Here is a 144,179-nt window from a genome sequence, read left to right as displayed (position 1 = left end):
ACTGGGGTGGTGGAGTGAGCTAAATGATGATGATGAATTAAACCCAGATCAGTTGACTGGGGGTAAGTGTTTGATTTGCTCAAACGCTCAGTCCATCATCCCCTTTGGTATCACATAAAAGGAGCAAAAATTGAAGAGAAATAAAAGTATTTATTTTCGTTGAGCCACTTTGATGCCCCTGGAAAGGTGTTATTTTTGGTGCAATCTCAGATCTACGAATCCTTGTAAATCTGGGGCAGTGTCAAAAAGTCATGGGTGTTGCGTGGGAACACCCACAGCAACACCCATGGCAAAGCACTTTGGCGCACAGTACTGCATAAAAGAGTGCCATATCTAAAGGGCAGTGTAAAGCCATGCATAGTGGCTTTACGTGGTGTAATAAATATGGACCAGCACATAGTGCCACCAGAGCATCAAAGAAAGTGACTCTCCAGTGGCGCTTGAGGCTGGTATATGTGCCCCCCTATTTTATAAATATAGTACACTAATGTGTATTTTCAAATTTTAACATATTTAAATATACTTAGAAAAGTGTAGAGTAGCACATTAATCTCTATAGATGACTGTGCTACTTAAACAATATTGCTGTTCCCTGTAGAGTGCTACAAAATTATACAGAAAGTTAGAAACAATAATGGTTAGCTACGAAAATTATTTTGTGGTACTGGGGTAATACAGCTCTACTCCCTACTCATACAAAAAATCATATAAATGTTTTGCACTTCCTATTACCACTTTAGTAAAGTATTAATAGGTAGGGCAACATTGATAAACAAAATACCTGGTAATTAAGTGTAATGCAGAAAATGGCCATAATGTACCTAAATACAACATGCCTGCCTTTCATTTTTGTAAAGGCAGTCATTAGCCAATCAGATAATGCTTTGTCATCACTATGCACCATGGCAGAATAGTGAAATACACCCATATTTCACATAAATACCTGGCAAACAGATCTAACAAAGTTTAAATAAATTAAAACAGATAAAATACCTGTACTACTTACTTGCCCTACACAAAATAAGCATCTGCACACCATAATATCTAATCCTGGCAAGTTTTAACAAAATCAGAATGACAGATTTTGCAATACGCAAAGTAAAAAAAGTACCCCTTCGCCATCCAACACTTCATTTTACACAATGTAACTTTACAACACTGTACTATACCACACATCACTTTATGTAAGCCCACTGTACACCACTTAAATGTACCCAACTCCACTATACCACATTACACTGTACGCCACTCCACTGTATGCTATATATATAAGGGAAGTTTATAAAACGCTTGGTTACGCTAAGAAGCGTGTCCCCGCGCTACAACTGAAATACTCAGAGCAGTAGTAAGGTGTGAGCCCAATTATCTTGAAAATAGGTATGTTTTTAAGTTCTTCCGGAAGCTAGATTCAGATGGGTCTAGGCGAAGATTAAGAGGCAGGGCGTTTCAGCTCTTCGCTACCAAATGGCGAAAAGAGCGTCCACCCATGCGGGCCCTTTTAACCCTAGGGACCTTAAGTAGGCCTCCGTGTGAGGAGCGCAGAGCGCGTGATGGTACATACTTGGTAACTAGGTTCTGAAGTGGTGTTGGCGCTTTCATAGCAAGAATACAGTGACAGGTACAGAGGGCTTTAAATTCCACTCTGCTTCTCACTGGCAACCAATGGAGGGTCTGAAGGGCAGCTTTGGAATCCGATCTTTTTGGGGTTTTTAAGATGAGGCGGGCTGCCGCATTCTGTAATACCTGGAGGCGGTTTATTGCCTTGCAGATGGCTCCCAGGTACAGTAGGTTGCCTTAGTCTAGGCACGATGTCACGAGGGCATGTACACGTTATTCCAATATATGCCCCTTCACTGTACAGCACTGTACAGCACTCCAGTGTATAGCATACTCCACTACAGTGTATGTGAATGCCATCTACAATATTTGCAGGGCAACTTTACTACACTCCACTGTATTATATTGCACTGTACACCACTACACTCTATGCTACTCCAATATAAACCTGTCCATTGTTCACTGCATGCCACCTTACTGTGTGCCACTCCAGTCTACGTCAGTCTGCTTTATGCCAATCCACTATACGCTACTCCACTGTACCATAATCAACTTTGCTCCACTCCACTATACCACAATATACTGTACCAGAGTAAACTTTGCAAAACTATCCGCCACTATATTGTGCCACACTCCACTTAATAACACTCAACTCCACTAAACTAAACTGGACAAGTATGACAAACATGTAACTAACATTAAAAAACAATTCAAATGTGCAAAGTACCCTAATGTTAAACATTAATTACAGTTAAGAAAATAATATTTATGTTTGATATGTCAGCTCAAATTACATTCCAGAAACATTAGATAGTCAAAAGTTTAAGTTATCTCATAGTTTTATGATTTCTGCAATTTCTATCTCGTTTAGCTTGTTAGCTGGCCCCAGGAGGTGGTATCACTTTAAGGGCTTAGCGAGGGGTGTGGCACCATAGTACGATTGGTGCTTGTAGTAGAATATTTAGTACCTTCAGATCTTGGTTATTTTTAGCGAATTGTGTCTTTTTTGACAGCTGTTACACGAGTGTTCACTGTTCTTAGTAATTCAATTCAGTACACATTTATTTGATTTTCAAAGAAAATCGTACAAGAGTACTAAAAAAGTGTAAACTTTTAAGCAAAGCAGCTTAAGATAATAGGCTGCCAAATCGATGCATAAAATAAGTACAGAGAACAAACTGTTCTTAGTAGTTAGCTTTTAATAGTATGTGGTGTATTTCTTATTAAACTTTCTGTTTTGAAAGCAGTGTGGTATAAAGTAAACTCTCTATATAGAGTAAGCACTTTTTACAGTACGTAGGGGCTCATTGCGATGGCTTAATGATCAGCGGTGGCGACCGTCACACCATCGTAACGAGAAATACCCAAGCCATATTATGTTGGCAGTGGGTATCGCAGCGGACGCAAAGTCCGTCCGCTGCTTTCCCACCGGTGGGCAATCGTTATGATTGCCGGAAGGGCGGAGCTGTGGCAGTAATATGGTGGTGGTGCCTAGCAGGCACAGGCAGCCATATTATGATGTGGGTGTTTTTAAGGCCTTTACATAGTAGCGATGCCGCCATGGAAAGGCTGGAGGGGATTGGCTTTGGGGGCCAGTTGCCGGCCTCTGGATGGGGGTGTGCACTTGGGGGTTACCCAGGGTACCCCCCTGCAGTTCCCAGCATCAGGTGGAAGGCACCGCATGGTGCCTGCCGTGTGGTGCAGTGAAATGCTGTGCATGCCCTTTCACCATTGTGGACGGTGCTGCAGCCAGCAGCACCATCCGCAATGGTAAAGGGGCAGGATGCGCCCGCCAGTATGGCGGGCGCATCCTAATTGGGCCTAAGGGAACGCCACACGTCTAGCAGTCGGTCCCATCTCGTTACGATGGCAGGCGGACTGATTTCCGCCCGCCATCATAATGAGCCCCTTAGTTCTCTACCTATCTCAACTTCATTTCTTAATGTAGGTTCAGTGTGTGTCAAGGGTTTGATACAGATGAAAGCTGTCCATAGTAGGGCATTTGTTTTGGAACTGGCATTCACTAATCTGTCCGTCTTTGAACAGTTGAATACAGATTTAACACCATACCCAATGAGGGTTTTCCATATATTTTTGGTTGATAGTTAATGTGAACTATGCTACGCATAAAGCTATAGCAATTTGGATGATGTCATTAGTGATGTCATCAATGGTGCGCAGACAGAATATTGAGTTGTTTTTTCGAAGTACCCTAATATCGACTTTTAAATATCGTGTTACAAGAATATCGACCACAAGAATATTGTGGTACAGTAAATTGACAGTAAGGTAAGAAATATCGTTTTTTTAAATATCGAAGACAGCAATATATTTTGCCAAAAATCTTTGTTAGTAATATTGATATTTATATTAGTGTTCTGTATTTTAGTATGTGTGTTAAAAGGAAGCTTTTTTAATGCACGTGTTACATTTTTAGCAGTAATTTATTTTATGTTAATACATTTTTGCATATTTTAGTCCTGTAGCAGGTGTGGGTTTACAGAGGAATAGGGTGGGAAGTAATTTAACTATAATAAAGTAATTACTATTATTTGTTTATTAGTATTTATAATTATTTTATTATTAAATAATTATTCATTGGTTATTAATTTGTATTGGTTAATTGATAATTATATTAATTGTGTTATTGGTTTAAGAAGCAGGTTATAGGTTTATAGGCAAATAGTGTGGGATGTAATTTAATTAAATAAAGTAATTCATATTTTTTATGTATTAGTATTTATTTTATATTTCGATTTTATAGTGTTGTTTGTGGTAATTTATTTATTAAGTAATAATTATTAATTGTTTGTAAATTATAAATATTTAATTGGTAAATATGTTCATTGTGTCAAATCTGTAGGGGTTGTTTCTGCTTTTATAGAGGAATATGGTGTGAAGTAATTTATTTAAAAATCATAAATACATATTTTTTATTATAGTTTATTTATTTTAAAGATAGTTATTTGTTTGTAAAATGTTGTTTTTAAACTGTTATAAATTAATGTTTGTTGTGAATTTTTAGTATTTTTTAATATTAAATTATTTTTCTATCTTTTAAAATTCTTTTTCTATTTTTATATGGTTTTTATTTTTGTGTTAATAACACTTTTTGTATTGTAGTTGCTATTCTGTTTCTTTTCTATTTTAATTTGAATTTTTGGGAAATATTAATTGTAACCCTTTGCTATCCAACACTTTCCCTACAGTTGCACTCACTGGAGTTGGAATAGTAATTTTTACCCCTATGCTATCCAACGCTTTCCCTACTGTTGCACTCACTGGAGTAGCAATAGTAATTTTTACCACTCTGCTATCAAACACTTTGCCTTCTGTTGCACTCTCTGGAGTGGGAATAGTAATTTGAACCCCTCCGCTATCCAACACTTTCCCTACTGTTGCACTCACTGGAGTGGGAATAGTACGTTTTTTACCCTTCGCTATCCAATGGTTTCCCAACTGTTGCATTCTCTGGAGTGGGAATAGTACCTTTTACCCCTCCGCACTCACTGGAGTAGCAATAGTAATTTTTACCACTCTGCTATCAAACATTTTGCCTTCTGTTGCACTCTCTGGAGTGGGAATAGTAATTTGAACCCCTCCGCTATCCAACACTTTCCCTACTGTTGCACTCACTGGAGTGGGAATAGTACGTTTTTTACCCTTCGCTATCCAATGGTTTCCCAACTGTTGCATTCTCTGGAGTGGGAATAGTACCTTTTACCCCTCCGCTATCCAACACATTCCCTACTGTGCATTCATTGGAGTGAGAATAGTCATTTTTATTCCTACGCTATTCAACCCTTTCCCTACTGTTGCACTCTCTTGAGTAGGAATAGTAATTTTTACCCCTTCGCCATCCAACACTTTTCCTACTGTTACATTACTTTGAGTGGGAATAGTAACTTTATTCCCTCTGCTATTCAACACTTTCCCTACTTTTGCACTCTGTGGAGTGGGAATAGTAATTGTATACCCTCCGCTATCCAATATTGTCTCTACTGTTTCAGTTAATGTAGTGTAAAATGTATTTTAAAAAGATTACAAATATTTTAATTTATAATATATATTTTGTATTTTTATTTTTATGTTATTGGTGTATGTATATATGTATTTATTAATTTGTAATATGTTTCTAACAGTTTATAAGTTATTACAATATGTATTTATCAATATTATTGAGTAAATATATATTATATTTTATTACAGTATATGTATTACTTATAATTTTAGACATATCCTAATAATTCTAACTATGGGGCCAATTGCGATGGTGGTGAATCCGCAACCGCCGGGCCGGCGGTGAGGCCCACCGGCCTGGCGGTCGTGGATTCACCGCCATCAACCTTAAAATTCCCACCGCCATATTAGGATGGCGGTGGGAAGGGAAAAGGTACAGCGGCGGACAGAAAGACCGTCCGCCATGGTCCCCCAAGGCGGCCGGAACAGGGGGTTAATGGTGGCGGTGCTGTGCAGGCACCGCCGTGGGTATTAGAATGTCTGTCTTTTGCGGCGGAGTTTCCACCACAAAAAGACAGGCGGAAAATGCCTTTGGGGGCCCGTTGCAGGCCCCCAGGGGGGTGGGGTACTGCACGTGGGGGGTACCTATAGTACCCCTCTACATTTGCATGTACAAGGTGGCAGGCACCGCACGGTTCCTGCCACATTGTACATTCAAATGTAAAGCATGTGTTTTTACATTGTGGCGGGTGCTGCCACCCGCCACAATGTAAACATACAGGATGTGCCCACAAGTGTGGCGGACGCATCCTAATTTGTCTTGCCGGACCGCCGCACCTATGGCGGTCGGTCCCGCTTGCAACACGATGGCGGGCGGACTTTGTCCACCCGCCATCGTAATCGGCCCTTAAGTTTTTTATTAAATATATTATTTCCTTTATTTTACATTATTTTTTAAACATTTAAAAAAACGATATTTTGAATAACAATATTTTTTTCTCGATATCTTTGTACTTACCATTATGTAGATAGGTCTTTGATATTCTGGACAATGATATTTTTACATTGATATTTTTGTACCTCAATATTTTCAATGTCGATATTCTGTCAGTGATGGTCATCAATGATGTCATTTGAGATGTCATCAGTGATGTCATAAAAAATGTCATAGAACATGTCATGAGTGATGTCATATGGGAGGTCATAAGTTATAGTAAGTACTACCAACAATACCTGGTGAATTTCGTTGTGTTTTTTTTAGTTCAAAACATTAATGTTCACACTCATAAATTCACCTAACTACAAAACATTAATGTTCACACTCATAAATTCACCTAACTATAACAATATTTTGACCATTGGTTTCTTCAGTGATTTTTTTTAAAGGAAAGCAGATTTTTTTAGTATACCTAACAATGGGGCTCATTTTGATGGCAGAAGGACCGCCACCGCCGGGCCGGCAGTGACGGTCCCTCCGCCATCTGACTCCCATTTCCCCCAATCACAAAGACCGCCCCCCACACTTCAGCCACAGGCAATCATCACGATTGCCTGGCGGAGCAGTCAGCATGGGTAAAAATGGCCACGTGCGTAGACAGATAACAATGGTGGCATCAGCCAGACTTTCCATGGCGGTGGAACTGCCATGGAAAGGCTAGGTTCGGGGGTCCGTTGTGGCCCCCTCTGTGTGGGGGGAGGGAGCATGTGTACTGGGGGTATCCATGGTACCCACTAACATTTCCATGCACAAGGTGGAAGGCAATGTGTGGTGCCTGCCACCTTGTGCATGGAAATGTACCTCTTGGTATTTTGGCATTGCGAACGGTGCTGCAGCCAGCAGCACCATCGGCAATGATCAGGGCCCTAGATGCGCCCGCCATAGTGGCGGGCAGTTCCTAATTCACTCAGCAGGACTGCCGCCTTACCAGCACGCGGTCCCAGCACCGCAGCGATGGTGGGCGGGCTGATGTCCACCCGCCATCGTAATGAGCCCTCATAACTTTACTTTAACCTTTGTTTTTTTTGATGGAATTTATAGTTTTTTGTTTTTGTAATTAAATTAATTATTTTTGTGAATGGTAGAATGACTTTAAAATATATGTTATGTTCTGGCACTATTTTAGTACAACAATTTTTCTTATTATAACAAAACAGGATATGGTTTACAGTTTGCAAAAATCTTTGTAAAGGGTGTGTGAGTATTAAACTGAAAAATATCCAATGAAAATTGTTTGGTTGCTCAGTTATTTTAACTGTGATATCAAGACATGTTACCATCAATCTTTTTTGAGGTGTTAGTACTCTTGCAAGGCTGGGTGTGCGTATTAGGGTGTGTAGAGGGACTGGCCTCTCTGCTGAGACCCCTCTCTATAATGATTGGTGTGCATAGTAGGCTGTGTAGAAGGACTGCCCTCTCCTTCTAGACCACTGTCCCAGATGATGGGTGTGCATAGAAGGGTGTGGGAAGTGACTGTCCTCTCATTTTAGACCTCTCTCTCAGATGACAGGTGTGTGTATTAGGGTGTGTGAAGGGACAGGCCTCTCTGCTGAGACTGCTCTCTGTAATGATAGGTGTGCGTAGTAAGGTGTGGGTAGGGACTGCACTCTCCTTTTACACCTCTCTTCTAGATGATGGGTGTGCGTAGTAGAGTGTGTGTAGGGACTGGCCTCTCTGCTGAGACCTCTCTCTGTAATGATAGGTGTACATAATAGGGTGTGGGGAGGGACTGGACTCTCCTTTTGTATCTCTCTCAGATGACAGGTGTGCCTATTAGGGTATAAGGAGGGACAGGCCTCTCTTTTGAGACCTCTCTCTGTAATAGTTGGTGTGTGTAGTAGGGGTGTCGAAAGTGACTGGCCTTTACTTTCAGACATCCATCTCAGATGACGTGTGTGCATAGTAGGGTGTTTGGATGAGCCCTAACTCTACTTACAACTCTTCTAAAGCCACTGAGCATAAATAGTAGAGTCTGATAAACACCATCCCCAGTGAGAAACCTTCATAGAGTATGGGGAGGAGAACGCCCACGCTCCACCCATGGAACACCTCCCTAGGGCAGAGTAAAAAACCTATTGTGTTTGTTTTAACCAACTATAATTTTGTTCTTTCATAATCTGGGCCATGCCCAGGGTTTACATGACTAGTGTCTTTCCTCTTAGTTCGCCAATGGTTCACGTCTTAAAACTATAACTTTTAACAAGGACGTCTCAGTGCAGAGCTATAATGAGTTGTAGTAATGTTAAAGATTCTACATGGTAAAGAAATACGTTTTTGAGTTTTGAAGATTGTTAAACTGGGGTTTCTGGTTGGCAGAGGTATGTACCCTGTCCAAGAAGGAACCAACACTCTAGTCAGGGTAAGCTAGATACACACTACTAGAGGGTGGTTATTCTATGGTAGCTTGGCACAGAGCAGCCATGCATATCTAAAAAGACAAAGTGTAAAGTCTTTGTGCAACACACACACAAGTAACACAATAAAAACACCATGAAAATACTCCACACAGGCTTAGAAAAATAGATACTACTTTTATGAGTAAAACAAGACCAACATGACACAAATCAAATAAGTAGAACCGGAGCTATACATTTTTAAAGAATAAATAGAAAAGTAGTGCTTAGAAGCAAATAGCGCTTAGGGGTTCCTTAAGGTCGTGCTGGAACGGGGAAAATCCAAAGTTTAGACCGACCACAATGGAAAGAAGACAGGCTAGTGGACTCACTCAGGTCTTGCTGAAAAAGAACCTTAGATGGAGCAAGCGTTGATTTCGAAGACTCAATACGTCGGCTCCGCTACTCACAGTCAATGAAGACTTTGTTGACAAATCCCTTAACGATGCAGGCGCTGCGTCGTCCTCAAGCCACACTGTTCATCATCATCAAGCCGCTCAGTATATCGAAGCGATGTTGTTGTTCATCGTGGGTTCGCATTTCAGGGCACTGAGCAATTTTGATAGCTCTGCCCAGCAGAAGTCACCTTTAGGCACCACTTCACAGATCAGGACTCACAAATGTCAGAGTCCAGGTGCTGTTGCAGGGTTGAAGGATGTCTTTCATGTCAGTGAGACTTCAGAACGGGAAGCCCTTGGAGTCATTCTGGGTTCTAGAGAAATGGGTTTAGTCCTTATCCTCAGTAGGGCAGAGATCAGCAGGCAGCAGGGCAGCACAGCAAAGCGGAAAAGCAGTTCTCCCAGATTAGCAGTCAAGCAGAGTGGCAATCCTTGTATCACAACAGTCTTTGCTCCTGGCAGAGTTCTTCACAGGTCCAGTAGTGTACTGTCTTGGTAGGGTCAGAAGCCCAGTACTTATACCTAGTTGTGCCTTTGAAGTGGAGGTAACTTCAAAGCAGGACCTGGAAGTGCACATGTCCTCCTTTATTCCCAGCCCATACTCCAGACTATTAGTAGGGGATATCAGCCCTGTGCCCAGAAAACTAGACATAGTCTATTCAGGTGTGTCAGCTTCCCCCTCACTTCCTGGCCAGGAATGGCTAACAGAATCCAGGTGAATGCTGTGTTTGTGTCCGTCTACAGGGAATGCACACAGTGTAGCTGTCACCCACCCCAGACATGTATTGGAGGCAGGCTGCAAGGCACACAGAGCAGTATGAGCAGAGAAATGTCTACTTTGTAAAAGCGGCATTTCCAAATTAGTAATGTCGAATCCACCTTTAAAATTACAAATATGTAAATCATGATGCATCCTTTCTAATCAGGAATTACAGCTTGAAAGCATATTAAGGAATTTCCATTGCTTGCCCATGAGAGGAGTAGGCCTGACAGTAGTGAAAAACAAATGTGGGTGTTTGTCACTACTAGGACATGTGAAACTCAAAAGTACATGACCTACCTTTTACTTACACAGCATCCTGCCCTTAGGGCTGCCTAGGGCCTACATTAGGGGTGACTTATGATAATAAAAGGGGAGTTTAAAGCTTGCCAAGGGGTCTTACATGCCAAGTCAAAGTGGGAGTAAACTGCACACCAGGTCTTTCAATGGCAGGCCTGATACAGGTTTCAAAGTCTACTTGTGTGGGCAGCACAATCAGTGCTGCAGGCCCATTAGTAGCATTTAGTTTACATACCCTCGGTGTATTGTATATCACTTTACAAGGGACTTACAAGTAAACTAAATGTGTCATTTGGGTATACATCAATGTCACCATGTTTAGGGGAGAAGCAGTGGTAAGCTGTGGTAAAGTGCTCAGAGTGCTAAGGCCAACAACAAGATACAGCAAAAAGGTAAGCAGGTTACATTTTTGGAGGAAGACTACCATAAAGTTGACAGATCTAACAAAGGGACATTATCATATTTTACATGATTTTGTTTGCATGATGTATAAGGCAAGCATTTCCAATGCTCAGTTCATGCACAGACTCTAAGAATTGAATCAGACCCTTGGCTTGGCTCTCTCTGTTAATTTTTTGGCTCATCCAACTCTAATTACAGCAACCAGCCAGTTTCAAAGGCAACATACTTGCCTGAGGGCCTCTTATAATGAATAATACTTTTATTGTGGTGATGTTTGAGATGCAATAAGTTGGCCAGATGACATTTACGCTATGATATTTTGATACCAGGCATCTTGGCCAATAAACAGCACTCTGCTGCTTAGATTTTTGGATTCTATACCTATAATATTATGATAGTGAAAGCACAGCTAGAATCCACAAAATGTAATGTGATGTTGCCTAAAATGTTTGAAGCCCCTTCCAGATTAGCTAGTCGGCATGTTTCCTTCATTGGTATTCAGCCCTTGCCTGTACACACACGTCTAACCCAGAACCTTTCATGGCTCCGGGAATGGAGAGAAAATTGGTATAAATGAACAACTCTGTATGTATTGAAACATGGAAACCTTACTTAGAATATTCACTGTCAAATCCCAAACAAAGGGGTCAATTAGGATGGCGGACGGTCAAAGTCCATCCACCATCCTGTCAGGGGACGGGACCCTCTGCCACAGGTGCGGAGGTCCCGTGCCTCGAATTAGGATGCACCCCCCAGAGTGAAGGGTGCATCCTGCAATTTTAACATTGCGGCGGGAGGCGCTGAAAGCACAGCCCACCATATTAGACCTTTTCCGCCGCGGTTGCAAGGTGACCGCGGTGGAAAAGCGGCGGACGGTCTTCCCGTCTGGCGCGGTCGCCCTGCCATTGTAATATGGCGGGGGGAAATAGGTGGCAGACGGGCACGGATGGCGGACAGATCGCTACCGCCTGCATGGCGGCGGCGATCCGTCCGCCATCCTAATCGGCCCCAAAGTTAGGAGTTCCTTTCAGGAACCTTAAAATGTCCAAAAGTTGGATTGAAATGGATTATCTCAATAATGTCCTTTCTCAGCTTTACTGTCCAAGGGAAGCTTTGATTATGTTTCCATTCCTGGCTTTAATGCCTTACTTTGGTGTCCTCTCTAAATATTGAATCAACAATATGAAAGGCACAGAATTATCAAGGACAGAATAACGAAAAAAAATAATGACATGTGAGTAAGTCGAGATTTTCTGTGCCTAACTCCACTTATATGCTCCTATGCAGTACATGTATCTTCAAGGTATGTAGATGTGGAGTTAGGAATAGTAAATCTATGCTTCCATAGTAGCACTTACCTTTTGATACTTTGTCCCACAATATTCTGCTCTCAATATTAGCATACCACAATATTGTTGGTGTCAATATTTAGTAGCACAATCCCATGTTTGTTGCCCTGTTGTTGTGTATGACCTTCAAACCCTATCATTAGGTCCTGACCTAATAGCCTCCTCTTTTCCACCTCCTGCTTTTTCCACTGATTTTGCTGCTCTAACTGAACCTCAATCTCCAGCATCACTATGACAACAGCAGACCAAACCATACCCTATTCTATCTTATTCAGGATAGGTACTATGTCTTATTCAGTGTAGGCACTAGGGCCATTAAGAGAGGAGGTATGGTTATCCTGGTTCATCAGCAAAATATATGTTTATGGCTGAAATCAGATTCCGAGTTGTATTGTAATTCTACACTTCAGTGTTTCTTGCTCACACACATTTCACTGGGAAAATCCTGAGAAATTTTTCATAGGGAAAAGGGCCTGGATGCGGATAAAAAGACATTCATGAATCTATGGGCAAACATTGATTTCTGCTGTAATGCCCTATCCTCAAATAAAACTCAGCATGGCTTGTAAACCCTTTCTTTTCCCTATTAATGCAGCTATACATGATGAAAGAATGTCCGCTGGTTGCCCTGATTATGTATATACCATAAAGGGGACCCAAGAGCCCCTTTAAACCCAGGCACTCTTTTCCAAATATTTTTTGTTCTTCAATAGGCCTTGGAGTGAGTGGAAGGAGTGTGCTGGTAGCCAATCCTTTTTGGGAACTGGGAAACTCTTAAATGGGGTGGCCCAGTGCCCTCTTCTGGGCTGTTTCTTAAAATTCAAAACATGCCTGGCTCCATTCTGGAGTACAGACACACGCCTACTTCCCGACGAGGAGTCCAAAAGATGTTTGGATGTTTTCAGGGACAATTTCAAATATCGTCTTACTCTGGTCTGCTGCAAATGTACATTTGGCACATTTGCAAGCTATCGTGGAGCCAGCATGCTGTTTGATTTTTTTTCTTAGCATCCGCCTCTTGCCAGCCTTCTCTCCTGGGCACAGACACACACGCATCTGTACCCCAGCAAGGAGCCTGGATGCTATTTGGAATGTTTCTGAGTCCCAGAAAAAATCCAAGGAGCACCTGGCTCTTCGCTTAGAACCCCAGATATTTCTGAATGTTAAACACCTCCTAGTGTGTGGCTTGCAAGGATGCTGCTGCTTATTCTTACCCAGAGTTCAATAAATTGGTTTAAAAAAAGTTTTTCAAAGTTCTGTGATGGAAAGTTCCAGAATGTTTGGGGAACAGCACTACTCCGATCACCTAGTGTGCTAACACATCGACTAATAATAATAGTAACCACATGTGTGATAGGAACAAGCCAAACGTGATGGTGGGAAGTCAATATTGTGTCAATGTGGACTTCATAAGGTCACAATTTTGGAATTTGTATGCCATGTAATCGATCCATACCTACAGTGGGGTACTGTTTTAATAAAGAGAATTGTGGAAAAATGGAATGGTAGACCTTCAGCTATTTGCCTATTTGCCTGAAGTTATAGAGATTTCCTGACACAGATAAGTGGGGAAGTTGATGTTTTATTTTGTAATACTGTTATATTTATATGTGATTCTGTGTAGAAAATGTCTTGGGATTCATGCAATCCATATCACAGTAAGCTTCCTTGTGCTTCTAGTTCTCAAAATTGTCTGAGGTTAGTAGTTCCCTCTGGATGTCCGCCTACATAGACCATAAATTCTGCAGACATCTCCCCCTTCAATACAGTTCTCTGGTTGCCGGTTTCCAAATTTCCCAAATGCACTCTATGTAGTTTATTACCTCTGGAAACCCCATGCTCATTGCAATCCTACACATGTCAGGTACCCGCACGCTAAGGAGCCTCAGAGGAAAAAAGTTGTGGGATACGCCTTAGGCTGAGGGAGGTTTGGGATCCAGTGATTGAAACCATGTGATATGTAGATATTAAAAGGTATGGTATGTTTTAATAGAGCACAGGAGTGATATATGTGCCCAAAACACAGGTTCTTTAAACTGGCATTTCTCTTGCAGGTATTTCTAAATTTTCAAAAAGGACTGCACTGAGTTTATCACCTGAACCCATAGGAAACTCATATGTCTGTTACTCACATTCTCAAGCGACCCAAAGGAAGAAGTTTTCAGTGCAAGCCCTAGTGGTTCCCAGGTTGGACTATGGATGTGCAACCCTCTGCAGCCTGCCCAGATCCAATACGACTCCTCTAAGGACCTCTCTTAACTCTGCTGCAAGGCTCATCACAGGATCAAAATGAAACAGCCACATCACCCTGTGGCGTGGTGGAGAAGCAAGACAGAGAATGACGGCTGTGTGGCTGCGTGGCAGCTGCGTCGCCGGCATGCCAAAGGCAAGCCCGTCTGCGCCTGTCCAAGACCCGACTGTGACCAGCCACAGGAACCCTGGACCTCTGCACCGCCAACGCTACCACCCAGTGGCACTCCATGCTCTCAACCTAAGCCACAACAACAACTGCAAGCTAGCATCACCAGCCGACACCCACGGACCCTTCAGTTGTCACCACTGCCGACACACCTGCAGCACCGCCAAGACCACGGACCCAGTGCAACCCGCACACAACAACACAACCGAACTGAAGACCCTGCAATGCATTCTCCTCAACGTCCGATCCCTCCACAAACACGCCATGAAAATCTGGGACCTCCTAGATTGCGCCCCCCCCCCCCGGACGTAGCATCCTGTACCGAAACCTGGACCAAGACCACCTCGGACCGGACATAGCCATCACCATTCCCCAAGGATATAAGATCCCTAGGAAGGACCGCCACACCCGCCCGGGAGTGGGAATCACCATCGTCCACAAATCCACCCTCCGCCTCAGCACACTCCCCGACGAGCCCACAGACCTAATGGAACACCTTCACTTCAAGATACTGGCCAGCCCTGCCTCCACCCTCTAAGGAACCCTCATCTACCGACCCCCTGGACCCGCTGACTTTTCACCAACTCCATCGAGGACATCCTCTTCCCACATGCCATCGTGTCCACCAATAACACCCGACTGAGAGACCTCAACTTCCACCTCGACAACCAACTGGACCCCAGCACCACATCCTTCCTGGACAACCTCCACAACATTGGACTCCGCCAGATCGTGACCGAACCCACGCACTCAGCAGGACACACCCTCGACCCCCTCTTCACAACAGGAAACTCCATCACTTTAGGCCACACCACCAAACTCCCAGGGACTGACCATCGTAGCGTCCACTTCACCTTCAGAACACCTACCATCCACAGGCACCAGCACCTACTCCCACGAAGAAACTGGACCACATTTACTGACGACCAGCTAAACTCATCACTCAGCAACTCCACCCCAACCATTTCGGAAAACGACAACCCCAACACTGCAGCCCGAACCCTGCAGAGATAGATCTCCGAAAGCGCCAACACCATAGTCCCATTAAGAAAAACAACAACACCCACGACAAGAAAGCTAGATGGTTCACCACCGAACTTTGAGAGTCCAGATGCACTTGCCGCAGCCTCGAAAAGGCCTGCAGGAACACCAAATCCACAGAAGCCCACAACTTCAGAGCTGTCACCAACACCCACCACCAACTCATCAGAAAAACAAGGAAAAAAGTGTTTGAAGATAGAATCTCCACTCATGCACACAACAGCAAAAAACTCTTCAACATCAACAAGGAGTTCACCCAACCCACCAGCGAGTCCACCGACATCCCTTCCTCACAAGACCTCTACGACAAACTCAGCACCTATTACCACCACAAAATCAAGACTATCTACAACAACTTCGACGAAGACACCCAACACACTGAACCCTCACCAGCCACCCCTGACATCCTGAAGCCACTGATCGACAACTGGACAGTCCTCACCACCGAAGACACACTGAAGACGATGAAGTCAATCCACTCCGGTGCCCCCATGGACCCCTGCCCCCACCACATTTTCAACAGAGCCACCAACACCATCATACCTATGCTCTGCCACACCATCAACCGCTCCCTGGCAACCGCCTCATTCCCTGATGACTGGAAACACACTGAGATGAACCCCCTCCTGAAGAAACCCTAGGAGAACCCCACCGACCTCAAAAACTACAAACCCATCTCCCTGCTCCAGTTCCCAGCGAAAGTCATCCAGAAAGCCATCAACAGCCAACTCGCCACATTCATCGAAGAGCACAACATCCTTGACTCCTCCCAATTCGGCTTCAGAAAAAAACACAGAACGGATCCGCCCTCCTCACTGCAACAGACAACATCCGTACCTTACTGGACAAAGGAGAAACAGCAGCCGCCCTCATCCTCCTCGACCTGTCAGCGGCGTTGGACACAGACTTTGATTGCACCCTAATAGGCAGACTCCACAATGCAGGGATCCAAGACAAGGCCCTTGACTGGGTCCGCTCCTTCCTCTCTGGCAGAACGCAGTGGGTCAGACTCCCCCCTTTCCTCTCGGACCCTACACCTACCACCTGCAGAGTCCCCCAGGGGTCCTCCCTCAGCCCTACCCTCTTCAACGTATACATGGCTCTGCTCGCCCCCATCATCAGAACCTATGGGCTCAACATTGTGTCATACGTAGGGTGGGCGGAATTTGCATAGTCGCGCTACGCAAAGCTCTGCGAAATGGTCAAAAACCTCCTGAGCACGCAAAAGTTCCACAAACACACGGAATTGCTTGTTCAGCGTGAACAAACAACCCAGAAGTGAAAGGGTTAAACTCACACCTTGAACCTATAACTTTCTGTACCGCACGATGTCCCAATTTCCAGATGTGGGATTACCACTGTGCACTTCCCGCAATTGAGTGCCCGAATGTTTTAGTCACCTTATCTGATTTTAAAAAAGAGTCAAACATTTACACAAGCCTCCCCCCAAAAAGTTGCCATTGTAACTGAAAATTACTATTAAAATCCCACACCATGTTCCTCTCCCCATATGAACCTGCTGTGCACCTGAATCCTTTCCCAAAGAAGTCAACTCACAACCCAAAAAACACATCTAAAGCACAAATAATCCAAAACTAGTATTGAAAAAATAGGTGCAAATATAGGAGAATTGATACTAAAACTAAGATAAACATGTGCACTTAAAACCGGACTACTGTAATCATGAGTGGGTTGGTCTTTCTGACACTTGACAAACTCCTGTTTGCACAGGGGTCGTGTTTCTGAGTTTTGTGGTATTTAACACACATGGCAATTACTGGGTGCATTAAATTCCTCCTCATTCATTACATTCCAGTAGGTCAAAACAGCCAGTATTTAACAGGGTAAAATATTCAGCACTCACATTCCATGTGGATTGTGGTGTGTTAGCCACCAAATTTCAAATTATGTCCCAACAACTCAGAATAGGCTCTATGAATTGCACATCATTGTTATTTACCAAGTGTAATAAATATCACCTAATCAGACCCACTGACTATCATTAGAGGTAAGGGTTAAATTTCAAACCCCGTGCAACCAATAATGTGCCCAGGGTCTGGCAATTAGGAGTTATGTGATATTTATACGATGCACAGAATTTTACCAGGATAGATTCTGGCAGATGAAACCTTCTAAAATTATTCACAGGAAAAGGACCACAAAAAGTACAAAACATGTAGAATGTTGTGTTTTAAACAGCGGATTGTGCCTGTTATGCAGCTTTTTTCCTAGATAATAGCATGTAATAAGAGTGCACCTCAAATTTAGGTAATGGTATTTATCATGTGTGGTAAATACCCCACTCTAGTCTGCCCCCCTTATAATGAGGGCCATACAGTGATAAGAAACCCCTGATAAGCATGGCCCACACACCCTCCATAGAGGAGGCAGGAAATAGCGGACATACTTGCAAACGCAAGTGTCCGTAATCCAAACTCGTTGGGATTTTGCGGGGAAATCCCATTTTATATGGCATTTCTCTACAGGCCAAATGTGTGAAGAAAGTCGAGGGCCAAAATTATTCATGCCGCTTTGTGGATCACTTTCTAGAAGACTTGACCAGGATTGATGAAGAGTTAGCACATTTAGGGGCATATTATCAACAGCGTGTGATAATTATCGCAAATCGCGCATAGCACATATGTTCTTATCGCCGTCTATCACTGGACTACATCGCCGTGTTAGGGACTTATTAGCAACGCTTTGCTCAGAGGAGACATAAAATCCAGCGATAGTGGTGAAACCCAGCAATGACGTGAGAAATCCAGCAATAATTTTACTGCACTAATGAAAAGCTTGCTAATAGGCAAGTGTGGACTTAACTTGACAATCCACCTCCCATTGATAAGATGGTTACGTCAAATTTTTATCAGATGTTAAATTCCAGGGATAACCGCGGTTAGCGTGACTTTTTTTATCGCTTTGCAGGTCCAGGGCCATATTGATAATAGGGAGAAGTTGTGTTTGCGACTGTTTCCATGTAGTTTTAGTGAGGAACGCCTACTTTGCAGGTCATTAGCGATAAATATCGCTGACATGCAAAGCGGCAAAAAGACGGCTGCTATCTCAAGAAAACAAGAGCTAAAGCATGTTAATGAGTCCTTGTAAATAGTGCGATAAAAAAATCGTCACTTCATCGCACAAATGCGCAGCTAAACTGGCAAACATTTGCTTGATAATACGCCCCTTACTTTCCTAGTGACAAATAAAATAACTTTCATATTTTACGGAGCTCAATGATCACTGGACTTGCAGTGAGCTTGGGGTTGGTCAGTGCTAGTCTTCCTTCATTGTTGTCTCAGTTAAAAAAAACTGTGGGTTTGCCTATGCTCCTCAAACATGGACCCACAAACACAAAACAACAAAGTGTCTGAGAAATGATCTGAAACACTGGGAACTTTGTCTGATGACTTGAAATCCTTTCAGACCACTGAGTAACAGTTGAGACATAACCTATAATTCATGGCAACAAGTTCAAACTCCTTTTGCTTCTTCCTCTTCAACTCTGGGCTGACCATCTTGTACTATGTTTGCACACACTCACCATGTTCCACTGTTTTTCTTCACTGCTATTTTCAGAGACAGCATTGACGCAAAGGCTATTGATTTTCATAACCCGGGATGCACTCTCCACTCTCAGCAAAAATCAAAAACACAGAACCTGCTGACCCTAATTTCTCAAGTCTAAAGAAACAGATCCATTTTAAAATGGAATATTAGCCTTCCCTGGTCACATCCCCTCCAGCACACTCTGCACTGATTTAGGGTCCACATTTCAAATATATTTCTCCATATAAGTTAGACATATGTAAATAGCCTTATTTATCGGTGCAAAACCACTCTTCCTATTGAGACTGGCTATTTTTTCACTCGTCAGTGAATTTAATCTTAAAAACATTTTTTTATGGGGGTCTCAAAGGGCAACTCTAGTCTCAACATGGAAAGAAAACATGGACTGGTGCATGTTCAGAGAAAAAATTGTGTATGTTTCCCGTGGCAGGACCAAGAAGTTGGGGAGGATATGGAGCCAATGGAACTCGTATCATGGAGAGATTTGCACCCCCCCTTTTGTAGAAGTCTCTGACATGCCTCTGTCCCCGTGACCGTGCATTCCATGGCATTACATCCTATTGTATATGACTTGCTTGCCTACTCTCGGCCCCCTTCCCTCCCCGAGATCCTCCATCCTTTATCAAATCAGCTCCTTTAGCTGGATTGCTCCCCCTGCTGCCTGGGACAGCCTCTTACTGTATAGTTTATTGCCTCTGAATTTTTGTTTGTGTGTTTGTTTTATAAAATGTAAAATGTGAAACCTTTCATTCATCCTCCTATCACCACAGGATCTCTACATTGCCATGCGATATCGCTGCCGGACCCACGGGTTGTCGGCTGATGAGCTGTGTAACATTGCAAATTTGATATTTATTGCTGCTGGCCGGCCTCTGTGGTTGTAGGTCTGTAACTGTACTACTTTTCTTGTAATAAAGGTTTTTAAAAAAAACACAAAAAAACCAAACACATTTTTTATGTGACTAAATATGCAACTAGAAGTGGATAGTTGGTGTTACTAGGCAGGAATGCTTTATGTTTGTGAACACCTATAGGCATACACATTGATGGGCATTCACAGTCCCTTCGTCAATCCACCAAGGAAAATCTCAGAGGTTTAGTTCTGTCATGGGCAAGAGTAAACCTCTAGAAAGGGGAGAACACCCTCAAATATTAAAAGGTGTATTTAAACTGGCTCTACTGATTTTCTCAGGCAAAAAATATGTTTCATATTTGGGTAAGCGAAAATTTGATTTACGTATGAGTATACACAGCCGCGGCCTGTGGAGGGAGTTCCGGTGGGGCAGAGAGGCGGGGTAGGGGAGGGGCAGGGTGGGGGGTGCTAAAAACTGGAATATGGATAATGGAAGGTAAGTAAACAATTTAATTATTAAAATGAATTTCGTAGCGCGAGCTGCATCGTAAAATGTGATGCAGGGCGTGCTACGAAATTCGTTAGTTTTTGTTAGTTAGTTTTCGTTAGTTTTCAAAACAAAGCCTGATCAGGATATATTTATAAACATGTCGTTGCCTCGACCTATGGGTGCTTGGTCAGATCTGCAGTCATGTAACGCCCCCTTGACACAAAGTGATGCAAAGTTGCAGAAAGAGCTATATGCTCTGAGAAAAGTAATCTTTCCAGAGCAAAATACCTATTCCACTGAAATGTAAATATCCCTGAAAATGTTGCGCTGCTTTCCTTCACTTTTTGGCTTCGCACCAGTGCAAATCCTTTGTAAACCTGAAACATTCAGTATAGATGATTCACTGTAGTGTGACTGCCATAAATCGTCGCTGTCTTTTGTTACAGTGTGAGCTCTCTGTTGTCAGGTATTTATGTAAGCTGTGTCTAACTTACAGCATATCTTTTTGTACACTGTAAAGCAGACATACTTAGCTTGTTTTCCATGCGAGTGTGAAGTATTGGCAGAGAATGATTTTCTTTTTTTTTCTTGTAGGTTTCACTGTTTTTGGAGTTATAGGTGAACATTCTCTGCCAATGTTCTTAGGTTGCTATTCGTGCCCACATAATGCTAGTTCTAAGAATTTTATATTTCAAGGTGTACTGTTGTTTGTATCAATGTTGCTTGCGGAGTTAACACTGGATGTGTGTCTCCACAACCGTGTAGCCAGAAAAATAAACCTTACTTGAGTTTTTCTTGTGGCTCCAGAGTCTTCAGTACAAAAATATTGGCGACGATTTGGCTAGACGGTGGAACCGTCAGCATCTGGATTCCAGTTGCTCACATCAGTTCCTTCTTGCTTTATTGCTGAGGGCATCTACTTGCATTCTGAATTGCAGTAGTTACTGCTTGGGTAACGCATCTTCTTTCTCCTGCTGCCGGTCATTTGGAGATCTTTTGGAGTTTGCTGCTGCTGCTGTTGCCGTTGGTTTTGGGAATCAGACAGCATCAGACAGGGCCGGACTGGCCATAGTGGGCACCGGGCATTTTCATGGTAGGCCCCGGGTAGGGGGCGGTTTTGGGCCCCTGGGGGCTGTATTTGTTACCGGGGTTGGCAATATCGCCCCCTGTAACAAAATCAGTCAAAACCTGCCGTCGCAAACTGCTCGGCTGCACTCTCCTTCACCCCAGGGGGGGCCAGCTGAGCAGTTTGCCAGGGCCGGTTTCTGTTCCCAGTCCGGCCCTGGTGTCAGAGGACTACTGGTCTAGTTGTTTTCGGGGGCCATCTTTGAAGTAGCACCAGCTGCCGTCTCAGATGCCTTTAATGTATTGTACGCACGGCGGGCACCACCCTGCACCACGTTAGAGGATTTGTGCATCAGAGGACTGGCGGTCTAGCTACAGTGCCCATCTTCTCCTGTCACTTTTAGTTTTTTGTTTCTGGTCAGCGGATGTCCAGTCCCTTTGAGTCCATCTGTGTTGTAGCCTTGTCATTTTTTTATAGGCTGTTTTGCAGCATGAAGATTCATGGTATACACAGCGCATGGTGATGCACACATCTCCTCGATCTGCCTGCTAAATAAAGGTATTTATGGGAATAGCACACAGTGATGCACACTCATGATCATTACTGCAGGTACTTGAGGTCAGTTTGTGACTCTGGCTATTGTTCAGTAAGATATTTCTTTCCATAGCAGTGTGTGGAGTATTACTGTTCCATTCTGCTCAAATATACTTAATACTGGTGCATTTAGAGTGATGTCCACACCTTTTGAACTTTACAACATAGTACATACCTTTAATATTTATTATGGTTATATTGTTATACAGTGATATGCACACCCTTTGAGTCAATAATCCTATCAGTCATTGTTTAACATATATATCTTGTGTAGTTTTATTTACGTTTTGCAGTTTAATTGGTAAGGTGGATCACACTGTGTTGGGGCATAATGTTGTCTAAGCTCAACCTAAGCATACTTCTGGTTTCAGTCATCAAAATGTGCCTATTTATCATGTCAGCAAATTCCAGATTTCCTCTAAATGTGTACCATGCAAGCTGTTACATCTCCTCCATCTTTCTTAGACTCTCCGGGCGGACAACCTGTAAGATGGGAAGTGTGCTTCAGTGCATTTGAAACTTATCTGGGGGCAATAGGAGATTTGGCGCAGAAAGAAAGAAATGCTTCCTTCTTCATTCTCTGGAATTTGAAGGGAGATCTATTTTCAAACATTTACCTAATTTACCTCAAGTTGATGCGGAGAATATGGATGAGTACCAAGAAACTGTACTCAATCTCAAAAACACATTTGACAAACAGGCTAGTCTTATGGTATTGAGGCATACATTTTTCAAGAGGAAGCAGGCTGAATTGGAAAATGTTAATGCATACATGTCAGATTTACACAAGTTGGCAGCTGGATGTTTGTCAATTTGCTGGTTATACTGATCAGTTATTCAAAGACCAATTTGTATATCATTTTAGAGACGAACAGATTAGACAAAAATGATTAGCTGTGGTTAATCCCACATTGGAAGAGACCATCAAGATAGCTAAGAGTATTGAGATTTCTCAAGTCTCATTAAAGCAACTAGATGATAAACCACATGAAAGTATTAGTGTGGTTAGGGCAAGTAAGTCCAGACAAAAATCTGTACGCAAATTTACTTCTGCAGCTTCTAAACTTAAGATAGAGAATGCCGGTTCTAACAATGGAAACATGTGTTTCCGGTGTGGTAACACTCCGCACCATAAAGAGGGAAAATATCCTGCAGTTAATGTCATATGCAACTATTGCAAAAAGGTTGGACTTTTTGCGAAGGTCTGCTTGAAAAAGAAAACTTATAGAAAGACTGTGGCATGTGTGAGGGAGTGAGAGAATACCGAGGTTATCTCTGTGATCAGGGATGAACTAGTGTGTACTCAGCACAGTGTAGATTCCAGCAATTAACCTGTTGTGGGTGATCCTTTATGTTGTGTACAACTGATAGCAGAAGTGAGTGTGGGTGGCAAAGTTCTCAAACATTTGGTGGATTTGGGTGCTAGGATCATCCTGATTATGCAACAGTTGTTTGATGAGACGTGGGGTGATAGACAGTGGTTGCCACCTCGACATTCTCCTGTATTGTCTGAAGGAAACATGATTGAACTGTTGGGTTTTGTAGTAGAACATATGTTCAAGGGGAGGACAATCAGGGGCCAGATTTATGTTGCAGTCAAAGGCCTCAATGTATTGTGGTGGTTTCACCAAGGGTATTTTGGTATGGTATTAAGGCCAAGTGCCAGAGAACATGTTTTGGTGATTGACTGCAATGTGGGGCTAAAGTGGAAGGAAAGGATTCCCTCCATTTTCAGTGACGATTTAGGTAATATTCAGGGCTTTAAGCACCAGATTATCATAAAGGAAGGGGGCGGGGGGTCTCCAACAACCACAAATGGGGATGCCTTTTAGTTTAAGAGAAGATCTTGATAAGGAACATATGAGCCTGTGTGATAAGGGAATCATAGAGGCCACTGAATCATCCTTGTGGCTTTCTACTCTTGTCATGGCTCGCAAGAGGTGTGGTCAGCTACGCGTATCTGTGGATTTGAGGTCACTTCATAAGGAAACCTAGGTGGACTCACACCCTTTTCCTAAAATCAATGATTTGTTTGCCTGCTTAAGATGGGGCCACGTTTTTATCTAAAATTGATTTGGCCAGTGCCTACCATCAGGTACAGTTACATCTCAACTCACGTCATTTGACTGCTTTTTTTTCTCCAATTGGTACGTTCCAATATCGATGCATGCATTTTGGCTTAGCATCTGCGGCCTCAGTTTTTCAGAGTGTAATGAACAACTTACTTGAAGAGGTGGATGGAGTCTTAGTGTTCCAGAACGATGTGCTGATTTTTGCCAAGGATGTTCAGTCCCATGATGTCATTCTACTAGAGATACGAAGGGCCTCATTTATGAGAAGTGACGCATCGCTGCGTGAAAGCAGCGATGCGTTACTTCTCAGTGCGCTCTCCTTGCGACATGATGGATGCATCATATTTACTGTATGACACATCATTTTTTTTTTTTTTTTTTTGTGTCCTCATTAGCCGTATAACCGATCCAACTGTGCTCCTAGCCGCAACAACACTAGGCCCGACCTCCCCTGTATCACCAAGGAGCCTAGTACTAAGCTCCCGGTACCCAGAGAGTCAGCCCCAATGTCGCCAGCAGAGCTTGGATGGAGAATCTCCCTTCGGGCCGGTTCGGCCAGTTGTCCATTAACTGTGTGATACCTCCATTTGGACAGGGATATTTTAGGCCTAATCATCGGACCCGGGGAAAAAAAAAAAAAAAAAAAAAAAACCCCGGGTTGGCTAACTATCCCTTCTCCAATTGATCAAAAGGTCCCAAAATCTCAGAGAGCGAGGGCTACATGATCTAGCTAGGTCGACCTTCGAAGCTGCATATAGTGAAGACAGCCACTCTACATGCGTTGGAGGATTAATGTTGACCCAGTTTTTGCAGATTTCTCTCCTTGCTAGTAATATAGCATAGAATAAAAACTCTCTCTCTAAACCTTTGATGTTATTATTCAGGCCGAAGATGATTAAAGGCCATGACCAGGGGATAGATAATCTGAGGATAGATTCAAGTGTTATCCTGACTTCTTGCCAAAACGTGGCAATGTTCGGGCACTCACAGAACATGTGGAGATCTGAGGCTGCTGGAAAGAAGCATTTGCAGCAACACTTCCCTGGTTGGAATTTCGAAAGCCTTTTGGGAGAGTAATACGCTCTGTGCAGAGTGAAGAGGTGATTACGCCTCAGCCATGCTGGCTTAATGATTTTATAGAGGAGGGTAAAAGAATCCTCCCATATGTCCTCCAAATTTAGTTCACCCTCTGCACCCCAAAGTTTTTCCGGGAGATTGAAGTCACGCTCTCCATCTTCTATAATGCACCAGTAGAAGAGTGCGACCTCTTTTCTTCCCGCAGGTCTCTCAACTAAGATATTTTCCAGAGGGCTATGTTCTCCCATCATTGCTTTCTTCTTGGTTTGAATCCGAAGCCAGCTGCCTAGTTGTAAGTATACTATCCAAGCAAGTGGTGATGTTACCCTAATCTTAAAAATATCCCAACCCATAAGTACTCCTTCCGCCAGCAAATCGCCCCACTGTGTTATACCTGCAGCTAATAGCACTCTTTTAACTGCGTTGGCTTCTTGTGGTGATAGCCCAGGTAAGTCCCAGATCGGGGCATGTTTGGATAAGTATCCTATCCCTGCCTTGGATTTTATTTGAGACCATTCTTTTGAGGTGCCCCATAGTGTCTTTAGTCTGATTTTTTTAAAGAACTTCTGGTGGCCAAACTTAAAGAGAAAACCGTTCGTTGGAAGGTCCGAGCCCAATAACATTGCCTTATACATAAGCCCGTTTGCATTTTCCCAGGGGATCTTGAGTAGCATCCTGGAGTGGGACAAATGAAATGCCCAGGCATAATATTCCAAGTCTGGTAATGCAAGCCCCCCTTTTTCTCTTCTCCTTCTCAGTTTTTTCCAGGCCAATCTGCTTGATTTATATCCCCAAATAAATGAATTGATATTTTGCTGACATTTTGCAAGCTGTTTGGTGTCAAAGGTTAGCGGGATGGTGTTAAATATGAAAGTAAACTTCGGGAGAATACTCATTTTTATCAGGCTGGTTCTCCCGTAGATGGTAAGCGGGAGAAAAGACCAAGCTTTCATCAGGGTTTGCGATTCTCGGGAGATCCGGGCTAAGTTGTTTTGAGCCAGATGTTCTAAATCTTTGGTTATTGTAACTCCCAAGTACCTCATTGAGGATTTTACCGGGAGTTGAAGATTGTAAATGTTCCAAACCATGATTTCCGTTTTCCCTGCATTTATCTCATATCCCGAAAATTTTCCAAAGTCCTCCGCTTTCTTTATAATTATAGGGAATGCCGATGCGGGATCAGTTGTATAGATGAGTATATCATCGGCATAGAGGCCGACCTTCTTTTCCCAGCCCGAGAAACTGAAATGTGTAATATTAATATCCTCCCTGATAGACTGAGAAAACGGTTCTACATATAAATTAAAAAGAAGGGGGGATAAAGGACAGCCCTGCCTTGTTCCTCGGCTAATTTTAAAAGGGGATGTTCGCGTACCATTTATTAGTAGGGAGGCGCTGGGGTTTTTATATAGTAAGCCTATGGCCCTACAAAATTTGGGACCAAGATGGAATTTTTTCATTACTAGATTTAAATATTCCCAGTTTACCCTATCAAACGCTTTGGTGGCGTCGAGTGTCATAATAGCCAGAGGTAGACCAAAAGTTGAGGCGATATCCGCGGCTCCCACCAAATCATAAGTTAAATCGGCCAATTGCCTGCCTCTGATAAACCCCTTTTGGTCAGGGTGGATAATCGATCCAATCTCGCTTCCCAATCTCGCTGCCAAAATTGACGTAAAAATCTTGTAATCATTATTGAGAAGCGAAATTGGGCGATATGATCCACACTCGGCTGGGTCCTTACCTGTTTTCAATATTAAGGCTATATTCGCTTCACCCCAGGAGCTTGGTGGTGACTCCCCTCTAATCAGTATATCATTAAAAAGATTTGTAAGGACTGGAGTGAGATTAGAATTGAGTACCCTATATAATTCTCCTGGGAGACCGTCCGGTCCCTTGGCCTTACCCTGTGTAAGTTGTTTAATAGTGTTAGAAACTTCTAACTCCGTAATTTCTTTATCTATATTCTCAGTTTGAGAGTTTTTCAATTCAGGGAGAATTATATTATCCAACCATTCGTTCCTATCATCCAAATTAACATTAAGTTCCTCTGTGTAGATATTCCGGAAGAACTCACTGAAGGCATCACCAATGTCCGTATCTGTTGACCTACTATTGCTTTCCCCAGCGACCCTGACTTCTTTAATAAAGTTTCTGGACTGATCAGCTTTGATTTTCCAGGCCAGCAATTTTCCGGCAGATTCGCCATATTCAAAATGCGCAAGTTTGCTTGCCTGCCATCTTTTATTTAGCCTCTCCTGCAATAGTGTATCTAACTTAGTTTTTAATTCTATTTTCTCCTCTTGATTATCTGAAGGGTCTTGATCTGATGATTCCAACCGGGTCAATTCTTGCTCTATATGTAGAATTGCCTCCCCATATTTCTTCCTCCTGTGTGAGGCCCTGCCAGTAATGCAGCCCCTTAAAAAGGCTTTCCAGGTCTCCCATACAGTGACCAAGCTGGCAGATCCTAGATTTAGCTCTAAAAAAGATAAAGTTTCCTGCATCAGATAATCTTTCTCCTCTTCTTCCAATAGAATTGTTCGGTCAAAGGACCAAGATGGATGAGTGGATTTCTGCTCTAATTTTACTAAAAATAGAATAGCAGAGTGGTCTGACAAATGTAGAGGCAAATATGTTATTTTTTTAACCTGATCTTTAATGGAGAGGCTGAATAGGGCATAATCAATTCGTGATTTATGTCTATATTTGTAATTATGATAAGAGACTCCCATGGCTTTTCCAGCTCTTTGTCTCCATATGTCCTGTAGACCAAGGTTCGACATACATCTAAGCAGTGTATCCCTCATATTACTATGCGCTGCGGCCCTAGAAGTGGGAGATTTGTCAAGTTTTGGATCTAAAACAAGATTAAAATCTCCCACCCATATTATGGGATCAGAGCAGGTAATCAAATGATTCTGCAGGATATTCAAATAAGAAGGGTCGTCTTGATTAGGTCCATAGTAGCTAATGATAGTGAGAGCCTTCGAGGATAATTGGACATTGACTATCAACCATCTACTGCTCGCATCTGTTTTCCAGTCCGTAATCTGGGCCCTTACTGCTTTTTTGAAGATGAGGACGTTACCTCGAATACTAGCCTTAGATTTTTCTTTTGAAGTGAGGTCCGACCTGTCTAAAACCACACTAGATAGGCAGTGGGAGTTAGGCCAACGGATGGAGAAGTTCAGAAGTTTAGGTGCTACCGTACAAATGAGATTCCCTGCCTTCCTAAGGATAATGTACAATAACAAAATGTACAATGTCAAGTCTCCCTTCGAAGCTGATGAGCTACTTGTTACTATTAGTGAACACGTAAACCCCCCTGATCGCGGCTAAAATATTGGTAAAATACTTGAGGAATCTTATAAGAAAAAAAAAAGGAAAAAAAAAATAATAATAAATAAAATAAATAAATAATAAAAAAAATATATATATATATATATATATATATATATATATATATATATATATATATATTAAAAAAATAATAATAATAATATAGAAAAAAAAACAAAAAAGGGGGGAAAGGGAAAACTGGGAGGAAGGAAACACGAACACTTGGGTGAGGAAAGAAAAAGAGAAGGAAGAAAAAGGGGAAAGAAAGGGAAAGAGAGGGGGAAAAAGAAGGGGGAAATAAATAAATAAATAAATAAATAAATAAATAAATAAAATAATAAAAAGTAGAAGAGAAGAATAAAAATATACATGGTTTTCACAAAATATAGGTCACCAAAATAATATTGGGTGAGATATGAATAGATAAAAGGGTATCAATGCGAGAATTCTAATATAAACCTCAACCCCCAGTATATTTACTGTCAAAAGTTAAAGGTTTCATTAGGCTGTAATGGCACCTATTTCCAATTTTCAACTCTCAACCCCTATATCACTGCCCAAATCCGTTCTTGGTTACTCGAGGATCATTAATAGCAACAATAAGACATAAAATAGCTACTAGATAAGGGATTAAACTACAGATTCACCAATCGTCAATTATCACTACTTATATTTCAACCATAATGACCGATAAGAGGGATATTAGGGCACGGAACAGGAACACGTCAGAGACGACAAGCTGGCAATACATCATGCCAGAGTAAGTTGGGGGGGGTTTTCCAGGGGTGGGAGGGGTGGGAAGGGAAAGGCAAAACATAAAAGTCCTCATAAACCGAATTCTATAATCACGAAGAATATGGATCCAATGTTGTCTCAAAGCTGCTGTTTGCCTAAAATAGAAAGAGATGAAGCAATGACAAGCTGTCTTGCAAAAAAAAGTATCAGAGCTGAGGCTTGGGAAATTATGTGGATGAGTTTAAAAGTCAATGTCAGATAGTGAGGGTTCTTGTCCTAAAAAGATTTATTTTCCAGAAGCTCTATTACATGCAGTTACCAGTGAGTATACAGTACTAAACTTCAATACAGGTGATCAATTTGCCATTCTGAATAAAGAACCAGATGTGCAATTTGTGATTTTTCTGACTAGTAGGGATCGGTTTGTTCCTGGGTCTTTCTGATCCCATTAGCATCCTCTGTGTGGTGACAACACTCAATACATTATTCCAATGCTCAACCCTAGGTAGCTTGGTAGCTTCAGGCAGGCAGACTTAACTTAGGAGACAGGTATGTACAGCATTTAAAAATACCAAGTCACAAAACAATTAAGAAACAACACACAATACAAATCCAAAACCAATTCATATAAAATAGAAAATGATCTTTAAAATTACACCCAAAGGACAAACATACAATGGAGGGAACCGGAAAAATGAATTTTTAAAGATCTATCATTATATAGGCCTTGATTACAATGGCGGTCGGACCGCAACCAACAGCTGGTTGGTTGCAGTCCGACCACCATCTTCTGCTGCAATTCAACTTACTAATTACAATGCGAGCTGTCGGAGTGACCATCTGATGCTTTCCGATGGGCTCAAGGAGCCCGTCAGTGCATTGTAAACAGTTCATAATCCCTTAATGACGGAGGCCCTGCCCTAGGGATTTTGCTGTCTGTTTCTGACAGCCATTCCAGGTCAGCCTTCCCAACATGGAGAGGCTGTCAGAAAGCTACATTGGTGGCCCCTAGCAGGGCCCCCTTCCCTCCTAGTTATCCGTATTTGGGCCTGGGGGGCACCTATGGTGCCTCCCTAAACATCCCTGCACCATGTGGCAGGCACCATGAGGTGCCTGCCACATGGTTCATGGATGTTTGAAAACATACATTTTTCAATGGAAGCTTCTGCTGCAGGCCTTTTCTGCCCACCGCACAAGATTCTATTGAAAAAATTGATGTTTGGTACTGCCCTATGGGTAGTCGTATCCAAATTGCGATGTCGGAACTGTTGACCTAAGGTTGGGCAGTACCTTTCCCGCACCGTTGTTGCATCGCCCGACATCGCCATAAGGCCATAGTGCCTAAAAACTTATAGCGCCACTCTGGGATATCTGGTCTTGCCTCACTGGGACAAAGTCGAAATTTCAGGCCAACCATGATGGAGTGCTGCTCAGAATCCCCTCGCAGTTGGACTAGGTCAAAATTTTACCTGCAGACTTAGAAACTTTTCTGGAGCTTTTTCTGGCGAGGTTCCTCAATGATCTTCACCAGTCTGGATTTGGTGAGAGTTTACCGGCTTGCTTTTCAGGGAGCACGCAGTCAAACTCTGAAAGTCGGACTCCAGCGATATTTAGCGGGATGAACCAGCAAGTCATGCCGGCTCACAATTGAAGATGGCATGTTTGGTGCTTGCGGTTAAGTCAGTCCCCTTTTGGAGCGTTTTTCCAAAGTTGCTCCAAACTGCGAAACTTTTTCCTGAAGTTCCTCTTGAGGGTGCAAAGTACCCGAAACACAATCCTAGGGTCTGGAATCTCTAGATGACCCTTGAAAGGTTTTTGACTTCTTTTCCCACAATGCACCTACACAAAACCCTTACAAATCTACTGGACGCACTCCAGGCAAGGTATTCTTGGTGGTGATGGTTCAAGTCAGCTCTGTTGACCTGTAGTTTAAAGGGAGTTGACACTTTAATCCATCTGACAGCAAGTTACATCCACAGTTCTGTAGTTCCAGACAATGCAGCAGGTGTAATCAGTCAGAAAGCAGGCTGTGATGGTGCAAATCTAGTTTCCAGCATGGTCAGCCTTCTTCTTTTCTTTGTTTGAAGCAGCAGATCTGAGAGGGTCTGCTCCTCTCACATATCTATTCAGTGTTCGCTGGGGTTAAAGACGAGGGCACTGCTGTCTAATGAGGTGCAGGGCAACACCCCAGAGCATGACCACTTCCTCCAAAGTGTGGCATGATCTTCTCCCAGAAAGCACTATTCCTCCGGAATACAGTATGGCTGAAATCTCAGGAGAGGAGCAAGAACTAGCTCAACCAACCTCCAGTATCACTCCTTTCCATAGCTCTCCTCCCCCTAACATCTGCAGATTCCTGCCTTAAGCCTGCTATCTGACTGAGTCAGAGGGTATGGGGTAGATGGACCTGGCATGCCTGTCCTTTTCTTCCTTTCATGCTTCATGCTGTACTACCCCTCCCCCCTGCTCTGGCATATGGTAGTAGAGCTCTCTCCACCCATTCCCTGGGTGAGCCACTTATCAATTCATCAAAGCAGCCTAGCTAATCCTGTTAACTCTGACCAATCACAGGAAGGCTGAATTTTGGTTTACAGACAAGAAAGTCTTAACTTATTTTCTGTATACTTTAGGATAAATTCAACAGTGGCATATTGTTGGATTTATCAATACCATTTTCACAAGTCTTTGAATGTTAGTTTATTTAAATCCTAGCAATATTTGTGCATTCATAAAGTATTATCATATCATCCTATAGGAATAGGCATCTACAATGGGGAAACTAAAATGTGCAATTTCTCCATCATCAGGGAATATAAAACATCTTTTATAAAGCCCCTGCTTATAGTTTCATGACCCCACCCCTGGGACGCATAGGGGAGATGTTAGGGGTCCTGACTATGCAAACACAGTTTAGATCATCACCCACCATTGTGATCCTAGCACCAAAGTCAATTTTGGGAGGCACTTAATGACAATGAGGAAGGTGAAGTGTGCAATTTCTCTATCCCCAGGGCAAATAAAACATATTTTATAAAGGCCCTCCTTATAGTTAATTGACCCCCCCACCCCTGGGACACCCAGGGGATGCCCTGGGGGTACCTAGTTTGTTAGCAGCAAATATGCAAAGTGTTATACAACTGTTTTTAGAAGTTATGCGACCGGTTGCCCCAATACGGATCAACAATGACTCTCCAGTTCCATTCCGGGCCCTGGCCCCTATACTGCCCCGTCCGGGACGAGCATAGGTCAAGATCTGGCCGAAGCAACAGGCGCAAACAACTGCCAGCAGCGAGAAGCCGAGAGTGTCCCTCCGAGCCCGCACCCCGCCCCAGGCGATGATCTACTTTATCCGGGGGGGGGGGGTGACCCTACTCTCCTCTCCTGCAGCAGCCGATGGGCCTTGCTCCAGAATCTTGCCACCACGGGCAAGGCGGCATTCAGGCTGGTGGTTCAGCTCAAGCGGGGCTGCCGGTATGGGCCGCCATTGTTCAGCACAAACTCCTTCCAAGAAGCCTTCCACACAATGCTGGTGCCATCCCACATCACCTTTGAGGGCCCGATCACTTGGCCCTCCTCTCCAGCACTGTTAGAACTTCTTCGCTCCCCGGTGCTCTCTGCTCCCCAGTACTCCTCACCACTACCTCCGGTGGCACATTCGACAGGCAACCCTGGCGCGTCCGAGACTCGCTCCTCCTCCGGCCTCTGATGACCAGGTGCACCTCACTACGCCTCATCTGGCACTTTGACACACACCCTGTGTGCCCGAGTCTCGCTCCATCAACAGGGGCACACGGTCTTCAGGCACTCTCCTCTAGTGCGGCAACTGCACCCCCACATGCACACTGCAAGCTGGAGACCCTCCTCGCTTTTTGGTGCACACGATGATCCAGGCGCTCTCCACTAACTCTCTCCTCCTGGTGCACACGAGGTACCAGGTGCTCTCCACTAATGCCCTGGCTGCACCACCGCAGGCTGACCCACATGTCGGAGACACACTCCTTCTTAGTGCCCACAATGTCCCAACACTCTTCACTAGTGCCTGGACTGCACTGCGACACGCACCCTGCGCGTCCCAAATCTCGGATCTCTTCCACAGTGCCCACAATCCACAGGCGCTCCAACACCTGTAGCCTCACCAAGACACGCAGCCTGCGCGTCAGAGTCTTGATTTGCACTGGGTGCCCGCGATCACCTTAGGCACCCCTTTGGAGGTCTTAGGCTGCCACAACACGGTCCCACCACCGCGCCACTTGAGACTTCCTGGAAACTTTTATGTTCCTGTGTTTCTGAACAGGGAGCCAGTACACCTCGGCCCCTTGGGGTTCAGGACGCAGCACACTGCAAAGTCCTGCTCAGGAAGAAGGGGGTGCATAAACCACTGCCGCGTCTATTCAATCTCTCCTCGGTCAAGAGCTACAAACTGCCCACAAACCCCAGATCACGAAGCAAGGGTCAAGTGTCTCCCGCAGTCTATTCCACAACTCTTCCTGAGGCACAGGTTTTCTTCCTGATCGTGGACAAGTCAAAAGCGGCCAGAAACTCGACCAGGCAACGGCGTCTTCATAGCACTCTCAGCACTTCTCCGAACATCATCAACATAACCAAAGTCTTAGGGTTACAGCTCTTGCAGTTATACCCCGGATTGTCTTTGAAGTTTCCTTGTGCTCAGGAGTCACCGTCCCTAAATAAGTCATGCATATCTCCCCCCCAGTGTCAATAACCTCTCTGTGATACTGGGGGCCTGGATCTGTAATCACTCAGAGGGAGATGGGTCTATTGGTTTATGGCTCTGACCCAGGCCTCTTCATCTCACAAAGCCTCTCCTGCTCCCCGCTCCAGGTGAAGGGCCGCCTGGAACCGTCTCCACCCCTACCCGGGGGCAAGACCTCCCTCAGCCTTTCTCACCTCTCCCAGATCCAGGCAGGCAATTCACACGAAAAGGTCTGAAGCACAAACTCAGCCATTTTCTCAAACAGCGGTTTCTGGACACGCAGTGACAAAACCATCTGACCAAAAAGATGCGTTATGACGCTGCGAGTTCAGACATACCAAATTTCACTGTTCCATTTCCAATTCTTGGGAAACTAGGCTAACATTGCTACACCAAGCCTCCCCATTCTGTCCTATGGACAGGATGGCCTTTCACCAGGGAAAATTAAATGGAGCATTTTCCACTGTCAGGGCCTGGCACCCACACTGACACCCGTCCTGCCTTTTACCTACACTGCACCCTGCCTAGGGTTTACCCAGGACACCCTACAGGGGTGCCCCATGTGTATGCAAAGCGAAAGCCGGGCCTGACAAGTGGTAGCACTTGTCATGACAACGCGCTAATTTAGCATAATGGTGCAGGCCCTCCACTGAAGACCTATGTTCCCTCTCTGCGCATTTCTTTAGTACTAGCCCTGGCACACACAGTGCACATCACTTAGGGATCTTACTAGTACGGCAAACATACCAACCAGAGACAACCAATCACCACTACAATTTATACAGGGAACATCTGTACTTGCACACTGATTAGCAGTGTCAAGTACCCACAGCATCTAACTTCACAACTCTGTCAGGAAAACTGTCTAGGAGAAAAGCAAAAGGTTTAAGTGAACTTTAGCCAACAAGGCCAAGTCCAACAGACTTATAGGTAGTTTTATTCCCCTGCCCGTTTATCTACTAGGGACATATAGGGTAGGTCATGCCAATTGTAAGTGTACCCTAATATATAGTGAATCCTAGTGTGTGTGTGTGTGGTTTCACTGTGTTTTCAGTATAGCACTGGCCAGGTTAGACAGAGCTCAGGGACAGTCAGAGTCAATTATCACCAGTACAAGTCAGCAGAAAATGGGGGTGCACAGGGCCCACAGGATGACTTTGCAACTATGATACAATGCTCCAGTCACTACAGTGGATAAAAAGAAATAACAGGTCAACAGTCAAGGCAGCAGAAGATTCCCCTCATAAAACGATGCTGAACATAAAAGGGGTTTGGATCTTGTGGTCAGATTTTCTTGGGTTCTAATTTTAGAAAGAGGCATGAAACATTAAAAAAATAATATATCAGATGTATACATATATTATCATTTAAATTAGTCAGTATTTTATTTTGGCGAAAAGTATGGTATATACACTGTCATAGACTAGACAATTAATTGATTCCCAATAAAGTCAGAAGTATGACAGGGTTGTGAGGTGACAAATGGCTGGGATTGGGGCACATTGCTTAAGCTCATTTGCACCCTGTTGTGTTTTTTAATTTGTGTATTTTCTATATCTAATGTCTGTGGATGCTGGCACTCTCCTCCATTCCATTCCTCAAATGTTAGACCTATTTCTACAGCTCATACACCGGAAACTATTTGAAGGCAGCACTCAAATGTGTTAGAAATTAAATGCAAAGAAAAATAAAGTTGTTCCATCATTCAACTAATCAGGTTTGAAATTGCATTTTCTTCTATCTGAAAACTAGAGTCAAACTAATCATCTGCTAAGTTTTCTAATTAATGTACGCATTCTAGAAGAAAAAAGTCAATTGCTAAATTGAGGAGCAGCTCCGAAGTGGTCCGCCTGCTCGGCCCGGCATGGATTTCTGCGCCATTGATTTCCTCACCAACCTGGAAGCGGCATTTGATTTCCGTTCTCCTTTCAGAGGACCTGGCATGTGATTGGACTGATTCATCAAGCACGAAATATATTATTGGCTGCCACTTCAGCCCGTGCTTGCCACGTGGAATGAAACATTAGTATGAAAACAAGCAGGAAACTTCATGGCAAATGCTCTCACAGCGACTGAAGGAGAGTGATTTTTCACTTACTTGAAGGAAACAGCCCATAGAGCAACAGAATAACTATGGTAAATAAAGGTATTGAGGTGCTTTACCGTGAAGAATAGAGTATTCATCATCCCTACTTCTCATCCATCATCCCTACTTATGATCCCAAATCCCTTCATCGCATCCCTCCTTCAAATCTATAATCCCTACTTCTCATCTATCATGCATACTTCTCAGCTATTATCCCTACTTCTCTGCCATCATCCCTACTTCTCATCATTCATCCCTGCTTCTCATTCCTACTTCTCATCCATAAACCCTACTTTTCGTCCATCATCCCTACTTCTCATCCATCATTCTTACTCCTCATCCATACTTCTCATCCATCACCCCTACTTCTCGGCCTTATCTCCTTTCCGTCATCCCAATTTTTCATCCATAATCCATAGATCTCATCCACCATCTCCACTTCTCATCCATCTTCCTTCTCATGCATCATCCGTTATTCCTACTTTTCGCCTATCATTCATCATCCCTACTTCTCATCCATCATCTCTACTTATCATCCCCTCTTCTCATACATCTTCCTTACTTCTCATCCATCATTAACTTACTTCTCATCCCTACTTCTCATCCATCATCCCCATTTCTTATCATTACATCTGATGACTCACCTGTTAGCCCTAGTTCTCATCCCTACTTATCATCTATAATCCATCATCCCCACATCTTATCCCTACTTCTCATACCTCATCCATCATCCCTACTTCTTACTCCTCAACCCTCAGTCATACCAACACACTTTCAGTGTTGTGAAACACACTTCACCCTGATTGGTTGTCAACAACCAATCACAGTTAAGAGAGAGGGTTGCATTCTATTGAGCTAGCCACTGAAGAAAATGCTGTGTTTTGAGTTCTTGATCCTCAAGAGGTGCCTCCTGTGGTCCTGGACCCTTGACTAGCATTAGAGTGTACTCCTCCATGCCTAACTATGAATTCCATCAAAACCGACACAGCACGCCGCAACTCAATGCAGGACCGCAGATTGCAGCCCGTCACAGATCCTGTTCAGCGGCTTCATTTGAGGCAACACAGCGCAAAGCAAACCCTCGCATCAAGGACATAGGTACACCTCTCAGCTGAACTAACCTGGTCCCTGGATCAATGTCCACGCTCCATTGCGGACAGTCTGAATGTGTGACTTTTTATGAGTCCACTGCAACCAGATGCTTTGTGTTTTTTATTTCTATTTTTACCTAAAACCTTGAGATATTTCCTTACATATTTCCAGTTCTCCAATTGGAGTTGTGTCGCTCTGGTATCATTTAATTTATTAGAATTTATCCAATTTTTTCAGAACAGTTTGGGATTTTTCTTTTGTTGTGTTACCGTTTGTGTGCTGCATAAATATACTACAAACTGTCTCTAAGTTAATACTAACATAAGTGACTTTTGTGATTTACAAGGATTGTGGCTGTTGCCTTATTGGGCTCCTACTCCATCAACCAATACCCCACTTTCTTACATGCAGTCGCTGGGTTTTAGTTAGCACAAACGTAGCTCGAGGCTCTCATTGAGCTGGAGAGATGGCTGTAGAGCTCTTGCATTATACATGAGCAAGAGAACTTGTAGAAGCGGTGGCAGGAAGAATGGGCTGTATAAAGAGGTGGTAAGGGGAAAGTATAAGTACTGTGGGACTCTTCAGAGCTAGGAAGAAAGAGGACACATCAATACATTTTACGCAAGCTCTGAAATCAAGTGGTACTTCATGAAATGGGTGAAGGTTATGTAAGGAACAATATATCATGTGTCTGTCTAGTTCGATGACCACTTTGAAGAAATGAAGAAAGCTTGAAAAACATCCGGGCTTGGAGTGCGGAATAGAGTGGCGGGCAGTGGAACACATCATTTCCTGAAGTTAGTAGTAGTTTGAAGAGATCAAAATTCCATTGCCAAGATGCTTAGGAAATGTTGGATGAGAAAGCCCCCATCAGAGATTAACTGACAAAATAAGAAAAAGTAGGCAGACCCAATGCCGTTTTAATGCATGGGCACGCTAGGCAGTTGCCCCGGTGCCCCACGAGCATAGGGGCCCCATGCAGACCAGAATTTAACACAAATTTTCCGATAAACATTTTTATTCCTGTGAGTGGCTGTGCGGCAGGGCCCAGTACACTGCTTTGCCTGGGGGCCTAAAATGCTGTTAACTAGGCCTGGGCAACAAATTCCGTTCTGCTTGCGGAATTTGCGGAATTTAAGTAATTTCGCGTTCCGTGGAATCGCCTCAAATTCTGCATTCCGTGACTTCGCGCAATTTTTTGCTTGTTCGCGCTTTCAAAATGCGTGTTTGCAAGATATTTCTCCCCGAGCACGCAAACAGCGTTCATGAACAGGAAAAAAGCATCTCGAACAAGCAGAACAGGCAATTCCACATGTTTGCGGAACTTTTGTGTGCTCGCGGAGATTTTTACCGTTTCGCAGAGCTTTCCGTAGCGTGACTATGCAAATTCCGCCCACCCCTAAGAGTTAAGACGACCCTGGGCAGACTATCAGGATTATGACCCTACTCCAGAAAGTAGCCTTAAACCTAATTTCTTTCACATATGTGATTTACAGTGGAGAATTCCATGCCTGAGGAACTACCACTGTTATGATGTAGCCAGGCATGAGTATTTCCTCTGGTGGAAAAGTCTCAGGTAGAAATTACGCTTACGAACGAAATTGAATTACTGCTAAATTTAAGAGAATACGACTTTAAAAAACAACGAGCCAATCTTCCTCCTGAAGGAACAAAACAATATGATTTTTGTTTGCACAATTAAAATATTCAAGATTTATAACAAGAGTTGAGGGACTGTTATCGACTCTCTCAAGCAGAATTACTGAAACCGCACTCCGAGCATATTGAGACGAGCATCTTTGGAGGCCACTAGAGTCCTGCAGGCTGCTTCTCTCCTCAGCAGCCTAGTTTTTCAGACCATATTTTGTTAAAATTCTCTGCAAAAGGCACATTAAGCAGTGTACTTGACTCCGGTCCAAGATTCTGACAGCCTGCAAGTGGATAAATGCTGCGCGGCCGGGTCTGATGAGCTCTTCTGTAAATCTCGCGGGGCGCGTGAGGAGCGGGGCAGAGGGGGCTGTGCGCGCGAAGCATCTGGTCCGACTCATTTTCCCGCGCACATTTGCTACGGCTGCAGCTTTGTACACACAGTACCAGAACATGCATCACAGTGAGAGATGTTGTTTGTGTTTATAATGGGGCCTGCCGCCCAAATTGGAGCAATGAATTCTGGAAATAAAACGTTACAAGGAGTTTGACGTCTGCAGAAAAGGGCTACTTCAAGAAATCTTGACGTCCTAAGCAAAATGGCATTTTAGCTGTCCCTGCCCTGGAAATAGGTTCATATTTGATAAGTGGTCAGTGGCTAACAATGTCCTAGAGGGCCCCGGTGGGCAATAAAGCATCAGCTTCCGGCTTTACATGAAATGTGCAACTTTTTCACACTTTTTTGCACAATGTAAACGTGTTTGTGAGGTTTGACTCACTGACAATTTCTTCTCGACCGAGATATTTTCTCTTTGAACCACTGACCTATCACTGTCTGTCTCACGTGACTTTTCTGTTTGAGGTACACCCCCGCAGACAAAAGAAAATTGACAAAAATCTATTTTGCATATTATGTGTCAATTTTCATTCTGTGGAAAAAAAGGCAAATTTCACGAATCAGTAACTTTATATAGCATGGATTTCCAGCAGGCATAACATAGAAGTAACTTATATATTGGTATTTGTTTATTATTTATAGTAATATTGTTACACAACTGTAACACATTACTTACACAAAAGGTAGCTCAGTGCATTCAATGTCTGTGTTATGTGTACTGTGTTTGTCTCCAGTTTCTGTTAAGTAGGGCTGACTCAGCCTTTCATGCTTCCTAAATTGTTCAAATTACTAATCATGAACTAGGCAACAAATCTAACATTTCAGGTGGGATGTATGACGTTACAACGCATACCATTACAACAAAACTTTTACAACGCAAGATCCATTACAGTGCATGCTTTTACAATGCATGCCATTACAAACCAGATGCTATTACAACGCATGCCATTACAATGCAGATGCTATTACAACGCATGCCATTACAACACAAGTATGTTTTTTTTTTTTACTTAATGGGAATGTATTAGTAGGGTAAGTGTTTTGAATATGGTAGGGGTAAAAAATATTATTCTAACTCCAGGGGGGTGTAATAGTGAGTAAGTGCTGGATAGTGTAGGGGTTAAAATTACTATTCTATCTCCAGGAAGGGTGTAAAAGTAGGGTGAGTGTTGGATAGTGTAGGGGTTAAAATTACTATTTTAACTCCAGGGGGGTGTAATAGTAGTGTGAGTGTTGTATAGTGTAGGGGTTAAAATTACTATTCTAACTCCAGGGGGTGTAATAGTGGGGTAAGTGTTGGATAGTGTAGGGGTTTAATCAAAATAAATTAAATTAACATTAAATCAAATTAAATTAAAATATATTAAATTAAAATTAAATGTAATTAAATTAATAAAAAATGTGTAAGTAAATTAAATTAAAATTAAAGTAAAATTAAATTAAATACTTACCCATACTTACTTTGTAATGGCATGCATTGTAATAGCATCTGCATTGTAATGGCATGCGTAGTAATAGCATGGGAGTAATGGATCTTGCGTTGTAAAAGTTTTGTTGTAATGGTAGCGCGTTGTTGTGCCCGCGTTGTGAAGGCTGCTTCCCTTTCAGGTGCAAAGGATGGTCTATGGTGTAGTATGCACCATATATATGGCCAATGCTGCTGTTATGATAAACGATTCAGAAAAGGGGGTGGTGATGAACAGAGTGTCTGAATTAAGCAGACCACTCTTACCCAGTCCAAAGATCAGGGCTTGATCCATCACCGTTATTTAGCTCACTGCACCATCCCAGCTCAGAACCTGGCTATATGCAAATTAGTCTGTCCCTGGCCCAGTGCATCATGGGAACAGGGCAGACCAAACTACCAAGCCAATTCTTCACAAGAAAGGAGACAAGCTTCCGGGGACCGGTTTCTGGCATTTCAGCCGTCGTCGGCCCGGCTTGCTTGAATCCTGATGGTGCAGTGAGCAAGGGACTCATGTCTGAGTATACCCTGCCACACCTATAGTGGCCAAAAATGATTCAGAAAAGGGGGTGGTGATGAAAAGAGTGTCTGAATTAAGCAGACCACTCTTACCCAGTCCAAAGATCAGGGCTTGATCCATCACTGTTATTTAGCTCACTGCACCATCCCAGCTCAGAACCTGGCTATATGCAAATTAGTCTGTTCCTGTCCCAGTGCATGATGGGAACAGGGCAAACCAAACTACCAAGCCAATTCTTACACTGGAAAGGAAACAAGCTTCCAGGGACCGGTTTCTGGCATTTCAGCCGTCGTCGGCCCGGCTTGCTTGAATCCTGATGGTGCAGTGAGCAAGGGACTCATGTCTGAGTATACCCTGCCACACCTATAGTGGCCAAAAACGATTCAGAAAAGGGGGTATAGCCAGGTTCTGAGCTGGGATGGTGCAGTGAGCTAAAAAACGGTGTTGGATCTAGCCCTGATCTCTTGACTGGGTGAGAGTATTCTGCTTAATTCAGAAACTCTGTCCATCACCACCCCTTGTTGTGAAATATTTTGTCCACCCTAAGTGTGGAAGGGTATACTCAGATGTGAGTCCCTTGCTCATTGCACCATCAGGATTCAAGCAAGCCGGGCCGACGACAGCTGAAATGCCAGAAACCGGTCCCCGGAAGCTTGTTTCCTTCCCAGTGTGAGAATTAGCTTGGTAGTTTGGTTTGCCCTGTTCCCATCATGCACTGGGACAGGAACAGACTAATTTGCATATAGCCAGGTTCTGAGCTGGGATGGTGCAGTGAGCTAAAAAATAGTGTTGGATCTAGCCCTGATCTCTTGACTGGGTGAGAGTATTCTGCTTAATTCAGAAACTCTGTCCATCACCACCCCTTGTTGTTAAATATTTTGTCCACCCTAAGCGTGGAAGGGTATACTCAGATGTGAGTCCCTTGCTCATTGCACCATCAGGATTCAAGCAAGCCGGGCCGACGACAGCTGAAATGCAAGAAACCGGTCCCCGGAAGCTTGTTTCCTTCCCAGTGTAAGAATTGGCTTGGTAGTTTGGTTTGCCCTGTTCCCATCATGCACTGGGACAGGAACAGACTAATTTGCATATAGCCAGGTTCTGAGCTGGGATGGTGCAGTGAGCTAAAAAACGGTGTTGGATCTAGCCCTGATCTCTTGACTGGGTGAGAGGATTCTGCTTAATTCAGAAACTCTGTCCATCACCACCCCTTGTTGTTAAATAGCTGTTATGATAAAGTCAGGATTAAAACAATAACTTTCTGTGATTTAATCAAACATTTTTTACTATTTCAGTTGTTCCTTCATAAACATAGATTCAAATTCCATGCATTCAACTTATAATAATGTAAAATGTCAATGTTTGAATTGTTTTATTCCAAGTTATCAGACACTTCTATGTTCATATATTTTTATTCAATGTGCAATCTATGTATTTAAGAGGGTTTTAGAACACTGGCATGTGGTGTGTCCTTTGCAGCCACGACTAAGAAATAGGATTTAAGGAAACAGTGAGAAAAGGAAAATAAAGTTAGAACGCTGAAAGTTTGCATCCTCTATTGAAATCAATGGAGTGTGGTGGGCGAATAATGACCAGGTACAAGCCTTCAACTCCAAATCCCATTGCTTGCTTTTCTATTTCTTCCTGTATAACTTAGAGCATTCCACCCTTACTGGGTAGAATGTTTAATAGCATTACAGCCATTCTGCCTCAGACTTTACTGGTTGCCAAACATCCTCCTCTCCCTAGTTGTAGGCAATCAAAAGCGGCACAGGCTTATAACACAAGTAAGGGCAGGGCCACTGGAATGATGCGATTGTGCGGCCCTGAGATTTTTGAATAATTATATATTTGCCGCATTTGCTACAAAATCCATCATCTGCCACATAATCAGCAGCTTTTAACCCAAAAAATGCAGTTTGTAGCTCAAAAGCTTCAAAAGTTACTAAAAATGCAGCAATATCCAAACACTGAAAAGCCCTTGGAAAAGCTGGATTGGTCACCTTTTTGTTCCTTATTGCTATATTGGGTATTAAAATGGTGCTAATGAGGTGCCACCAATACCCAGACAGTTTTACCAAGTTTAGAAATGGCAAAATAAATACTATTACAAAATGTGCCACATTATGCTGCATAATTTGCCCTTTCTTGGCACATAATGTGCTCAACCCTGCCTCATAATTTGGCCCTCTCCTGAACATAATTCCAGTAGCCCTGGGCCGAGGGCCTAAAGCGACTGCGATAGCCCAAAGCAGTAGGTTAATATTGCTGTTATAATCCGTCAATTTTTCGTCTTCCTGTAGCTCTTGTTTTTTAGAATATTCTACCCTTAGTGGATAGTATGGTCTGATGGCATTAAATCCATTTTGTCTCAGGCAATTTCACTTGTTAAAACCTCCTCCCCTTCTGTATAGGCCTTCGTCTATGGCAGAGGTCTATATGTCGGGTATGGGGACACTAACAATTGGTATAGTCCTTGGCACCAGTCTGTAATGCTATGGTGGTTTGGGGGTTTAGGCCCCAATACTGGTAGCCTTTTGAGCCCTTATTATGGGTCAAGGCATGGGCATGTGCATAAGGGGCATTTAGTTTGATGGGAGGAAGTCCATACCCTAGACATACTCTCATCTGAATGGCAAATTAGTTCTCCCTTTGTCCTTTTTCGATCACCATGGCCGTATACCAGTTGGTTGGGCAGCCTTCTTTTGTACACTGTGGTATACCCAACCCAACTGCTTCAGTACAGACTAGAGTTCAAATGTCTCCTTTTTACTTATGGCCAAGTAGTGTTTTTCCGGGGCTGCTGGCGGCCAGTGTCCAGGAAGGGTGGCCTTTTACAATAAAGGAAAGTAGAAAGTGACCCTGGAGTCCTCATTGCTGTTCAGTCTTTTGTTCAAGAGCAATGGTCACTAGTGCATGCACAAACTGCACTTGAAGAAGGCTTAGCTTAAAATCTCCTGCTGTTATGAGTCTTGTGAGGCGTAAGACTGTCAAAGACCAGATTTGCTGAACACTAAGGCTACCTAATCTTCACTCCATTATATGCTTTTCACCTCCCTACCTTTCCTTTCTCTTTGTCTTTCTTTTGTATCCACATTTTCTCCATTTATCTCTGTTTTTGTCTCTTTCTCGCTCTTCTGCCTTACTCTCTTGACCAGGGTCAAAGTTTGATTATGAAAAATAAGTCCCAGTATCCCAAACATGAGTGCAGAGCCACTCACTTGAACACATTCCACCCTGGTACCTTGGGTCTGTTCTCTAGTGTAGCCGGTATTCGCTGCTAGGTCTTCAGTTTAAGCATATGTGTAGCTGCAAAGGAATGCAACTTTGGGTCAGAGAAACAGTTCACGATTTGACTTGTATGTTTGCATATATGTATGAATGTATATATTTATAAAACACCCATAGGAATCATAACACGAAAACAAACTCGGATGCATAACTGGGAAGACAGACAAAGACAAGAAGCAGGTGGAGTCCACAAACACAGATTCATAAGGCTCTACGTCAAAACCCGGACAATAGAAGTCTGCTGCAGGTACAGAGGGAGGGCATTCCACAATATGGGACACATGTTCCCGAAGAGTCAACCCCTGCTTTTCACCTTGGTATTGTACGACTAGCAGTGCTTGAGCATAAGAATCAGTAGGGGATTATGGAAAAATAAATCTGAGATGAGTTTAGAGCTGGTAACTTGAAAAGCTTCATGCACAAGGCGTACTGATTGACAATGGATTTTCCACTGACCCGAAATCCGGTGAAGAGCATGGCAACCTGCTGAGACATAGTCAAATTTACAAAGTTTGCACACCTACCAGAGAGCTGCTTTGGTCTACACAACCAGCCAGAATAGCTAAACAAGGTCCTTATAGATGTGATGTCATTGCCTAAGCTTTAAAACATTGTAAGTCCTAGAGTTGTGGATAGTTTGGATTTTTCTGAAGAGGTTTCCCCATACATATGAGCTTGGCCTTTGCAAACCAAATGAACACACTCTTCAGTGACTTGAATTTCTGTAGGAACTGAATGGGTCTCCACTTTTTAACTGTTTAAAGGTTTGTAGTTCGTATTGCCTAGGCCTGACCTTCACATTTGTGTTCTTCAAACCTCAGCATAGTTTAGTTCAGAGCTCATAGGCGATCTGACAATCAGTTCCTTGGGCATTAGGATTATGTAGGACAATAGTTTTCCCCATTTCTACTGCTTTGAGATGAAGGTCTTATCACATTGTACAAGTTTCCAACATTTCAGCTCTTTATTGCCACACATACATATTGATCAAATGTGAATTTGATATGCAGCAAAGTCAGTGAATGCCAAGGTACTTTCCAACAATCCCTGCCTCTGAGCTCTTCCAACTTGCAGAAGCTCTCAGGCGCATCACCCTCATCTTCTCAGGAGCCGTGGATTTAGCTCTAAGGGTGTGAGAAGTACAGGACTAGACTTTTAACGAGAAATGTGGTTTGCCAGTATCTATCGTAATTTTTTTTAAGAATAAGAAAGGTACTGGTTGAAGGCTGGGTTGACAGAACTTATCTATAATGGAGACATTTTGGGGGCGATTCCGATTCAGGAAAAATGGCTCCGAATAGCCGCTCGGAGCGTTTTTCCCGTACGAATTGTACCCTGCAACGTCCCCCGTACGTACAACGAAGTATGATTCGTACCAGGAGCCGTACTCCGTACGAGTCGTACAGAGACCGTACGACTCTAATCTCCGTACGATTCTCCCTCGGAACCGACTGTACGCGACATCTGTATGGTTCGCGGCTGGTTTTTACGACCCAGCAAGTACGATACGTGTCGGGTACGCACCGTATGACCCTTTTTCTACGGGAGCTGAAAACAGCCGTAAAAGCAGAGTTCGCACCGAAACAGGTACGGAACACCCCCCGGGTACGGTGCGTACCCCCCATGATTGCAGGGGTACGCACCGTACCCCTGCGATCATGGGGTGTACGAGCCGTACCCCATGTACAATGGATGTACGAGCCATACCCCATGTACGATGGGTGTACCCATTGTACATGGGGTAAGGCTCGTAACCCCATTGTACATGGGGTACGGCTCGTACACCCATCGTACATGGGGTATGGCTCGCACACCCATCGTACATGCGGTACGGCTCGTACACCCATCGTACATGGGGTAAGGCTCGTACACCCATCGTACATGGGGTAAGGCTCGTACACACATCGTACATGGGGTGTACGGACCGTACGGTGTATATGTATTTGTGTGCTTTTCCGTACGACTTGCCCTTACCTGACGTGGACCGTACGAATCGCATCCTCATACCCCGGTCCGGATCGTACTCGTCGGGTCGTATGGCATGTGTACGAGTCGTACGGTTCATGGTTTCAGCCTTGCAATACGTACGGATCACGACGATTCGGACGGATTCACGGAATACGGATCGTACTACGCGACTCGGACGGACGGGTATGATTCGTACGGAGAGGGCTCCGGATACAAATCGTACAGACGTTTTTTTTCCCGAGTCGGAATCGACCCCTTTATGTTCGAATCAGTCTCCTGCTGGAAACTTGCAAGACCTTTTATGTGAGGTGAGCACATCTTTAACCAAGGTTATTGTCTAGAAATTGTTAAGAAATTGTCTAAAGCAAAATGTCTCAAATTGTGTTTAATGTAAAGTTCAAGAATTTTGACAATTTTGCTGAAATAATTAAAACTAATCAGTCTTATCTAGTTTCTGTTCATGATCACTATAAACAGTTTTGGTTTGTACTGTTTGAGCATGTACTTGAGTAGTAAAGTGTATCAAAGTTAACGCAGAACCTGGACACTATCGCACAATAGAAAGTACCAAGGGAAAGAAAATAAATTAAAAAAGAAACATGTAAATGGACAAAGCAAGACATATTGGGAAGAAAATTGAGTAAATTATTGATTGATAAAATGAAGAACATAGCAGACAAAATACAGAAAAAGAGAGTAAAGGAAATTTTGGAAAAATGACTAAACTATCAATAAAAGGATAGAAAAGGAAATAAAAAGGTAAAGCAGAGAAAAGAGAAAAAATCGTCAGGAAATCAAGAACAAGGGCTTCAAGCAAGGCAATGAGGAAAAACGAAAAAAAGAAGACAGGTATAAGAATAAGACAAAATAATAAGCAGACATTAGGCGAGACAATAGAGAACAATAGGTACAGAGACTGTGTAGAGAAAAGAATCTAAAATACACTTTAAGAGTACAAATCACAAACTGTTTTCAGCAAAAAACTTTTCAATACAAATTTTATGGACAACTTATGAAAGATAAAATAGGGGGCAAAACGTGCAAAGAGGCAGAAGCCATTGAGAGCTAAGAGAAAGAAAACGGAGCCAAAAATAAAAAGTCACTGAAAAAGCCAATGACTTGTTTTTTGCAAGTTGAGGGTTTTTTCTCAGTACCGGCACACAGAAATCCAGCATTATGCAACTACAGGAAAGTACTACTGGCGGTCGTATGACAGCTGAGTTCCTCCAAGTAAAGAATTTATATAGAAAAGAACACTTCCTGGATGTGATCTACCCCCCACTGGCCAGGAAATTGTATATGCAATTCAGACTAGGGAACCTCCCACTAAAGAGGTATACCAGCAAATGGGCCACAGAGAACAAGGAAGATTGTTCTGTGTGCGATTACAGGGTAGAGTCTGAAATCCATATATTGTTTTTTTGCCCTGCATACCACCAGCCACGCAATGCTGGTTAATTCAAACATGTAGAAACCTAGGGTTTAGGCGTTGCCTAGAGGCCTACTGATTATCAAAATACAATACTGTGGTATCTTCCGTCTTTTTTCCCCCCGGCGTCTCTGCATGTAATGGAGCTGCTCGCGGTGACATCACTTAGAATGTCACCGTACCAGCGTTCCAAGGCGAGCGCCGGCGGGCAGGGTGAAGCTGCCACCGATCGTGACCTGGCTGTGGCTGAGGTCGTTGTTCTTCGTTAACTTAATTGAACCTAAATAAATACCGCGTGACTTATCAGCTGGTCTTGTTTGCTTTCCTTGACGGATTCTACAAATATCCACCCTCCAATCGTATTCGCTGCATCACGCTTTTTAAACACTATGTGGCACATGCCGCGTGGCTTCCTAAAGTGACATTCTCAGATGTACCATGTAATGGGACTGCAAAAGGCTATACCAGGGTCCAGCTAACAGGGAACTTTTTCTCATTTTTCTGTTTTATCCTTTGTTTTTATTTGTGAAAATGTTAGCGTGACATCAACTTAACGGCTGTTTTCATGATTTTAAGATAACTGAAGGATGCTATTTTACAATCCCATTGACCGTAGATATATGATTGTGAGTGTACACACTTTTTATCTTTTTTAATGTTGGTTGTTATTTTTGTAACAATGTACTTTTATAGTCCTAGTGGCCTAAATAAAGGTATTGACTGACTGACTGCAACTACAATAGGGATTACGGCAGCCGCAATCTGTGCAGGTAACAGTGGTGGCCCGGTTGGGCCGAGTAAGGGGGGATTTCCAGGGACGATGCAGAGGGAAAATTATTTATTTAATTTTCCCTTAGCATCGTCCTTCGATAGCCCCCCATACTCAGCCCCAACGCCCCACTGCTGTTACCTGCACGGACCGCAGCTGGATCACGGACTAAGGACTTTGACACACAGTGTTCACTTTGTGACCTAGAGTTTTATAGTAATCTTTTTAATATAACTACAGCACAGATCTGTTTGAACCGAAAGGGTACATCTTCCAATTGTAGTGTTTAGTAGGAGCTCTGAAGTGAAAAAGAGAAAACGTCAAAAATATTTTGACGAATTTACCCATAAAAGGCAGCATTGTTGCAACCAAAACTCACCAATCCTGGGTCTATCAACATCATGTGCCTCCCCCTCCTGGATCTCATGCCAGAGCCACACCTGGAACATTCTTCTGTCCCCTTTGTTGAAATCTCCCTCCTCTTCAATTATTCATCACTCAGTATTTACGCAATCTATGCTCATGGACGTCAATTCACCAAAATACCAGGGATAGCAGAAGTGACATTGCACATCATTTGACCTTTACTTTGACTCACACACGGAACACACTCTAGCTCACATGAACACGCTCTCCCCTGAAAGCATGCATACAACATACATACAACAGCATTTTTTACTTACCTTAGCTTCCAGATAGGTTCATATTTCGGCTAATGTTCTCCATTTTTTATTACACTAAAAGTGAAAAGTTTTATTCACTATTTGTATAGTTAAACAATTGACAGAGACCAGGCAAGTGGCGGTCCAAGCAGCGTCCATTAGGAAGAGCGTCCCCTGTGTTCCAGGCACTGACTTTGCCACCTCCAAGGCCAGGGGTCGCAAAAGCAGTGGCAGGGGTAGCAAGGGGCAAGGCAGGGGTCGCAGCTGCGACCCTTGACAACCCCTAAATGACAACAATGTCTATACTAGACTCACAACCAGTATTCTATGGAAAGTCAATTTACAAGCATGGCCGCCATTTATTTATTCATTTATTATTTTCGATTTGATGTGGTGATTGATTTTTATTCTTTTCATACCTTCATATGTGCATGCACAACAGCCTTTCACGGGGTATACAGGCTGTTTCAGGTAATGCATTTTATGGATAAATCTCAGCCGACCCATGATTCATCCTTTTTCAAGGCTGAAAGTTATTGTGTAAACACACTTGTAACAGTATTGAAATGGGGTGACTGTTATAAATCACTAACAAAAGAACAACACTTACTTGATGCTACACATGGAATAGGTGGGACAAACAAGAGGCACATGGGAGAATGAGCATAAAGGTGGGGTTAACTGTGCTCATATTTGACAAGGTTATTTGCGTCACATATATATAAAAGACACACAAATTGAATCTAGAACTTCAAAGAGATAGAGCAGCAGCAGTTGAATGAAACATGTAAATGAAGAGGAATTGACTGAAGGTTGTACAAATCGTATATGGCAACAATCATGTGGGAACATTTTTTGCCGATGCACAGACATTGTTATTGCAGAAAACCTTACGTATGTAAAGGGCTTTATCTGGAAGACAATGAAGGAAAGATAACGATGGAAGGTGGTCGCCATCACAGATAGATGGTTCCGGTTAGATTGTGGTTAGTCCTATACTGAGAGCAGTGGCAGCTTTTACTGAAGAAATGGATGAGTATCATCCAAGGAGATGGAGATACTTCTAAAACAGAGGTGGAAAAGGCAAACGTTAGGACTTTTGTTATTAGTTTAAGTTACAATAGTAAATCAGCTGATATTTTTAGCTGAAGAGGATTCCAAACCTCCCTGAGTTGTTCCTTGTTTCTTTTATCGATAGACTTACGCTATATTAGATTTAATAATGCTTATCTATAGTGCTCACAAAGGTGTATTTTTTAATCTTCTTTTTCAGTCTTTCATCTGGGTATTCTTTTCTTTCCCCTTTCCTCTTTCTTTCTGTATTTGTCTTGCAATGTTTTATTGAACCTATTTACCCACTTACTTTATATGTTGCTTCTTTCTTTTTACTAATATGGATACATTCTGTAACACTAGTGTATAATTGCTTATAGGTTAAATAGCATATACTTCCTTGTTGCTATTTATGATTATTCTTTCAATAAAATATGCTTAAACTGAAACAATTCTGTCTATTTGGAAAATAAGGCGTGGGTGTGAATATGTGGCTGACGCTTACTGTTAGTCATTTGGAAAAAGACATATTTTGCAGTCTGCTTGTAGTGAGGCAAAAAGTCTGCATGTTTTACCACACGGAAATGCGGGAGATGGAAAATCAGGGCGGAGTGATGTAAAATTTACAAAAAGATCATCAGCACACACTTATTTGCAAACATAAATAGATTTGCTAAGTTTGTTGTTCTCATCAAGTGATATCCCAAAAATTTCATGGAGACATGTTTTAAGTTTTGTTTTGATAATCCTTTGTTCTTTGTTTTTCTCTTCACGGTGTAGCCAACGTGTTTCGTCCCATCGTGGGACTTCTTCAGGGCTTAGTCATGTGAGATTTTCATGTAATAGATGTATTGTCTCCAATGTTCAACCCCAATAAATTCTCGTTCTGCTTTCTTAGTTGATGTTTAGTGGGTCCAATACTCCCAAATATAGCAATTTCATTTTCCAAAATTTCAGGCCTGTGTTGGCCACCGCATCAATAGTGCGCGCTCAAAATGACCGCCCAGTGATCTCTGGAAATGTTACGCACTATTGATGTTGTGGCAAACACAGGCCTGAAATATTGGATAAAGAAATGGCTTTAAAATTCAACATGGCAACTGACTTATTTAGTCTCCAGAATGGAGTGACGTGAAACACATGCGCCTGTGCTGGAGAAAGTGAAGAGTAGAACGTGAATGTCGTTATTCAGGGTGTACTAAATATGCGTAACTTGCTTTTGTGAAATTATAAACATTTTTGGCAAATGAGATGTAATTATGCGAAATTAAAATTGGACATTTTGTGCTATGTTTTAGTACAAAATGTGTCCTTGCATCAATTCATGGCGTAAGGACACATTTAAAATAAAAGCACCTTGAGCAACAACTGTACGCGTTCTGTTGTTCCCTCGCGCTCGTGTTAAATATTTCTTGCCATTGGTCCATAGTTAAGGATATTTGGCGCATTGGCATAATCCATAATTTTGTGTAGCAAGCATATCACGAAATTCCTAAAATTATGCTAATTATGCTGGTGTCATTTTAATTTCACCCGAGCCTAGTCGGGGGCTGACCAGGACGATCTGTGATGCAGGTCTAGTTTCAAAAGTGGTTGAAGTAAAGAAGAGATTGATTACAGATCCAGGTTATAAACAATTCGTGTTCCTTTTGATATCCCCAACCAACCGACCCTGATTGATGGGAGTATTCAGACGGCTGAAAAACAAAGAGAATTCGAAATGTGTAAGTATTTAATTTATGACACCTGTTCCCAACCGGGCTATTATTGAAGCTCTGATCTTGCTATCTGCAGATGCGCGCTCCCAGGTTTACACTCCTTGTGAAGCTGTTATTGGCAGGCATTGTGTCCTTCAAAGAGGTCAGCCCCCCACTATGAAACGTGCCCTCACGTCACTTCCGCCCTGCAGCGATTATGCTCCGTGCCAGCTGCCAGTTACCTGAATGGCAGGCCTGGAGCTACGGAGACCACCGGGGCACCTTAACGTTTCACATTTGCAATCACACACTGACAGCAATTACAGCTATTGATACAGTCTTGTGAGGCTTCTGTTTGTTTAATCACTGCAGCAAAATCACCCCAAACGATGCCTGTTGTGCTGAAAAGTGAATCTGAGGAAGGAAATGTTCCACTAAGTGAACTTGCCCGGGGGACACCGGTGCCGTAAACAAATAAAAGAGACGGCGGATCTGCTGACATCTGTGCACAGTTCAAATAAGAGAATATGAGACATGTGTGTCAGTGTAATACAGGGACACTTTTCCATCATTAGACTTCGATTAGAGTAAAAGAGGGGAAATGCAGGAAAGTGGAGAAAGGAGGCGGAAGAGAAATGCAGAACAAGCATTGGCAATGCAAATAGGTCAGGCTTTAAAAGAATGCTGTGTATGATAATGTGAAGCATTACAAGAAAATAGCATTAGAATGGATATATATTTGTGTGGAAGGAAAGAACTGTAGAATAATGTTGGTGTTGTTTAAAAGGTCAGGTGACAGTTGCACTGCCAAGCCAGACTTAAAAATCCATGTAGGTCATGGGTACAAACATTTTCACAGGGGCCAATGATGTGATCGAAGACCTCATTGATGCCAGCGGGGCGTGGTCGGGCTGAGGGGGGAGGGGGGACTGTTAGAGGACAGCATTGGCGGTAAGGTGGGTGTAGGCAAAGCAAAGCATATTACATCTAGTTGCTGAATTGCACAATGTGAAACCAGAAAACCAGGGATTAATCCCGGCTTCCCCACTTTACCAAATTGTGTTATCCCAGGCAACAGTTGTATTTCACTTTTTCTTCATTAATATAAATGTAAATGTACAGGAATTTATTTAGCGCAAATCACCGAGCGGTTTCTAGGCGCTTGCTTAGGGAACCCGTCCTGGTATTCCCCTGTGAGATAACCCCGGCAGGGTATCCGCGAGGTGAAAGCCAGGCATCCCGCCGCGAGGGGCCGTAGTGGAGATTAAGCAAGCTATTGCCCAGAGTCGCAGAGTGTGAACCCATGAATCGAGTAGGCACCGGAGCGAGAATTGTCGAGTCCATGGACATTTTAGGACTCAAGACCCCGCAGAGCCGGGAATTGAACCCTGGTCCCGGGTCTGACCTCTGCTTCCAGGTCTGCCTCTTCTAACCAGTGAGCCACACTTCTCCACACTCCCCATCAATACATATACAAGGCTCTCAAAAATATGAATTCATGAAGCACACTGTGCGTCACCTTCTCCTGTGTTTGATTACATCAGCTATAATGTTTTACTTGTTTAAAAAGAACCCAGGTCATCCAAAGAGTGCACATTACAACGAGCTTGCCTCTTTAGTTCACTATTGGCATTGTTGTCACGGTGGGGGGAAGAATTAATGTTGCTAAATTAATGCTTGAAAGCTATCAATTTTAAAATAATACTAATAATGCACTGATATATTCTGATGTACTAAAGTTAAAAGGTTCTGCATGTTCATTAAATACACTTTTTGAATTTCAAAGATGCTTTACCGTATGTTTACACTTTTGCTGCAATATGGCTTTAAAAATGAAGGTGCTCCTAAAGTTAAGTGGTGCAGGACTCAATAGTTACTTCCTTTCTTTAACACTAATTAACCTTTAAATAAATGTTTATTTGACATATTTTGTTTTTGTTAGCCTCTCTCTAGTAAACAGCAGCTGAGTGCTGCTGTACATTATGGGGCCGCATTTAAAGGTCAGTAGGCCCCCCGGCTGTACTTTGCGTATCAATGATGTAGGTTAATGAGTGCCCTCTTCCCATCTGTGCTGCTGCCAGTGAAAAACACCATAAATGATCGAGTTATCTAAGACCTTTTAATAGCTTTACAATGTCATGTGTGGACCCCTGCAAGTTGAAGCTCAGGCAGCTGAATACATCAACAAACTCATCACAGCTTTGTGGCGAGCATGCACGGTTTTGTGGAAGCACACAACTTCTGCCCAATGAAACATGTGGAGAAGTGTGGCTCAATGGTTAGAGCGGCAGACCCTGATGCAGAGGTCTAGCCTGGGACCAGGGTTCAATTCCCCTCCTCGGCGGGTCTTGGGCTCAAAATTCCACGGACCTGATAATTCTTGCCTCGGTGCCTATTCCAATCTTGGAGTCCCACTCTGCAACTCTGGGCAATAGCTTGCTTAATCTCCACAATGGCCCCCACAACGCTAAGGATACCTGGCCTCCACCTTGGGGTTGCCCAGGAGTGGATGCCTCACAGGGAAAGCCAGGATGGGTTCCACAGCGGTATTCGTACAAGCGCCTTGAGACCCTTGCAGGTGAGTAGTGCGCTATACAAGTATCAATTTACATAACATGTGATCCTAGCTCCCAACATGTGGGTAGAACCAAAATCAATGGCAAAGGGAGACAGCAGGGATGAAAAAGGAGCCTTTGAAGGCATGCACTTTTTGTGTGGGAGCTTAGGCCTGTATCTTCAGCCTATGTTGTTTCCACTGAACCTTTCAGTGTCCTGGGTGCACCGCTTCAAAGGATACACACAGTCCTGGGGTTGTCCCTCCCTCTTTTGGCACAAGACCTATGGGGCCACAAGACCAAGGTCTGAGACTGTTGCTACACCATGTTGGCTTGGTTCCCTTAATTTAAACTCTGTCTCTCTTTTCTTTGAAAAACAGGGAGAGGAGCTTGTATGTTCCAAAGGGACAGAGCACCAATAAACCAAAAAGTTAAAAATAAATGTTCTCTTTGAAAATGCTCAACATAGTATCCACACACTTATTCACCACAAGCATTCACCATTTATCGCACTATGTCCAGTTGATATTCCACTCAGGATGCTAAAGCACTTATAAAGATATTTAATTGACAATACCACACTGATAAATAAAAAATATACAAATGAACAATTTAAAAAATGCATACAAAATATGTTAAAACCAATATATGTCACAATTGTACAAATTCATTACACTACCAACTTCCTGGAAAGGAACATAATGAGTCTGTTATATTTGTCTTGTCACTTTCCATTTGTGAGTGGCTTACCACCTACTTGAAGTAGCTGGTAAATTGTGAGTGTTTTGCGACTGCAATTGCAGTCGCAAAACAATGGTACATATCACTGGGACTCGCTTTTAGGAAGGGACGCCCTTGGCACGGCCCTTCCTAATAGCGAGTCACGTATCCTATTTTGCAAGTCTGTAATTGGTTACCACCTCGCAAAATAGGGTTTGTACATGGGACAGACCGATTTTGCGGTCACAACTGGGTCGATTTTCTGTTTGCGATCGCAAAAAACGGTTGCACATCTGGCCCTAGTACCATTGTGATTCTGGGACAGACTTTACACTGTAACTACATCATATGAGGGGAGGTGTTAAGGTGTGGTTAATTTTGAGTATGAGAGAATGTGCAGTGTGTGAATATATGCTGAGGAATAAAAAAGCAGTTAACTACAGCTCCCACTTGATATTTTTTATTTTTATGCTCCAGATGCTACATCTGGAGATGACGGTGGGATACATGTCCTAAAGAAAACAAGGATGCTCTCCCTGACAGTTTGCAAAGGTACAGCTAACTACTCATGCATGCCAAGTTTGCCTCAAATTAATGCCAAGCAGTCTGCAACTGGTACATGTGGAGTCAAAGCCCTGCTCCAGCTTGTACATGGCCAAAGAAGATGGTGAAGGTCCTACAGAGGGGCACATTCCTAAAGCCTGCCAAAGCCACAAGTGAAGCAGTCAATGGAAAGGCAGAGCTGCACCTTGAAGAAAGAGAAATTAAACAAAGCAGAGAGATAACGACAGTGACAACAAAGTATGAGAAATAGACAATTTACTCAGCGCCAAAACAAGCGAAGAATTCCATGGCCTCCTATTGAGTGTGATGAGCCCAGTCCAAGTACAATGGTTGGGCTTGCAGAAGTTGTCGGTGCATAAAAGCTGTCTGAACAACATGTATTCTCGATGGTGGCAGAAGAGAGTGCAAAATACAATGCAGCCACGTTCTTGAAGCCACCACCACTTTTTGACACTTCTCAGAAACAAAAGGTTGGTGCCAAGTGGGCTACGTGGATCGAAAATTTCGATAACTTCATAAATGTGCTAGAAGAAGAAGACAAGAAGATCGTCAAATATTTGAAAAATCTTGCGGACTGGATGCACTAATTAAGCCCTGTAAGGGGCATAATTACAAGGGCATTGTGCCAAAGGAATATCACTTTTAACAACCTTCCTGTGGCGCAATGCCCTGCTCCATATTTACAATGTGGAGTTTTTGTCGGAGCTCTGCACTGCTAAATTTGGTGCAACTCCATGCTCCTAGATTTCATGTACATATGTACATATGCCCTTAAGTTTTGTGATTTGAACGGTGAAGAATCCATGCACCTTACAATCATAAATGCTGCCTTTCAGATTCGTTTAGTAGCCGCATGCTGAGAGAAACATGCAGTCTAGAGAAAATGCTGATGGCTGCAAGAGCAGAAGAACAAGCAGATCCACAATCTGTTGACATGGAAGCAGGAAAAGCACTCAATGAATTGACATTGACAATGAAACACAAGTACAAGCAAAAGCAAGATACAAGTCAACATCTTTGAAGAAATTAAAGCTATGCTTCCAAAATGGATTTTCATTTCACCATGAAGGTGGATGTCCAGCCATCAGGCAGGTCTGTAAAGGTTGTAGAAGAAGGTATCATTTCAAAAATGTGGGCTGGGCAAAAGAAAAATCAAGTGTGTCAATGATGGAAAGAAAAGATGGATGCTAGATCATCTCAGAAGCACTCTCGTCAATCCCTGAAAACCAAAGAGCAACATCAGCTACGGCGACGAGTAGAAACCAGGTAAGATCAATCGTCTTCATGTTTCATCTTGCAAAGGTTCTTTGACATCACTATCGAGTACCAGCGAAGAAGATGGGTGTGCACTGAAGAAATCTACCAATGAAGGGCATGCCCATGTGTGGTTAGCTGCTTGTAAAGAAGATCACAGTCCAAAGAAAGCTCACCAGACAAAGCGACACACTTAATTTGGACATTGTCCCCAAATCACACTAAGAGTGAACAATCACCCAATAATTTCCATCATAGACAGTGGTGAGTCAATTAATATCATGTCAGTGGAAAAGTTTAAAAGCCTATCACCTGTGCCTTGCCTCACTCTGTCAGGCACAAAGGTGTATACTTGGTCCGCTTCTGAGCCATTGCGACAATGCAACACAAAAAGTCATTGGTGCAAGCCACCATTCATGTTCTACAAAGGACTTCATCTAGCGCCTGTTTGCTCACTTTTGCCACTACTGCTGATATGGGGTTGAAATCCCTCAACTACAAAATTTGTGCTCAGTCTGAGATCATGAGTTAATTCCCGACGTTGATCCGCGGCCTGGTAAAACTCAAGAAGATGAACGTACAGCTTCATATTTTGTTCAAAGGCACCGTGGTGTTGTTTTTCATTTACAGGAAGCTGTGTAGAAAGAGTTGGAAGCAATCTTAACACACGACACTGTTGAACACCCTACAGGCCGCATGCCATGGGTTTTGCTCATAGTAGCAGTACCGAAAAAGGACAGTAGCGCAGCGGTGCTCATTTGCATTGAAATACCCCAACTAAACAAAGCCACTGAAAGGGAAAGGCACGCTGGTTTCCCACATAGCGGACATGATCATGCAATCGAGCAGAGCTAAACTATTTTCCAGTCACAACTGGAATGAAGACCCTCCCGCCGCCCAGCGTTGCATGCCCACCCCTGCGTACCCAGGCAGATGCACCCCAGCCCATCCCACCGCCCAGCGTTGCATGCCAACCCCTGCACACCCAGGTCTCACTGCTCACATTCCACCACCTTTTTTTTTTATAGAAAAATTGGTTATGTCAGGGTATCAGTTACTTAGAACAAGTAGCAACAGCTTACTTATAAACAATATGAATGATTTTCAAGGAAAAACAAATAGAGATATAATACATAAAAACCCACCTCTTCCATGGCATTTACTCATAATTTCCTCTCCCCCCGCTCACTGCCTCTTGTTGAATAAAGTGAATAGCGCCAAGAAACCGTCCGGTGAATGCCGCGCTTTATAAGTAATTTTTACATTACATTACATTACATTACATTACACCAACATTTTTTGAATCAATAATGTATTAAGAGAAAATCAAATAATAAAGGCTGCCACAATTTACAATTTCAATTGCAATGTGAAGTACGTGACTGTGGTGAAACAGTGACATGTGGTGAATGGTGATAAACATAGTCCACTATATACAGAAAAAATTGTTCAAAACATGTGGAGGGCGAGGCAGAACGGTTTAATAAATGTCCTCATTATTAGCACATCTGCCTAATGATCCAATGACCAATGGGACTGTGATCATAAGTGTTGTGTAGACATATACAATACGCCAATGTTTCAACACTGTGTATCGCGCAAAAGTAAAAATGCGTCAAGGCAGGAAAGGGGAGAGATGGCAGCCCAAAAGCAGATTCCTAGGTAGCCCTGCGAATAATTACTTGGTCAGGTATGGTTTGGAGAATAAATCATAAGGATCTCCACCAGCCGGTTTGGAGCCTCAAAGATATACTGTATTTGACTTCCACCCGTCAGTTGGAGTCGTGTTTGTGCCAGTCCAATGTGTTTTCGTGATCTGGAATTCAAGCCTCCTTCCGTCCGTGGTTTATTTCGGAAAGGAATTATTCGCAGGGCTACCTAGGAATCTGCTTTTGGGGTGCCATCTCTCCCCCCTCTTGCCCTGAGGAAGACCCGCCCTGACGCATTTTCACTTTTGCACGATACACAGGGTCTAAACATCGGCGTATTGTATATGTCTACACAACACTTAAAGTGAACAGCAAAACACACAAGATGATGGACGGAATGTTGCACAATGACAACACATTCACCCCCAGTCACAGATCTGGGTTTAATCCATCGTTATTTTGCTCACCAAGCCACCCCAGTTCAGACATGGCCATATGCAAATCAGTCTTGACCCTGTGCCTCATGGGAACAGTCCAGCCTGAACTGCCAAGCCATGTCTTCCCTGGACCGGAATCAAACATCCTAGGACCGGTTTCTGGCTATCAGCCATCTTCAGCCAGGATAGCTTGACTCCAATGGTGTAGTGAGCAAGGGACCCACGTCTGGGCATACCCTTCCAACATAGGGTGAACAGCAAAACACACAAGATGATGGACGGAATGTTGCACAATGGCAAAACATTCACCCCCAGTAACAGATCTGGGTTTAATCCATCGTTATTTTGCTCACCAAGCCACCCCAGTTCAGACATGGCCATATGCAAATCAGTCTTGACCCTGTGCCTCATGGGAACAGTCCAGCCCGAACTGCCAAGCCATGCCTTCCCTGGACCGGAATCAAGCATCCTAGGACCGGTTTCTGGCTATCAGCCATCTTCAGCCAGGATAGCTTGACTCCAATGGCATAGTGAGCAAGGGACCCACGTCTGGGCATACCCTTCCCACATAGGGTGAACAGCAAAACACACAAGATGATGGACGGAATGATGCACAATGGCAAAACATTCACCCCCAGTCACAGATCTGGGTCTAGTCCTTCGTTATTTTGCTCACCAAGCCACCCCAGTTCAGACATGGCCATATGTTATGTTATGTTATGTTATGTTATCTATTTTTTATATAGCGCGCGGATGCCGCAGCTAAGAGGCGTCCCGGCGCTTGGAGATCTGAATAACACAACACGAGTAAGAAGGCTAGACAAGAAACAGACTAGACTGTGGAGAAGAGAAAAGTCTTCAAGGTCTTCCTAAAAAGAAACAGATCTGGGATTGAGCGGAGTGGAGCTGGAAGAGAATTCCAAAGGGCAGCCGCCAGCACAGAAAACGAGCGACCACCCATTCTAGCCCTTTTAAAGCGGGGCACTATGGCGAGGTTCAGTCCAACAGAGCGAAGAGCTCTAGCAGGAGCATAGTGCAGAATAGTCTGTGCAAGGATCGGAGGGGAGGCTAGGTTGAGAATTTTAAAGGTTAAGCAGAGGGCTTTAAACTTAACTCTTTGCTCAATCGGAAGCCAATGAAGATTCCGGATGGTTTGACGAGCTGAGACAAATTTCGGGAGGCCGACAAGCATCCTAGCAGCCGCGTTCTGAACCCTCTGAAGACGGGACAGTTCGGCCTGATTTAAGCCCAAGAACAGAGAATTGGCATAGTCCAGTCTGGTAAGAACCAGAGCCTGGACCATAATCTGTCTTGTCTCAGCATCGAAAAATTTAAAAATGGGTCTCAGACCATGCAAAGTACCAAAACATACGCCAGCCACGCGTTTGGTATGGGAAATAAATGAAAGCTTGTCATCGAACCACACCCCAAGGTTTCTGACTTCACTCACAGGGGTAGGCACAGGGCCAAGATCAGTAGGCCACCATTGATCTCCCCATAGACCACTTTCCTTACCGAAAATAATGACCTCGGTCTTAGAGGCATTTAGTTGTAATCGGTTGTCCGCCATCCAGCCAGAGACAGCTTTTAACGCTGACTGGAAGGTGGAGGCGTCCATGTTGGAGTCTCCATTTAGTGCCACCGCCAGCTGCGTGTCATCGGCGTATGACACCATGGAGAGACCAAAGCTGTGGGCTACCTCCGCCAAAGGCTGAACATACAAATTAAATAAAGTGGGGCTAAGAGCCGAACCTTGGGGAACACCCTGAAGAATAGGACGTGAAGCAGAAACAAAAGGAGGGGTGGACACTCTAAAACCTCGATCCTTAAGAAAAGAGCGGAACCACTCGAGTGCCGTCTCTCCGACTCCAGCCTCCATCAGACGATGTAATAAAATCTGATGGGACACCGTGTCAAAGGCGGCACTGAGATCTAAAAGGATCAGTGCCGCCGTCTGACCCTGATCCAACATCTTCCTAATATGTTCCACCACAGCCAAGAGAGCTGTTTCGGTGCTATGACCTGCACGGAATCCGTTCTGGGAAATATCCAGTAGATTCATTTCTTGCAGGTAAGCAGATAGAATGCGGTTAGCATGAGCTTCCGCTAGCTTGGCTGGCCAGGGAAGAAGGGAAATGGGCCGGTAGTGTTCTGGTTTAGTCGGGTCGAGGGTAGGTTTCTTAAGGATCGGAATGACCATAGCCTGTTTCCAGGCCTTGGGAACACTGTCGGAACTGAATGATAGGTTGATGAGATCATGTAGGGCAGGATAGCAACATTCAGCAAGTTCCCGGAATTGAGCGGGTCGCAAAGGATCATCCGGAGAGCCGGATTTGACTTTTGTTGTCAGAGCTAGAAACTCATCCCAGGTCGGACTGGGGATGGTTAGCAATGATTTAGGAGCCATAGATGTAGGCATTTCCTCCCTGATGGGAAGCTGAGAAAATGATCTGTAAATGGCCTCCACCTTTTCAACAAAAAACGAGGCTAGATCCTCGCAATGTGCCAAGGAGGGCTCAATAGTAACAGTGTCCGTCCTCTTGCTAGTAAGGTCCTTACATACCCTGAAGATGACCTTAGAGGGGTTAGTACTATTTTTTATCTCCTGAGCATAAAAAGCAGCCCTAGCAGTACAAATGGCCCGATGATACACTCTAGTGCAAGCCCTATAGGCCGCCTTGAGGTCAGTATCATACGCTTTACGCCAAGCGCGTTCTGCTTTTTTACAGGAGACTTTAAGAGCTTTCAGAGATTCATCGTACCAAGGGCTTGAAGGGCTCGATCTGGTCTTACTCCACTTGGCCGGAATGAGCATATCTAAAGATTGATTGAGCCATTCACAGAAAGTATCATAGCCCCGGGAGACTTCAGTAGGAGGTGAAGGATGGTATTTCATCAGTAGCTGATGGAAATGCTCTAAATTTAAATTTCTCCAGGGACGTCTGAAACTGGCTGGAATGTTCTTTTCCGGGAAAGATAGAGTAGTGGCGATACGGATCTCAATCAAATGGTGATCAGTCCATGCCATTGGTCTAGGGGGCAGCACTGAAATATTGGTTACCAGGTTCGTTATAACGGGATCTAATATGTGGCCACCCGTATGGGTCGGTAGTTGAACCAATTGAGTCATTTGGAGCGCTTCAAGATCCTCCAATAGGGTATGTACCGAGTTGGAGAGTGGAACGTCCATATGGAGGTTAAGATCACCTAGGATTGTAAAATTAGCCGTTTTCAAAGCTAGGGAGGAGATCACCTCCGGGAGGCTTTGGCGGAAAGCGCCATCGGGACCAGGGGGCCTGTAGATTAGAAGTCCCGTGAACGTAAAATGGGGATTAACTGAGATGTTACAAAGGGCACTCTCACATCCTGGCAATGAGATGGGTTTCCAAATGCAGGGGTAGCATGATTTCACCGCAACTGCTATACCTCCACCTCTAGCGTTGCGGGGAAGGGAGTGCATAGTATATCCCACAGGCAAGGCTAAGTTCATGACCGCCATGGACTGGTCATGCAGCCAAGTTTCCGTAAAGAAAAAAATGTCCGGAGCCTCGTCCGTTATCAGGGTAAAAACTTCAAGAGCGTGGCAAGACAATGATCTGACATTTAAATGAAAGATTTTAAGAGAAGATTGAGTAGATGAAACTACTGCAGTATCCAGTTTACAGACCGCTACAGGCCTAGCTTGCAAACTCTTAATGGGCAAAGGTGGAGGTAGTTTAAAAGAGCAAGAGGGGCACTGAAAAGGCCCACTAAGAGGATCCAGTGCGCCATGACGGCAGGGTAGTACCTGACTCCGTAGTAGATGGATATTCTCAGCAGAAATCATCGTGAGCGGGCCAGAGTCCCCTGCCCTGGCCCTGCCTTAGCGCTGACGGGCGCAGACGGGCAGGACTCTGGCGAGACTCAGGCGTAGCGAAGGCGTGACCGCTACGCTAGACCGCTACGCTACGGGCGAGCATTATATAGGTGACTGGCGGTAACAAGCGCTAGCGCGCTAACCCCCAATGTGAAGGAACCAGCCTTCCCAAGATGGCGGCGTCGTCACGTCAGAGACCACGTGATGCGGAAACCCAGGAGCCCGGACCCGCTAAGCAGCGGTGCTTGAATTTGTAATTATATGCGGTGAGGGGCCAGGGGGGGTAGCGGCAATAGCAGGTTAAAAGGCAAAATGCAACTAAGGAAAATAAAAAGCAAAGCAGGTTTTAAAAAGGAGCAGCGCGATTCACACCACAGCGCAAGTCCAAGTAACGCTCTGAGCGCTTCAATAACGCGGTGGTCACCTTCTCCAGCATGCAAATCAGTCTTGACCCTGTACCTCATGGGAACAGTCCAGCCCGAACTGCCAAGCCGTGTCTTCCCTGGACCGGAATCAAGCATCCTAGGACCGGTTTCTGGCTATCAGCCGTCTTCAGCCAGGATAGCTTGACTCCAATGGCGTAGTGAGCAAGGGACCCACGTCTGGGCATACCCTTCCCACATAGGGTGAACAGCAAAACACACAAGATGATGGACGGAATGTTGCACAATGGCAAAACATTCACCCCCAGTCACAGATCTGGGTTTAATCCATCGTTATTTTGCTCACCAAGCCAGCCCAGTTCAGACATGGCCATATGCAAATCAGTCTTGACCCTGTGCCTCATGGAAACAGTCCAGCCCGAACAGCCAAGCCATATCTTCCCTGGACCGGAATCAAGCATCCTAGGACCGGTTTCTGGCTATCAGCCGTCTTCAGCCAGGATAGCTTGACTCCAATGGCGTAGTGAGCAAGGGACCCACGTCTGGGCATACCCTTCCAACATAGGGTGAACAGCAAAACACACAAGATGATGGACGGAATGTTGCATAATGGCAAAACATTCACTCCCAGTCACATATCTGGGTTTAATCCATTGTTATTTTGCTCACCAAGCCACCCCAGTTCAGACATGGCCATATGCAAATCAGTCTTGACCCTGTGCCTCATGGGAACAGTCCAGCCCGAACTGCCAAGCCATGTCTTCCCTGGACCGGAATCAAGCATCCTAGGACCGGTTTCTGGCTATCAGCCGTCTTCAGCTAGGATCTTCAGCCAGGATAGCTTGACTCCAATGGCGTAGTGAGCAAGGGACCCACGTCTGGGCATACCCTTCCCACATAGGGTGAACAGCAAAACACACACAACACTTATGATCACAGTCCCATTCAGCATTGGATCATTAAGCAGATGTGCTAATAATAAGGACATTTAGGAAATCTTTCTCCCTCCCCCTCCCCATTTTTTGCGAATTTTTTTCTGTATCTAGTGGACTATATTTATCACCATTCACCACATGTCACAGTTTCACCACAGTCACGTACTTCACATTGCAATTGAATTTGTAAATTGCAACAGCCTTTATTATTTGATGTTCTCTTAATACATTATTGATACAAAAAATGTTGGTGTGTGTTATATCTCTATTTGTTTTTCCTTGCAAATTATTAATATTGGTTATAAGTAAGCTGTTGCTACTTGTCCAAAGTACTTGATACCCTAAGAAGCAATTTTTTCCTTGAAATACGTATACCCAGGTTCTGAAGGACGCTGGGTTGCCCCATTATGTTTACCACCTTCCGCCACCGGCGTGTAGCAATGAGGGCCCACCACATGCCGGTGCAAGCGCCAAGCCCGGGGCCCATGGATATGGCACCATCCGCATCATACAGCCCCGCTCAGCAGGCCACATTTGATTCTGGGTCTTGATTTTGCCATGACAGACGACATACCAGTGACAGGGCATCATCACATGCTACACACCCGCTCAGCCCTTGAGGAGCCACTAACTCTGTGACTCGATAGGCAACGCCACATGGCGGTAGGCCTGCGCCGTCCAATCGCTCTGGCCTACACTGCGGTCCAGCAGGGCACTCAAATCCTGAGCAGTCCAGGCCACTGGGACGGGGCATCATTGTAGGTTGCACACCCATTCAGCACTTAAGGTGCTTCTCCCTCAGTGCACCGAAAGTTATCGTCCCATGGCGGTGTGCCTGTGCCGGCGCAGTGTATCCGGTACCATCAAGTCTGTACCCTGCAAGTCATGGACCCTGTATGATTGCGTATCGTGGTGCGTACTCCATCATGTCACCTCCGGGCCAGGGGAATGTGATGTTGCAGGGCCCTGGGCCCCCTTGCCTACATGAACACCACACAGATTCACCCAGAGAGAGGCTGGAAATGGCATTGAGCATGTGTGCCCGGCCATTTTTATTGGCAGGGTCACATTTTCTGTTACATGTGTGCTGGATGGGTGTGGTGTGAGTGTATTCCAGCCATAGGGTGTGGCTGTGGCATGCTGACAACCAGACCTGTGATCAGCAGATTACTACAGGGCAGACCTGGGACACGGAGCGTTGTCGTCATCCCCTGTGAGCATGAGCGAAGTGGGTTGGCCTGGCGTATGCCAGTCCAGCATAAGGGTTTGAACAATGACCCCGGGGCTCTGGGCGTGGTTTCCGTACTGGGCTGGACAAGGAAGTAAGTAATGCGCGTGTCCCTGTTGCTGTGTCAGCACCAGCTGGACCACATTTGGCAATGTGTCACCCTGTGACCCAAGTTCAACGATATGAGCCACATGGATGTTAGAGGAATTCACTGACCCTACATTCATCCATACTTCCACACTTGACAAACAATAGACATGACACATGTGTTTGATTAGGAATGTTTAATGCACATTCAGTGGAGTGTTGCTTCTGGAACAGTACAGGGCCGTGAAAACCTCACATCACGATGTTGGCCAGTGGAGGGCCAGCCAGCGTCCTTCAGGGAATGACAAGTCCAAAGGAAGGGGAAGAGTCCAGTCCAAACTCTGATTGCTGTGTCATTGGCGATCAAACAGAAATATGGCAGTCCATGTCGAGGTCCAAGGTGAGTGTTGCAGAGTGCATCGGGGGACAGTGGAAGGTGATGATGCAGAGGGAAGAACCAAGCAGAAACAGTCCATATGGCAGAGATGAATGCTACAGTTTTCCTTATACCAGTAAGGTGGTTTCATCCGCAGTGGAGAAGTGTGGCTCAGGGGTTAGAGGCGGCAGACCCGGAAGATGAGATTGGCCCTGGACCAGGGTTCAATTCCCCGCCTCGACGGGGCTTGGGCTCAATAATTCCATGGACTCGATAATTCTCGCTCCAGTGCCTACTTGACTCACGGGTTCACACTCTGCGACTCTGGGCAATAGCTTTTTTAATCTCCACAACGGCCCCTCGCGGCGGGATGCCTGGCTTTCACCTTGTGGATACCCTGCCGGGGTTATCTCACAGGGGAATACCAGGACGGGTTCCCTAAGCAAGCGCTTAGATGCCTGCGATGTGGGTAATTTGCGCTATATAAATACATGTACATTTACATTTACATCTTCGTCCTCTGCTGTTTCATGTGCCTCACGTATGGGTGGTGGTGTTCTGTCTCATGCACTGTGTGGCACTGACACTTCAGGCGGTGCAGATTTGGATGTAGTGGTAGCAATGCATCAGCACAAGGCCTTGTGGCAGCAATGCCATGAGGATGGTTTTGAGGTAATTGAGGAACCGAGCTGGTGTGCAGCCGTGGCAGCCGCTCTTTCCACCTGCGTCCTCTCCATGGTCTCCATTAACCTCTGCATGTTTTCCAACTCCTGTGTGACATCGCTAAAGCCACTCTGACTGGATAGTTGTTCTATTCTCTGAGTCTGGACTCCAGCGATGTCAGCCGTGGTCCGTTGGAGAGCATAGCATGGACTGTGGGTGTCCGTTAGGGACCATGAGTTGTCCCTGATGGGACTTAGACACCCACGTATGGCATCTAGTTTGTCTGCCATGCGGTCGAAGCCCACCAGCACCTGTTCAGCCAGCTGCTCCTGGCACCCCAACACATGGCGTTGGAAGGCCATATGTTCTTGTGCCGGTCCTGGGAGGCAGCCGTGGTGGTGGGTGCTGCCTGCTGTGTGGTCTGTGCAGGTGGTGGGGTCTCCTTGTGGCTGCTGGGCTGCCCAGCCCCTGGAAGTGTGCTGCATAGGCTGTCCATGAGCTGTAGGGGGGGCGTCGGAGTCGAAGCTGTGGTGGTACTCTTCGTCATCAGAGAAGAGAGGGTCGGGCTGCTCTGCAGGAGGTGTTGATTCTCCCTCTGCAATGTGTATGGGAGATGCAGTTCAACAATGTGTCCTCATTTATGTTGTCGCTTTGCACATGTTTTCATACAGACTGCATGACTGTGTAATTGTGGCTGTTTGGGAGGAGCTGCCTATTTGATGGGGGACAGTGGACATTTTGACAACAGATGTGTGTGTGTGTGTGTGTTTGCACTTGTACATTATCAACTCACATTTCCCTGCAATGCCAAATGTGATTGGCCAGTGTCTACACCCAAGCGGCACCAGTTGTGTCCTGTGTTCTATTGTGCACATGTTGCGGTTTGTACCACGTTGTTATCAGTGTTGGTGTGCTCTGCATGTTATGTGTGTGTGCTGCATTTTGAGGGAGTCGCCCCTGCAGCTCTGATTTTGCGGCCTCTTATCCCTTTCATGCGGTGTGTCTTTGATTTATGTGCTTGTACAGTGCTGAGATGTTGCTTACTTGGGTACATTGGTCTCTTGGTGGGAGATGGGGGTCTGGGGCATGGTTGTCCGCAGATGTGCTATACTTAATTGTGCATGTGTGCCATTGTGCCCATTTCCCCATCCCCCCAGTCCCTGGCCGTTACTCACCCTGGTGCTGTTGTGTCCGGTCATGTTGAGCAGTGTCTGGTCTCCCAACTCCTGCCACCGTCTCCCCATGGATGACTGCGGACACAATTTCCTCCATATCGTCCAGCTCCTCCTGTGGCGCAGGACTCCCACCTCCAGTCTGCATTGCTGCCTTCCGGTTGTTGGCGAGTTTCAGCTTGGTTTTAAAGCTTGACATCATTCCAGCCCCTCTTGACCTCTTCCATTGTCCTCTTCAGCACTCCAACTGCATTCACCTTATCCACGATGGATTGCCATAGTCCATTTTTGGTTGCCAATGACACAGTAAAGGTGACGAACAGTTGTTGATGGTGTTCTATCACCTCAGTTATCAGGATCCTGTTTTCCTATGGACTGAACCTCTTCTTCCTACCCTTCTTCTCCTTGGCCTTCCCTGACCCTGAGGTCCCAGGCTGGTTCTCCGGGGGCTTGTGGGGTTCTGGTTCTCATTCCGTACTTGCTCTGGCAACATCCATTGTGCTTCGCTGTTGTTTGGCATTTGTTTGTCTGTTTTTTTTTCTACTTTTATGGTGATTTTTTTCACCTGACGCATGTGAATTGCAGGCCTGCCACTGGTTTTCACAGATTTTTGTATCACAATTGGCCACATCGCAGCTTTTATTTGCGTTCGTGTTTCGCATTTTAGCAGTGTGGCGTTGATGTTAGCGCAGTCATTTAACGCATTATCTGGTGACTATCACATTGTACTGCCGCGTTGTGAATACTTAGTTAACACGGCGTAAATTTCCTGTGATAGACTGCGATGTTGAGAGTTACGTAAAGTTACTTTTGCGATGGTTATCACACGTTCTTGAGAATATGTCCCATAGTATTGAAGCCAAGTTAGGTAGCAGGAAAAAACAAGCATGGCCTAATTTAGATAAAGGGCTAAAGGGAAACCTGCCAAAATGTTGGCATTTGTGGTAATTCCACAGCAATAGAGAAAAAACACAGTTGCAGAAATTCCACCCTGCTAACTCTGAGAGGGGAGCCGTTGTTACTGTCAAAATGCAGAGCTAAATTAGCTAAAAACGGTGGTAGTGAGTTTGCTGCATATGGAGAGGAAAAAACCACCACAACATTTGTGGAATGATCTCTGGAAATCTCCATAGTGAAAAGATGGAATAAACAGTGAAAACCTCTCCTGCAGGAGAACCATAACACATTGTCCACTGGATGAAAAATGCGAATTTTGCAAGAATGCTTCCTCAATGGAGGTACTTTATATCCACTCATTGCATACATCTGCACAAAACTGCAAATAAAAATGTGCACCAACTGAATGATGGCGTAAAAGCACTGGACAAATTGCCAACTGTAGCTACAAAATACCACCACGGAATGTACTTCCTTTACGATAACTCCTCACTATTCATTTGCATGCCCTCCACTGGTTACAATGGAAATTTCATCAGCCATCTCCTTTGTTGAGCCCTTTATCTTTTAGGGTGGACCAACATCTGGCGAGCAGGCTCTACCTATATGCCAACTGGTGTCTGCTACAGCTGTTTTTCTTTTAGCCAGATTTCTGCAGATACTACAATGCATAGCACGCCTGCCACCAGACCCACCACATTCCTCCAAGACCCCAACAGAAAAACGAATCATTTCTTATTAAATATTAAAATCAATTTTAAAGTCAACTCCATCCATGGAGCCGCATTGCCTAATTTACTGCATATTACACAATTTCCTTTACATCGATGGTTTAGTGTGGGTTATAAATAATGCACTAGCTATCCTGACTTCCTGAATTGTTTTAAAACGGTTTTCTATTAAACTTCTGTTTGCCAAGGTTAAAATTATGTCAGGTCAAATTGATGATTTTTCCACTGTATGAGAGTCATCGGTTTGAAGAACTTTGTGATGCTCAGTGCAGTCTATTATCTAGATAAGTAGATTTTATTGCATTCATACCAAGGGGATATTGCAGAGATATATAGGGGAAATAAAATAAATGTACAGGGAGAATAGTTGAGCTATGATATATGGAAAATATCTCAGCATTATATGTAGTGGATTGTAGAAATATATGTGGTGTATTACAGAGCTATAAGGGGAGGATTGTTGAGGTATATGGTATATTGTTGGGCTAGATGCCCTGGTACATTGATGTAATGATTCCAAGATGTAAGGACTGTATTTCACAGATCTGTGGAATGCAATGTCAAGATGCAAGGATGGCATTTCACAGATCCATGGAATGCATTGCCAAGATGCAAGGACTTTATTTCACGGATCTGTGGAATGCACCGTCAAGAGGCAAGGACTTTATTTCATGGATCTGTGGAATGCATTGTCAAGATGCAAGGACATTATTTCACAGATCTGTGGAATGCATTGCCAGGATGCAAGGACTTTATTTCACGGATCTGTGGAATGCATTGTCAAGAGGCAAGGACTTTATTTCACAGACCTATTGAATGCATTGGCAAGATGCAAGGACTTTCTTTCACGGATCTGTAGAATGCATTGTCAAGAGGCAAGGACTTTATTTCACAGATATATGGAATACATTGCCAGGATGCAGTTACACTGTATTTCACAGATCTATAAAATGCATTGCCAAGATGCAGGGACTGTATTTCACAGATCCATGGAATGCACTGTCACCATACATGGGGTGTACTGCACAACCACACAAGTCATATGGATAATCATATGTCTTTGCGTATAATTCAATTTTTTTGCCGTAAATTCCCATCTTTGCTTTGCTCATACACTGTTTTGGTCTCTACAGTGTCTGTCGCCGAAATGACAGACCCAGACCCTTGTACTCTGTTGAAAAGGACGCATGTTTTTATTTCCAACCAGCCGTAGCTGTCACTGTGATAAGACAGCTGTTTCTGAACTCAGACCCTGTAAATTTGAATGGAGTACAACTTTGATGAGTGCAAGGGAAAATAGTTGTTTCCACCAACTCCTTAAACACAGTTTGCATTTTAAATTACATGACAGTTTCCTGCAGCATACACTGATTTTACACTGATTTTTATGGAGTGATACAAAGTATTCAAGGTGCTATGAAAAACAAATTTGCAAAATATAGATAATCTGGGCAAAACACCAGTGGTGAAGTTAAATTAATATCCAATACCCTTATATCAGTTTTAGGATATAAACCATATCATGCCTAAACTCAGCTGAAGTGCATTCCAAAAGACATACACATTTCTGTCAGACCTCATCACGCCTCAGTCATTAGTTTTGTGACCTCTGCCTCAGAGTTGTAACAAGGGACTGACCTAGGATAGGAAAAGGAAAAGCAGTGTGGCTGCCAAGTAGGACACCTGTAAAACCTTCCTCATTCATGGAAATGGTCACTCCAGGCTCAGTGGAGCCAGATACTGTAGGAGGCGTGCACACGTTTGCTCAGGGTTGAATTCCTTTGCTGTGCAGTGGGACAAGCCGGTGAATTCCAGAAATAGAGAACATAGATAAGAGAAAGTTACTCAAAAGCTGAGAAAATAATCATCATTTTAGTTTGGGGGCCTGAAACTTACAGATAGCCTTTCACCAAGCAGCACCTTTCCAAGTCAAAGAAGGGATCCAGAAGAGCCAGCAGAAACAGTTACACCCAATAGGCCTGATCCAAGTGGTTGCAGAGGGTAGAAGATTTCCTTTGCAGTTACATGGGCTGAAGTGGAAGAGTTGGATGGAGTCGGAGAACAGAAAAGCTAAAATTGGTGTATGCTACTTTGGTCTATAGACTCATGGCACTTGGAATGGTTTTGTTACCACAAAAAATATCGACAGGAAATTAAGTGTGTAGGAAACTGGTCAGTTTGCAGATGTCCCCCCACTTTTTGCCCCCATTTGAAATGCTAGATGCTGATTTTCTACTCTGACAGTGCACGGACGCCTGCTAACCAGGTACCAGTTTCAAGTGCCAGTGTTCTTCCCCCTAAAGTGAGATGTGCAATTGGCATCCCCAATCGACAAGTGCATACCTCCCATATAAGTCCCTGGTAAGTGGAACATTTGGTACCCAGGGCATAGTTGGTAAAGGGGTACTCAGGGGTTGCAGCTCTGGTTGTGCCACCGTGAATGACCCAAGTAAACTAAAAAACAGCAGCCCTGCCATTGTAGACTGCAGGAAGAGTGTTCACTGCTCCAATGTGACTTTTTCCTCATCATGTGTGACAAAGTCCCAGCACTGCTTTTAGTATATGTCAGTCATCCCTAGAGGAGGCCTCTTGAGCCCAGGAGACAGGGTGCCGCAGATTAAGAGTATAGAAATGTGAGTGCAAGCTTAAATGTCTCTAAAGTGACTTTACAGTTAAAGTGCACTATATGTGATAGGCGATGTGTAGATATCTGTCTTTCTATATAGCTTACCAAAAGAAAGCACACCATTCAGAAAATCCAGTTGGTCTCCAATTGGTTTACTGAGGCTAAAATAGACAATACTAAGGCAGTCTTGTGTGGTAGTGTGGGCGAGCAGGTAGGCTTATCAGAGGGTACTGCTAAGCATTTGTTGCACTCACAGAGTCAATTAATGTGCCACATACTCAAAGGATAAATATGAGACCAGTTTAGATTTTTTGTCCTCAAGAACTTCATTGCAAGGTTAGTACAGTTTTTGATAAAAAAAATTCACACAGGTAAGTAAAGCACTAAAACCTGTGAGTTTTTATGCACAGTGTAATCCTATGGGAGGAACGGTGAAAGATTAATAAAGGTAGGTATATTCTGTTTCAGAGGTTCACCTTCTGGAATAAGAATAGTAGTGCACCAAGGTTCAAAGTACTACCAGCAGTTCTTTGGGAACCGCCTCGGTCTACTGGGAGCAGGGTGCTGGAAAGGCTGATATCTGGTGCTACGGATAAGGGGGCCACCTGAAAAGAGGCTGCACAGGAGGACTTATGTGCAAGTCTGAGGGCTCCCAAACAGGGGGTGAGGTCACAAGGGGTCTTGGAGCACTGTGGCACAGCTGGTTCACTGGGACCAGGGCTGGGGAACTTGGGTGCAGTGTGGTTAGGTTCGCTGGGCTGATGCAAACAGCATGTCAGGGGCAAAATCAAAGCAGCTGGGCAAATCTCGAAGTGGATCTCAGTGATGCTGATGTCTCTTGATGGCTGCTAGGACCTGATGCAGTGAGGATCCCGGCTGGACACTCATGGTTGGTGTTTGTTGTAGGGCATCAGTACTCTGAGCTTTGGTGCTGCACAGCTTTGGTTCACCCAGGTGTCTTCACACTCAGTGCAGAGGCAGAGCTCACCTTCCAAAGCATGAGTACCTTCTCCTGGGCATTTGGGGAATCTGCCGGGTCAGGGAACTGAAAAGCGGTGGATCGGACTCTGCTTCTCGTTGCCTGCGGACTGCAGGGGAGTAGCTCCTCTACTCGAAGATAGACTTTCGGTGTTTGTTGAAGTGGTGATAGGCTACCAAAAGCTTTTGTAGTTCTCCAGCTTGCAGCATGAGTCACTTTGTTGTGAATGTAGAGAGGGCTGTGGATGGCAGGGTTTTGTGCCATAGTCCAAAGTTCTGCTGCAGTATTCACAATGCACTGACTTTTCTTCATCCTTCTTCTGTTAATCCTTAGAATCTCAGTTCTGGGGTTCAGGGGTGCCACTTAAATGCTCAATTTAGGGGCATTGTGGTGAGTGACAGGTAGTACCCAGTGGGCTACCTACCTTTACACCCTCTATATAACCGCTTCCTATTGGAAGTGGGCTTAACCCTTACCCTAGAAGGCTAATTCCTGTCAAAACATCATAGAGGAATCTGAAAAGTGGGATCCACATCAGCTGGTGCTGGCTGAGTGTGGGCATACCTATTAATCCAACTAATTTCCTCACCTGTTTTGCCACCAAAAAGTGGGATCCGGACAAGGGGTGGGCACCTCCAAAATCTGGAGAGGCCATGGGTCACATAAAATAGGTGGCAGGGCCTTTGTAGCTTTAAGCCCTGGAATGGCCTCCACCTGAACAGGCTTTGTTCCTCTCCTCCTAGCGCGAAGGCCCTCATCTTAGGAGGTCAGAAACCTGTCTATGGTGGCTGACAGGTCGAGACCAGTCAGTCAACACACTAGTAGTTGGTAGGTTTTTAGGGGGCGCCTCTAAGGTACAGTCTGTGTACATTTATTAATAAGCCCAGCACTGGAATCAGTGTGGGTTTATTAAGATGAGGTGTTTGGCACCAAACATCTCGACGTACAGTGAAGCCATCATGTAGCTGGGAAACTCGTAATGATAAGGGTCCACCCATGTACTTGTTATGGCTTCCCTGTGCCCTGGTAATATCTAAGGGTGAACTTAGATATCACTGTGACATATCCACTCTTGCAGATATGGTTTCATATGGCTATAATGCACCCACCTTAGGGCTGTAAAGCCTGCTGTAGGGGTGTCTTACTTACGCACATGTAGTGCTGGCAAGCATGGCAGAAAGGGGGTGGTGATGAACAGAGTGTCTGAATTAAGCAGACCACTCTTACCCAGTCAAGAGATCAGGGCTTGATCCATCACCGTTATTTAGCTCACTGCATCACCCCAATTCAGAACCTGGCTATATGCAAATTAGTCTGACCCAGTGCCTCATGGGAACAGGGCAGACCAAACTACCAAGCCAATTCTTCACCGGAATGGAGACAAGCTTCCGGGGACCGGTTTCTGGCATTTCAGCCGTCGTCGGCCCGGCTTGCTTGAATCCTGGTGGTTCAGTGAGCAAGGGACTCATGTCTGAGTATACCGTGCCACACCATGTTGACTTTTCGGTTTTCTCTGCACCAAGACATGTAGGCTGCAATTGCAGATTGCATGAGCTTGGGGAAGGTTCCCTCATGGTTGCACAATTCATGCTGCAGCCCTTAGGGACCCTCTTTAGGTCCAAAACTCTAAGTGCCAGGGGTACCGCTTACAAGGGACTTACAAGGGATCCTAGCGGGGTTGCCAATTTTGAAACAATAGTACAGTTTAACGAAAGAACAATAGTGCTGGACACCTAGTTAGTAGGAAACCAGCACACTTTCAGTCACAATTGCACCAGATACAAGGCAAAAAGTGGGGGTAATAGCAACAAAATCCCAGTTGCCTACACAGTCCAGGGGATAACATGGGACTAGTACTCGGGCATACCCGGGTTGCTAGCTCCCTTATGGTACCACCAAAATATATCGAGTTTGGTGTTAAACAACTTGACTACTCTTCTCTGACATGAATCTTTTGTCAGGGAAGGTTGGCATGCACTACGGTGGCTACCTTAGAGGTTGCCCACCTGGTTACCCCAGCCGACACGTACTTTGGCTGGCAGGCTCGGGTTTTCCCACACCAGCTGCAGCCAAGACATAGCTCTAACCTCCCACCAGGTAGTATGCATGTGCCCAGGAGGCAGATCAAAGGCTTAGGTCACATCTCCCTCCCCCTGAGTGGGCAAGTGAAGTTAGACATCAGAGTGGGGAGCTTCAAAGTCTCTTACCACCTCTGATATGCAAGAAGGCTGCCTCCCCGTGGAAGACAAAGCTCCCCATTACCCCATCACCTTTTACCAGAGCTGATAGTGCCAATTTCCTGCTTGGTGGTCCAAGTAAAGATTCACCCACATTTCCTGGGAAAACGTTGCCTGGAGAAGGAACGTGCTCTTAGATGCCTGGATGCTTTAGACATCAAGAGTGCCCACCTCCACAAAAGTGCTTAGTGGCCTCAGAGGATCTTGACCAATGGTGCTTGAGTGCTGAGATGAATATGTCTATAGAAGACATTATTAATGGAGGATTGGGCGATGGGAACATATCCTGAAGAATTTTAATTTTCAGGTTGTGTGACATTGTCTGGACAATGCCTTCAACTTCCTCAAGCCAGACCTCTACCAGCTCACCTTGCAACTATAGGCATTTGAGCTGGGCCACCATGAACTCAACACCAGTCCAAATGTAATAAATACGTCAGCTTTGTTTGACACACCGATCTGAAATCAAACTCTTCTTAGAACTGAATTTGAAGTCTAGATACATTTGGAGTGTTTTGGTACTTTTTAAATTCTGAATTAGTTTTATCACTTTTTACAACCTCTCTTTGACATCAACTTATCCTGTTTTACCTATTATAAGAATTGACTTGTGATGTTACATTTACCAAGTGTATTACATAGTTATTTAATTGGTATTGCAATTTAATTTATATATGGTTCAGCTGTACTTCTGTTTGCCTGTTTGTTGCACACATCATGGAGTTTCTCGATGGGAAGTTTTCATTGTTTACATAACCTTTAAACTGTCTCAACTTTATGGAAGGTCATTCCCAGATCCCAGTCCTTCTCTTCCATAAACTGACATTCAATCAATCAATCAATCAATCAATCAATCAAAAGACTTTATTTGGTTATATTTCATAAATAACCATAAAAGTACATAAAATCACAACAATTTATACAATCATCATAGTTAAAATCACAAAGCAAGAAAACATGTATACGTCATAGGCTCATAACTAAAATTTTACATAATAATCGTCTTCCGCAGATAAAAAACACTTTTAAGAAAAGCCGAGACAGATGCCACTGAGAATATATCGTCCAGTTTTAGTATTGCCAAAAAAGCAGGGCGGCACTGTCTCACATTCATATATTTCAGAATGGGCAAGATCCACCTTTTTCTTGATATTAAATAAAACCTGCAAAAGAATAAAATATGAATATTCGATTGAGTGGACAAATCATCGCATGGGCATTTACTAATTCCCTTGGACCAGTCATTGGTTACAGGAAAACTCATCAGCCTAAATAGTATCCCAAATCTAAGTCGAGTCAACAGGAACCTTTCGTGATCTTTCATCTGTAAAGTTAGGTATGGCTGGGTAACCTTCGGTGTTAAAATCAGTTGATGGGAGATCACAGTCTTTTTTAACAGCTCTGTTTGGTCTCTTCGATTCTCTAAGAAGGTTAAGCATAACTTTTTCAGCGCTTTTCTAGAGATCTTGGACATCGACGGAGGATCATCATAAAATTCAGAATGATCAATGCTACCACAAAATGACTTAATGTAGCACAGCCATTTCACCCATTGCACACCATCCAATTTCAGGGCATCCCCCAAAATTAGGCGGTTCAGGTGGCATTCATCAGTGGTCCACACCCTGTGCCACAGGAGAATCGGTTGGGCCTTGATTAAGTATTCCAGATATGGGATACCCAGTTCAGAGGGACAGTTATGGGTAGACATACGCTCAGGTACGGCTAGGAGGTATCCCAAAAAAACATTTTCAGTCAGCTGTAAACTAGTGACATTTGAGTTGCCCCAAATGCCCGCCCCATAAGTTGCCACCGCAACACAGCTGGCTTTATAGATACATAAAAGCTCCTTAACCGGCTTTTTCCCCATCTTTTTGCTAAATGACTTAAGGGCCATTATAGACTTAGCAAATAACAGGTTTCTACCTTTAACTGCACAACCCCATTGACCTGTACGTTCAAACAAAATCCCCAAATATGGGAATGTTGGAGTATGGTCTAGTGGTTTGGAGCAAATAAACATAGTTCTTTTCCTCAGATTCGCTCTTCCACCACAATTCATGGAGAAAGTTTTGGTGCAATTTACCTGAAAATCTACATTACTCATGAAAGTGGTAAAGGAGGTAATCATTGTTTGCATAGCTATGGCGGTTCTTGCAATCAGGACAGCATCATCTGCATAATTAGAGCAGGTATTCAACGAGTTGAAACAATTGGCATATCTATGCAGTCCTGGAGCAAAGTTTCCTCCAAATCATTGATATAAATGGAGAATAGAAAGGGGGCAAGGACACATCCTTGCCACACTCCCCTCGCAATGTTAAACATTCTGGTGCACTCCCCACTTTTGCCATATCTAATCATTGCCCTAGCCCCATTTTACAATTCTCTTAAAAATGTAATAATGTTGTCCTCCACTCCCAACCTGGTTAAAATTAGCCATAATTTGCCATGATTAACCCAATCAAAGTCGGATGTTAGATCTACAAATGTTAAAAACAACCTTCCTCCCTTAGCCTTAGTATATTTCACTAATAAAATAGATAGGTTAAGTCCTTGGTCAATGGTTCCTACTCCTTCTCTGAAACCATACTGAAGGTCGCTAATGATCTTATGCTCACCCGCCCATGAGTGCAGTCTGTCTAAAATGACCCTACCAATAATTTTAATAGTCGAGTCAAGCAGGGATATGGGCCGATAACATACACAACTCGCCCTGTCACCCTTTTTAAAAATGGGTACAATAATTGATTTATACCAGGTGCTGATCAACCCTACTGTACAAGCAGCATTAAAAGTTCTTGTAAGCAGTGGCACCCATAGTGATACATTGTTTTTACAAATGTCCACCGGGATGCCATCAGGGCCAGGTGCCTTACCCCCTAGACTAGAGTTAATACCCTTAATCACTTTTTCCAAGGAAAAGTTAAGGTTCAGCCCTTCATTACTCGTCTCCTTCTCAGTTTGATCTCTTAGTAAGTCAACAATAGTTGCTTCTGGGCTATACAGTGTTTCAAAGCGTCTAACCCATTCATCCTCGGTGATCGCGATCTCAATCCAGGCCTTTGTATTATCCTTAAAATATGGTGCATTAACTGCCTTCCAAAAGGCTGTCATATCCTTTAATTCAGAGGCTTCTATTAGGGCTGTCAACTCTTCCCTCTTCAACAAATCCCTTCTAATTTTAAGTGCAGATTTATATTCTTTGCGAAGGTCCCTAATCTGAGTCTGATTTCTATCATGCCTGCACAAAGCCTGTTTCAAATTCTTGTGTGCCTTACTGCACATTTTATCAAACCAGCCCCTAGACTTCCTAAGATTATTCTTATTCTTTGTATTAACCCACAGTCCTTCCTTGATACATGATGTTATTTTTCTAAAGTTGTTAATAATAACAGTATCATCAGAGGCCATGTCCAGGCAGGCAGTGAAACACGTATTACAGGCATTAATTAGGTTACACAGAAACTCATCAGACCATTTTAGAGCGTAACCATTCTGCCTAGCAATTTCAATGTCTCTAGAATATGTCATTGGTGTGTGATGCATACCTTACTCGTAGTCTTTTCACTGTGTCAGTTTTTAAAGACCTTTGGGGGCGTGACCTGTCGGTAGCATGCCTCTATGCAGCCTGGAAGGATTATGGGTGCTGTGGTTCGCCTGCCTCAGTAGTTCCCTCTGGCCCGCAGCTGGAAACGTGAGAGGTGGTTTCGGGTCCGCCAAAGATTCAACAGGACGTATGCGTCTTCCTGTTCATAGCCCGTGTAGGAAGGGGGAGGCTCTAGTTGGCGCAGTGCAACACTAGCGACAAGCAGGGACTCTCTCTTCCTCGTCAGGGCTGAGGGTTACCTTCCAGACAACCTCTGCTTACCCTCTAGGTAGTGTGGCTTAAGCAGTCGTAGGCTAATCTTTGGGGCACATAGGGTTAAACACTTGCAACAGTACACCTTCACAACCAACCCACCACACAACGAGACCCGACTGTATTCTTGTAAAAATATATCTCTTTATATAGACTTTACGCAGGCTTGTGAATACAGTCAATAACTTTATGGATACGGTTGCAGGATATTAGCTTTAGGTTACCACAGTTCTTATCATAGTTCTTGTGAGGCCCGTAGGCCGGCGTTAAACAAAGTTCTTTGTGGAGCCAGCGGCTTCCAGGGGATCTGTCCCACGTCGCGTTGCCTTCCCGGTGTCGCTGATCGTTGCGGCTCTTCGGCCGAGCAGGTCACTGGTCGTCCGGGGCAGCGGTGCTCTGTGGCGGCACGGTCCTCTCTTCGTCGTCTGCTCCGACCTTGGAGACGGCGGCTGTGCGGCGGTGACAAGTGGCAGTACGGTCCCCAAGTGCAGGACGTACCCAGCCAAATGTCGATGCAGCTGTGGGCTCACAGCTGGGCTGTCGGGCAGGCTACCGACCTTGTGGATTCTCGTAGGGCAATGGTCTGTCCTTGCAGGTGAGGGACGGCTCGCTATGCAGTCGCCTCGATAGCTCGGACCGGACGGGCCCTCCTTTACTTTGCTCTCGGGCTCCCAGCGCAGTTGTGGTCACGATGTTCGGGCCAGCGGCGGCTGGTCCTCACTGTGCTTCTGCTGTTGCTTTGGGCCCCGGTCACGGTGGTCGGGAGGGTGTGGATGCCTTAGAGGAGCTTCCTCTGTGTCGGTGCTGCGGCGATGGTCAGCACCCGCAGTCGCTTTCTTCCAAGGGGGTTAGCATCCACTGGTCCTGGGACGCTGGTCAGGGGGCAAGTTCAATTCCAAGCCCTTGGAGATCTCTTGGCAGAGTTTGGCACAAAGTAGCACAAAAGTCTTTTCGTAGTCTTTTTGTCTTCCTCTCCTTCAGCAGCAAGGCACCAGACACAGGCAAGAGTCAGCACCCTTCCTTGTCTTCTCGCGGTCCTTCTCGTAGGGCAGAGTCGTTCTGTGGCCCAAACTGGATCTAATTTTCAAGGAGCAGGGCTCCGTCTTTTATAGGCCAATTCCTTTGTTCTCGCAGGCCAGGGGGGCCTTTGCATAGCCACTCTCAGTTCTGGAGTACCCCGGCGGGTGTACTCCGGCTCCTGCTTTCAGTGTGAGGGGCAGGCGCATCAGACGCCCCACAGGAGGTGGAGCCAGCATTGTCCTGACAGGGGTGGCCAGAGGACCTTGTTGATGGGGTCTTCGCCCTTCCTGGGCCAGGTGCCGGCAGAGTCATCCGCCGCTCCCCAGGAGGGTGGAGCCAGCATTGTGGTGGCCGAGCACAGTGACAGTTCGAGTCAAGAGGCACTCCTACCTCCCACTAAGGTGTAATCTGCGCATTCACCACCTGTCATCCCTCCAGCCCTGTCACTCACACATCCCAGACAGTCGGATACACATACTGGCAGAGGCAACTGAAATGGTTAGGCAAGCAAATGCTAACTTTCTAAAAGTAGCATTTGCAAACCCAGGATATTGAAATAAACTTGTCTACAAGAAATATCTCATCATCCTGAGTTCAGGCATACTAAACATGACTCACTACCATGCTCCTTGAGCCTGCGGGGATTATAGGTCGTAATAATCCTCGCAGCTCAGTCTGGCCTAATGGAGCAGGTAGCCTTCAGTAGTGAAATACGGTCTTCGTTGTAAGTCACTACCAGGACATGCCACGCACATCAGGGCTTGTCCTACCTTACACCTACAACGCACCCTGCCCGCAGGCCTACCATAGGGGTGACTAATATGCAGTTAAGGGAAGGGTCGGTGCGGGCAAGTGGGGACACTTGCCCAGCTAGCGTGACAGTACGAGACCGCACGCGGGTTCTGCGGTCGCAGTTCCCAGACACATCTTTTACGGCTGCTTTGGTGGGTGGCGCAACCAGCGCTGCAGGCCCACCAGCAGTATTGGCATCTACAAGCCCCGGCACTCTCTCGTGCGCTTTACTAGGGACTAACAGTAAATCCAATGCACCAATCATGGATACCAATCGTATGTACAGGTTACAGTAGGGAGCACTTGCACTGCGGCACGGATCAGCCGTGGCGCAGTGCCCTGAGTATCGGAAAACCAGCAAAACATCGGAGGCACATCAGCAAAAAGTGGAAGGGAGACTCACGCCAAGGTGCCAGGTCTAACATGTGTCCCCTCCAGCTGAAATGTGGGGGGGAACTACCCTTCCCCAGGGAGTTCCACATCACTAAGGCGGAAAAATCTGGACAGACCGTCAGCGTTGGCGTGATCGGTGCCAGGGCGGTGTTCCACCGTAAAGTCCATACTCTGTAGAGAAATGGACCACCTCAACAGTTTCGGGTTCTCACCCCTCATTTGCATCAACCATCTGAGGGGCCTGTGGTCCGTCTGAACTCGGAAGTGAGACCCAAACAAGTAGGGTCTTAGCTTCTTCAGCGCCCAGACCACAGCAAATGCTTCACGCTCTATTGCACTCCACCTACTTTCCCGTGGAAGTAACCTCCGACTTATGAAGGCTACGGGTTGGTCAAAGCCCTCCTCAGTCATCTGTGAAAGAACAGCCCCTACACCATGCTCTGAAGCGTCTGTTTGCACAATGAACTCTTTGGAGAAATCAGGGGCCAGGAGCACGGGCGCCGTGCACATGGCAGTCTTCAGGGTGTCGAAAGCTTTCTGACAGGTGTCAGTCCAAATCACATTCCTGGGCTGCTTTTTCGAAGTCAGCTCTGTCAAGGGGGTCACGATCGTGCCATAGCCCTTGACAAACCTCCTGTAATACCCAGTGAGCCCCAGGAAGGCTCTCACTGCAGTCTGGGTCTTGGGGGGTTCCCAAGCCAGGATGGTTTCGATTTTGGGCTGCAAGGGGGCTACCTTGCCACTCCCAACTTGGTGTCCCAAGTACACCACTGAACCCTGCCCAATCTGGCACTTGCTTGCCTTGATTGTGAGGCCTGCTCTGCGCAGGGCCATCAACACTTCCCAGAGGTGTCGCAGGTGTTCGGGCCAGGTGCCGCTGAACACCGCGATGTCATCCAGGTAGGCGGCACTGAACTCGTCCAGTCCAGCCAACACCTGGTTGACCAATCTCTGAAAGGTGGCAGGGGCATTCTTCATTCCAAATGGCATAACCCGGAACTGGAAATGCCCATCTGGTGTAGAGAATGCCGACCTCTCCTTTGCCCCCTCGGTCAAGGCGATCTGCCAGTACCCAGACGTCAAATCAAACGTGCTGAGAAACCGGGCAGCCCCCAGCCGATCAATGAGCTCGTCAGCTCTGGGGATGGGGTGCGCGTCAGTCTTCGTGACTGAATTGAGTCCTCTGTAGTCCACACAGAACCGGAGTTCGGGTGTGGCTCCCGGCGCAGCAGCCTTCGGTACCAAGACCACGGGGCTGGACCAAGGACTGCTGGAAGACTCAACCACCCCGAGGGCAAGCATCTTGGAGACCTCCTCCTTGATGCAGGCCCGTACCCTGTCAGTCACCCGGTAAGCCTTATGCTTCACCGGTAAGCTGTCTCCAGTGTCCACATCATGGACGCACCAATCTGTGACACTCGGAACCAGGGAAAACAGGTCTGGAAACTGCCCCAGCAACTGGCGGCAATCCTCCTGTTGTTCGGCGGTCAGGGAGGGTGAGAGGTTAACTCCATCCACTGACCCATCCTTCTCACAGGCCACCAAGAGGTCCGGTAGAGGCTCTGACTCCTCTTCCATTCCGTCATCGGTTGCCAACAACATGCCCACTTCGGACCTTCGCAAGTGGGGCTTGAGGCGGTTGACATGTAGGACCCGCAAAGGGTTCCTGGCCATTTTCATGTCCACCAAGTATGTCACGGGGCTCTTCCGCTCCACAACCTCGAATGGTCCTGTCCACTTATCTTGAAGGGCACAGGGCTCCACCGGGGCTAAGACATACACCTCTTGTCCAGGCTGAAGCTCGACCAGAGTGGCATTCTGATCGTACCACCGCTTCATTTCCTCCTGGCTCGCTTCCAGATTTGCCTCGGCAAGTTGTCTGAAGCGCCTGGTTTGGTTTCTGAAGGCCAGCATGTAGCTATATACATTCTGGGGAGGTTTCCTGGGAGATTGCTCCCAGCCTTCCTTTACCAAACTCAGTGGTCCTCTCACGGGGTGGCCGTACAGCAGTTCAAAGGGGCTGAACCCTAGGGACTTCTGTGGTACCTCGCGATATGCAAACAGTAGGCATGGTAAGAGGACGTCCCACTTACGCCTCATCGGACCTTCCAGGCCCATGATCATGCCTTTGAGGGTTCGGTTGAATCTTTCAACCAACCCGTTACCTTGGGGATGGTAGGGTGTGGTGAACTTGTACGTTACGCCACACTCTTGCCAAAGGGACTTCATATACTTCGATATGAAATTGGTCCCCCTGTCGCTCACTACCTCTAGAGGGAATCCTACTCGTGAGAAAATTCCCATCAGTGCACGCCCCACCACGGGAGCCGTCACTGTCCTCAGAGGTATGGCTTCAGGGTACCGGGTGGCATGGTCCACCAAGACCAGGATGAACCTGTTGCCCATGGCTGTCTTGGGGTCCAGAGGCCCAACGATGTCAATACCCACTCGCTGGAATGGCGTACCGACCACAGGGAAGGGTTGGAGGGGAGCCTTGTTCTTCCCTCCCGTCTTCCCACTTGCCTGGCAAGTTGGACAGGTTCTGCAATACGTATCGGAACTCTTGTGCATCTGGGGCCAGTAAAAGTGGGTGACAAGCCTGTCATAGGTCTTGTCCATCCCCAGATGTCCTGCTAAAGGCACATCATGAGCCAGACCCAGTAGGAAGGCTCTGAACTTCTGGGGTACCACCAGCACACGGGCTGACCCAGGTTCAGCAGCCTTAGGCTCCGAATACAGGAGGTCGTTCTCCCAGTACACGTAATGTGTTTTGGCCTGAACACCATTGGCCTGGTCTGCAGCCTGCTGCCGCATACCTACGAGAGAAGGGCATTCTTTCTGCTCCCTGCAGAATTCCTCCCTGGAGGGTCCTCCTTCTTGCTGCCAATGGGTCAGCTCAGGCAGGTCCCCCAGTTCAGCGATCTGTTCCCCTGTAGGCTCCAGGGCATCCCCCTCAAGGTCTGCCTCCTCCTGGACCGTAGGAACTTCCGGGGCCGGTTTCCCGCGCCCCCTGCGCCTTCTCCCTAAGGCCGGTTCCTGGGCCTCTCCATCAGGCCCCAGGACCTCTCGATCACCCTTACTGGCTGCCATCGACCGTGTGGTCACGCACGCCCAGTCAGGCAGACCCACCATCCGCAGGTGAGTCGTTTTCTCCACCTTTTCCCAAGGGGAGTGCTCCAAGTCGTTCCCTAGCAAACAGTCAACAGGCATGGTTTTTCTCACACAGACCTGCAGAGTACCAGAGACCCCCCCCCACTCGAAGGGAACTTGAGCCATCGGACACTGGCTCTCGGAATTATCAGCATTGATAACCCTACAGTAGGCATGGGGTACAACCTGCTCTTGAGACACCAGGTGCTGCCTCACTGCAGTCACACTGGCTCCTGTGTCTCTAAGAGCCTCGGCTTCCTTACCATTGATGATCACCACCCGCCCATATTTTTTAGTGTTAGAGGGCAGGTAGTTCGTAGGGATCATCTCGCTGTCTCCTAACGAGACCAGGGTCATGTGAACGGGATCTCCACCCCCCGGGACCATCATTTCTTCTCCCAGGTGAACGCTAGTCACCTGTCGGGGCGGAGCACCAGTGGGTGCGGGTTTTCCAAATAGGCGACACTTGGGGTCACTGGATATGTGCCCAGGCTCGCCACATTTGAAACAATTGAAGGGCCCCTTTGGAACAGGTTTACCTGTCGGGGCCCCATTCTGCTTTGGGGGTGGGGGAGGCTGAGAACCCTGCTGCGGATTCCCTTGGGAACTACTTTGGGGGCCTTTTTGGAACCCTTTCCGTTTTCCCCCTTTGTCCCCCCCACTCTTCTGCTGGGGACCCTGCCCACTCTTGGCGGAATCTCCCACGGGACCCTTGTGGACCCTGGTGCTGAGCCAGCGGTCCGCCTCCTCAGCAAGCTTCCTCGGGTTGGACAGCTTGCTATCGATCAGATGTTGGCGTAACTCAGGAAAACAGTGATCAGACAAGTGCTCCCATGCAATTAAATCACAGAGACCTTGAAAATCATTCACTTTGTTACCTTTCACCCAACCATCCAGTGCTCTGCAAAAGTAAGTCACATATTCCACATACGTATTCCCAGGCCGCTTAGTACATCCCCTAAACTTCTGTCTATACATCTCAGGGGTAAGCCCGTACCTGTTCAACAAAGCTTCTTTCATGTGGGTATAGGACCTCTGATTCTCAACGGGCAAATCTAGCAAGGTATCTCTCCCTTCGCTAAGGAACCTTCCCCACAACCCCGCTCCCCAATCCTTTTCAGGGACCCGGTGGGAGGACATGGCTACCTCATATGCCCTAAACCATTGTCCTATGTCATCCCCCTTAAAGAACTCCTTGACTACGTCCTTCGGGATATGCACTCTTGACTCTACCTGCACTGGCGATGTGCTGCCACCAGAGGGAGGACGATCCAAGTCTCTCTCCTTGAGACTCATCTCCCTCATCTTGATTTCGTAATTCATTTGGTGCTTTCGTTCTTCCAGCGCCATTCTTTTTGTTTCCAGCTCCAGCTGGATTTTCAATTCTGCCAATTTCCTTTCGTGATTCCGGGTTTCCTTCCTGTCCGCCAGCTCCTCTGGCGACAGGCCTTTACCCAAGCTGTGCTCGCTGTCTTGTCGCTCGAGATCGATCAGATCCCCAAGTGCATTCTGCTCCTCTGTTGCATTCTGCTCGGCGAGGACGTCTTGCTCTTCCGGGGTCTTTCTGGACTCCACCCAGGCTTTCAGGGCCTTGTAGAGCTCCGGCTTGTTTTTGCAACCAGCGTGCGGAACCTTTAGTTTCCTACAAAAAAACTTCAGCTCCATCTTTGAGTATTTGTCCAGCTTCGCGGCGTCCCATTCTATCTCCAAGACCTCGGAGGTCGTGGACTCCGCTCCATCCAGGCTCTTTGTGCCCGGCATGGTTTCGGCACTCGGAATCTTCTTTCAAAAGGCAAAGTCTGTGGTTTAGTAACTGTACCGTAATCCTTGTGTAGCGGTCAGAAGCTCAGGTATAACTATCGCAAGTGTAAATTCGAAAATCCTCACCGCTGCGTCCAATGTAGGAAGGGGGAGGCTCTAGTTGGTGCAGTGCAACACTAGCGACAAGCAGGGACTCTCTCTTCCTCGTCAGGGCTGAGGGTTACCTTCCAGACAACCTCTGCTTACCCTCTAGGTAGTGTGGCTTAAGCAGTCGTAGGCTAATCTTTGGGGCACATAGGGTTAAACACTTGCAACAGTACACCTTCACAACCAACCCACCACACAACGAGACCCGACTGTATTCTTGTAAAAATATATCTCTTTATATAGACTTTACGCAGGCTTGTGAATACAGTCAATAACTTTATGGATACGGTTGCAGGATATTAGCTTTAGGTTACCACAGTTCTTATCATAGTTCTTGTGAGGCCCGTAGGCCGGCGTTAAACAAAGTTCTTTGTGGAGCCAGCGGCTTCCAGGGGATCTGTCCCACGTCGCGTTGCCTTCCCGGTGTCGCTGATCGTTGCGGCTCTTCGGCCGAGCAGGTCACTGGTCGTCCGGGGCAGCGGTGCTCTGTGGCGGCACGGTCCTCTCTTCGTCGTCTGCTCCGACCTTGGAGACGGCGGCTGTGCGGCGGTGACAAGTGGCAGTACGGTCCCCAAGTGCAGGACGTACCCAGCCAAATGTCGATGCAGCTGTGGGCTCACAGCTGGGCTGTCGGGCAGGCTACCGACCTTGTGGATTCTCGTAGGGCAATGGTCTGTCCTTGCAGGTGAGGGACGGCTCGCTATGCAGTCGCCTCGATAGCTCGGACCGGACGGGCCCTCCTTTACTTTGCTCTCGGGCTCCCAGCGCAGTTGTGGTCACGATGTTCGGGCCAGCGGCGGCTGGTCCTCACTGTGCTTCCGCTGTTGCTTTGGGCCCCGGTCACGGTGGTCGGGAGGGTGTGGATGCCTTAGAGGAGCTTCCTCTGTGTCGGTGCTGCGGCGATGGTCAGCACCCGCAGTCGCTTTCTTCCAAGGGGGTTAGCATCCACTGGTCCTGGGACGCTGGTCAGGGGGCAAGTTCAATTCCAAGCCCTTGGAGATCTCTTGGCAGAGTTTGGCACAAAGTAGCACAAAAGTCTTTTCGTAGTCTTTTTGTCTTCCTCTCCTTCAGCAGCAAGGCACCAGACACAGGCAAGAGTCAGCACCCTTCCTTGTCTTCTCGCGGTCCTTCTCGTAGGGCAGAGTCGTTCTGTGGCCCAAACTGGATCTAATTTTCAAGGAGCAGGGCTCCGTCTTTTATAGGCCAATTCCTTTGTTCTCGCAGGCCAGGGGGGCCTTTGCATAGCCACTCTCAGTTCTGGAGTACCCCGGCGGGTGTACTCCGGCTCCTGCTTTCAGTGTGAGGGGCAGGCGCATCAGACGCCCCACAGGAGGTGGAGCCAGCATTGTCCTGACAGGGGTGGCCAGAGGACCTTGTTGATGGGGGCTTCGCCCTTCCTGGGCCAGGTGCCGGCAGAGTCATCCGCCGCTCCCCAGGAGGGTGGAGCCAGCATTGTGGTGGCCGAGCACAGTGACAGTTCGAGTCAAGAGGCACTCCTACCTCCCACTAAGGTGTAATCTGCGCATTCACCACCTGTCATCCCTCCAGCCCTGTCACTCACACATCCCAGACAGTCGGATACACATACTGGCAGAGGCAACTGAAATGGTTAGGCAAGCAAATGCTAACTTTCTAAAAGTAGCATTTGCAAACCCAGGATATTGAAATAAACTTGTCTACAAGAAATATCTCATCATCCTGAGTTCAGGCATACTAAACATGACTCACTACCATGCTCCTTGAGCCTGCGGGGATTATAGGTCGTAATAATCCTCGCAGCTCAGTCTGGCCTAATGGAGCAGGTAGCCTTCAGTAGTGAAATACGGTCTTCGTTGTAAGTCACTACCAGGACATGCCACGCACATCAGGGCTTGTCCTACCTTACACCTACAACGCACCCTGCCCGCAGGCCTACCATAGGGGTGACTAATATGCAGTTAAGGGAAGGGTCGGTGTGGGCAAGTGGGGACACTTGCCCAGCTAGCGTGACAGTACGAGACCGCACGCGGGTTCTGCGGTCGCAGTTCCCAGACACATCTTTTACGGCTGCTTTGGTGGGTGGCGCAACCAGCGCTGCAGGCCCACCAGCAGTATTGGCATCTACAAGCCCCGGCACTCTCTCGTGCGCTTTACTAGGGACTAACAGTAAATCCAATGCACCAATCATGGATACCAATCGTATGTACAGGTTACAGTAGGGAGCACTTGCACTGCGGCACGGATCAGCCGTGGCGCAGTGCCCTGAGTATCGGAAAACCAGCAAAACATCGGAGGCACATCAGCAAAAAGTGGAAGGGAGACTCACGCCAAGGTGCCAGGTCTAACAGCCCGCAACTGGTCAACAAGAATGCAGAGTTCAATATTTTCCCGCGTCGCGGTGCGCTTAGTCCGTTTTTAAAGACCTGTGGGGGCGTGACCTGTCGGTAGCCTGCCTCTATGCAGCCCGGAAAGATTATGGGCGCTGTGGTTCGCCTGTCTCAGTAGTTCCCTCTGGCCCCCAGCTGCGACCGTTTCCCGCGAAGTGGGAAACGCGAGAGGTGGTTTCGGGGTCCGCCAAAGATTCAACAGGATGTAGGCGTCTTCCTGTTCATAGCTCGCAACTGGTCAACAAGAATGCAGATTTCAATATTTTCTGAATCCTTACAGTCAATGTACTACAAAGATTGCCTACTGTGCAAGTACATGGAACGCATAGTATGTATATACGAGAAGCATTGAAGGATCATGTGGGATATGCTGCAGCAACATTTGGGGTGTAATGGAGGCTTATATGGGGCTTAATATATCAATGTAATGGGGCATGTTACAAAAATATATTGGGTGCATTTTTATTACAGGCACTCTCTGGAACAAACATCTCAAGAAACTCTGCTCCTGTATTTTGGAGATTACCAGTGCATAATTTGAGCCTGTGGATTCTGGTGCTCGGCACTGGCACTTAATTGTCAACACCGGCCCTTAAACAACGCCACCATGTGGCAGATTATCGTAACTAATTTAGAGACGATCACAAAAAATGTTGTTTGCTAGTTCAATTTATCCTGAACTATCACATCGGAACAGTTAGCAGTTGTGTTGGTACTGTCATTGGCTGTGCTGGCAAAGGCAATGAGAGGTGCAAGCTGCAGTAGCCTCCTGACAAGAGGCCCGGCACTTATTTTTTTCACAAATTAAGCACTAGATATTACCCTATGAATGCACAGGTGTTTCTATGTGCATACGTGACAGCGGTCCAGATTTAGAAATGAGCAACCAGTGACACAAAATGTATCTAAAGAAATGCAGGCGTGGCCCATGCAGGTAAGAGCGGTGGGCCAGGTTGGGGGGGGGGGGGGGGGGGTGCGATTCGACAGACGACCACAAGGGAAAATTGAATAAATAATTAATTTTCTCTCATCATCGTCTTAAGAGATGGCAGATAGCAATGTTGTCATTTTTTACTATTTACTATTTTACTCACTTATTACATCTGTTGTTTTGCGAGTAAATACTATGGAAATAATATGTAATTTAAGTTCAGCAACATTTATGTGTACACAGTCACAATATAGGTTTGCACTCTAAGTTACGTGATGAATTATGGACTTTTCCTTAAGTAACACTAGTAATTGAACATCAGAGGGCAGGGAGTGGCTTACAACTCAGAGAAAATAAGGTGACAACATAACAGTGTCTATCAATATTTTTTTTTTTAAAAAGGTGTAAAAGAGTTTCTAAAAGATCAACAACATGGAACTGAAGTTTGAGAGGAAGTGGAAAAGCATGAAGTCAGGAAAACGTATGTGCAATTAATGTAGCTATAGTCAGTGCCACTGGAAATATGCAAATGTGCAGCTGTGGCGATTTTCACATAATTTTAGATTTGTGCATTTGCCACATAATCTATCATCTGCTGCATAATCTGCAGATTTGAACGAAAAACAACAATTTTGTTTCCTGCTCAAATGGTTCAAAAGTTATTAAAAATGCAGCAACACTTGTTGTCACACAGTGTAAGGCCTTTGCAAACCTAGACTGGCCATCTTTCTGTTGCTTATTGCTATATTTGGGCATTATACTGGTACTTATGAGGTGCAACCAATGCCAAGACAGTGTTGCCAAGCTTAAATATGACGAAATAATGAACAATACTACAGTAAAATGTGGCACCTTATGCCACATATTTGCCTTTCTTGCTGCATAATTTATTTAATCCTGCAGCATAATTCGGCCGTCTCCTGCCACATAATTCCAGTGGCCCTGGTTATAGTGCATTTGTATTAATTTGATGTGACTCGTGATAAGTACTGAAGACATGACTAAGTAAACCATCCTTGTCTTCAGTATGTCAAACTAAAGTTGGAGGCATGTAGTAATGTAAGGGTTGTTGTTCCATTCCTGGTGAAGCTCATGCGAGCCCTTTATTGTGTCCTAATGCCTTCTTGCAGATAACGACTGTCACACTAACAGGGTTTTCACATTCTTTTTTCCTCTAATTTAGGGAAAACACATTGGGGACCATTAGGATGGCAGGCGGAATGACCAACCACCATCTTAGTATGGTGGGGGGACCGCAGCGGACGGAAAGACCGTCCGCCGCTTTTCCGCCCTGGTCGCCTTGCGGCTGGGGTGGAAAAGGTTTAATATGGTGGCAGTGTCTATCAGACAACGCCAGCCATATTAGCATGGGCATTTTCCAATGCCTTTCCGTGGCGGCAATGCTGCCACGGAAACGCATGCGGAGACACCCTGCGGGGGCCCGTTGCGGGCCCCCAGGGACTCCGGGGGTGCACATGGGGGGTAACTATGGTACCCCCCAGCATTGCAAAGTACAACGTGACAGTCACCGCGGTGCCTGTCACGTTGTGCTTTGTAATGCACAACATGTATCTTTAGCATTGCGGCTCTATTTATGTACTATCCTCATTTCCAAATGTGACTGGCTCGCTTGATTGCACCCATGTAGACACAAGATATTCAGGAATAGAAAAAGACTTTTGTAGAGCTTTAGAGTTATATATAAGGCACATTTGCTCTTTGCTCTTACTTTCCTGGCTCACAGCAGGACACATGCATATTACAGTAGTGGTCACCCAAGCGGGTGTAGAAGAACCTACAGCACCTGCTGATGATGGCCAGTAGTGTTTGCAGAACTGTTGTTATTCAATTCATGTCCTCATGTGATATTATTTGAATGGGAGAAGCATGCATTGCACTGTCTGCTGGTTGGTGAGGCAGTGTTCCATTAACAGTGAATAAAATACGTCATGTTTTACAGCATTAACTTCTAATACAGTAGCCTGCAAGAAATTGCACTTGTCATTTGCCTGAAGATGCTTTTCATGTATAAAGTACAGAAAAAAGTGGTGGATGGAATGTTTGAATTAATCTCAGCCACTGGTAATCACTCAGACCGCATCACAATCCATCCTTATTTGGCACACAATGCCCCTTCAGTTTGGACCCAGCTGTGAACAAATCAGTCTTGAACCTGCTCCCATTGGAACAGGCCAGCCCGAACTGCCAATCCTCGAGTGATTACCAGTGACTGAGATTAATGCAATGCATTCCATTCATCACTTTTTTTATACTTGAGTTTCATGTATAAAGTTTATAAACAGCATTTTGGTGGCACAGAACTTTCCCTGCTGATGTTTTTGTCTCCTTCAAGCTTACATGTCACTATACCTTTGGCTAAGAATGTTTGAGAGTTCTTCGTCACTTGTTAGGCCCTTTGGGGCGACACTAGTCTCAAGTTTGGGGGGGTGGAGGGTTGATAACATTCAAATGTAAGCTCATCTTACACTGGAATCCTAGGCCCTGGAAGTAGGGGTGCAGACAGGTAATGCCGCACACCCAAAATACTATGCTCGAATTCAGAACGTGATTGAGCTACAAAAATGCCTTTACATTTAGGTTTTATCTTGTCACATTTTCTGAGTGTTCCAAGAACGAAATGAAATGTCAGACTATGTCGTTTTGACAAATTGCTCCTCGCTGCTTACTCTTTTCACCAGGAGACCGGTGTTTACTTCTCTGACTACAAAGTTAAAAGATTGCTTAAAGTGAACGGGTTGACAATCTTCCTGGGTTCCTAATAGTAGAAGGGATGGCTATAGGATGTCAGTTTATTTTCTAACACATAACAACATTTAAATGCCTGTAAATGAATGGAAAATTATTTCTAATATATCAGCAATTAGGAAAGCACAAATGAAGCACATTTTTTGTAACCCTGAAAAAAAAGAAATCAAGACACTTTAACCTCTTCGCTGCTGATGACGAGTCCTCAGCTACGGCGGTCGTGTGCTGATGACGAGCTGAGCTCGTCATGCAACGCGGCTTTTTGAAAATTGCCGCACACAGCGGGAAAAGCCGCCGCAGGGATGCAATTACTTGATTATATTCAAATGATAAATATTTGCTGAAATCTGCTTTCCATGCATTTATCATGTGCGCTATATAGTTTTCTCAGTAACCCTGCATGTCAGCATTAATTTTGTGGCCAGTTCAATGGAAATTGTGCTGTTTGTAAACGGCAGACAATGCTTTAGTAACATATTTGTGACAGTGTGCTCCAAAATGCACCACTGGCTACATGCTACTCCTTTACCATTATCTATCTGAATGGGCGTGAAACGCTTTGATTTTTCACAGTCCCTATGACTTCAATCATGTAACATTGATGGCAGCACCCCCAGTCTGAAAATTGTTCCAGCACCACTGGCTGGTATAATGACTTCACGTTGCTGTTTTTCTGCACCTGCTCCTCGAAGTTTGTCTTCAAGCGCTACATCATCCAATTATTTCTTGAGAATGTCAGCTGTCCCATGAGGTTCTGTGCCCTCCACCTCTTCCACAGTCAAATGCGTTTGTGTCCTTTCTTCTGTTTCTCATTAGTTCGAAATTCTACAAGACATAATTAACAGGAGACATGCGGTCACTTTAAAGGTGCAATCATGAAAATGGCACATTCTGCTGGACTTTAGAGAAGATTACCTGTTAATTACCTACCAGCAAATATCCGACCTCTTATGTCAACACCTGACAGGCCTTCTACACACTCATAGTCTATTATTGTGAGACATCCCTGCTGAAAATCACTTGAGTCTCTCCTTCCGAAGCTTTATTCCATCTGCTTTGTAATTTAAATTGACTTTTCTTGCAATCTTCCACACCACACTTGATGGTGGACGACACATTCAAATGTGCCAAGATTTTAACCCAAGTCATGTTTATTGGTACAATGGTGCTAGTGGAACTGTCATTTAAAAAGCAGCCCCAAAACTCAACCAAAAACCTCGCTTTTTTGCCAGGTAGAACTTTATCTTTCATTTTCTGGATTTTTAAAGCATATTACAGCCAAAATTCACCAATATTCAGAATCAAGCCACTCACAAGTATTAAGCATGGAAAGGACGGGAGTACTGATGACAGCACACGTCTTCTGTAAGAGAAGAAATACACCAATTTTGATTGTGAATATGAATTTAATGATACAGTTTGTTAAAAATGTATTAAATGATACAAATAATGAAGGTCAAAAACAAGAGTAAATATCAAAAATTTAAAAAAACGAATTACGTCATTGTGTAGGTAGGAAGGAAACTTATATTTGACTTTGACTGTAATGTAATATAAACAGAATAGTAGAGTAGTGCACTCTCTCAACCAAGTCTGACAAATTAGACCTCACTGAACATAAACCTACATTGTTTGTAAAACAGGCAATTCTGTGGAAGGATAAACAACCTAAGCAGAGGACTAGGCAGTCATCAGCAGCCATCTGGTCCACCCCCCCAAGAGGAGTGTGCCTCAGTGGCCTGGAGGTGGAGTCTGGGCTAAAGGGCTATAATCACCACACGACCAGATCCCATCAACACATGGTTCAACTGATGTGCCTTTGCTAGTGGCCTCTCCACAGAAAAGAGCTCTTTTGCGTGGATCTGGGTCAAAAGTGAGACAACATAGTGGTCACTCTTCAAACCGGAAACAGAACATAGCAGTATAACCCACTCCTGAAGGTGGTTTCATAGTAAAATTGTGGCATACCAATTCTGAGAATCCATTTCAACTCAACTGTTTAATGGAATTTTCCAAAATGAATGTATTTACCATTTGGTCGAAACCAATTCATAGAGTGTCTTTTTCCAAAATCGTCTCTCACATGCATTTTTTATAGGTGTAAAAGTAATTTATTTTCAAATTGAAGTTTTTTCTGGTGGTTTTACCCTAAAGTTTGCATAGATGCATTTTCACTTCGCATCTTTCGCATGTACTGTCATGGGCCACATTTAATTTGTATTTAATTGCCTTTTTGGGGATTACCGCCGCTTCCCTGTCCTCTTTCCACTGAGTTTTCATCACTGCAACATTCCGTCTACTCCTCCTCTCGTTCTCCCTCTCTAATTATTTTTGGAGGAGGTTTACCTCATCCCCCTTCTTTACCCATTGCTGAAATGAGTTAATTTTCCCCTTTATCCCTGCACCTCAGTTTTCACACTCTACTTTTATGGGCCCTTTTTATACATGTATTCTTCCTCCTGAGACTTCGCCTGCCCTTTGACCTCCTACAGTTACCTTTTTGTTATGGTTTAAAAAATGGTTTCAGCATTTATGGCACTTCCAAACAGGCTGAATTTCCTTGAGTTTGCTTACCTACCAAATTGGTTTTTAAATTACTTGAGCTGTCAATAGTGGGTCCTAATATTTAGTTTTTATAGTAATTTACATAATATACTCCAGGGACTATACTTGTTGTTAAATTCCCACTTCCCATACTCATAATCCCAAGTTGCAGGCTGGGCTTGTAACAACTAGGAGCCTTTAGCAACTGTTATAGACTGAGGCTGAAGGGATATCATGGCAGGAGAGTATTGCACTCACTGAGGGGAGAATGTCGTACATCTTAACAGAGAAACCAAAAAGGTTTGGAATGCTGCAGCGGAATGCGTATACCAGCCATTCTTGTCCTTCTGCCACTCCATTGTCTTCAGGGGTGCTCCCAACATGCCAATGTTCTAACCATATTTCAGAAAGAGCTGCCTTAGATATTTGCTAAAATATTATGAAAACATATCTGAGTAGCAATTTTATTAGATGGGCAAACAAACCCCCAAGTGGTGCCCAAGTGAATTTTTGCTCCTTCTATTCCCTTCTATACAGCACATACGGCCACATGCATCAATTTTGCCGTTTGCGAATCCTTAATTGCGAAAATTAAGGAATCGCAATTAAGATTTCGCAAACGGCAATGCATCAAAATGTAGCAAATATTTTTGTGATTTCTTATTTTTCCTTAATTGCGATTCTCAATTTGCGAATCGCAAATTGAAAATGCAATTTCAAGGGTGCAGGGGGGGTCCATAGAACGCCTCCCTGCACCCCTGAAATTAAACTTAAGTGCAATTTACACACACACATGTCCCAAGGACATGTGTGTGTGTGTAAAATGCAACTTTCAAAAATGCAATTTAGTGCATGTTTGAAAGTTTTCGGTAAATTAGCAAGAAGTCCAACTTCATGCTAATTTACCTCTTCCAAATTGCGAATTCGCAATTTTGAAATGATCATGCATTGCATTTAAGAAATCTCAAATTGCGATTTCTTAAATGCAATCGCAATTTTAGAAATCGCAACATAATTGGGATTTCTAAAATTGCGTAAAAAGCAGAAAAGCTTAATGCATCCCAAATCAATGAATTGCATTCGCAAACGGCCGAATTTTGCGATTCGCACCGTTTGCAAATGCAATTCAGTTTGATGCATGTGGGCAATAATGTGCAGATACCAAGTCGCAGTGGCATTTACTTCACACCTAATACTTTCATAAAGTTCCCCTTTTTTTGCTTTCAATTTGCAGACACAGACATCGCCCAGATTGCCCTGGCTGCCAAGGACAGTTAAAGGCTACTCTGCAAGTTGAACTGACAGGTACTGGAGGGCATCACAGGAGAGCTTTCTGGCCACAACAGAAGTGACAGATAGACACACCAAGGGCCTGTGAGACTGACAAGGCGGCAAAGCTGAGGAGGCTGAAGGAGTCATAAGAGGGAGCATCAGTGATCAGCACCAGAAGCAAAGGTCCCGATGAGATAGTGGCTAAGAGGACCGCGGGGGTTGATTTCTGATATTACCACAAATGGTGTAAGCAGCCAGCACACATTCACGCATCCTGCAATCCCTTGCAACCCACCTGTACACCATGTCTTTCCAAGTTCAAAACTGCCCTAATTTATAAATATTTGCCACCCTTGAGCTATCTGATGCACTGATGGAATTACATTTAATTTGGTGCCCAGGCCTATTTTCTGTACCAGTCTGACCCAGAGAGTGACACAAACCAGAGAACCGGGGGACAGAGAGAGAGTGAGGGGAGGGCAGTGAGTGGAGGTTAGAGAGGGTGAGGTTAGACCAGGTAGGATGAGGTAGGGAGGCCAGCAAGGCTGGCAGGAAGACAAAAGAAGAGGATGGCAAAGTAGAAGTCAGAGGTTCTGAGTGGCAGAGCAGGTGAGCGTATGAGAGATCCTGAAGAGGGCAGATGCTGAAGAATGGCAGAGGCCAAAGGAGCAGTGGGGGCCAAGAAACTCAGAACGGCATAATGCAAAATGGCGGGGTTCTCCTGCAGAACTTGAAGAGTGGCCCTAGAGTTTCCCATATCTCACAGATAATCATTGCCCTTGGGTTAAAGGGGTACCCCTGAAGCTTGAGGGTCTCTTGAACGGTTGGAGGCCATCCCGTCCTTCTGGGGCTGCAGGGGTCCCGCGTATGCCCTTGGGATGACATATTGAGTAGGACATGAAAGACCCAAGACTCAGACTAGAGACACCTGTCCATTGAGCACAGGGGAAAGAAGGGGCCGAGAAGCGGAGAGGGCAGAGAGTGAGAGGGGACGACAAGGGTGTGCCAGAAATGCTGTGAGTGTACAAGACCAGTGGGGGGTGGCAAAAATGAGAATGCATGACTGATGAATCAGTCAGTCTGGTTATGGCATGAACATTTACTGAAAGAGGAGATCCTTTGAGTGTACCACGGAATTTAGAGCATGGTATATTGTGGCATTAGAATATTGTGTAAATAATATCGAGGGACAAACTATTGAAAGGTAAGTGCAGATATAGCAAGCATAGATTTACTATTCTTAGCTCCTAATCTCTCTTTCTCTCTTTCTCGCTCTCTCTCTCTCTCTCTCTCGCTCTATATATATATATATATATATATATATATATATATATATATATATATATATATATATATATATATATATATATATATATATATATATATGTTTATATATATATATATATATACATATATATATAGATGCTCCACTTGCACCTGCCTGTCGCACTCTTTGGCTGGTGCCTGCCAGTCGGGGGTGCCCTCGACAACAATCGAGCCGATATATATATATATATATATTTTCCACTAAATGCCCTGAAGCAGTGAGAGGGCACACCGCAACATCCCGCCCTCCGGCTCTGTATTGCAGTCCGCATTTGCATCCTCACATATTTCCTGCCGACGCATTTCGAGGCCCTAAGCATCTTCTTCCTGGGCTACCAAAAACTTCACAAATGACTGGCATTAGCAATGACGACTTTTATTTGAAACAATGCCTCCCTCAAGTGGCGTGTGCTAATCACAATGTCTGTGATGAATTCTGGGGCATGTAGTCTCATAATGCGACATTATTTTCCACTTTTAAGTAAGTTCAACTGTGAAGTTCTAAATCTGGCTCAATTTATCCTTGAGTAGGTAGTAAAGATGTAACTGCGGGCTTACGTGCATCTCGAACGTTGCGCTGTCAATGTCCCAAGAGTTAGGACTCTCAGCCACAATCAGCCAACGATTAGTTCATCTCCAGCTGATGGCGGTGCTCCTCTCCACGGCCGGAGTAGCCGCGTGTAAGTATTTTCCACCAAATGCCCTGAAGCAGGGAGAGGGCACACAGCAACATCTCGCCCTCCGGCTCTGTATTGCAGTCCGCATTGCATCCTCACATATTTCCTGCCGACGCGTTTTGAGGCCCTAAGCCTCTTCTTTCTGGGCTGCCAAAAACTTCACAAATGACTCGCATTAGCAATGGCGACTTTTATTTGAAACAATGCCTCCCTCAAGTGGCGTGTGCTAATCACAATGTCTGTGATGAATTCTGGGGCATGTAGTCTCGTAATGCGACATTATTTTCCACTTTTAAATAAGTTCAACTGTGAAGTTCTAAATCTGGCTCAATTTATTCTTGAGTAGGTAGTAAAGATGTAACTGCGGGCTCACGTGCATCTCAAACGTTACGTTGTCAATGTCCCAAGAGTTAGGACTCTCAGCCACACTCAGCCAGCGATTAGTTCATCTCCAGCTGATGGCGGTGCTCCTCTCCGCGGCCGGGGTAGCCGTGTGTAAGTATTTTCCACCAAATGCCCTGAAGCAGTGAGAGGGCACACAGCAACATCCCGCCCTCCGGCTCTGTATTGCAGTCCGCATTTGCATCCTCACATATTTTCTGCCGACGCGTTTCGAGGCCCAAAGCCTCTTCTTCCTGGGCTGCCAAAAACTTCACAAATGACTCGCATTAGCAATGACGACTTTTATTTGAAACAATGCCTCCCTCAAGGGGCGTGTGCTAACCGCAACATCCGTGATGAATTCTGGGGCATGTAGTCTCGTAATGCGACATTATTTTCCACTTTTAAGTAAGTTCAAATGTGAACTGTGAACTAATCATATATATACATGTGACCAAGAGCTGGATAGCTCGAAACACGTCTTTTTTCCCCTAAATAATAAAATACCTTTTGAAAAACTTGGATCGGTGTGGCTCGTGCTTACAGGAATCTATATATATATATACATATCCCAACACTTCCTTTGATTCACAAAAGAATTGGGGCGCACCCCTTCAGAATTTCCACAGCAGGATGTTTATTGCGATCTTATTAACATGAAAGCGAGTGATCTACGTGTTTCGATGCTACAAGCATCTTGCTCACGATCAACGTTACACTTTTTTTCAACTCCTTTAAAAGCATTCAAAAATGTGTATTACATCACTTCCTGTTTCCTGATTGCATTGCATTGTGGATATTATAGTTTTTTAAATAAAACCACCAAAATGAATTTATACCAAACAATTTAACTGATTACTCAATATGTATATGGCAGAAGGACATCTACAAAGGTAATCAACCAAAGACGAAGCGAGACCCAAAACTGGTGCAATTATTGTTTAGTCGCGCTCAACACCATGCCGCCATTACGCCATTACACGTTTCACCCTGAAGAGGCCTTGATCATATATATATATATATATATATATATATATATATATATATATATATATATATATATATATATATATATATATATATATATATATATATATATATATATATATATATATATATATATATATATAATATAATATAATATATATATATATATATGTGTAATATATATATATACATATGCCCTACTCACTATTTTTATATTGGTTTAGTGGTGTGCACGTAGATAAAACTACAATAGTGTGTTTTTTATGTTTATACACCATGTGACTCACAGAAGAGGTGGAGCATCACGTAAAAAAAAGTGTATAAATTTGTTGCTGACCAGGTGCGCGGTGTGTGACCAAGAGCACAAGTTGCTCGAAACGCGTAACCTGTGAGGTTTAATAAAATCTCCTTCACTGCAGCCTATGGGTCCGTGTCTTCATTTCTACAGCGGGAGTGTGCTGTGTGAAGATTTTGTCTGTACGTTATACGAGGAGCAGCTGTCCTCGTCCACGGTACCCGCTCGTCAGCAAGGAGGTCTGGCTTCTAACAGCTGAAAGGACTTTTCTGTTTCCGAGGAGGAAAATTGCCTGACCCCCTGAGCCGTAGCAGTAGCCTCCGGAGGCGGTGGACGAAGACGAACTAACGGCTGGTCTGTTTGGTGGGCTGTGGTGAGTGGCGTCCAACCGCAGCGGGGCTGTTATTCCGGGATTCTCAGGTGGCGAGAAGTAGGCATGCAGTGAAGAGACCGGCAGCGGCGCAAGCCATCGGTGTTACATTTTTAACATAAAACCTCTCAAATCGCACCATGTCAGCAAGTTTGGAAAGAGAGAGGGAGGATGCCGCGGAAACGCTTTTCAACAATATACGGAAGGGCGCTACAATTGCAAACGCGGCAAATATTCAATCTAGTGGTGCACAACAGGACGCCAAACAACTCTTGAAAGTCCTAGAAAAGAAAACCAAGTCAGAAATCACCAAATGGTGGGAGCACAAGTCGCTCATCAAATATGTTGAAGCGGATCGGGTTCCGCGTGGTCTGCGGATCATGCTGGCACCCAGCTTTGAAGACCCCAACCCGGCGATGCTTAAGGAGTGGGGTGAGTTAAACTTGAATGCTTCAATGAACTTAGTTAAAGTCCTCATAAAATATGCGGTTATAGATCGCGAAAAGCTGTTGGAGGAAATTAAGGACTTAAATGAGCAGCTGGATGCCATTGCTGATCCTGACACCAAATTGCTGATAATGAACTCTCGCAAGGAGATTAGCGAGAGATTGCACAAACATGAAGAACGCATCAAAATAAGAAAAGTGCACAAGTTCGCAAGGGATTTAAAGGATTATGAAACCGGGCAAATCTACACATTTGCCCGTAAGTATGATAAAGCCAAGCAAGTAAAGTTATCCAAGCAAGCAGCAGCGAGTGGAGGCAGCGGCGGCTTGGTTAGAACTAATCAGCAGGAGGAATTGACTGAAAACTCGGATGCTGAAACAGTCTCATTGGCCAGCACGTCCAGTATATCCCTTTCGGAAATCAGCAACACTGATGGTCAATCAGGAAAGATTTTAGATCTCGGCGAAGAGATTGATTTTTTAGTAGAGGACCGGCTTCAAACACTGCGTCCGAGACTGAAAAAGAATCCAAACGCAAAAGGCGCAATGCAAGACGCCATGCAAGACGCAAAAAGAGAAAAGCAATCACAGCCACAACAGCAGCAAAAGAAAAAGAAACAATGGTTCAACAAAAAGAAACAATAAAGGATTGCACCATTACCAATCTTTCTGATATAACCCTAACAGCGGCAGAGGAACAATTACTAGCTTTAGGACTAAACTTTTGTCCTGAAAGTTCATTTAATTACACCCACACCAGAGCGGATGTGTTCAGGTTTATTCGTAAACTAAAACTTAAAAAGTTTTTTTCTTCAAAGACTGTGTCCAAACATAAGGAAAGTAATGCCAAAAGGATTACGGACACAGTAACAACCGTTGCAGCCCCAGCAGCACGAGATGCAAGGCTTCTGCTTACCCTGTGTGACCTAGGGGAGGCTGTTGAATCAACATCACATGATGGAGTTGTCCCCAATACTCAGAGAGAACTGATGAATGTGGATATATGCCAAAAAGGAGCTGGGGAAAGTCCTTTTAAGCCGGTAAGCACGTTTATGCCTGTCATGCCAAAAGATGCGGTAGACATATATCATGAGTGTGTCACGGAAGATCTGAAAAAGTTAAACCGTACTGTGCAGGCACAAACACATAAGAACAATGCCAGGATCATTCAATACAATACATTAATGAAAAAATTGAGTCAAAATCAGGAAGTGATTATAAACAAATCTGACAACGGGGGAAATATTGTCTTGTGGAAAAAGGATGAATACACGGCGGAAGCCATGAGACAGCTTAATGACCCTTTATGTTATGAAAGATCCAATGAGATGGCATATAAAAGAGCCAAAGACAATTTGAAGAAAATGCTTATCTCATTCAAAAGAAATAATTTGATCTCACAAACTGAATTTGACTATCTTCACATAGAACATCCTGTGATACCTATTTTGTATTTGATCCCCAAAATACACAAGCAGAAAATTCCCACACCGGGCCGCCCTATTATAGCAGCCATCAATAGCGTTGGAGAAAATATCTCACGATATATTGATTATTTTCTGCAGGACATTGTGAAAGACTTACCTAGTTATCTTAAAGATACAGGGGACTTTTTAAACGAACTGAATTCCATCCAGTGGCAAGACAATTGGTGTTTACTGACATTAGACATCGAGTCATTGTACACTTCAATAGATCACTCTAAGGGTTTGGATGCCATCAAACACTATCTTGGTTTACGATCATGTGAATACTATGCACACAACAAGATGTTATGCGAATTGGTGCACTGGTGCCTACACAATAACTACTTCATGTTTGCTAAAAATGTATGGAGACAGGTCCGGGGTGTTGCGATGGGATCGTGCTTCTCCCCCAGCTACGCGTGTTTACACGTGGGCTGGTGGGAGGAGCGCGGTCTCATCGCAACGCCTGGATTTCAAAATGTCAAATACTGGAAACGGTTTATTGATGACGTGTTCTGCATTTGGGAGGGGGATGAGGAAAGTGCTCGTTCCTTTGTTGATGCTCTCAATGTAAACAAAGATAATCTTTTCTTTACGGCCAACATTAGTAAAGTACAAGCAGACTTCCTAGACGTCCATGTAACCATAGACAGCAATACTGTTATCACATCATTATACCGTAAACCCACGGCTGGTAACAGTATACTGCACGCCAGTAGCAAACACCCACAGCACGTAATTGCCAATATTCCATACGGTGAGTTGCTGCGTGTCAAAAGAATCAGCAGCACTCCAGAAATATTTGAGCAGGAGGCTCAAAACACCATCAACAGACTTAGAGCGAGAGGCTACAAAGAAAATATTCTGAATAGTGCCCTTAGACGTTGTCGAGATAAACCTAGGGAAGCACTTCTTACATCTGAAACAGAAGATTTAGAGTCAGACAACTCTGCCCCTCGCCTAATTCTAACATATAGCAAACAAGAGAGACAAATAAGGTCTATTGTTAGGAAGCACTGGCCTATCCTCCAGACAGACAGTCTTTTGAGTGATATGCTCCCTAGTGCCCCGACCATAACCTATAAAAGGGCTCCCAGTATGCACAACTGTTTAGTCAAGAACAGCCCGGAGCTGGGCAGTGGCAGTGCCTGGCTCAAACAGAAAGGTTTCTTTAAATGTTCCTCTTGTAGGGCGTGCAAATTCGGTGTTAACACCTCGCATTATCATACACCGTTCAGTCCCATCAGGAAAGCTATTCAGGGTCATTACAACTGTCATAGTGAGTTCACAATATATGTCCTGACGTGCACATGTGGCCTTCGATATGTGGGCAGCACCAAGCTACAGGTGCACGTCAGGATCTTGCAGCACTTACGAGCAATAGTTAACAGTGACAGCACTTACCCGGTGGCACGCCACTTCAAGTCCACGCATAACAATGATTTGTCAAATCTATCATACTATGTCATTGATGTGGTAGCGCCCCTCGCACGAGGTGGTGACAGAGAAAGATTGTTAAGGAAAAAAGAAACCGAGTATATAATACTACTAGACAGCAAATACCCGAACGGGTTAAATACTACTGAGGATTTACATCATTTGTTGTGAATTTGCATCTTACCATCTTGTACCAGTTTATCTGTTGACATATTCTCGCATCAGAACTTGTGGGTATTCACATGCGGTCTTTCATAATTTCTTTTCAAGGTCCTGCTGAACATATGAACGGGCACTTGTAAAGAAAAACCTTACTGCGCCGATGTTGCACCCAACAGAATTCCAGTCAAGATTCTTTACTCACATAGATCTTGATTTGTAAAGCTCCCTGTAAATATTCATGTCTCTGTACAAACTTTATTGTAAATATTGTTGATTGTTGAGTTATTATAATCAACTAGGATTCTTCTTCTTCTTTTGCTTTCACTATAAAAAATTATTTTTGGTAGGAATCACTATAGGTAGTGGTATATGAGTTAAGGCACTTTTAATGTACATTATCCTAGTCATGATTAATTAATATCTTTATGGATCATTGTATCTAGGAAAGGTCCTGATTGTCAAAATTGATCTATGGAGTTTTCATTTGTAAATATGTACATAGGATTGCAAATAGACAGATGATGTATATATATATATATATTTTTGATATTCGAACAAAATAATATATATAGATAGTATATTTTTTTATATATGTTTATACTTTATTGAACCCAAATTTGATTGATTCGTTTCTACTTTAACCAGATACAGGACTTCATATTACTTATGTACATTATGTTGTATATCAAAGTTTTTGCATTCATGCAGCTATTTTGTTCCAGTGCCCTACTCACTATTTTTATATTGGTTTAGTGGTGTGCACGTAGATAAAACTACAATAGTGTGTTTTTTATGTTTATACACCATGTGACTCACAGAAGAGGTGGAGCATCACGTAAAAAAAAGTGTATAAATTTGTTGCTGACCAGGTGCGCGGTGTGTGACCAAGAGCACAAGTTGCTCGAAACGCGTAACCTGTGAGGTTTAATAAAATCTCCTTCACTGCAGCCTATGGGTCCGTGTCTTCATTTCCACAGCGGGAGTGTGCTGTGTGAAGATTTTGTCTGTATATATATATATATATATATATATATATATATATATATATATATATATATATTTATATATATATATATATATATATATATATATATATATATATATATATATATATATATTGTTTGAGCAAAAGCCTTTGAGCTTATAGAAGTGCACATCTATAAGCTCAAAGGCTTTTGCTCAAACATATATATATATATATATATATATATATATATATATATATATATATATATATATATATATATATATAGTCACTGTACACATGTGGGCAGTTAGGTATAAATAATCTCTACTTAAAAATACAATATGTCATGGCCTCGAAATTCCCATTTCTACATTCTGGGGACACACTGCTCCTTCAGCACAGCAGTGAAGGAGATGCCGTTTTAAGGGTTTTAGTTCTTTTATTCAGTAATTGTTTATTTGGCCTGTCAGGTCATAAAAGACACAAAAAACTACAATGTTGCACAACAAAGTAAAAACAGCATCATAGGAAAAGAAAGGACCACAGATCAAGGATCAATAAAGTTTAAGTGCTAATCCCGGCCCTCTAAGAGGAACAACTTGGTATTAACACATCACATTGTGTATTACATTCCAGAAGACCATGTTCTCAACATCCTTCAATGTGTTGAGGACTGAAGCTTATGCAGACACATTCTGCGATTAGCCATTCTTCTACAATTTCACAGCACACCAGCTTTTTCTTTGCATTATTATTCGGTCACAGATGAATTTGTTCTGCAGCTACTAAGTTAAAGCTGTCATATAATTATCAATGAGTTCCTGCTTTCATGCAAATGATGTGCATCTGTTTACTGCAATTTATATTTTGGAATATAATGGCAATCCAAAGCAGTGAATGCCTTTTCATGGGCATTGCTCTGCCAGCATCCTTGTTGTCCTTGGATGTCTTCCAATAAATTGTTTGCTCATTGTGGCCCAGAGAATGCTGCACATTCACATGTTCCCTTTTGGAGGCTTGTTAGTCCTCATCAGTTTTTCTCTGGTAATTCTCACAGTACTCTCCCATTATAGTCTCACATCCTCCCCCAACCTAATGAATTTTCCTGTCACACTCAAAAGGGGTGCCGTTGAGCCTATGAGTATGAGGCCCTTGATGATCTGTGTAATGCATGTGTGTGAAAAGATGCATAAATGAATAGATGATTGTTGAATCAGCTGCAGTGGCAGTGGTGGGAGTTGCAGCGCCATGGCACCAACCGTAGAGTGACCACATCCAGCAATCTGCCCTTACCAGCCATGCCCTCACTTTGCATCTAAAATAGTCGCCCACCGTGCACTCACTCATGTAATTATTTTCATTGTATGACCCATATCAGTGCTCCTTAACCCAATCATCCATGCACTTACCTATTCACTCAGCCATCCATGACTTTATTCACTATTCTTGCATTCACTCACCCACTCATGTACACACTCACTCATACATTTACTCATCCAAATCGGTCATGTATTCATCCAAACATGCATTTTTTCATGGATGATGAATGAATTCTGTGACTTTTTTTTTACATCAAAACTTAGTTATCACTATATAAATACTTAAATGTGTAGCTATTCGGCACGCTAGCCCTGCCCCTATTGTCATCACCCCCTGCCTGTACGACTTTGTGTCCTACCTCAAAGTGCCCATACTTTCCTTTGCACTTACATCACTTCCAGCATCATGAATCGTTTTATCCCTATACACCCTCCCCCCCTCACCTGTTTTCTGCACACTGGCCAACCTGCTCAGCCTCCAGTTCGTTTGTTCCATTTTGTGGATGGCGTTTGAAGCTGACTACTTCAGGAGGCTCTCAGGGGGATAAAGCAGGGCTGATCCCATGCCTGAGATAAGCACAGCTGTGAGGTTCTCAACTAAGAAAACTTTAACTTACCTTTGCGAGCCCGGTCCCACGTCGTCTGCTCCTCTCCTGGAAGCAGGAAGCCTCCCTCCCCTCCCCTAAGTCAATAACAAAAGAGCAATGGCAGCGTCGTGATTGGTCGGGACGCCGAACAGCCAGGTGTCTATGAGGAGGCCATTTTCTCCATGTCGGCTGCAGCCTACACATACACATAAAACACATTAGAACATCATCACAAATGTACACTGTGCCATATGGCACTTAGGTGTCACTTTCCAGGGGAGTATATACATTACAGGGTTGATCAGGTCACTGTCATCACCATTAGACCAGGTAGGGAAAATAAAACAACCAGTAACTGCTGGCAATTTCACAGGTAACATAACTCATTATGTCTAAATCACATTAGGCACACAGCCTAAATTCGCAGTGCACCTCAGTAACACCGATAAGGTGCACACAGCGTGTTAGCCCCTCCTGGGCGTAAATATCACAGCTCACAAGCACAACATGCCACCATGTACCCGAGAGCCCACTGGCCCCCAAATGGCAGTCTCATCGCCTCTGCACTCTCTACCAGGACTGTCAGGAAGTTCTGTGGAGACTCCTTGCTCCACCCAGGCTCGGGGGCCTCCGTTGAGGTTCCACCCCAGTCAGTGAGCCTAATCAGTCCAGGGTCTCTGCGGGCTTCCCCAGAAATGCAGAGAAAGGAAAAATGCCCCCAAACTCAGGGCAGCACAAAAAAGCGATCCCGGGCAGTCTCGGTCCAAAGGGGGGTACGGAAGCCGACACCTTGTTCCTCCTTCGCTGACCGGAGCTAAATGCAAGAAGTTTAGTCCCACTCACCGGAGTCTTTCCTCTCCTAGTATCATTCAGGGGTGACAGGCAGCAAGTGGCAGAAAGGAGCCTGCGAGGTTCCAGTCCTCCTTGTGGGTGTCTGGTGCGCCTGCGAGGCTCCGACCCAATCTCACTGCCACAATTGCCATCACACAACGTGGGGCTCCCCTCGATGCTCCGGGAGCCCAGCCTCCAGCCAGGTGCAGACCTTGCGTGGCTTCTGGCCGTCTGCGTCATGGTTGGCTTCTCCCCTTTAGGCAGCCTCGCCCCTGGTCAGTCAAAGGGTGCCTGACTTCCAGTTTCTCTTGGCGATGACGGCTGCTTATTGCTGCAGTGAAGCCCGAGTCCAATTCTAGTGCTCCACAGGCGAAGAATGGAGAAGTGCCCACAACGCGCTTTTGGGGGTGCGGACATCGCACTTTTGCCTGATACCAATACTGCAGGGTAGGCTCCCGCACGTGTTGTCTCAGCTGGGAAGCCCGTACCTTGGGCTCCGAGCTAATTTCAGCCCTCCACCCTGCGCATTCCCCACGGTGGGAGCCAACTACACGCTCTATAGGTAGTTATAGTTAGGACCTAGTTTCCATAGGAAATCCGCAACATTCTATTGGAAATAACTTTGGCGCTGGTGGACAAATCTTTGTGAATTTCTCAAAGAAGATGGTCGGCTCCTCTCCGCTCCTTCCCCGAAAGTTTGGGGGGAATTCGTCAAGTGGGGGCTGAGATAAAAGGGGGGTCCCAAAACATGTTTTCCCTATGTTATTTTCCATAGGATGATTAGACATGGATACAGCCCAAACGGCTGAATGGAATTATAAGAAATTTGGCAAAAAGGTAGATTCCGGTTTGCAGATTATGCTTTTTTTTAAATGGTGTAAATCTCTCCAGTAGTTTCTGAGAAAATTAAAGTTGAAATCAATGATATATCTATAAGCGCACACCCGTGCGCGCACCCCTGTGTGCGAGCGTAATTCTGATTTGCTGTTTGACGTCTGTCAACATTCGATTTGGAGGAAATCAGGCAGTGTTGACCGCCATTTTGATAGTGCGAGTCAATATTTTGTAGGGAACAAAGGGACAGAACGTGGAAAGGGGGCAGGGTGGAGACTCCCTGACCCCCTAGGTTTTCTCAGGGGGTCTATTAAGGACCCCCAAGGCCAAAAAAAACATTTTATTTTTTTCTAAAAAGTTGCGAGGTGCTCGCACCCGGTCGCGCACCTCAATTTACAGGAGTGTGAAAAACTATAGTGTAGTTTGTGGATAGGGGGCAAGGTAGAGACTCCCTGACCCCCTAGGATTTCTCAGGGGGTCCTTGAAGGACCCCAACGGGCAAAAAAAAAAATTTTTTCAAGAAAAAAAAATACCGCGAAGTGCGCGCACCGTGCGCACACGTAGACAAACAAACACAACAAAAATATAGTTAAATGACATGTTTGAGAGTTTAGATGTTGGTTGGCTCTAAAAAGAGCCATTGTGTTTATAAAGTGTTTTTGGTACCTAAAAGTAAGTACTGATGCAGAGTCGTAAATTCAAAAGCAAGACTCTGTTCCCGTCATCAGTGAAATGTACACCGTCTCCTCTATAAATGCCTTTCATGTTGTAACGCAAGTTGTTGTGGCATATAGAACCCATTCCATAGTCTCTGAGGAAAGCAGAAACAGAATTATTCACATGTTTCCTTGCTTTCTCAATCTGTGGTCAATATCGGTTGGACCAATTCCATTTTTGTCTTTGGCATATATTTGAATATACAAAGGCAGTTTGTGGAAAAAGTGACATCAATTGCCCAAAGGTGTCCTTTAAATCATTTCCAGACCTACCCCAGTCAAAGTGCCCAGGTCATTTCCACCACAGTGCACAATAATGAGGTCAGGGTGTGGCAGATGTAAAAAGGATTTTACCAATGGCATCAATTGGTGACATTTTAATCCTCTCTGGCCAATCCACATAATATCAACATTTGGTAAATCAAGGTTGAGAAAGCATCTATTTGCTGCAGATCTTTTACTCCAGAAAATATAGCTATTTCCTATAACCCAAACCTTTAGCATTTTGAAGGTAGATCCAGTAGTACTAGATGGGCTCTGGAAGTGAAATGGCAGTTAGAAGCTGAGAGGTTAGAAAAAAACCTGGACGAGGTTCAGTGCACTTGAAAAACTAGAAATGATTGGTTGTTTCTTACATTTCAAGATAGAAAACTAGGGTGCATGCTAATGTTTTTTTAAAAGGAAAAATGCTATTGGTTGAGAAAAAGTCATCAAAACTAACAAAGCAGTGGATAAGCAGGTGTATTTGGAGGTCAAACAGCCTTGCTGGTTTTATTTGCAACATTGAGATATGAACTTCTGACCTGTGTCTTCAGCCAGGTACAGTATGAGGTGTTACCATGGTAACAGGCAGAGAGGGTAGAGGGGGATGGTTGAACTTTATGTAACTTTGAAAATATTGAAAGGTAGAACCAATTGAAATGTTAGTTTGATTTTGAATTTGTGTGGGAAGAAATGTGATTGGTTATGTACATGAATATGGGTCTGAAATGAGAGGAAATCTGTGCTATTATTCTGAGGCTCCAGTGACAGAAGCATTATTCAGAGATTCTGCATATGAAAATCTGGTTTGTGACTGCCACTGTTCTAAATCTTCAAAAGCATTTTTAAAGGTGAGCCTCTAACTCTTTTTCACTGTATTTCTCCTTTTATTATGCCTTAGTCACTATAACTGTTTCACTCCCTCACAGTCTGTCATTGTCCTTATTTTTCTCTCTCTCACTATTTTCTTTTCTTTCCACTACTCTTCCTTTTCTTTCCTCTCTGTTTCTATAAATGATTTCCTCTCACTTACTACTTTTTACTTTCTCTTATTATGGTTTTTTTCCTCACTCCTCTTCCCTCATCCTGATGTCTAATCCCTCACTGTAACTGCTTTTCATTCACTCTCAGTACTTTTTCCTTATTCTCCTTCCTCACTTTCTTTCCTTCAACTCTCTTTCCTGACTTATTCACTTCATCTCAGTTATTCCTTTTCATTTATTCGTTCTCTTTACTTTTTCCCTCTTTTTCCTCCTTACAACTGTTAGAATTGTCAGATTGTCACCTTGTAGTTTTGCAACCATTTTTGGTATACTGTAGAAATGCCATAGAAAATGTTTTAAGAGTAGATAGTAATTATTTTACTGATTTGCAAGCTATCCTGGTCATGTGTCTAAGATCACACTGTGGGTGAAGCTTGATTTTAAATGAATCTGGGTGAAAAATTTGCTTAGTTGATGTGTTTAAAAATATGGGAATACATGTATTCTTGAAGTCAGTTAGGCTTCAGGATATGTACTGCTAGAGAATCTTAGGCAGCATGTCTGTCAGGCCTCTTAGTTCCCAAATGGGCTCTATGCTGTGCAATAAAGATCCAGGGTGTGCTGTTGAAATGAAAAAGCAATGTTATGTCTTGCTTATATATATATGTTCTGTTTTTTGCCAGTAGAGACGGTGAGATGGTATGAGCACAGACACAGATAGTGCAAGCAGACACAGACATGGTAGATTACATGTAACATCCTAGTGAAAAACTTTAAAAGTGCTAATTTTACTAAAACCATTTATCACAGTCATTTCTTTAAGACAGAGAACACAGCCCATGTGTTGAATATTAGACAGATTTGTTGGCATGAGCTGGAAGCCATTTTGTATTTCTGGCACCCATTTTGTTTCCCATGTGCTCTCTCCTACGTTTCTGTTAACTGTCCTTGTAGCCTACCTAGAGACACACTATGTTTAACATACTCCACTTCACACATGCCCAGAAGGGCCTAACTAACAGAATGCACCTACTTCTCTAGTATAACTCTCAGACTATTTTGACCAAGATCACAGAGAGTGTCTGGGTGAAAGAAAGAATTATATTTGCACGTTTTTCTGTAATCTGTAAAGATGGTGCAGAGAGACGGTAAGATGGTATAAGCACAGACACACATAGTGGAAGCACTGACAGACATGGTACATTACATGTAACATCCTGGTCATGTGTCTAAGATCACACTGTGAGTGAAGCTTGATTTTAAATGAATCTGGGTGAATAATTTGCTTAGTTGATGTGTTTAAAAATATGGAAATACATGTATTCTTGAAGTCAGTTAGGCTTTAGGATATGTACTGCTCGAGAATCTTAGGCAGCATGTCTGTCAGGCCTCTTAGATCCCAAATAGGCCCTCTGCTGTGCAATAAAGATCCAGGGTGTGCTGTTGAAATGAAAAAGGAATGTTATGTCTTGCTTATATATATGGTCTGTTTTTTGCCAATAGAGACGGTGAGATGGTATGAGCACAGATACAGATAGTGCAAGCAGACACAGACATGGTAGATTACATGTAACATCCTGGTGAAAAACTTTAAAAGTGAGCATTTTACTAAAACCATTTATCACAGTCATTTCTTTAAGACAGAGCACACACCCATGTGTTGAATATTAGACAGATTTGTTGGCATGAGCTGGAACCCATTTTGTATTTCTGGCAGTCATTTTGTTTCCCCTTTGCTGTCTCCTACCTTTCTGTTAACTGTCCTTGTAGCCTGTCTAGAGACAAACTATGTTTAACATACTCCACTTCACACATGCCCAGAAGGGCCTAATAAGCAGAATGCACCTACTTCTCTAGTATAACTCCAGACTATTTTGACCAGGACCACAGAGAGTGTCTGGGTGAAATAAAGAATTATATTTGCACGTTTTTCTGTAATCTGTAAAGATGGTGCAGAGAGACGGTGAGATGGAATGAGCACAGACACACATAGTGGAAGCAGAGACAGACATGGTAGATTACATGTAACATCCTGGTCATGTGTCTAAGATCACACTGTGAGTGAAGCTTGATTTTAAATGAATCTGGGTGAATAATTTGCTTAGTTGATGTGTTTAAAAATATGGAAATACATGTATTCTTGAAGTCAGTTAGGCTTTAGGATATGTACTGCTAGAGAATCTTAGGCAGCATGTCTGTCAGGCCTCTTAGTTCCCAAATAGGCTCTATGCTGTGCAATAAAGATCATGATGTTTTAGTAAGTGTAAGTGTTTTATTCCTTCATACTCCCTCGGTCTTTTTGTGTTTGTCTATTTCACTGTCTCTGTCTCTGTTGTCTATTTTTTATTTTATTTTCTCTCTTTCCATAAATACTTGTTTCTCATTTACTTATTTTTCTTTTCTGTCAATATGCTTTTTTTCCATTACTCCTTTCCCTCACTCTTATATCCCTTCCCTCACTATCATTGCCCTTTACTTAATCTTACCCCTCTTCTCCCACTTCATGTTCTCTTCTCTGTGCATCACTCCCATTCCTTTTCTTCTTCTCCAATTTCATCAGTACCCCTCAGTTTATTTTCCTCACTTCATCTGTCAGTCCTGCTCCCTTATTTCTTTTTCCTCATTCCCTTCTGCTATCTCCCTTTCATTTACTCTCTCACTCATCTTTTGAACATTTTTCTCTCCCTCTCTTGCTGTGTCTCACTCAGTCTAACCACTCTTCCTGTCTGTATCTCACCCCTTTTCTGTTTTCCACTCTCTTTCCCTTAGTCTCCCTCACACTCTTTCACTCATTTAAATCCTCAGAGGCAGATTTAGAAGCCCCTTGCACCTCTTTTACACCGCCGTGGCGTCACTTTTCTTACGCAGTGGCAGCGCAAAAGAAGCGCTATAGTGTAGGGTATTTAGAATGTGATGCATCAGGGAGATGTGTTACGTTGTAAAACCCTGCATCTCATGAATCCAGTGTCAGGTTTCATGTGGGCGTTTCCATGCAGAGGTGGGCGTTCCGTCGCAAGAACGCCCTTGAAAAGTGATTCAGTGAAATCTACAAGATTTCACGGAGTCACTTTACCAACGCTGAAGCATCAAAACCTTGCACCTGGTTAAAGCAGGTGTAAGGCTTGACGCACCACGTTACAGATAGGGCAAGTTGGAAAAGTGCTAGAGTTGCGTGCCGCATGCAACACAATTTCAGCACTGTGCCAACTTTACGCCCTAGATGCGACACACATCTGTTTATTCCTGTGCCATGGTGCACCACATTGCAAATGCGGTGCATCATGGGTGGTGCAAGGACACACTTGTGTCCCGCATCTTTCCTGGCACATCTCTGCTAATTTGCAGAGATGTGTCAGGTAACATAAATCTGTCACTCTTTGACTCCCCTTTCTTCACTCATCATACTCGCCTTTCCTCACTCATTCCCTTAGTCTCTTCCTCCCCTTCCCTGTCTCTGCCCCTGCTCCACTTCTCTCACTCCCCCTCCCTCATTCTCTTTTCTTTACTGCCCTTCCCTTAGTTTTTCACTTCCCTTAACTCACTCCCCTACCCTTAGTCCCCTTCTTTCAGTCACTCTTCGACTCCCCTTTTGTCACTCACCATACTCCCCTTTTCTCACTCTTTCCCTCAGTCCCTTCCTCCCCTTCACTCACTCATTTCAATCATTCTTTTATGCACTACACTTTCATTCAAAAAAATGAACGACACAGTGTGTTAGGAATACAACTCTTTTTGGAGAAGTGAATGAGTTCTGAAAAGAATTTTTTTTGTTGTTGTTTTATATTTTTTTTCCCTTATTTTTAAAGTTTTATATATTTTTTTGTTTTTTGGACATGATTCAGGAACTGCAACTTGGAAACTGTTCAACGAGAACAAAATTAATGAAAAATAAAAAAAAATAACTCCTTTCAGAGCATTTATGGTTCTGAATGCTGCGTTCAATTAGATTCCGGCTCTGTTCTCCATATACAATAAGATCAAAGCATATGTTGCACCGCATATGCGCCAAATATGGCCTAAGGTCAATTTCTGCTGTTGCTGGCGATGGAGGTGGAGCTGTAGATGTGCTGGCCACAGCTGGTGGAATCTGCTGGGCCAGAGCTCTCGTGGCTGCTTGGGCATATTGCACAGGGTGCACATTTTGTACATGTCTGATCATGGTATGAATTGAAAAGGAGTATTTTTTGAGAGGGTTTCCCCTTGAAAGAACACCACCACAAAGGGTACACGTTACTTTAGGGGCATTTACCTTTTTCAGTCCCTCTGGGAAAGTAAAACAACTTCCAAATAAAAGAAGATTTCCCCTTCTTGGCTCGCTGGCGATATTCTAGGTGGGAGTCAGAAGAAGAAGATGTTGTTTCCTGTCTTTCTGCCATCCTGTTGATTTTTCTGCTTGCAGCTCCAAAAAGGGTCCTTCTTCCAGGAGAATAAAGCAAAGAGTGAGGGAAGTGGGTGGGGTTTTTGAAGATTCCAGAATAGTAACTAGTATTAACAAATAAGTCACATGATTTGACGTGCACGCACGGCGCTCGAAAATGACGTATTACTCGATTATTATTAAAGTTTCAAAACACACAAAGGAGGCAAGGAACAGACTCCCTGACCCCCTAGGTTTTCTCAGGGGGTCCCTTGAAGACCCCGACGGCCTAAAAAAACTTTTTTATTTTTTTTAAAAAATGCGAGGTGCACGCACGGTGCTCGCCCCGGAGGCAGAAGAGCGTTCAAAACAAAAGTGGAAAACAGGAAAAGGGAGCAGGGTATATACTTCCTGACCCCCTAGTCCTTCTTAGGGGTCCCTGAAGGACCTCGAAGGGCAAAACATTTTTTTATTTTTTTTTTAAAATTGCGAGGTGCGCGCACGGTGCCCACACCCTTCAGCTGCCATTTTGTGTTTTCTCAAACTGAGTGCAGGGGTGCGCGCACGTTGAGCGCATGCCAAAAAACATACAAAAAAAACTAGTTTGAGTGTTTTGATGTTGTATTTATATTCATGATAAAAAACATAGATTTTAACACATATTTTATTTAGGGGATAGCATTTAAAAAACCTTGCAAATTCACTAGAAAAACATAGGTTTCACACACGTTATAGTTAGGAATTAGCATTTAAAAAACCTTGCAAATTTGCTAAAAAAACATAGGTTTCACACACGTTATAGTTAGGAATTAGCATTTACAAAACCTTGCAAATTCACTAAAAAAACATAGGTTTTACACACAATATAGTTAGGAATTAGCATTTAAAAAACCTTGCAAATTCACTGAAAAAACCATAGGTTTCATATCAGTTATAGTTAGCCGGACAATTTACTCATACAAAACCATTGAAATTCCCATGTTATAGTTAGTCACTATAACTGGCGCGCCCGCAATGCACTGCTAATGACGTCACATATTACATCACTCATGACATAGTCAGTGACATCACTCATGACATCTCTGATGGCATCTCAAATGATGGATTTATGAACTGTATATTTCGAGTTGGCATTTCAGATGTGCCCATCCAGGGCGAGATATCTACTGAGTGTGGTTACTGGATACAGCAGTATTAGCAGTAGAGCTTTACATGTGCATTTCGTATTTTCATCCAGAGTGCTCTTGTGCAATCAGTATATTTACAATGTGTGGTTCTAAGCGGTTCTAAGCGGCAACAGCGTTTAGAGCTTGGTACATGATAGTAGTATATAATGATCTTCTGTATCTTACACGCAATTGTTTTCGCACTCTAATTCTGGAATGCCAACAATGTCTTAGATATGCCCATTGAGGGCGTGATTAGCACCAAGTGCATGGTTTTGGATTGTAATTGCTCATCCAGGGCGTCATGATTATTACTTTTATCATAATATTTTTACAACTAATTTGTATGTATTAAGTTATATTCGTTTTGGCCATGCGAATATTCTTGGGTATTCAACATGAGTTGCATATGTGATTACTATGTAGTAATTTACATCGTCTTCAGATGGCGGCCATTTGTGATATATGGACTATAGTCCTTCTTTGCACTTGATGACACTGAATGACTTCTTTTAAAGCAGACGGGCTCCTCGGCTCTCTGCACAATTTGACAAAGCCCTAAGGTGAAACGCGTTGTTGCTGTTAGTTCCCGTAATAAATCTTCTGCGGAACTACCCCCTGTGTGTGCTACTTTCTTTATGGATTAAGGATCCTTGGATATTCGTAGCTTGGATTATTTAAACGGGCACACCCCCGGTGTGTATGCACTCGCTCACGTGCGCATCTGGCTGGTGTTTGGAAGCTGTTATATATATATATATATATATATATATATATATATATATATATATATATATATATATATATATATATATATATTACCTACTGGCGATAGCCAGTAGTTATATATAGTTAGGACCTAGTTACCATAGGAAATCCCCAACATTCTATTGGGAATATCTTTGGTGCCGATTGAGGAATCTGTGTGAAATTTTCCTTAAAATTGCCTCCCTCCGCACCGCTCCTTTCCTGAACGTTTCGGGGTGATTCGTCAAGCGGGGGCCGAGAAAAAAGGGGGGGTCCCAAAACATGTTTTTCCCATGTTAATTTCCATAGGAAACTTTAGACACAGCTACAGCCCGAACGGCTGAATGGAATTACACCAGACTTGGCAAAATGGTAGGGACTGGTATGGAGATGTGCCTTTGCTATGTTTGGTGAAAATCCCTCCAGTAGTTTTTGCAAAAATTGAATGTGAAATGTAGCCCAATGCAATTTTCCATAGGACCTTTAGACATGGCTACAGCCCAAACGGCTGAATGGAATTACACCAAACTTGGAAAAATGGTAGGGACTGGTATGCAGTAGTGCCTTTTTTATATTTGGTGAAAATCGCTCCAGTAGTTGTTGAGAAAATTGAATTTTCCCAAATTATATATCTATGGGTGGGACACCGTGAGTGCACTGTAAGCTTACTGTACTCTGTACCTTCCCGAGTATGAGCTGCATGCTGATTGGCTGCCACTGTCTGTCAACACTCCAAAACAAAAATTGTTGGCAGCCATCTTGTGCCTCGGTAGACTGAGGCACAGGAAAACAGAAAAACAAAAGTGTAGAACTCAAAAAAGGGGGCAGTGTAGAAGCACCCTGACCCCCTAGGCCTGCTCAGGCGGTCCCACAAGGCTCCCCCCCATGCTGGGCCCAAAAAAGGATTTTTTTTCCAGAAAATCGCGGGGTTACGCGCACCATACGCGTACGTGCGCGTACGGTGCGCGTACTGTGCGCGTAACCCCGCGATTCAAAGCCCCCCCCCCAATTTTTTGGGGGGCCCTGGGGGGCCTTGTGGGACCCCCTGAGCAGGCCTAGGGGGTCAGGGTGCTTCTACCCTGCCCCCTGTTCGTGTTGTGCACCTTTGTTTCACTGCTTTCTTGTGCCTTGGTTCTACCGAGGCACAAGTTGGCTGCCAACACTTCCTGGTTTGGAGTGTTGACAGACAGTGGCAGCCAATCAGCATGCCTTTCACAGGAAAGCAGCATGCTCATTGGCTGTCAACACTTCTAACCAGGAAGTGTTGGCATTCATCTTGTGCTAGGTAGACCGAGGCACAAAAGAAGCAGAAAAACAACCGTGTAGAATTCAAAAAGGGGGCAGCGTAGAAACACCCTGACCCCCTAGGGCTGCTCAGGTGGTCCCACAAGGATATTAACATATTTAAAAGTTATCCGCTAATAGAATTAGCATTTGAAAGACCTTGCAAATTCACTGAAAAAACCATAGGTTTCAGGCCTTATATAGTTTGGAATTAGCATTTAAAAAACCTTGCAAATTCACTGAAAAAGCCAAAGGTTTCAGGCCGAGAATCGCCTTTAAAATGCACACCCACGCACACAAGGCCCTCCACGGCACCAGACCAGCATTCCTGAACAGCCGACTCAAATTCCACGCACCCCAAAAGACCCTACGATCAGCCCAGTTTTCCTACGCCGTAGTCCCCCGCACCAGAAAGACCAGATCGGGAGGCCGCTCCTTTTCCTTCCTCGCGGCCAAAGCATGGAACGCCCTTCCGCTCCACCTCAGACAGACAACATCGCTCCCCATCTTCGCATGAAACCTCAAAACCTGGCTCTTCGACAGACCCCCTCCTTGATGGAATGGAACCTGCACCCCCCCTGACCCCCCCACCCCAAACTAGCACCTTGAGACCCTTACGGGTGAGTAGTCTCGCTTTAACAAACTCCTGATTGATTGATAGAGGCCTTATATAGTTAGGAATTAGCATTTAAAAAACCTTGCAAATTAACTGAAAAAACCATAGGTTTCAGGCCTCATATAGTTTGGAATTAGCATATAAAAAACCTTTGAAATTCACTGAAAAAACCATAGGTTTCAGGCCTTATATAGTTAGGAATTAGCATATAAAAAACCTTTGAAATTCACTGAAACAACCATAGGTTTCAGGCCTTATATAATTAGGAATTAGCATTTAAAAAACCATTGAAATTGCTCCTATATAGTTAATTGTACTAACTATATTTCGCGCACCCGCAATCCACTGCTGATGATGTCACATATTACATCATTCATGACATGGTCAGTGACATCACTGATGACATAATTCATGTGATAATATGATGCACCTCCTTACACTCTAATATAACCTTTGATACACCCAGTGTTAAATCCAGACTACCATTCTTGAAACCATTGACACACTAATACCAGTTACTATATACGCACTCACTGATTGCTAGGTTTACACACACATCCACTTATTCACCCATAGAATCACTCATACATACAGTCACTCATCAATACAACACTAACATATGCACTCATACCCCTATACAGACACTCACACACTGCCAGGGAGTTACTCACACACGTAGTCAGTCATGCAAAGAATCAATCACACTTCAATTTCCTCAACTATACAGTTATAAACACAACACCTTACTTATTCAAACATATACTAACACATACTTACTCTCTTATACAATCACTGATACAAGTGCACAATGATCCATACAGCCACTCGCACAATCACTGGCTCTCATGTATAGTCATTTATATATGCCAACTCTCACATGCACTGTGTTTTACATATGTACTTACTTGGACATGTAGCACTGAGATATCCATTCACTCACCAACACACACATGCACACAGTCAACCACACATACACCTATTTCCACATGCACTCTTGAACCCATAAACCTAGTGAATCAACTGCTCACACATCTATGCACAGAGTCACACACCTCCCAGCCACCCACACACATTCTCAGTCTCCCATACAAATACTTAGGCAACCAATCAATAACCTGTATAGCCACTCATATAGCTACTGATCAACACATGCAGCAGCTTACACAACAACAGACATGCTGATGCACACATTCAGACAGTTTAGTCACTAACCCATGCATTCAGTAAGACACAATCAATCACTCACTCATACAGAGAGTCAGGCACCTACTAAATCCTTCATCCAGACACTTATACATCCACTCATTCTTCAATATGTAAAACATATTTAAACTTTACAGAAACATACAGTCACTCGATGATGTCATCAGTGATGTCATCAGTGATGTCATTTGAGATGTCATCAGTGATGTCATCAGTAATATGTGACATCATCAGCAGTGGATTGCGGGTGCGCGAAATATAGTTAGTACAATTAACTATATAGGAGCAATTTCAATGGTTTTTTAAATGCTAATCCCTAACTATATAAGGCCTGAAACCTATATTCTTTTTAGTGATTATAGATATAGATATAGATATATAGTCACTGTACACATATGTGCTGTTAGGTATAAAGAATCTCTACTCATCTCTGCTTAAAAATACAATATGTCATGGCCTCGAGAATCCCATTTCAAAATTGTGGGGGCACACTGCTCCTTCAACACAGCAGTGACAGAGATGCCATTTTAAGTGTTAATTCTTTTATTCAGTAATTCTTTATTTTGCCTGTCATGTCATAAAAGACACAACAAAACACAACGTTGCTCAACAAAGTAAAAACAGCATCATAGCAAAAGAAAGGACCACAGATCAAGCATCAATAAAGTTTAATTGCTAATCCCGGCCCTCTAAGAGGAACAACATGGTATTAACACATCACATTGTGTATTACTTTCCAGAAGACCATATTCTCAACATCCTTCAATGTGTTGAGGACTGAAGCTTATGCAGACACATTCTGCGATTAGCCATTCTTCTACAATTTCACAGCACACCAGCTTTTTCTTTGCATTATTATTCGGTCACAGATGAATTTGTTCTGCAGCTACTAAGTTAAAGCTGTCATATAATTATCAATGAGTTCCTGCTTTCATGCAAACGATGTGCATCTGTTTACTGCAATTTATATTTTGGAATATAATGGCAATCCAAAGCAGTGAATGCCTTTTCATGGGCATTGCTCTGCCAGCATCCTTGGCGTCCTTGGGTGTCTTCCAATAAATTGTTTGCTCATTGTGGCCCAGAGAATGCTGCACATTCACATGTTCCCTTTTGGAGGCTTGTTAGTCCTCATCAGTTTTTCTCTGGTAATTCTCAAAGTACTCTCCCATTATAGTCTCACATCCTCCACCAACCTAAAGAATTTTACTGTCACACGCAAAAGGGGTGCAGTTGAGCCTATGAGTGTGAGGCCCTTGATGATCTGTGTAATGCATGTGTGTGAAAAGATGTATGAATGAATGGATGATTGGTGAATCAGCTGCAGTGGCAGTGGTGGGAGGGGCAGCGCCATGGCACCAACTGGAGGGTGACTACATCCAGAAATCTGCCCTTACCAGCCATGCACTCACTTTGCATCTAAAATAGTCGCCCACCGTGCACTCACTCATGTAATCATTTTCATTGTATGACCCATATCAGTGCTCCTTAACCCAGTCATCATGTACATAACTATTCACTTAGGCATCCATGACTTTATTCACTATTCTTGCATTCACTCACCCACTCATGTACACACTCACTCATACATTTATTCATCCAAATCGGTCATGTATTCATCCAAACATGTATTTTTTCATGGATCATGAATTAATTTTGTAACATTTCTTTTTACATTATAACCTAGTTATCACTATATAAATACTTAAATGTGAAGCTATTTGGCACGCTAGCCCTGCCCCTGTTGTCATCAGCCCCGGCCAGTACGACTTTGTGTCCTACCTCACAGTTCCCATACTTTCCCTTGCACTTACATCACTTCCAGCATCATGAATCGTTTTATCCCTATACACCCTCCCCTCCTCACCTGTTTTCTGCACACTGATCTGCTCGGCCTCCAGTTCGTTTGTTCCATTTTGTGGATGGCATTTGAAGCTGACTACTTCAGGAGGCTCTCAGGGGGATAAAGCAGGGCTGATCCCATGCCTGGGATAAGCACAGCTGTAAGGTTCTCAACGAAGTAAACTTTAACTTACCTTTGCTAGCCCGGTCCCACGTCAAGTCTGCTCCTCTCCTGGAAGCAGGAAGCCTCCCTCCCCTAAGCCAATAACAACACTACAATGGCAGCGTTGTGATTGGTTGGGATGCCGAACAGCCAGGCATCTATGGTGAGACCATTTTCTCCACGTCGGCTGCAGCCTACATGGAGAAAAGGCAGAGTGCATGTTAAAAAAGGTATATCCTGTTGGCTAGGGCAAGCGCCTAAATCAGGCAGAAACCAGCACTGTAGCCAGGGCAAGGGTGTTACACACTGAAGATCACCCCTGCTCACCCCCTTGGTAGCTTGGCAGGAGCAGTCAGGCTTATTCCAGAGGCAATGTGTAAAGCTTTTGCGCAACACACACAGCAGCGACACACTAGGCACACCACAAAAGAAACTCCACACAAGGTTATATCAAAAATAGCCTTTGTATTATCCATAAAACACATTAGAACATCATCACAAATGTACACTGTGCCATCTGGCACTTAGGTGTCACTTTACAGGGGATTATATACATTACAGGGCTGAACGGGCCACTGTCATCACCAGTAGACCATTATACCAGGTAGGGAAAATAAAACATATATAAAACACACAGAAACCTGGGGGTCTAAAGCAGGAGTCAACCAAGTACTCTGAGCTAATGAGACTGGGAGCCACAAAAGTGTGCAAGGTACACAATCATACAGTCTTATACCATTTAGGTAACCCAACGCATCAGACCACTTGCAACAGTAGGTGAAACCCAAGGTCCAGAGATGGATTCCCATCAAAGTCTTGTAAGTGATCAAATGTTATCATCTGGTCATCCAGTGGTTGGGCTAGTGTGTCTCTTGATCACTGAGACTGCATCTAGACCCACCGTATAGGACTGGGATCAAAGCCCACGATTGCCTGTAGACCATGCTATGATCACCAAATGGGACCAGGTGCAGCGCAAAACAAAGGAAGTGAGTGTAATGTAAGAATTAAAAGTAGAATAAAGAACAAACAGCGAAAGAGCTTTATTAGCTGTAAGCCTTTTTCCGATTAAAAACACAGAACAGCGCAAAAAAGCAGTGTCAACAAATAACTGCTTGTGGGGCCGACATGTTTCTGTCAAAATGGGGGGCAACCTCCCAAGGCTTTCTTCAGGGCCTCTGCTCTCATAAAGGTTTATGCTAGTGCTAGTGCATGATACAAATATAAATAACCATATAAACTGTGACTAAAGCAAAACAAAGGATATGTGTTTCTTTCCCTCCATGCCAAATGGTGTATTATTCACCTACGAAAAAAGAGCAAAAATGGTGTAAATGCATAGGGTCACACTACTTATAAACTTTAAAAAAAATTAACAGCAAGAAACACATTCCTTACTCACCCATAGTGGCAGGGGATGTTACCTCACCTCGCCTGGACCAAGCTCAGGATGAAGGAGGCCACGCTCTACAAGGGTAAGGGAAAAGGATGCTCACTTTGAGGGGAAAGGGGTGACACTGTGACACTACTCCTCTCCACAATCAAAGGGTACATCTTTGATATCCTACCCTCAGAGCCCTTTAAAACCATCAGCTCATTAATAGGCTCACCCACAACGCTCTGATTTAACAACTAGCTCATTCTATCACTTCTGTGTCTACCTATAAACTATAGGTTAGGGAAACAGATTCCCAAGACCAGCTCCTCCTTACCTCTCCGTCGTTGCCTCAGGCGGTTCCTAAGGTTGGGGGAGGGTATGATTGAGAGGCGGAGGCTATCTTTTAAAGGACTTTTAAAGGCTTATTCCAGAGGCAATGTGTAAAGCGTTTGCGCAACACACACACACAGCAGCAACACACTAGGCAAACTACAAAAGAAACTGCGCACAAGGTTATTTCAAAAATAGCCTGTGGATTATCCATAAAACACATTAGAACATCATCACAAATGTACACTGTGCCATCTGGCACTTAGGTGTCACTTTACAGGGGATTATATACATTACAGGGTTGATCGGGCCACGGTCATCACCATTAGACCAGGTAGGGAAAATAAAAGAACCAGTAACTGCTGGCAATTTCACAGGTAACATAACTCATTACGTCTAAATCACATAAGGCACACAGCCTAAATTCGCAGTGCACCTCAGTAACACCGATAAGGTGCACACAGCTTGTTAGCCCCTCCTGGGCATAAATATCACAGCTCACAAGCACAACATGCCACCATGTCCCTGAGAGCCCACTGGCCCCCAAATGGCAGTCCCATCGCCTCTGCACTCTCTACCAGGACTGTCGGGTAGCTCTGTGGAGACTCCTTGCTCCACCCAGGCTCGCGGGCCTCCGTTGAGGTTCCACCCCAGTAAGTGAGCCTTATTAGTCCAGGGTCCCTGCGGGCTTCCCCAGAAATGCAGAGAAAGGAAAAATGCCCCCAAACTCAGGGCAGCACAAAAAAGCGATCCCGGGCAGTCTCGGTCCAGAGGGGGGGTACGGAAGCCGACACCTTGTTCCTCCTTCGCTGACCGGAGCTAAATGCAAGAAGTTTAGTCCCACTCACCGGAGTCTTTCCTTTCCTAGTATCAGTCAGGGGTGACAGGCAGCAAGTGGAAGAAAGGAGCCTGCGAGGTTCCAGTCCTCCTTGCGGGTGTCCGGTGCGCCTGCGAGGCTCCGACCCAATCTCACTGCCACAATACCCATCATACAACGTGGGGCTCCCCTCGATGCTCCGGGAGCCGAGCCTCCAACCAGGCGCAGACCTTGCGTGGCTTCTGCCCGTCTGCATCATGGTTGGCTCCTCCCCTTTAGGCAGCTTCGCCCCGGGTCAGTCAAAGGGTGCCTGACTTCCAGTTTCTCTTGGCGATGATGGCTGCTTTTTGCTGCAGTGAAGCCCGAGTCCAATTCTAGTGCTCCACAGGCGAAGAATGGAGAAGTGCCCACAACGAGCTTTTGGGGGTGCGGACATCGCACTTTTGCCTGATACCAATACTGCAGGGTAGGCTCCCGCACGCGTTGTCTCAGCTGGGGAGCCCGTACCTTGGGCTCCAGGCTAATTTCAGCCCTCCACCCTGCGCATTCCCCACGGTGGGAGCCAACTACACGCTCTATAGGTAGTTATAGTTAGGACCTAGTTTCCATAGGAAATCCGCAACATTCTATTGGGAATAACTTTGGCGCTGGTGGATGAATCTTTGTGAATTTCTCAAAGAAGATGGTCGGCTCCGCTCCGCTCCTTCCCCGAAAGTTTGGGGGGAATTCGTGAAGTGGGGCTGAGATAAAAGGGGGGTCCCAAAACATGTTTTCCCTATGTTATTTTCCAAAGGATGATTAGACATTGCTACAGCCCGAACGGCTGAATGGAATTATAAGAAATTTGGCAAAAAAGGTAGAGTCCGGTTCGCAGATTATGCTTTTCTTTAAATGGTGTAAATCTCTCCAGTAGTTTCTGAGAAATTAAAGTTGAAATCAATTATATATCTATCTATGATGCGCACGGGTGCGCGCACTCGTGCACACACCCGTGCGCGCACCCCTGTGCGCGAGCGTAATTCTGATTTGCTGTTTGACGTCTGTCAACATTCGATTCGGGGGAAATCAGGAAGTGTTTACCGCCATTTTGTCAGTGCGAGTCAATATTTTGTAGGGAACAAAGGGGCAGAACGTGGAAAGGGGGTAGGGTGGTTTTCTCCATTAAGGACCCCCAAGGCCCCCCAAATTTTTTTTTGCACCCGGTCGTGCACCTCGATTTACAAGAGTATGAAAAACTATAGTGGAAATCGTGGAAAGGGGGCAAGGTAGAGACTCCCTGACCCCCTAGGTTTTCTCAGGGGGTCCATTAGGGACCCCCAAGGCCAAAAAAAACAATGTATTTTTTTCTAAAAAGTTGCGAGGTGCGCGCACCCGGTCGCGCACCTCAATTTACAGGAGTGTGAAAAACTATAGTGTAGTTCGTGCAAAGGGGGCAAGGTAGAGACTCCCTGTCCCCCTAGGATTTCTCAGGGGGTCTCTGAAGGACCCCAACAGGCAAAAAAAAAAAAATTTGAGGAAAAAAATACAGCGAAGTGCGCGCACCGTGCGCACATGTAGACAAACAAACACAACAAAAATATAGTTAAATGACATGTTTGAGAGTTTAGATATTGGTTTGCTCTAAAAAGAGCCGTTGTGTTTATAAAGTGTTTTTGGTACCTACAAGTAAGTACCGATGCAGAGTCGTAAATTCAAAAGAAAGACTCTGTTCCCGTCATCAGTGAAATGTACACCGTCTCCTCTATAAATGCCTTGCATGTTGTAACGCAAGTTGTTGTGGTATATAGAACCCATTCCATAGTCTCTGAGGAAAGCAGAAACAGACGTATTCACATGTTTCCTTGACTTCCCAATCTGTGGTCAATATCGGTTGGACCAATTCCATTTTTGTCTTTGACATATATTTGAATATACAAAGGGAGTTTGTGGAAAAAGTGACATCAATTGCCCAAAGGTGTCTTTTAAATCATTTCCAGACCTACCCCAGTCAAAGTGCCCAGGTCATTTCCACCACAGTGCACAATAATGAGGTCAGGGTGTGGCAGATGTAAAAAGGATTTTACCAATGACATCAATTGCTGCTGACATTTTAATCCTCTCTGGCCAATCCACATAATATCCACATTTGGTAAATCAAGGTTGAGAAAGCATCTATTTGCTGCATACCTTTTATTCCAGAAAATATAGCTATTTCCTATAACCCAAACTTTTAGTATTTTGAAGGCAGATCCAGTAGTACTCAGATGAGCTCTGGAATTGAAATGGCAGTTAGAAGCTGAGAGTTTAGAAAAAAATGTGGATGAGGTTCAGTTCACTTGAAAAACTAAAAATGATTGGTTGTTTCTTACATTTCAAGATACAAAACTAGGGTGCATGCTAATGTTTTTTTAAAAGGAAAAATGCTATTGGTTGAGAAAAAATCATAAAAACGAACAAAGCAGTGGATAAGCAGGTGTATTTGAAGGTCAAACATCCTTGCTGGTTTTATTTGCAACATTGAGATATGAACTTCTGACCTGTGTCTTCAGCCAGGTACAGTATGAGGTGTTACCATGGTAACAGGCAGAGAGGGCAGAGGGGGATGGTTGAACTTTATGTGACTTTGAAAATATTGAAAGGTAGAACCAATTGAAATGTTAGTTTGATTTTGAATTTGTGTGGGAAGAAATGTGATTGGTTATGTATATGAATATGGGTCTGAAATGAGAGGGAATCTGTGCCATTATTCTGAGGCTGGAGTGACAGAAGCATTATTCAGAGATTCTGCATATGAAAATCTGGTTTGTGACTGCCACTGTTCTAAATCTTCAAAACCATTTTTAAAGGTGAGCCTCTAACTCTTTTTCACTGTATTTCTCCTTTTATTATGCCTTAGTCACTATGACTGTTTCACTCCCTCACAGTCTGTCATTGTCCTTATTTTTCTCTCTCTCACTGTTTTCTTTTCTTTCCACTACTCTTCCTTTTCTTTCTCTCTGTTTCTATAAATGATTTCCTCTCACTTACTACCTTTTACTTTCTCTTATTATGTTTTTTTTCCTCACTCCTCTTCCCTCATCCTGATGTCTAATACCTCACTGTAACTGCTTATCATTCGCTCTCAGTACTTTTTCCTTATTCTCCTTCCTCACTTTCTTTCCTTCAACTCTCTTTCCTGACTTCTTCACTTCATCTCAGTTATTCCTTTTCATTTATTCGTTCTCTTTACTTTTTCCCTCTTTTTCTTCCTTACAACTGTTAGAATTGTCAGATTGTCACCTTGTAGTTTTGCAACCATTTTTGGTATACTGTAGAAATGCCATAGAAAATCTTTTAAGAGTAGATAATAATTATTTTACTGATTTGCAAGCTATCCTGGTCATGTGTCTAAGATCACACTGTGAGTGAAGCTTGATTTTAAATAAATCTGGGTGAATAATTTGCTTAGTTGATGTGTTTAAAAATATGGTAATACATGTATTCTTGAAGTCAGATAGGCTTCAGGCTATGTACTGCTATAGAATCTTAGGGAGCATGTCTGTCAGGCCTCTTAGTTCCCAAATAGGCTCTCTGCTATGCAATAAAGATCCAGGGTGTGCTGTTGAAATGAAAAAGGAATGTTATGTCTTGCTTATATATATATATATATGTTCTGGTTTTTGCCAGTAGAGACGGTGAGATGGTATGAGCGCAGACACAGATAGTGCAAGCAGACACAGACATGGTAGAGTACATGTAACATCCTGGTGAAAAACTTTAAAAGTGCTCATTTTACTAAAACCATTTATCACAGTCATTTCTTTAGGACAGAGAACACAGCCCATGTGTTGAATATTAGACAGATTTGTTGGCATGAGCTGGAAGCCATTTTGTATTTCTGGCACCCATTTTGTTTCCCATGTGCTCTCTCCTACCTTTCTGTTAACTGTCCTTGTAGCCTGTCTAGAGACACACTATGTTTGACATAATCTACTTCACACATGCCCAGAAGGGCAAAACTAACAGAATGCACCTACTTCTCTAGTATAACTCCCAGACTATTTTGACCAGGATCACAGAGAGTGTCTGGGTGAAAGAAAGAATTATATTTGCACGTTTTCCAGTAATCTGTAAAGATGGTGCAGAGAGACGGTGAGATGGTATGAGCATAGACACACATAGTGGAAGCAGAGACAGACATGGTAGATTACATGTAACATCCTGGTCATGTGTCTAAGATCACACTGTGAGTGAAGCTTGATTTTAAATGAAACTGGGTGAATAATTTGCTTAGTTGATGTGTTTAAAAATATGGGAATACATGTATTCTTGAAGTCAGTTAGGCTTTAGGATATGTGCTGCTAGAGAAGCATAGACAGCATGTCTGTCAGGCCTCTTAGTTCCCAAATAGGCTCTATGCTGTGCAATAAAGATCCAGGGTGTGCTGTTGAAATGAAAAAGCAATGTTATGTCTTGCTTATATATATATGGTCTGTTTTTTGCCAGTAGAGACGGTGAGATGGAATGAGCACAGACACAGATAGTGCAAGCAGACACAGCCATGGTAGATTACATGTAACATCCTGGTGAAAAACTTTAAAAGCGCTCATTTTACTAAAACCATTTATCACAGTCATTTCTTTAAGACAGAGAACACACCCATGTGTTGAATATTAGACAGATTTGTTGGCATGAGCTGGAAGCCATTTTGTATTTCTTGCAGTCATTTTGTTTCCCCTGTGCTGTCTCCTACCTTTCTGTTAACTGTCCTTGTAGCCTGTCTAGAGACAAACTATGTTTAACATACTCTACTACGCACATGCCCAGAAGGGCCTAACTAACAGAATGCACCTACTTCTCTAGTATAACTCTCAGACTATTTTGACCAGGATCACAGAGAGTGTCTGGGTGAAATAAAGAATTATATTTGCATGTTTTTCTGTAATCTGTAAAGATGGTGCAGAGAGACGGTGAGATAGTATGAGCACAGACACACATAGTGGAAGCAGAGACAGACATGGAGGATTACATGTAACATCCTGGTCATGTGTCTAAGATCTCACTGTGAGTGAACCTTGATTTTAAATTAAACTGGGTGAATAATTTGCTTAGTTGATGTGTTTAAAATATGGAAAATACATGTATTCTTGAAGTCAGTTAGGCTTTAGGATAAGTACTGCTAGAGAATCATAGGCAGCATGTCTGTCAGGCCTCTTAGTTCCCAAATAGGCTCTATGCTGTGCAATAAAGATCATGATGCTTTAGTAAGTGTAAGTGTTTTATTCCTTCATACTCCCTCAGTCTTCTTGTGTTTGTCTATTTCACTGTCTCTGTCTCTGTTGTCTATTTTTCATTTTCTTTTCTCTCTTTCCATAAATACTTGTTTCTCATTTACTTATTTTTCCTTTCTGTTAATATGCTTTCTTTCCATTACTCCTTTCCCCTCACTCTTATATCCCTTCCCTCACTATCACTGCCCTTTACTTAATCGTACCCCTCTTCTCCCACTTCATGTTCTCTTCTCTGTGCATCACTCCCATTCCTTTTCTTCTTCTCTAATTTCATCAGTACCCCTCAGTATATTTTCCTCACTTCATCTGTCAATCCTGCTCCCTTATTTCTTTTTCCTCATTCCCTTCTGCTAACTCCATTTCATTTACTCTCTCACTCATCTTTTGAACATTTTTCGCTCCCTCTCTTGCTGTGTCTCACTCAGTCTAACCTTTTTTCTTGTGTGTATCTCACCCCTTTCTGTTTTCCACTCTCTTTCCCTTAGTCTCCCTCACACTCTTTCACTCATTTAAATCCTCAGAGGCAGATTTAGTAGCCCCTTGCACCTCTTTTACACCGCCGCAGCGTCACTTTTCTTACGCAGTGGCAGCGCAAAAGAAGCGCTATAGTGTAGGGTATTTAGAATTTGACGCATCAGGGAGATGTGTTACATTGTAAAACCCTGCATCACATGAATCCAGTGTTAGGTTTCATGTGGGCGTTTCCACGCAGGGGTGGGCGTTCCGTCGCAAGAACGCCCTTGAAAAGTGATTCAGTGAAATCTACAAGATTTCACTGAGTCACTTTACCATCGCTGAAGCATCAAAACCTTGCACCTGGTTGAAGCAGGTGTAAGGCTTGATGCACCACATTACAGATAGGGCAAGTTGGAAAAGTTCTAGAGTTGCGTGCCGCATGCAACACAATTTCAGCACTGTGCCAACTTTACGCCCTAGATGTGACACGCATCTGTTTATTCCTGCGCCATGGTGCACCACATTGCAAATGCGGTGCATCGTGGGTGGCGCAAGGATACACTTGTGTGCCGCATCTTTCCTGGCGCATCTCTGCTAATTTGCAGAGATGTGTCAGGTAACATAAATCTGTCACTCTTTGACTCCCCTTTCTTCACTCACCATACTGGCCTTTCCTCACTCATTCCCTCAGTCTCTTACTCCCGTTCCCTGTCTCTGCCCCTGCTCCACTTCCCTCACTCCCCCTCCCTCATTCTCTTTTCTTTACTGCCCTTCCCTTAGTTTTTCACTCCCCTTAACTCACTCCCCTACCCTTAGTCCCCTTCTTTCAGTCACTCTTCGGCTCTACTTTTGTCACTCACCATACTCCCCTTTTCTCACTCTTTCTCTCAGTCCCTTCCTCCCCTTCACTCAGTCATTTCAATCATTTATTTATGCACTACACTTTCATTCAAAAAAATGAACGACACAGTGTGTTAGGAATACAACTCTTTTTGGAGAAGTGAATGAGTTCTAAAAAGAACTTTTTTTGTCGTTGTTTTATATTTTTTTCCCTTTTTTTAAAGTTTTATATCTTTTTTTGTTTTTTGAAGAAGATTTAGGAACTGCAACTTGGAAACTGTCCAACGAGAACAAAATTAATGAAAAATAAAAAAAAATAACTCCTTTCAGAGCATTTATGGTTCTGAATGCTGCGTTCAATTAGATTTCGGCTCTGTTCTCCATATACAATAAGATCAAAGCATATGTTGCACCGCATATGCACATGCGCCAAATATGGCATAAGGTCAATTTCTGCTGTTGCTGGCGATGGAGGTGGAGCTGTAGATGTGCTGGCCACAGCTGGTGGAATCTGCTGGGCCAGAGCTCTTGTGGCTGCTTGGGCATATTGCACAGGGTGCACATTTTTTACATGTCTGATCATGGTATGAATTGAAAAGGAGTATTTTTTGAGAGGGTTTCCCCTTGAAAGAACACCACCACAAAGGGTACACATTACTTTAGGGGCATTTACCCCATCCTGTTGATTTTTCTGCTTGCAGCTCCAAAAAGAGCCCTTCTTCCAGGAGAATAAAGCAAAGAGTGAGGGAAGTGGGTGGGGTTTTTGAAGATTCCAGAATAGTAACTAGTATTAACCAATAAAAAGTGTTGTTTTTAAGTCACATGATTTGACGTGCGTGCACGGCGCGCGCACGATGCTCGAAAATGACGTATTACTCGATTATTATGAAAGTTTCAAAACACACAAAGGAGGCAAGGAACAGACTCCCTGACCCCCTAGGTTGTCTCAGGGGGTCCCTTAAAGACCCTGACGGCCCAAAAAAAATGATTCTTTTTTTTTAAAAATGCGAGGTGCACGCGCGGTGCTCGCACCCCTGAGGCAGAAGAGAGTTCAAAACAAAAGTGGAAAACAGGAAAAGGGAGCAGGGTATACACTTCCTGACCCCCTAGTCCTTCTTAGGGGGTCCTTGAAGGACCTCGAAGGGCAAAAATGTTTTTTATTTTTTTTTTAAATCGCGAGGTGCGCGCACGGTGCCCACACCCTTCAGCCGCCATTTTGTGTTTTTTTAAACTGAGTGCAGGGGTGCACGCACGTTGAGCGCACGCCAAAAAACATACCAAAAAAACCAAAAACTAGATTGAGGGTTTTGATGTTGTATTTATATTCATGATAAAAAACATAGATTTTCACACATATTTTATCTAGGGGATAGCATTTAAAAAACCTTGCAAATTCACAAAAAATATTTCCATAGGACCTTTAGACACGGCTACAGCCCAAATGGCTGAATTGAATTACACCAAACTTGGCAAAACGGTAGAGACTGGTATGCAGTAGTGCCTTTTTTATATTTGGTAAAAATCGCTCCAGTAGTTGTTGAGAAAATTGAATGTTCCCAATTTATATATCAATGGGTGGGACACCGTGAGTGCACTGTAAGCTTACTGTACTCTGTACCTTCCCGAGTATGAGCTGCATGCTGATTGGCTGCCACTGTCTGTCAACACTCCAAAACAGAAATTGTTGGCAGCCATCTTGTGCCACTGAGGCACAGGAAAGCAGAAAAACAAACGTGTAGAACTCAAAAAGGGGGCAGTGTAGAAGCACCCTGACCCCACAGGCCTGCTCAGGTGGTCCCACAAGGCTCCCCTCCCCCCCCCGGGCCTAAAAAATTATTTTTGGGGGGACAATTGCGGGGGTACGCGCACCGTACGCGTATGTACGCATACAGTGCGCGTACGGTGCGTGTACGGTGTGCGTACAGTGCGCGTACCCCCGTGATTTCCCCCTCAAAATTTTTGGGGGGACCTGGGGGGGCCTTGTGGGACCCCCTGAGCAGGCCTAGGGGGTCAGGGTACTTCTCCCCTGCTCCTTGTGCGTGTTGTGCACCTTTGTTTCACTGCTTTATTGTGCCTTGGTTCTACCGAGGCACAAGTTGGCTGCCAACACTTCCTGGTTTGGAGTGTTGACAGACAGTGGCAGCCAATCAGCATGCCTTTCACAGGAAAGCAGCATGCTCATTGGCTGTCAACACTTCTAACCAGGAAGTCTTGGCATTCATCTTGTGCTAGGTAGACCGAAGCACAAAAGAAGCAGAAAAACAAACGTGTAGAAATCAAAAAGGGGACAGGGTAGAAACACCCTGACCCCCTAGGGCTGCTCAGGTGGTCCCACGAAGATATTAACATATTTAAAAGTTATCCGCTAATAGAATTAGCATTTGAAAGACTTTGCAAATTCCCTGAAAAAAACATAGGTTTCAGGCCTTACATAGTTTGGAATTAGCATTTAAAAAACCTTGCAAATTCACTGAAAAAGCCATAGGTTTCAGGCCTATATAGTTAGGAATTAGCATTTAAAAAACCTTGCAAATTCACTGAAAACACCATAGGTTTTAGACCTTAAATTGTTAGGAATTAGCATATAAAAAACCTTTGAAATTCACTGAAAAAATCATAGGTTTCAGGCCTTATATAGTTAGGAATTAGCATATAAAAAACCTTTGAAATTCACTGAAACAACCATAGGTTTCAGGCCTTATATAGTTAGGAATTAGCATTTAAAAAACCATTGAAATTGCTCCTATATAGTTAATTGTACTAACTATATTTTGCGCACCCGCAATCCACTGCTGATGATGTCACATATTGCTTCATTCATGACATGGTCAGTGACATCACTGATGACATCACTGATGACATAATTCATGTGATAATATGATGCTCCTCCTTACACTCTAATATAACCTTTGCTACGTCCAGTGTTAAATCCAGACTACCATTCTTGAAACCATTGACACACCAATACCAGTTACTATATACGCACTCACTGATTGCTAGGTTTACACACACATCCACTTATTCACCCATAGAATCACTCATACATACAGTCACTCATCAATACAACACTAACATATGCACTCAAACCCCTATACAGACACTCACACACTGCCACTCATCCATGGAGTTACTCACACACCTAGTCAGTCATGCAAAGAATCAATCACACTTCCATTTCCTCAACTATACAGTTATACACACAACACCTTACTTATTCAAACATATACTAACACATACTTACTCTCTTATACAATCACTGATACTAGTGCACAATGATCCATATAGCCACTCTCAAAATCACTGGCTCTCATGTATAGTCATTTATATATGCCAACTCTCACATGTACTGTGTTTTACATATGTACTCACTAGGACATGTAGCACTGAGATATCCATTCACTCACCAACACACACATGCACACAGTCAACCGCCCATACACCTATTTCCACATGCACTCTTGAACCCATACACCTAGTGAATCAACTGCTCACACATCTATGCAAAGAGTCACACACCTCCCAGCCACCCACACACATACTCAGTCTCCCATACAAATACTTAGGCAACCAATCAATAACCCATATAGCCACTCATATAGCTACTGATCAACACATGCAGTAGCTTACACAACAACAGACATACTGATGCACACATTCAGAAAGTTTAGTCACTAACCCATGCATTCAGTAAGACACAATTAATCACTCACTCATACAGTGAGTCACGCACCTACTAAATCCTTCATCTAGACCAGAGGTATTCAAACTTTTTGATGCCGAGACCCCCTTGTAAAACCGTTTTAGGCTTAAGGACCCCCTTGCAACAAAAGTTTCTAGAAACTGGTGTTCATCATCATCAACAACTATCGACAACCATAAATGCGCCTGTTAGACCTCATCACATTCATCCAACATTCATCCATCCATCCTTCATTCATCCACCCTTTCATCCTTCCATCCATACATCCATCCTTCATCCATCCACCCTTTCATCCATACATCCATCCACCCTTTCACCCTTCCATCCATACATCCATCCTTCATCCATCCACCCTTTCATCCTTCCATCCATACATCCACCCTTCATCCAGCCACCCTTTCATCCTTCCATCCATCGTTTACCCATCCACCCTTCCATCCATCCATCCATCATTCATCCATCCACCTTTTCACACATCCATCAATCATTCATCCATACAACCTTTTATCCATCCATACATCCATCCTTCATCCATCCACCCTTTCATCCTTCCATCCATACATACATCCTTCATCCATCCACCCTTTCATCCATACATCCATCTACCCTTTCACCCTTCCATCCATACATCCATCCTTCATCCATCCACCCTTTCATCCTTCCATCCATACATCCATCCTTCATCCTTCCACCCTTTCATCCATACATCCATTCTTCATCCACCCACCCTTTCATCCATCCATCCACCCACCTTTTCACACATCCATCCATCCATCATTCATCCATGCAACCTTTTATCCATCCATACATCCATCCTTCCTTCCATCCATACATACATACTTCATCTATCCACCCTTTTATCTATCCATTCACCCATCATTCATCCACCCACGTTTTCCACACATCCATCCATCCATCCATCCATCATTCATCCATGCAACCTTTTATCCATCCATACATCCATCCACCCTTTCATCCATTCATCCACCCACCTTTTCTGTGCCTGTCTCATGGGGGGGGGTAGGGGAGGGGGGTCAGTATCTCTCTGCGTCTTCTTCCTCTCTCATGGGAGGGCATCTCTGTGCCTCCTGCTGGGGGCGGACAGGCTGTAACAACATCTCACCTGAAGAACAGACTCTAAGGCACATTTCTCCTGTCAGGCGCCAGGTATGAGGGTTCGTGCTTTAAGCTTTACAGGCAGGACCCACAGCTCCAGGCGCGCAACGTCCATTGAACTCAAAGGGCTCCCCCAGCCACCCTCCCCTGCCCCCATCCCTTCCTCTCCTCGTGTATATAAGCCAGGCAACACCTTCAGGGACACACACAAAGCCGCTCCCCAGTACTTCACACGTCTTTAAAAGACCTTTTACTGGTTAATGAGGCTTTGTTGTTTTTCACCCCTCGGTGTGAATTAGTCCTCCGCCGTGAGCACCCTCAATCAGCCCCACGCCATCTAAGGCAAACTGACACTCTGCGACCCCCTTCCCAGGACTCCACGACCCCCCTGGGGGTCGCGCCCCACAGATTGAAGACCCCTGATCTAGACTCTTATACATCCACTCATTCTTCAATATGTAAAACATATTTAAACTTTACAGAAACATACAGTCACTCGATAATGTCATCAGTGATGTCATTTGAGATGTCATCAGTGATGTCACTGATAATGTCATGAATGATGTAATATGTGACATCATCAGCAGTGGATTGCGGGTGCGCGAAATATAGTCAGTACAACTAACTATATAGGAGCAATTTCAATGGTTTTTTAAATGCTAATTCCTAACTATATAAGGCCTGAAACCTATTAATTTTTCAGTGAATATAGATATAGATATATAGTCACTGTACACATGTGTGCTGTTAGGTATAAAGACTCTCTACTTATCTCTGCTTAAAAATACAATATGTCATGGCCTCGAGATTCCCATTTCTAAATTGTGGGGGCACACTGCTCCTTCAACACAGCAGTGACAGAGATGCCATTTTAAGTGTTAATTATTTTATTCAGTAATTCTTTATTTTGCCTGTCATGTCATAAAAGACACAAAAAACCACAATGTTGCACAACAAAGTAAAAACACCATCATAGGAAAAGAAAGGACCACAGATGAAGCATCAATAACGTTTAAGTGCTAATCCCGGCCCTCTAAGAGGAACAACATGGTATTAACACATCACATTGTGTATTACTTTCCAGAAGACCATTTTCTCAACATCCTTCAATGTGTTGAGGACTGAAGCTTATGCAGACACATTCTGCGATTTGCCATTCTTCTACAATTTCACAGCACACCAGCTTTTTCTTTGCATTATTATTCGGTCACAGATGAATTTGTTCTGCAGCTACTAAGTTAAAGCTGCCATATAATTATCAATGAGTTCCTGCTTTCATGCAAATGATGTGCATCTGTTTACTGCAATTTATATTTTGGAATATAATGGCAATCCAAAGCAGTGAATGCCTTTTCATGGGCATTGCTCTGCCAGCATCCTTGGCGTCCTTGGGTGTCTTCCAATAAATTGTTTGCTCATTGTGGCCCAGAGAATGCTGCACATTCACATTTTCCTTTTTGGAGGCTTGTTAGTCCTCATCAGTTTTTCTCTGGTAATTCTCAAAGTACTCTCCCATTATAGTCTCACATCCTCCACCAGCCTAATGAATTTTCCTGTCACACTCAAAAGGGGTGCTGTTGAGCCTATGAGTGTGAGGCCCTTGATGATCTGTGTAATGCATGTGTGTGAAAAGATGCATGAATGAATGGATGATTGGTGAATCAGCTGCAGTGGCAGTGGTGGGAGGGGCAGCGCCATGGCACCAACTGGAGGGTGACCAGCAATCTGCCCTTACCAGCCATGCACTCACTTTGCATCTAAAATAGTCGCCCACCGTGCACTCACTCATGCAATTATTTTCATCGTATGGCCCATATCAGTGCTCCTTAACCCAATCATCCATGCACTTACCTATTCACTCAGCCATCTATGACTTTATTCACTATTCTTGCATTCACTCACCCACTCATGTACACACTCACTCGTACATTTATTCATCCAAATCGGTCATGTATTCATCCAAACATGTATTTTTTCATGGATCATGATTTAATTTTGTAACATTTCTTTTTACATTATAACCTAGTTATCACTATATAAATACTTAAGTGTGAAGCTATTTGGCACGCTAGCCCTGCCCCTATTGTCATTACCCCCGGCCTGTACTACTTAGTGTCCTACCTCACAGTTCCCATACTTTCCTTTGCACTTACATCACTTCCAGGATCATGAATCGTTTTATCCCTATACACCCTCCCCCCCTGACCTGTTTTCTGCACACTGATCTGCTCCGCCTCCCGTCCGTTTGTTCCATTTTGTGGATGGCGTTTGAAGCTGACTACTTCAGGAGGCTCTCAGGAGGATAAAGCAGGGCTGATCCCATGCCTGGGATAAGCACAGCTGTAAGGTTCTCAACGAAGTAAACTTTAACTTACCTTTGCTAGCCCGGTCCCACGTCAAGTCTGCTCCTCTCCTGGAAGCAGGAAGCCTCCCTCCCCTCCCCTAAGCCAATAACAACACTACAATGGCAGCGTTGTGATTGGTTGGGACGCCGAACAGCCAGGCGTCTATGGTGAGACCATTTTCTCCATGTCGGCTGCAGCCTAAATGGAGAAAAGGCAGAGTGCATGTTAGAAATGGGGTATCTTGTTGGCTAGTGCAAGCGCCCAACCCAGGCAGAAACGAGCACTGTAGCCAGGGCAAGGAAGTTACACACTGAAGATAACCCCTGCTCACCCCCTTGGTAGCTTGACACGAGCAGTCAGGCTTATTCCAGAGGCAATGTGTAAAGCCCTTGCGCAACACACATGCACAGCATCGACACACTAGGCACACCACAAAAGAAACTCCACACAAGGTTATATCAAAAATAGCCTCTGTATTATCCATAAAACACATTAGAACATCATCACAAATGTACACTGTGCCATCTGGCACTTAGGTGTCACTTTACAGGGGATTATATACATTACAGGGCTGATCGGGCCAGTGTCATCACCAGTAGACCATTATAGCAGGTAGGGAAAATAAAACATATATAAAACACACAGAAACCTGGGGTTCTAAAGCAGGAGTCAACCAAGTACTCTAAGCTAATGAGACTGGGAGCCACAAAAGTGTGCAAGGTACACAACCATACAGTCTTATACCAAGTAGGTAACCCAACGCATCAGACCACTTGCAACAGTAGGTGAAACCCAAGGTCCAGAGATGGATTCCCATGAAAGTCTTGTAAGTGATCAAATGTTATCATCTGGTCATCCAGTGGTTGGGCTAGTGTGTCTCTTGATCACTGAGACTGCATCTAGACCCACCGTGTAGGACTGGGATCAAAGCCCACGATTGCCTGTAGACCATGCTATGATCACCAAATGGGACCAGGTGCAGCGCAAAACAAAGGAAGTGAGTGTAATGTAAGAATTAAAAGTAGAATAAAGAACAAACAGCGAAAGAGCTTTATTAGCTGTAAGCCTTTTTCCGATTAAAAACACAGAACAGAGCAAAAAAGCAGTGTCAACAAATAACTGCTTATGGGGCCGACATGTTTCTGCCAAAACGGGGGGGCAACCTCCCAAGGCTATCTTCAGGGCCTGTGCCTTTGTTCTCATAAAAGTTTATGCTACTGCTAGTGCGTGCTACAAATATAAATAACCATATAAACTGTGACTAAAGCAAAATATAAAGGATATGTGTTTCTATTCCTCCATGCCAAATGGTGTATAATTCACCTACGAACAAATAGCAAAAATGGTGTAAATGCATAGGGTCACACTACTTATAAACTTTAAAAAAAATTAACAGCAAGAAACACATTTCTTACTCACCCATAGTGGCAGGGGATATTACCTCACCTCGCCTGGACCAAGCTCAGGATGAAGGAGGCCACGCTCTACAAGGGTAAGGGAAAAGGATGCTCACTTTGAGGGAAACGGGGTGACACTACTCCTCTCCACAATCAAAGGGTACCTCTCTGATATCCTACCCTCAGAGCCCTTTAAAACCATCAGCTCATCAATAGGCTCACCCACAACGCTCTGATTTAACAACTAGCTCATTCTATCACTTCTGTGTCTACCTATAAACTATAGGTTAGGGAAACAGATACCCAAGACCAGCTCCTCCTAACCTCTCCGTCGTTGCCTCAGGCGGTTCCTAAGGTTGGGGGAGGCAATGATTGAGAGGCGGAGGCTATCTTTTAAAGGGCTTTTAAAGGCTTATTCCAGAGGCAATGTGTAAAGAGTTTGCGCAACACACACACACAGCAGCGACACATTAGGCAAACTACAAAAGAAACTGCGCACAAGGTTATTTCAAAAATAGCCTTTGTATTATCCATAAAACACATTAGAACATCATCACAAATGTACACTGTGCCATCTGGCACTTAGGTGTCACTTTACAGGGGATTATATACATCACAGGGTTGATCGGGCCACTGTCATCACCATTAGACCAGGTAGGGAAAATAAAACAACCAGTAACTGCTGGCAATTTCACAGGTAACATAACTCATTACGTCTAAATCACATTAGGCACACAGCCTAAATTCGCAGTGCACCTCAGTAACACCGATAAGGTGCACACAGCTTGTTAGCCCCTCCTGGGCGTAAATATCACAGCTCACAAGCACAACATGCCACCATGTCCCCGAGAGCCCACTGGCCCCCAAATGGCAGTCCCATCGCCTCTGCACGCTCTACCAGGACTGTCGGGTAGTTCTGTGGAGACTCTTTGCCCCACCCAGGCTCGGGGGCCTCCGTTGAGGTTCCACCCCCAGTCAGTGAGCCTAATCAGTCCAGGGTCCCTGCGGGCTTCCCCAGGAAATGCAGAGAAAGGAAAAATGGGCAGCACAAAAAAGCGATCCCGGGCAGTCTCGGTCCAAAGGGGGGTACGGAAGCCGACACCTTGTTCCTCCTTCGCCGACCGGAGCTAAATGCAAGAAGTATAGTCCCACTCACCGGAGTCTTTCCTCTCCTAGTATCAGTCAGGGGTGACAGGCAGCAAGTGGCAGAAAGGAGCCTGCGAGGTTCCAGTCCTCCTTGTGGGTGTCTGGTGCGCCTGCGAGGCTCCGACCCAATCTCACTGCCACAATTGCTATCACACAACGTGGGGCTCCCCTCGATGCTCCGGGAGCCCAGCCTCCAACAAGGCGCAGACCTTGCGTGGCTTCTGGCCGTCTGCGTCATGGTTGGCTTCTCCCCTTTAGGCAGCCTCGCCCCTTGTCAGTCAAAGGGTGCCTGACTTCCAGTTTCTCTTGGTGATGCCGGCTGCTTATTGCGGCAGTGAAGCCCGAGTCCAATTCTAGTGCTCCACAGGCGAAGAATGGAGAAGTGCCCACAACGCGCTTTTGGGGGTGCGGACATCGCACTTTTGCCTGATACCAATACTGCAGGGTAGGCTCCCGCACGCGTTGTCTCAGCTGGGGAGCCCGTACCTTGGGCTCCGGGCTAATTTCAGCCCTCCACCCTGCGCATTCCCTACGGTGGGAGCCAACTACATGCTCTATAGGTAGTTATAGTTAGGACCTAGTTTCCATAGGAAATCCGCAACATTCTATTGGGAATAACTTTGGAGCTGGTGGACGAATCTTTGTGAATTTCTCAAAGAAGAAGGCCAGCTCCGCTCCGCTCCTTCCCCGAAAGTTTGGGGGGAATTCGTCAAGTGGGGGCTGAGATAAAAGGGGGGTCCCAAAACATGTTTTCCCTATGTTATTTTCCATAGGATGATTAGACATGGCTACAGCCCGAACGGCTGAATGGAATTATAAGAAATTTGGCAAAAAGGTAGAGTCCGGTTTGCAGATTATGCTTTTCTTTAAATGGTGTAAATCTCTCCAGTAGTTTCTGAGAAAATTAAAGTTGAAATCAATTATATATCTATAAGCGCGCACGGGTGCGCGCACTCGTGCGCGCACCCGTGCGCGCACCACTGTGCGTGAGCGTAATTCTGATTTGCTGTTTGACATCTATCAACATTCGATTCGGAGGAAATCAGGAAGTGTTGACCGCCATTTTGTCAGTGCGAGTCAGTATTTTGTAGGGAACAAAGGGGCAGAACGTGGAAAGGGGGCAGGGTGGAGACTCCCTGACCCCCTAAGTTTTCTCAGGGGGTCCATTAAGGACCCCAAGGCCAAAAAAATATTATTTTTTTCTAAACAGTTGCGAGATGCACGCACCCGGTCGCGTTCCTTGATTTACAAGAGTGTGAAAAACTATAGTGGAGTTTGTGGAAAGGGGGCAAGGTAGAGACTCCCTGACCCCCTAGGTTTTCTCAGGGGGTCCATTAAGGACCCCCAAGACCAAAAAAACATTTTATTTTTTTCTAAAAAGTTGCGAGGTGCGCGCACCCGGTCGCGCACACCTCAATTTACAGGGGTGTGAAAAACTATAGCGTAGTTCGTGGAAAGGGGGAAAGGTAGAGACTCCCTGACCCCCTAGGATTTCTCAGGGGGTCCCTGAAGGACCCCAACGGGCAAAAAAAAATATTTTTTCGAGAAAAAAAATACTGCGAAGTGCGCGCACTGTGCGCACACGTAGACAAACAAACACAACAACAATATAGTTAAATGACATGTTTGAGAGTTTAGATATTGGTTGGCTCTAAAAAGAGCCGTTGTGTTTATAAAGTGTTTTTGGTACCTACAAGTAAGTACCGATGCAGAGTCGTAAATTTAAAAGAAAGACTCTGTTCCCGTCATCAGTGAAATGTATACCGTCTCCTCTATAAATGCCTTGCATGTTGTAACGCAAGTTGTTGTGGTATATAGAACCCATTCCATAGTCTCTGAGGAAAGCAGAAATAGACTTATTCACATGTTTCCTTGCTTTCTCAATCTGGGGTCAATATCGGTTGGACCAATTCCATTTTTGTCTTTGGCATATATTTGAATATACAAAGGCAGTTTGTGGAAAAAGTGACATCAATTGCCCAAAGGTGTCCTTTAAATCATTTCCAGACCTACCCTAGTCAAAGTGCCCAGGTCATTTCCACCACAGTGCACAATAATGAGGTCAGGGTGTGGCAGATGTAAAAAGGATTTTACCAATGGCAACAATTGGTGACATTTTGATCCTCTCTGGCCAATCCACATAATATCCACATTTGGTAAATCAAGGTTGAGAAAGCATCTATTTGCTGCATACCTTTTACTCCAGAAAATATAGCTATTTCCTATAACCCAAACTTTTAGCATTTTGAAGGCAGATCCAGTAATACTCAGATGGGCTCTGGAAGTGAAATGGCAGTTAGAAGCTGAGAGTTTAGAAAAAAATGTGGATGAGGTTCAGTGCACTTGAAAAACTAGAAATGATTGGTTGTTTCTTACATTTCAAGATAGAAAACTAGAATGCATGCTAATGTTTTTTTTAAAGGAAAAATACTATATGTTGAGAAAAAATCATCAAAACGAACAAAGCAGTGGATAAGCAGGTGTATTTGAAGGTCAAACATCCTTGCTGGTTTTATTTGCAACATTGAGATATGAACTTCTGACCTGTGTCTTCAGCCAGGTACAGTATGAGGTGTTACCATGGTAACAGGCAGAGAGGGCAGAGGGGGATGGTTGAACTTTATGTGACTTTGAAAATATTGAAAGGTAGAACCAATTGAAATGTTAGTTTGATTTTGAATTTGTGTGGGAAGAAATGTGATTGGTTATGTATATGAATATGGGTCTGAAATGAGAGGGAATCTGTGCCATTATTCTGAGGCTGGAGTGACAGAAGCATTATTCAGAGATTCTGCATATGAAAATCTGGTTTGTGACTGCCACTGTTCTAAATCTTCAAAAGCATTTTTAAAGGTGAGCCTCTAACTCTTTTTCAATGTATTTCTCCTTTTAATATGCCTTAGTCACTATAACTGTTTCACTCCCTCACAGTCTGTCATTGTCCTCATTTTTCTCTCTCTCACAGTTTTCTTTCCTTTCCACTACTCTTCCTTTTCTTTCTCTCTGTTTCTATAAATGATTTCCTCTCACTTACTACTTTTTACTTTCTCTTCTTAAGTTTTTTTTCCTCACTCCTCTTCCCTCATCCTGATGTCTAATCCCTCACTGTAACTGCTTTTCATTCACTCTCAGTACTTTTTCCTTATTCTCCTTCCTCACTTTCTTTCCTTCAACTCTCTTTCCTGACTTCTTCACTTCATCTCAGTTATTCCTTTTCATTTATTCGTTCTCTTTACTTTTTCCCTCTTTTTCTTCCTTACAACTGTTGGCATTGTCAGATTGTCACCTTGTAGCTTTGCAACCATTTTTGGTATACTGTAGAAATGCCATAGAAAATGTTTTAAGAGTAGATAGTAATTATTTTACTGATTTGCAAGCTATCCTGGTCATGTGTCTAAGATCACACTGTGAGTGAAGCTTGATTTTAAATGAATCTGGGTGAATAATTTGCTTAGTTGATGTGTTTAAAA

This window comes from Lissotriton vulgaris, chromosome 7 (genome assembly GCF_964263255.1).
Source record: "Lissotriton vulgaris chromosome 7, aLisVul1.2, whole genome shotgun sequence".
NCBI classification, from domain to species: domain Eukaryota; kingdom Metazoa; phylum Chordata; class Amphibia; order Caudata; family Salamandridae; genus Lissotriton; species Lissotriton vulgaris.
The sequence above is the reverse complement of the archived record's forward strand: the minus strand, read 5'-3'. Positions refer to the sequence as shown.